This window comes from Hibiscus syriacus, unplaced genomic scaffold (genome assembly GCF_006381635.1).
Source record: "Hibiscus syriacus cultivar Baekdansim isolate YM2019G1 unplaced genomic scaffold, ASM638163v2 tig00000715_pilon, whole genome shotgun sequence".
Classification (NCBI taxonomy): Eukaryota; Viridiplantae; Streptophyta; class Magnoliopsida; order Malvales; family Malvaceae; genus Hibiscus; species Hibiscus syriacus.
This window is the reverse complement of record NW_024061811.1, coordinates 726610-848505: the sequence shown is the minus strand read 5'-3', so window position 1 is coordinate 848505 and position 121896 is coordinate 726610. Positions and strand designations below refer to the sequence as shown.

Genomic DNA, 121896 nt, shown 5'->3' with positions numbered 1-121896 from the left:
TATCATTACCTTGGTTGAAGAAAGCTATCTTGATTTCATCCTCAGATATATCTTTCACAAGCTCATTTGAGTTATCCTCAGTCAAGGAAAAATTCAGTAGGTCTTTCAGTAGATTAGGATTTGTAATAACCACATCAGAGTCAGCAGAACCAATTAAATTGTAAAAGTACTTAGAAACCTCTGCAAGCATTGAATTAAAAGTTTCCAATCTGTTGCCTTGATCATCAATCAGGATATGAATGGTTTCTCTTTTGTGCTTAAGAGCTACTGCTGAGTGAAAGAATTTGGTACACTTGTCACCCTCTTTTAACCATTGAATCTTAGCCTTTTGTCTTAAAAGCAAATTTTCAGCATCTTCAAGATGTTTGAGGTCAGTTTGCAGTTGTAATTCCTTATCAATTAAGTCCTCACCATTTAAAGTTTTAATCTGCTGATATTCAAGTTCAGATTTCTTTTTGGTAACCCTGGCTCTAAGTTCACTGTAATTAGAATGATTGAACTCTCTAAATCTGATTTTCAGGCGCTTCAACTTAGAAAAAAGAATGTTCATTGGATTACCTAACAGAACTGTTCCAAGACTGCTGAATAATTGTCATGAAGTCAGGATGATGAGACCAAAAATTGAAGAACTTGAAAGGCTTTGGTGCGAAAGACCACACCTTTCCGGACTTCTATAAAATGCTTCCCTTCTCTCCCATTTTGCTTCCCTGTCTCTCAACTCCTTGACTATCTACTTTCCTTTACTCACAACCATGACTCCCTACAAGGATGATTCTACTGTAATTAAATCTCTCTCCCTCTCTTTCCCTCTTTGTCTTTCTGCTGCTGGATTATATTGCTTTTGATTATAATGTATTGGGTGCTTTTTTTTTTATAAAGAAATCTCAGTTTTTTGGGTTTTGATAGAGCTATATTTTTTTTCTGGTTATGAAACATGAAATTTGAAAGCTTTAATTTGATCAGAAATTGAAATTCAATTTAGAAATTTTTTATTTTAGAGATGACAGTTTTCTGTATTCATGCTCATGTGCTGCATTTTAGTATCCTATTATTGCTATAGCATTTATCTCTAATTGTTTGTCCAAAATATTTTGGCTTTGGTTGACCCGAACCATGTGTCTTCCTGTTAATAACGACAATAGGATGTCTTGCACTCTCTCTCTCTTTTGTCAGTTTCGGTTGACCTGAACTTTCTACATCCGTATTGGGGATCACCATATTTATCGACCTAAGTTTACTGCTGGAACTATTCTAATTCCGATTAAGAAGCCACGTTGGAGAGTTACTGATAATATTTGTGCTTTGGTCAAAATGTTAATGGTAGTTCTCCCCTTAAAAAGATTTTTGGACATTATTGAGGCACTCTGTTTTGATTTCTTACATCAAAATCTTTAGGAACTACCAACTTTATAATGCATAACACGGGAAGCATTAGAAAAAGATGAGGTCAGTGAAACAAATAAATCGTTTTCAACCTCTAAAATGCTGTAGTTAATCTAGGCTTTATTTGATTGTTATTTTTACGCTAAAACTTCTTTTATTCTCCCTGTCTTGCTTTAAAGTACAAGAAAATATTACAGTAATATGAATTCAAACATGCTTTAAATTTAGTGAATATGGTGTATTAAATGCAAAACGTTTGCTTAAATAGCATTTTAAGTACCCCTTAACTAGTGCTTATAGGCACCTTTAACTGGACTCATCCTAAAATGGCATGTCTGTTTTCGGGTTGGAATCAATGTCATATTTATAAACTTTTGAACAGGCTTCCTTCGGACATGGAGATGCAAGTGTTTCATGCTTGAAGCCAGAGAACGGTTTCATTGATCCACTTTCTCTTTTCCATTCCGAGAAGGCAGTGGAAGAACTTCTTCAACAAACTCCTGTTCAAGGAATGGATGAACATCTTATATTGTTCTCCAAAGCTTTGAGAAGTATGTTTTGTTCAATTTTTTTAATGCTTTTATCTCTTCAAATTGAACCCTCTTTTTATTTCATTCTTGGTGCTTACTACTTTGAACACATTATTAGCTGTTGCAAAGGCATTAAGACATGCTGCTGAAGGAAAGGCTTCTGCTCAAGCTGAAGCTGCTGAATGGAAACGTAGATATGAACTGGAGAGAAGCAGGAATATACAGATGGAGTGTAAAGGTTTTTAGGATTAAATTACATAGCTGTTCTGTCATATGTGTTTCATATTTTTTGTATTTCATATATTTTGATTATGAAAATTACTCTGCAAGAAGGGGGGGGGGGGACGCTTGAACTTGACTTAACAAAAGCTACAAATTAGGTCTCCCTTGCTAATTGTTTGATTTACACCTATAATCTGATCTTGTCTGGTCAAAAGAAACTGCCACCTGATAAATTGCATAACTGATGGGGATATTCAACATCATTTGCCTGGTTTGAATCTTTCGTTGTTCTTCCTCCCTCTACTATACCAAGGTTGTTTTATAGAGAACTTGTTTCTTGATGGCACAACATTTAATATTAACTTCGTAACATTGTAGTCACTAAGAAGGAATAAAACAACATTTGAAAGTTAACTAAAAGGATCTTAAGTTCGTGAAAAAAAGTCTCTCTGTGTTATTTTAGAGATTAATTTTTAAGTTGATGTTTCGTCTACATAAAGGTTCTCTCAGCTTCTATTTTGATGCTAATTCAATTCTACTTCGAACTAACTGAAGAAAGATACATGTAGTTTCTGAATTCTCATAGCTTGGGGTTACTTGAGCAAAATATCTGATTAATGCTTCCTTACCTAGTTAGTATCTTGAGGATTCTGCTATGGTACTAGATGATCGATAGGTTCTGTAGGAGTTCTGCAATTTAGATCTTTTGAAGATCTGCTCCTCTCTTGTTTGATTTTCCTTCCTGCTACATAAAAATGTTACTTATAACAAGGGAGAATAAAGTGGGACTTGCTTCATTACCTGGGACCAGCTTCCAGACCATCCAGTTTTCTTGTTGCACAAGTATTGGAAATTGGACAATATGTTCGGTTTTGGTGCCTGCTAATCAAATTTGGACTCATTATTATCAGATTCTGGCTATTCCAGTATCAGGCAACAATATCTGTCAAAAGATACGAAGTTGAAGGACTTGGACTTCTGTAGATAATTCAGTGGATATTATATGAATTATTCTACCATGTCTTATCTTCTGAGAATTTTGAGAAGTATGAAATAAGAGTATTAGAAGGTATTTTCTTACACTTTTGCAGTACTATCAGACATTTTGTTGCTTCCATTAAGAAATCATCAAAGCCTCTAAAAGGATTTGATATATTTCACTAGTTGGGATTAGTTATCATGAAAACTTGACAACATCCACAGAAACTGCCAAAGCAACAAACCTTGTCAAAGTTAATTCACTTGCAAGAGTTTGGGGTTGTATGGCTAAAAGGTTCTATATGATGCTTATGCAAGTTTTTTGTACCTTAAAGAAAGCCAAGTAAAATGACGGTTGATGTACCTTTTAGATATTTGCAGAGGGTGATGGAATCAGGAGATATTTGTTAAACAAACAAATTAAGTTTAAACCTTGCTCTTAATCCATAGAGTTTTAATCCCATATTAGCTGTATGGGAAGCCTTGATACACATGAAGAGTTTTAGTTGTGTATTTTGAGTATATAAATTCAGCTGGGTAGACGTTTTGATCATTCATTTTTTTATCTTCACAGAGTGGTCTGTTGAGGGTTTTATTGGGAATTCTCAACATATTTGAATGAGGTGGCTTCTTGTAGTCACTTGAACACAGTTGGACTTGAGAGCTCTAGAAGGTTTTCTATTGCATAAGGTTCCCTGCTTCTAGTGTTGTTATAAATGATGTTATCTAGAGTTGGAACCGCTATAGAAGGAAACATAACTGTGGATGACGATGGCTAGTGTATTGATAGAATGGCTCAAGGATAAATGATTAAAAAGGGAGTTCTCCCTGTTATTATATGTATTGTTGCCTATGATTGATGGTATGCCTCTGTTCAGGAATGTTCTTATGGGATGTAGCAAATATGTTAAATAAAATGAAGACAATGTCCAAAATTCAGAATGATAGAATCAGGGAGTATTGTCCAAGGTTCTTACAGGGGAATGCCCTTTTCTTATCATTGTCCAAATATTTGGACATCGTCTTCGTTTCATTTTCCTTTCTGTTTTTTTTTTTTTTTTTGAATAGTTTTTCTTTCTTCTGAATATATGCACTTCGTCTTTTAAATAGGAAGACAATGTCCAAACATACGAATGATAAATTTGTTAAAGTTGTTTTTAAGTAGAGTTGATTATGTCTATACGAATTCTTCAAGCTGTTTGGGCACGAAGAAACACATATCAGGCTTTCCAAAAGAGTTCAATTATGGGGGAGGGAAATTTGTCTTCCATATAATCATTGATAAAGGATCTGTTTTGTACACTAATGCTATTGAGAAGTTAAAGAGTCCTTTGTGATGAGTGTCTCTAGCTCAAATATTGAGGACGCATTATGGTGGTTGGCAAAGTTTTAAAACTATTTGCTTTATTTGAGAAGTTCCTTTTTATGCTTTATGGTAGCTCGAATTGCTGAGCAAAGTGGCAATATTGATTGCGGGAGGGTAAAGAACTTGGACAAACAATTGATGCAGCAGAATGACCTGGACGAGCAGTTTGAGGAATGCTGTATGAAGCACGGGATTTGCTCCCATGAGGTTCTTCGTGACAGGGAATCAGACTCAAATTCCAATGTAGATCGAAGTAAAATGATGAGAAAGGTATGGTTTGTTATTATCCTTCTATTTTGAATCAAGAACCTTCAAGATTAATATACCTTTTCTTTTTCTTGTTCACTTGCCTTCTGTCCTTTCTGATCTTTTTTTTTATTATTGAGAAAAAAATCTTTCCAGTTTCCTGATATTATGTTATTTGTTTTGTTTGGACGACAACATTTTGGAAGCTTTCCTTTTAAGTTTTTAATATTTTATGATTCAGCTTTTCCATATTTCTTTTCATAACAACATATGCATTTTCTCAACCTAATTTTGATGTACCTATAGCTTAAGCCTGTAGGTAAACAGATACTAGCAAGGAAACCTTATCCACTTCACCAATGTGAAAATGTTTTTAGTATAAATGTGCAGCCCATATAATTCAAAACTATGTTTTGTGCAATAGGCATCATTTAAACTTTCCTGGTGCTGCAAGGGTGAGAATGGTGATCAGCACAAACATGACATCGTCTCTTTTGAAAAAGGGAATATCACGACTGCTGAACGCAGTAGTAAACAGGTATTACTTCCTCTATCTTATCAGGGAGCCTTCTTTGCTGCAATTTTATAAGCAACTCAATTTTTATCATGGACTGATATAAGCCTTTTTTCTCTCTCTTAGTATTCTTCTCTTAAAATATTGCTTGGACACTGTTTGTTTTCTGTATGCCTCCTATCTATGATCTAATATACCCTTATTTATTTACAGATTTCTCTGAAGTGGGAATCTGACCCGCAGACTGTGCTTATTTTGACAAAACCGAATTCAGTTTCTGTTCGGATTCTTTGTGCACAAATGGTCAGGTGCGGATGTTGAGAATGGTAATTACTTTTACACTGTTATTCCGAGTGCAAGCTTCATGCAAATTGTTAAAAGTCAAATAATTTAGGCATCAAATGGTGCTTTGTCAAAGTCAAAAATTAGGCACCTAATTTTTGTTTAAATTGGGTAATGGGATAATTAATTTTAGTCATTGTAATTTAGGGTATTTATAAGATTAGTCATTAAGTTTCAACTATAAATACCCTAGTTCATTTAGCTTCAAAATCATCCCAAAGTATTCTAGCTTTCTTCCAATACTAAAGAGAATTTAGAGAGTTTCTTGAGAGTTGTTTTCTCCTTTTTATCAAGAGAGAATTATCATTGTTTTCTCCTTAGTAGATCGAGAGAAGTTGTAATTCCTATTTTCTCATAGTGAAACTCTTCTACCGTTGCCCGTAGTTTTTACCCTATATTATTCAGGGGTTTTCCACTTAAATTTTGTGTCTCTTTTATCTTCATTTTTATTTTCTCAAATTATCAGTTGCGATTTTGCTCTATCCGATAGCCGTCTTCCGCAACAATTGGTATCAGAGATAGATTAGAGTGTGTAATATCTGCTTATTGTCTTTGTGGTTGCCACCAAAAGGTGGATCCTCCAACATAAGAAAGTAAGAAGTTATTACCCATTCTTTGAGGTTCTAGAGAACTATTTACAATAGTGAAATAGTATGAGCTATCAATAATAGAAGCTATGACAACGAAATTTGATATTGAAAAATTCAATGGAAAAAATTTCTCATTGTGGAAATTGAAGATGAAGGCCATCCTGAGGAAAGACGGTTGTATAGCAGCTATCAGCGAAAGGCCAGTAGATTTCACAGACGACAACAAATGAATCGAAATGGACGGAAATGCTATGGCAAACTTTCATCTAGCATTAGCAGATGAAGTATTGTCAAGTATCGAGGAGAAGAAGACAGCTAAGGAGATATGGGATCATCTCACCAAACTGTACGAGGCCACATCGTTGCACAATAAAATTTTCCTTAAGAGAAAATTGTACACTCTCCGTATGCCAGAATCTACTTCAGTGACGGAGCACTTAAATACACTGAACACTTTATTTTCTCAGCTTACATCCTTAAGCTGTAAAATAGGAGAACAAAAACGTGCTGAACTTCTACTTCAAAGTCTACCGGATTCATATGATCAACTCATCATCAACTTGTCAAACAGTAATGTCACCAGTCTAGTCTTCGATGACGTTGCAGCTGCTGTTCTACAAGAAGAAAATCGGCGCAAGAACAAGGAAGACAAACAAGTAAATCTGCAACAAGCAGAAGCGTTGACAACGATGACAACAATGAGAGGGAGATCAACAGAACGTGACCAAAGCAGCAGTCACAAACATGGTAGATCGAAGTCGAGAAACAAGAAGAATTTAAAGTGTTACAACTGTGGAAAGAAGAGTCACTTGAAGAAGGATTGTTGGAGTCTAAATAAAAACTCCAATCCACAAGGTAATACCGCAAACACTTCAGATGATGGAGATGCTCTATGTTGTGAAGCGTCAACCACCGTGGAAGGAAGAAAACGATTTGCAGATATATGGCTCATTGATTCGGGAGCAACATATCACATGACCTCAAGAAGAGAATGGTTCCATCATTATGAACCTGTCTCAGGAGGATCTTTGTATAATTGCAATGATCATGCCTTAGAGATCGTTAGCGTAGGAACCATCAAATTGAAGATGTATGATGGAACAATTAAAGTTGTTCGAAATGTGCGGCACGTGAAAGGTCTGAAGAAAAATTTATTATCCTACGAATTGTTGGATAATAATGCTAGCAAGATTGAAACACGGAAAGGAATCATGAAGGTGTTCCGTGGAGCGCTTGTGGTGCTGAAAGGTGAAAAGATAGCTGCAAACTTGTACATGCTGAAGGGAGAGACATTGCTAGAAGCAGAAGCCTCTGTTTCCTAATGTAGTTCAGATTCTGCAATGCTATGGCATAAGAAACTTGGACACATGTCAGAACAAGGAATGAAAGTCCTTGTGGAGCAAAAGCTACTTCCAAGCTTAACAAATGTATCACTTACTTTATGTGAGCATTGCATAACAAGTAAGCAGCACCGGTTGAAATTCAACACATCAAATTCTAGAGGCAAAAGTGTTCTAGAACTGGTTCACTCTGACGTATGGCAAGCACCAGTTACATCCCTAGGCGGAGCAAAATATTTTGTCTCATTTATTAATGACTACTCCAAGAGATGTTGGGTGTACCCTATTAAGAAGAAGTCCGATATGTTTTCAACTTTCAAAAACTTCAAAGCGCGGGTGGAACTTGATTCTGGAAATAAAATCAAGTGTTTCAGAACAGATAATGGAGGAGAATACACAAGTGAAGAATTTGATGACTTTTGCAGGAAAGAAGGCATCAAAAGACAGTTCACAGTGGAGAACACTCCTCAGCAAAATGGAGTAGCAGAGCGGATGAACAGAACCTTGTTAGAAAGAACAAGAGCAATGTTGAGGGATGCAGGCCTAGAAAAATCATTCTGGGCAGAAGTAGTCAATACCGCCTGTTATTTGGTGAATCGAGCTCCATCAACTGCAATAAAGCTGAAGACACCAATGGAGATGTGGACTGGTAAACCAGCTGATTATTCAAACCTCCATGTATTTGGAAGTATAGTGTACGTGATGTACAACTCCCAAGAAATTTCAAAGCTGGATCCAAAATCCAGGAAATGCAAATTCTTGGGGTATGCTGATGGAGTAAAGGGGTATCGTTTGTGGGATCCCACTGCCCGCAAAGTGATCATCAGCAGGGATGTTATCTTTGTAAAAGATAAGCTACAAAGAAAAGAAGATGATGATAGCGCTGAAAAGTCAGAGACTACACCGATACATGTGGAAAATGAGGTTGAACAAGGAGATTCTTCTGAAGCAGAACCATCACAAGATGAACAAGAACCAGAGATTTCTGAAGCTCCAACAACTCGTCAATCAGATCGTGTGAGAAGACGTCCCAATTGGCACTCAGATTATATTATAGAAGGTAATATTGCATACTGTCTTTTAACAGAGGACGGTGAGCCATCAACATACCAGGAGACAATAAACAGCTCATATGCTTCACTGTGGATGATGGCGATGCAAGAAGAAATCGAAGCCCTTCATAAAAATAATACATGAGACCTTGTGTCACTACCACAAGGAAGGAAGCCAATTGGTAACAAATGGGTCTTCAAAATCAAGCGAAATGATGACGATCAAGTTGAGAGGTATCGTGCAAGACTGGTGGTTAAAGGATATGCTCAAAAAGAAGGTATTGATTTCAATGAAATATTTTCTCCTGAGGTTCGACTGACAACAGTTCGTGTAGTTTTGGCAATGTGTGCTACATTGAACTTACATCTAGAACAGCTAGATGTTAAAACAACTTTTCTTCATGGAAATCTTGAAGAAGAGATTTATATGCTCCAGCCTGAAGGTTTTGAAGAAGAAGAAAAGAAGAACTTGGTTTGCAGGTTGAACAAATCTCTGTACGGTCTAAAGCAGGCGCCGAGGTGTTGGTATAAGAGATTTGATTCCTTTATTATGTACCTTGGATACAACAGACTTAATGCAGACCCGTGTGCTTATTTCAAGAGGTCTGGTGATAACGATTTTGTTATATTGTTGTTGTATGTAGATGACATGTTGGTTGCAGGACCCAACAAAGATCATATTGAAGAATTGAAGGCACAACTGGCTAGGGAATTTGAAATTAAGGACTTGGGATCAACAAACAAGATTCTAGGGATGCAAATTCACCGAGACAGAAGTAATAGGAAGATTTGGCTTTCACAAAAGAATTACTTGAAGAAAATCTTGTCACGATTCAGCATGCAAGATTGTAAGCCAATTTCTACCCCTCTTCCTATTAACTTCAAATTATCCTCCAGTATGAGTCCTAGCAGTGAAGAAGAGAGGATGGAGATGTCTCGAGTACCGTATGCATCAGTAGTGAGAAGTTTAATGTTCGCTATGATATGCACAAGACCAGACATTGCACAAGCAGTGGGAGTGGTTAGTCGGTACATGGCGAATCCAGGCAAAGAGCATTGGAATATTATAAAGAGGATCCTCAGATACATCAAAGGGACCTCAAATGTTGCATTATATTGCGGAGGATCAAACTTACTAATTAATGGTTATGTAGATTCTGACTATGTAGGGGATTTGGATAAAAGCAAATCTACTACAGGATATGTGTTCAAAATTGCTGGTGGAGCTGTAAGCTGGGTTTCAAAATTGCAGTCAGTTGTGGCTACGTCCACAACAGAGGCAGAATATGTAGCAGCTACACAAGCCAGTAAAGAAGCAATTTGGTTGAAGATGCTATTGGAGGAGCTTGGGCACAATCAAGAGTATGCCTCTCTGTTTTGTGACAGTCAAAGCGCCTTGCATCTAGCAAGGAATCCAGCATTTCATTCAAGGACAAAGCACATACGAGTTCAGTACCATTTCATTCGTGAAAAGGTGGAAGAAGGAACGGTAGATATGCAGAAAATCCATACCAAAGACAACATAGCAGATTTCATGACGAAGGCAATCAATGTTGATAAATTTACCTGGTGTCGATCCTCCTGTGGCCTGTCAAAAACGTAAGCAACATGAAGGTACAAGGTAGAAAGAATGGTGTGAAGATATGATTATTCCAATCAAATCTTCAAGTGGGAGATTGTTAAAAGTCAAATAATTTAGGCACCAAATGGTGCTTTGTCAAAGTCAAAATTAGGCACCTAATTTTTGTTGAAATTGGGTAATGGGATAATTAATTTTAGTCATTGTAATTTAGGGTATTTATAAGATTAGTCCTTAAGTTTCAACTATAAATACCCTAGCTCATTTAGCTTCAAAATCATCCCAAAGCATTCTAGCTTTCTTCCAATACTAAAGAGAATTTAGAGAGTTTCTTGAGAGTTGTTTTCTCTTTTTTATCAAGATAGAATTATCATTGTTTTCTCCTTGGTAGATCGAGAGAAGTTGTAATTCCTATTTTCTCATAGTGAAATTCTTCTACCGTTGCCCGTGGCTTTTACCCTATATTATTCAGGGGTTTTCCACGTAAATTTTGTGTCTCTTTTATCTTCATTTTTATTTTCTCAAATTATCAGTTGCGATTTTGCTCTATCCGATAGCCGTCTTCCGCAACACAAATTGCTTCAATTCTTTTTTCCTTAACCGATCTCTGCACAACTCTTCAAGACATTCAAAAGCATATTTTCATGTGCTTCACTTTCTTTAAATTTAATTCCCCTCCCCTCAAAAGAAAAAGGAGAACTCGGTTGGGAATTTAATCGTTTTTTACATCCTGCCTTTTTGTCTGTAACTCGTAATGTAAGTGCTTCTGAATATTTTATGAAGAAAAAAACTAAAAGATGATGAAGAATAATCAAAAAGAAATTTTATACACAGTTCACAATCGAATTTATTTCAACAGTATTTTCTTAGTATCAAAGTTGCATACACGATCAGCCATTAAAATTCTTTGAGCAGTGTTTCCTTAGTATACAAAGGAATTATTTGACTAATTAAGAAAGGAAATCTCTTAATTTAAGGAGTATCAAGTGCAAATAAAAAACATTAATTGTCAAGAGAAAGAAACCAAAAGTAGTTCTTGATTAAGTCTAAAAGTGTTTATAAATTATCAAATGAGCTAAACGTTTGTCCTTTTTCCATTATTCAATAGAAAGACACTCTTGTAAGGACCAAATTATAACTTTCTTGGGTGGGGAATATGGGATATATTTGCATCAGTTTCAGTTAGACGAAAGGTAGTATATTAAAATTTCAAAAAGGCAATGTCGGGCTAAGGCCGTGGTAACGCCCCTGCTTGTAGGTTCTTCTGCTTGATGGCACTGTCCTTTGATCACCCTGATCGGCTTTAATATGGTGTTTACATTGGCTGATGTTTAAGATAAAGTTTCCAATATCAGGGTATTGTAGTTATTAATTATATGCCGAGGGCCTTTCAACTTTTTGGTCATTTTTAGTTCTCAAGCCTTGCATTAACTTCTTTGTATGTACGTTGTCCATCATCTTTATTATCTTGCATGTCATTATTCTTCTATTGCATATCCTTTTACCCATATCATTCTAAACCTTTCATCCAGATGGTTGAAAGAGAAGAAAAAGTTGAACATGTATGTTGAACCACGTGTGAGAGCTGAACTTCTGACAGCGTCATCCGATTTCAACTATTTACAAACATGGGAAGATGGTAAGTAGTTAGTCATTTGTCCTCGCTGTCAATTTCGCATTTGAAAGTAGTATGCTTACACTGATACTTAATTCATCATGAATCGAATATCTTGGCTTATTGTATCCTTGATGCTTCCTGTATAAAGCTTTAAGTGTTGATGTTGAATTCTCTGATTCTCAGTGATTTCCATTTATTGCTTTCGCCTCAATACTCTGTTTTGTTACTTCGTGTTTGCAAACCTCAAGTATAGATAAGAAAATGAAATTTAAAAAGAAATAAAATTTGAGTTAAATATAGGATTAGGGACAGATTTCAAACATGACAAGAGAAGTTTTTTTGTTTGTGGAACTAAGAGCCTATCCAATTTGACTTCTGTGTTCTGATGGAAATCACATTCAATTTTGTCCAAATACCTTTTGAACTGAATTTTATGGAACCCAATACAGCAAAATCTACCTGAGTTATAGTCCTGTACAATAATTTTTATCACATCCACTGATAATCTCTTGCTAGGTAGGTCATATTCATATTAGAAGTTATAACCATGCTAAATGCTTTTAGGCATCAACCATATTACCCTTTACGTTCTGTCATCATCTATTGACTATATGAATGTGTGCGGAAGGTAAGTTTGAAATTGAACTAATTCCCGAAATATTTAATTAAACTGGTGGCTAATTTTTTGAAAATTAAGCAAGATTTATTTGTTTATTTTAGTGCTTGTTGGTTTTTGTAGGCAATGGTTCTATACTAACTATCATTTACTTGTAGCTTATATTATGATTTCTTATTTAAAAGTTTATTTTGCTGCTCTTTAGACCGGGAAATTTTGCTCTTGCACACGAAAGTTGATCTCATCATAACCCTTGGTGGTGATGGAACTGTTCTATGGGTAAGTTATTTCAGTTTGACTGAGCCCATATTTAAAAATGCATTAGTACAAGTAAACTTAATAAATTTTTTTGTTTCATTTTTACGAAGTTATTATTAGATATTTATTTAGTTTATGTCTGGTTGTTTTTATGAAATTCAAATTTTGCCACACTGAGCATCAATTCTGAGTCCATCCCTAGATGGTTTATGCCGGGTTTTATGTGGACTCAGTTTCTTTAACATGACTGTAGTTATTGGAATAGAAATTATCACTGCAAGTAAATCCCGTGTCATCTGAATTTCTTCTGATCTAGTTATGTTGGCCGTTTTCTTATTTATTTTGGATTTCTTCTGAGTCCATGCTTTGCAACCCTCACCTAATTGTTCTTTGCAGGCAGCATCGATGTTCAAAGGACCTGTTCCTCCAATCGTCACGTTTTCTTTAGGATCTTTGGGATTTATGACTCCGTTTCGTATCCTTCCAGTTCCATGAAGTATTTCTTTAACAAAAGATAAATGATTAAAACTTTTTGTTTCTATTTTAACTGAGAATACTTGTTGATTCTCTTATCGGAATGAAAGGAAAATTCTTTGACTTGTGATAGATAGTGAACATTTTAAAGAATGCCTTGATTCTGTCCTCAGGAGACCTGTCAGTATAACATTACGGCACCGCTTGTTGTGCCGTGTTATTAGAGATGCAGCTAAAAATGAGTATGAAACAGAAGAACCTAATCTTGTTCTGAATGAGGTTACGATAGACCGGGGAATATCATCATACCTCACAAATTTGGAATGCTATTGCGACAATTCCTTCGTCACATGCGTGCAAGGAGATGGTTTGATTTTGTCGACAACATCTGGTAGCACTGCATATTCATTGGCAGCTGGAGGATCAATGGTCCACCCACAGGTATGTGCTGATAATCATAATTTCCCTTAGATTTGTAAATATCATGCTTTACCAAGTATAGTAAAAATCATGTCAGAATTTTGATGACCAAAGTTTTGGAAGTATACCTCATTTGGTGACATAACTGATAACACTTATCCAGGGCCTTGTTTCAAGATACAGCTTTAATGTCATCTGTTTCTGTTTAGTTTCGAAATGTTATCATATAACTAAAAAAATATGTTGCTTGTGTACAATCCTATAATTTGCAGGTCCCTGGTATCTTGTTCACACCCATATGTCCACATTCATTATCCTTCCGACCCCTGATATTGCCGGAGCATGTGACGCTGCGAATAGTGGTGCCGTCTAATAGAAGAAGCCCAGCTTGGGCATCATTTGATGGCAAGGACAGAAAACAGTTGGCTCCAGGGGATGCTCTTTTGTGCAGCATGGCACCATGGCCCGTGTCTACAGCATGTCAAGTTGATTCTACTAATGATTTCTTAAGCAGCATCCATGATGGCCTTCACTGGAACCTCAGAAAGACACAGTCATTCGATAGCCCTCGGGAACTATAACTACATTTCCCGGACTCTACTAAAATCTTGTATTATATTTACATATTTAGCTCTTATATGGGCCTTCAGGATTCAACATATTTAGCTGTCATATGTTTCAGGAGTTATTGTAGGAAAGCAAAAGGCAAAGTTCAAATTTCGAAATGGCTGTAAAGTTTTTATCATCTTAAGTTGTTTACAGTAACATCGTATTTGACCTTCTATGCTGCTGAGTGCTGACCATAACGAAATTTTTAGTTGGAAGATTAAGGGTGAAAAATATTTTTTTTTATTTGAACTTTAGCTCTCATTTTTTTATATTACAATATTTTAACTTTTAATATTTTTATTTTATTTTATATAAATTATTAATTGATTACTATTGATATGATATCTCTACTCGGGTTTAAGTGTTGATATGATATCTCTACTCAGGTTTAAGTGTTGATATAACATATATTACATTAAAATCATATCAACATTTAAACACATGTAACATATGTCTCGTTAGTATCATATTAGTATTTAAATATATATGGATGTATTATATCAGTATTTGAATATATATATGAAAATATTAAAATCAATAATAAACGTCGATACTTAATCAACTAATATTTTTTTAATAAATAATATATTGATAAAAAATATCAAGAGTTTAAAATATTTCAAAACTATAAATCAAAAAAATTATTTAATTAAATGTGAAAGACAAACTTTGATATCATATTATGTTTTTTAAATGTGAATATAGGGTTTTTATATTTTATTTTCATTCGAGTTAAATGTTTTTGAAATACTTAATTAAATTTAAATATTTTTATAATTTAATAATAATATTCGAATTTATATCCTCCCAAGTTACCAAAATTCTATTATTCACTGCAGCGTTAATAAACGTGATACAAGATGCATAACAATGTCTCTCAACCTTATTATTTGTAAAAGGCCGTGGGAGTGATTTATTCATAAATTTATAACAAGGAAAAAGGTGAAACTGAGCAGCTTAAATTTAAATGAGAGATTGAGTCAATATCCGAAACAATTATAAGCAGAAGGCAACAGCAAGAGGGTCGATATCTCGAGAAATTTGAAAAGAAAAAAAAGGCATCAAAAGCAGAAACATTAATAAAAAAAAAAACTTATTCAGCATTTATTTTGTTATGGAGGGAGGGACAAGAAAGAGAGGTACTAAGAATCAAAACTGACAAATCCCTTTTCCCTCAAGCTTTCAACTGTTTCCTGGAGACTAACCTCCAAAGGAGAGATTTATATACCCAAACTTAATGCTTTTTCTTTTGACACCTGACATGTTGGCACATAAGGCTTGTCATCTGCACATCTGCCATCAAAATCGCTCACTGCTTCAGTATATATAATATATATCCGGAAAAACAAGCATTCAACTATAACGTATAACATATTTTCTTACAGGGCTGTATTTAGAAGCTGGAAACTCACCTTTCTGGAAGATGGAAAGAAGGATATAACTCTCTTAACATATATACAACCTCCGAGCAATGCTCAACTCTGTCGACTAAACAATATCTTCCACTAGCTGATGGAATCTCAAATGCCTGGATGTGTGCACTTGCAACATCTTTTATACTAACCCAACCAAAAGTTGCATTTTGGAATGCTTGCGCTCCTGCAGAAACAACAGGGGAGATTAATAACATCAGCAGATGTAAGTTGGACAAAATAAATTCCTAGAACCGAAGCATTGTTTATCCACAACTCGAACACTGCAAACCATGAGCTTCCCTGTTCTCACACAATCACATAAACATTTCAATATTTTTCTACATTCTTCTCAGTAAGGCATGCAAGAGTGGCAACTATGTCAACAAGTTACAATTTCATCGAAGAATTAGAAGTTAACATGATTATAATAAATGCAGTTCTAGGATGCAAACTCTTACCATTTTTTATTAGGGATACGCATGAGGACTTGATTAGGGGGCCTTATTATTGGTTTTTCCTTTAGATCAACCGACATTTACCAGGGAAGCAATTATATTGGAAGGGTATCATTTGTTCCTATAAGAGGCATAGAGGGTTAAGTGTGTATTTGAGATCATTAAAGAATGTATATATATATATTTTTCTTTTTATTTTCTCCATAACCAGGGTAAATAATATTGATCATCACATACAAAGAAAATGGCATGTTCAGGATGCGAAGGCAAATAGTAGCCTGGAAAAATTACCTTTAATTAAGCTTAAAACTGCTGCAGCACTCGTGTTAAGTGTTTGTTGCGGAAGACGACTATCGAAAAGAGCAAAATCGCAACTGATAATTTGAGAAAATAAAAATGAAGATAAAATATACACAAAATTTACGTGAAAACCCCCTAAACAATATAGGGTAAAAACTACGGACAACGGTAGAAGAATTTCACTATGAGAAAATAGGAATTACAACTTCTCTCGATCTACCTAGGAGAAAACAATGATAATTCTCTCTTGATAATTAGGAGAAAATAACTCTCAGGAAACTCTCTAAATTCTCTCTAGTATTGGAAGAAAGCTAGAATGCTTTGGGATGATTTTGAAGCTAAATGAGCTAGGGTATTTATAGTTGAAGTTTAAGGACTAATTTGTAAATATCCTAAATTACAATGACTAAAGTTTGTATCTTGCCATTTCTAAATGTCAACAAAATCAAGTTTGATTATTGAATTGCACCTTTCGGTGCATTAATACTTGCAACTTTCGGTGCAAGTTGCACCAACTTTCAACAATCTCCCACTTGAAGATTTGATTGGAACAATCATATCTTCACACCATTCTTTCTACCTTGTACCATCATGTTGCTTACGTCTTTGACAGGCCACAAGAGGATCGACACCAAGTAAATTTATCAGCATTGATCGTCTTTGTCATGAAATCTGCTATGTTGTCTTTGGTATGAATCTTCTGCATATCTACCGTCCCTTCTTCCACCTTTTCACGAATGAAATGATATTGAACTCGTATGTGCTTTGTCCTTGAATGAAATGCTGGATTCCTTGCTAGATGCAAGGCGCTTTGACTGTCACAAAACAGAGAGACATACTCTTGATTGTGCCCAAGCTCCTCCAATAGCATCTTCAACCAAATTGCTTCTTTACTGGCTTGTGTAGCTGCTATATATTCTGCCTCTGTTGTGGACGTAGCCACAATTGACTGCAATTTTGAAACCCAACTTATAGTTCCACCAGCAATTTTGAACACATATCCTGTAGTAGATTTGCTTTTATCCAAACCCCCTGCATAGTCAGAATCTACATAACCATTGATTAGTAAGTTTGATCCTCCGTAACATAATGCAACATTTGAAGTCCCTTTGATGTATCTAAGGATCCGCTTTATTGTATTCCAATGCTCTTTGCCTGGATTTGCCATGTACAGACTAACCACTCCCACTGCTTGTGCAATGTCTGGTCTTGTGCATATCATAGCGAACATTAGACTTCCCACTGCTGATGCATACGGTACTCAAGACATCTCCATCCTCTCTTCTTCACTGCTAGGACTCATACTGGAGGATAATTTGAAGTTAATAGGAAGAGGGGTAGAAATTGGCTTACAATCTTGCATGCTGAATCTTGACAAGATATTCTTCAAGTAATTCTTTTGTGAAAGCCAAATCTTCCTATTAATTCTGTCTCGGTGAATTTACATCCCTAGAATATTGTTTGCTGATCCCAAGTCCTTCATTTCAAATTCCCTAGCCAGTTGTTCCTTTAATTCTTCAATATGATCTTTGTTGGGTCCTGCAACCAACATGTCATCCATATACAACAACAATATAACAAAATCGTTATCACCAGACCTCTTGAAATAAGCACAATGGTATGCATTAAGTCTGTTGTATCCAAGGCACATAATGAAGGAATCAAATCTCTTATACCAACACCTCAGCGCCTGTTTTAGACCGTACAGAGATTTGTTCAACCTGCAAACCAAGTTCTTCTTTTCTTTTTCTTCAAAACCTTCAGGCTGGAGCATGTAAATCTCTTCTTCAAGATTTTCATGAAGAAAAGTTGTTTTAACATCTAGGTTCTCTAGATGTAAGTTCAATGTAGCACACATTGCTAAGACTACTCGAACTGTTGTTAGTCGAACCACAGGAGAAAAAATTTCATTAAAATCAATACCTTCTTTTTGAGCATATCCTTTGACCACCAGTCTTACACGATACCTCTCCACTTGATTGTCACCATTTCGCTTGATTTTGAAGACCCATTTGTTACCAATTGGATTCTTTCCTTGTGGTAGTAGCACAAGGTCCCATGTATTATTTTTATAAAGGGCTTCGATTTCTTCTTGCATCGCCATCATCCATAGTGAAGCATTTGAGCTGTTTATTGCCTCCTGGTATGTTGATGGCTCACCGTCCTTTGTTAAAAGGCAGTATACAAGATTTCCTTCTATAACATACTCTGAGTGCCAATTGGTACGTCTTCTTACACGATCTGATTGACGAGTTGTTGGAGCTTCAGAACTCTCTGGTTCTTGTTCATCATGTGTTGGTTCTGCTTCAGAAGAATCTCCTTGTTCAACCTCTTTTTCCATATGTATATGTGTAGTCTCTGACTTTTCAGTGCTATCATCATCTTCTTTTCTTTATAGCTTATCTTCTATAAAGATAACATCCCTGCTAATGATCACTTTGCGGGCAGTAGGATCCCACAAGTGATACCCCTTTACTCCATCAGCATACCCCAAGAATTTGCATTTCCTAGATTTTGGATCCAACTTTGAAATTTCTTGGGCATTGTACATCACGTACACAATACTTCCAAATACATGGAGGTTTGAATAATCAGCTGGTTTACCAGTCCACATCTCCATTGGTGTCTTCAGCTCTATTGCAGTTGATGGAGATCGATTCACCAAATAACAAACGGTATTGACTGCTTCTGCTCAGAATGATTTTTCTAGGCATGCATCCCTCAATATTGCTCTTGTTCTTTCTAACAAGGTTTTGTTCATCCGCTCTGCCACTCCATTTTGTTGAGGAGTGTTTGCCACTGTGAACTGTCTTTTGATGCCTTCTTTCCTGCAAAAGTCATAAAATTCTTCACTTGTGTATTCTCCTCCATTGTCTATTCTGAAACACTTGATCTTATTTCCAGAATCAAGTTCCACCCACGCTTTGAAGTTTTTTAAAGTGGAAAACACATCTGACTTCTTCTTAATAGGGTACACCCAACATCTTCTGGAGTAGTCATCAATAAATGAGACAAAGTATTTTGCTCCGCCTAGGGATGTAACTGGTGCTTGCCATACATCAGAGTGAACCAATTCTAGAACACTTTTGGCTCTAGAATTTGACGTGTTGAATTTCAACCGGTGCTGCTTACTTGTTATGCAATGCTCACACAAAGGAAGTGATACCTTTGTTAAGCATGGAAGTAGCTTTTTCTCCACAAGGACTTTCATTCCTTGTTTTGACATGTGTCCAAGTTTCTGATGCCATAGCATTGTAGAATCTGAACTACATGAGACAACAGAAGCTTCTGCTTCTAGCAAAGTTTCTCCCTTCAGCATGTACAAGTTTGCAGCTATTTTTTCACCTTTCAGCACTACAAGCGCTCCACGGAACACCTTAATGATTCATTTCCGTGTTTCAATCTTACTTGCATTATTATCCAACAATTCGTATGATAATAAATTTTTCTTCAGGCATTTCACGTGCCGCACATCTCGAACAACTTTAATTGTTTCATCATACATCTTCAATTTGATGGTTCCCACGCCAATGATCTCTAAGGCATGATCATTGCAACTATACACAGATCCTCCTGAGATAGTTTCATAATGATGGAACCATTCTCTTCTTGAGGTCATGTGATATGTTGCTCCCGAATCAATGAGCCATATGTCTGCATATCTCTTTCTACCTTCCACGGTGGTTAACAATTCACAGCATAGAGCATCTCCATCATCTGAAGTGTTTGTAGTATTGCCTTATGGATTGGAGTTTTTATTTAGACTCCAACAATCCTTCTTCAAGTGACCCTTCTTTCCATAGTTGTAGCACTTTAAATTCTTCTTGCTTCTTAACTTCGATCTACCATGTTTGTGACTGCTGCTTTGGCCACGTTCTGTTGATCTCCCTCTCATCGTTGTCAATGCTTCTGCTTGTTGCAGATTTACTTATATGTCTTCCTTGTTCTTGCGCCGATTTTCTTCTTGTAGAACAGCAGCTGCAACGTCATCGAAGACTAGACTGGTGACATTACTGTTTATCAAGTTGATGATGAGTTGATCATACAAATCCGGTAGAATTTGAAGTAGAAGTTCAGCACGTTCTTGTTCTACTATTTTATAGCTTAAGGATGTAAGCTGAGAAAATAAAGTGTTCAGTGTGTTTAAGTGCTCCGTCACTGAAGTAGATTCTGACATCCGGAGAGTGTAAAATTTCCTCTTAAGGAAAATTTTATTGTGCAATGATGTGGCCTCATACAATTTGGTGAGATGATCTCATATCTCCTTAGCTGTCTTCTTCTCCTCGATGCTTGACAATACTTCATCTGTTAATGCTAGATGAAATTTTGTCATAGAATTTCTATCCATTTCGATCCATTTGTTGTCATCTGTGAAATCTACCGGCCTTTCACTTATAGCTGCTAGACAACCGTCTTTCCTCAGGATGATCTTCATCTTTAATTTCCACAATGAGAAATTTCTCCCATTGAATTTTTCAATATCAAATTTCGTTGCAATAGCTTCTTTTACGGATAGCTCCCACTATTTCACTATCGTGAATAGTTTTCTGGAACCTTCAAAGAATGGGTAATAACTTCTTACTTTCTTATGTTGAATGATCTACCTTTTGGTGGCAACCACAAAAATAATAAGTAGATATTACACACTCTAATCTGGCTCAGATACCAATTGTTGCGGAAGACGGCTATCGGATAGAGCAAAATCGCAACTGATAATTTGAGAAAATAAAAATGAAGGTAAAAGATACACAAAATTTACGTGGAAACCCCCTAAATAATATAGGGTAAAAACCACGGACAACAGTAGAAGAATTTTACTATTAGAAAATAGGAATTACAACTTCTCTCGATCTACCAAGGAGAAAACAATGATAATTCTCTCTTGATAAATAAGAGAAAACAACTCTCAAGAAACTCTCTAAATTCTCTCTAGTATTGGAAGAAAGATAGAATGCTTTGGGATGATTTTGAAGCTAAATGAGCTAGAGTATTTATAGTTGAAGTTTAATGACTAATTTGTAAATACCCTAAATTACAATGACTAAAGTTTATATTTTGCCCTTTCTAAATGTCAACAAAATCAAGCTTATTATTGAATTGCACCTTTCGGTGCATTAATACTTGCAACTTTCGGTGCAAGTTGCACTAACTTTCAACAGTGTTGGCTGTAAAAGAGGACCAATCACCATTGCGGGGTTTATGACAACCAAGTCAAGGCCCTTTTCTTTTGCAAATGTCCTGGAAGAATCCTCAGGTATGGTTTTGGAGACTACATACCAGAGCTGAATTAAAAAGATGACATTCAAAAATAATACCCTCTTCATAAAAGAAACAGTTTGATGTACCAAAATATTAGGGTGTAGCATGAACATATTGAATAGTGCACAAACAAGGAAACTGAATGCAATATTATATCTGAAACAAGCCAACAACAAGCCAGTTCATGCAACCATGAAAAATAAGTTATGAAAAGTGTGATCAATAACCTCAATATGCATGGTTTAGCTACTGAATCGATATCCTATAGAAATTATCAGTTGAATTATTTATATTGAGACTGGTAACCTATAGAAATTATGAATTGGAACCTATTCTACAATCTGATAGAACAAGCATTGATAACCTAGTTTAGCAACTAGCTCTAATTCACATTTGATACAGGCTGGACCTATCATCAAGCTTTGGTAAAAAAAATAAGTGTGATTCAGTGAATGTTGTTGTCTTTCGCATGATTTTATCATTGTTTTTCAACAAACTAAACTACTGATATGCATAAAGCTACCCATAGCAGAAAAATGAACAATTTGCATATAATATAATTTCATCGAAATGTATCTCCAGTTTTCATGCAACCATGAAATACAAAGCCAACAACAAGCTCATTAATCGAGGAGAATATTTTTGATGGTGATGAAGAGTTTCGAAATGCACCTGACCAAACAATCGAATCTCAAATATTCAGAATGTTGAAAAATATCAATTTTACTTATGGAAAGATGAATCAACCAACTAGTGCACGATCAAAGAAAAAGGCAAAGCAAGTCAATGAAGAGGTTGAAGTTGACGAACAAACTGATGATGAGTCTGATGATCCAAACGAGGTAGACTTGTGGAAAAAGAGGAATCGACGATGAATAACTAATTAAAATGATTAAAATGGTTTAGGAAACATCTAGGTAACTCTTACAATAACGAACAAGAGTAATGCAAAAGAAAAGAAGGAAAGTCATTCCATGATTATGAATATGCAACACAAGCAATCTTATCAAAGTATTCAATCGGAGCATAGAAATATTTTACAATGTCGACAAAATGGCAGTTCTTTTGTGTTGCGTGCACAAGAGCAAATCACAAGAAGGATACAAGAATTAACATTGAAAAAGATAAAAAAGAGATTCAAAGCCTAGAAAAAAACATGAAGATGATGAAAAGAAAAAGAACATACTTGGGTCACGAACAGAAGCTTTGATGGTGTAATCGCGAAGAATGTTCTTAACAAGGCATGGCCCCAGTTATGCACACAGTCTTCCTTCTCTGGTGCTCATAATTTTTATTGTATGGTTTTCTGGGGGGAGGGGGAATTGTTGTGTCTTTTGTGGGTGAGAATTTCAGATCATTAATTCTTCCTCCTCTCAGACAGTTGCGTTTTCAAATACTGTGTTTGTGTTTGCTGTATTTAACAAACAACCTCGTATACCTTAGCTTCCATATTAGTTAACCCCCCATTCCCATTCCCATTCCCATTAGCCATTGCCATTCAATTCGTATCTTTCTTTTATAAAGACATGTTGCGGAAGACGGCTATCGGATAGAGCAAAATCGCAACTGATAATTTGAGAAAATAAAAATGAAGATAAATAAGACACAAAATTTACATGGAAAACCCCTAAATAATATAGGGTAAAAACCACGGGCAACGGTAGAAGAATTTCACTATGAGAAAATAGGAATTACAACCTCTCTCGATCTACCAAGGAGAAAACAATGAAAATTGTCTCTTGATAAAAAGGAGAAAACAACTCTCAAGAAACTCTCTAAATTCTCTCTAGTATTGGAAGAAAGCTAGAATGCTTTGGGATGGTTTTGAAGCTAAATGAGCTAGGGTATTTATAGTTGAAGCTTTAATGACTAATCTTGTAAATACCCTAAAAGTACAATGACTAAATATGTAGTTGTACCTTACTAATTGTCAACCATTTTAGCAGCCCAATTTGAAACAAAATAACAACCGGCTGCTGCCACTTAAATTGACAATTATTTTCAACAATCTCTCACTTGAAGATTTGATTGGAACAATCATATCTTCATACCATTCTTTCTACCTTGCACCATCATGTTGCTTACGTCTCTGACAGGCCACAAGAGGATCGACACCAAGTAAATTTATCAGCGTTGATCGCATTCGTCATGAAATCTGCTATGTTGTTTTTGGTATGGATCTTTTGCATATCTACTGTCTCTTCTTTCACCTTTTCACGAATGAAATGGTACTGAACTCGTATGTGCTTTGTCCTTGAATGAAATGTTCGATTCCTTGCTAGATGCAAGGCGCTTTGACTGTCACAAAACAGAGAAACATGATATCGATTATGCCCAAACTCCTCCAATAGCATCTTCAACCAAATTACTTCTTTACTGGCTTGTGTATCTGCTACATATTCTACCTTTGTTGTTGACGTAGCCACAACTGACTACAATTTTGAAACCCAGCTTACAGCTCCACCAGCAATTTTGAACACATATCCTGTAGTAGATTTGCTTTTATCCAAATCCCCTGCATAGTCAGAATCTACATAACCATTGATTAGTAAGTTTGATCCTCCGTAACATAATGCAACATTTGAAGTCCCTTTGATGTATCTAAGGATCCTCTTTACTGTATTCCAATGCTCTTTGCCTGGATTTGCCATGTACTGACTAACCACTCCCACTGCTTATGCAATGTCTGTTCTTGTGCATATCATAGTGAACATTAGACTTCCCACTACTGATGCATACGGTACTCGAGACATCTCCATCCTCTCTTCTTCACTGTTAGGACTCATACTAGAGGATAATTTGAAGTTAATAGGAAGAGGGGTAGAAATTGGCTTACAATCTTGCATGCTGAATCGTGACAAGATCTTCTTCAAGTAATTCTTTTGTGAAAGCCAAATCTTCCTATTTCTTCTGTCTCAGTGAATTTGCATCTCTAGAATCTTGTTTGCTGATCCCAAGTCCTTCATTTCAAATTCCCTAGCCAGTTGTGCCTTTAATTCTTCAATATGATCTTTGTTGGGTCTTGCAACCAACATGTCATCCACAATCAACAGCAATATAACAAAATTGTTATCACCAGACCTCTTGAAATAAGCACAAGGGTATGCATTAAGTACGTTGTATCCAAGACACAAAATGAAGGAATCAAATCTATTATACCAACACCTCAGCGCCTGCTTTAGACCGTACAGAGATTTTTTCAACCTGCAAACCAAGTTCTTCTTTTCTTTTTCTTCAAAACCTTCAGGCTGGAGCATGTAAATCTCTTCTTCAAGATTTCCATGAAGAAAAGTTGTTTTAACATCTAGTTGCTCTAGATGTAAGTTCAATGTAGCACACATTGTCAAAACTACTCGAACTGTTGTTAGTCGAACCACAAGAGAAAATATTTCATTGAAATCAATACCTTCTTTTTGAGCATATCTTTTGACCACCAGTCTTGCACGATACCTCTCAACTTGATCGTCATCGTTTCGCTTGATTTTAAAGACCCATTTGTTACCAATTGGCTTTCTTCCTTGTGGTAGTGGCACAAGGTCCCATGTATTATTTTTATGAAGGGCTTCAATTTCTTCTTGTATTGCCATCATCCACAGTGAAGCATCTGAGCTGTTTATTGCCTCCTGATATGTTGATGGCTCACTGTCCTCTATTAAAAGGAAGTATGCAACATTTCCTTCTATAACATAATCTGAGTGCCAATTGGGACGTCTTTTCACACGATCTGATTGACGAGTTGTTGGAGCTTCAGAACTCTCTGGTTCTTGTTCATCATGTGTTGGTTCTGCTTCAGAAGAATCTCCTTGTTCAACCTCTTTTTACACATGTATCTGTGTAGTCTCTGACTTTTCAGTGCTATCATCATCTTCTTTTCTTTGTAGCTTATCTTCTACAAAGATAACATCCCTGCTGATGATCACTTTGCGGGCAGTGGGATCCCACAAGCGATACCCCTTTACTCCATCAGCATACCCCAAGAATTTGCATTTCCTGGATTTTGGATCCAACTTTGAAATTTCTTGGGAGTTGTACATCACGTACACTATACTTCCAAATACATGGAGGTTTGAATAATCAGCTGGTTTACCAGTCCACATCTCCATTGGTGTCTTCAGCTCTATTGCAGTTGATGGAGCTCGATTCACCAAATAACAAGCGGTATTGACTGCTTCTGCCCAGAATGATTTTTCTAGGCTTGCATCCCTCAACATTGCTCTTGTTCTTTCTAACAAGGTTCTGTTTATCCGCTCTGGCACTCCATTTTGTTGAGGAGTGTTTGCCATTGTGAACTGTCTTTTGATGCCTTTTTTCTGCAAAATTCATCAAATTCTTCGCTTGTGTATTCTCCTCCATTATCTGTTCTGAAACACTTGATCGTATTTCCAGAATCAAGTTCCACCCGCGCTTTGAAGTTTTTGAAAGTTAAAAACACATCGGACTTCTTCTTAATAGGGTACACCCAACATCTCCTGGAGTAGTCATCAATAAATGAGACAAAGTATTTTACTCCGCCTAGGGATGTAACTGGTGCTTGCCATACGTCAGAGTGAACCAATTCTAGAACACTTTTACCTCTAGAATTTGACGTGTTGAATTTCAACCGGTGCTGCTTACTTGTTATACAATGCTCACACAAAGGAAGTGATACCTTTGTTAAGCCGGGAAGTAGCTTTTTCTCCACAAGGACTTTCATTCCTTGTTCTGACATGTGTCCAAGTTTCTGATGCCATAGCATTACAGAATCTGAACTACATGAGGCAACAGAGGCTTCTGCTTCTAGCAAAGCCTCTCCCTTCAGCATGTACAAGTTTGTTGCTATCTTTTCGCCTTTCAGCACCACAAGTGCTCCACGGAATACCTTCATGATTCCTTTCCGTGTTTCAATCTTGCTTGCATTATTATCCAACAATCCGTAGGATAATAAATTTTTCTTCAGGCCTTTCACGTGCCGCACATCTCAAACAACTTTAATTGTTCCATCATACATCTTCAATTTGATAGTTCCCACGCCAATGATTTCTAAGGCATGATCATTGCAACTATACACAGATCCTCCTGAGACAAGTTCATAATGATGGAATCATTCTCTTCTTGAGGTCATGTGATATGTTGCTCCTGAATCAATGAGCTATATGTCTGCATATCTCTTTCTACATTCCACGGTGGTTGACGCTTCACAACATAGAGCATCTCCATCATCTGAAGTGTTTGCAGTATTGCCTTGTGGATTGGAGTTTTTATTTAGACTCCAACAATCCTTCTTCAAGTGACCCTTCTTTCCACAGTTGTAGAACTTTAAATTCTTCTTGCTTCTCAACTTCGATCTACCATGTTTGTGACTGCTGCTTTGGCCACGTTATGTTGATCTCCCTCTCATCGTTGTCAACGCTTCTACTTGTTACATATTTACTTGTTTGTCTTCTTTGTTCTTGCGCCGATTTTCTTCTTGTAGAATAGCAGCTGCAACGTCATCGAAGACTAGACTGGTGACATTACTGTTTGTCAAGTTGATGATGAGTTGATCATACGAATCCGGTAGACTTTGAAGTAGAAGTTCAGCACGCTCTTGTTCTCCTATTTTACAGCTTAAGGATGTAAGCTGAGAAAATAAAGTGTTCAGTGTATTTAAGTGCTCCGTCACTGAAGTAGATTCTGGCATACGGAGAGTGTACAATTTTCTCTTAAGGAAAATTTTATTGTGCAGCGATGTGGCCTCGTACAATTTGGTGAGATGATCTCATATCTCCTTAGCTGTCTTTTTCTCCTCGATGCTTGACAATACTTCATCTGCTAATGCTAAATGAAAGTTTGCCATAGCATTTCTGTCCATTTCGATCTATTTGTTGTCATCTGTGAAATCCACCGGCCTTTCACTGATAGCTGCCAGACAACTGTCTTTCCTCAGGATGACATTCATCTTCAATTTCCACAATGAGAAATTTCTCCCATTGAATTTTTTAATATCAAATTTCGTTGACATAGCTTCTTTTACGGATAGCTCCCACTATTTCATTATCGTGAATAGTTCTCTGGAACCTTCAAAAAATGGGTAATAACTTCTTATTTTCTTATGTTGGAGGATTCACCTTTTGGTGGCAACCACAAAGACAATAAGCAGATATTACACACTCTAATCTGGCTCGGATACCAATTGTTGTGGAAGACGGCTATCGGATAGAGCAAAATCGCAACTGATAATTTTAGAAAATAAAATGAAGATAAAGAAGACACAAAATTTACGTGGAAAACCCCTAAATAATATAGGGTAAAAACCACGGGCAACGGTAGAAGAATTTCACTATGAGAAAATAAGAATTACAACCTCTCTCGATCTACCAAGGAGAAAACAATGATAATTCTCTCTTGATAAAAAGGAGAAAACAACTCTCAAGAAACTCTCTAAATTATCTTTAGTATTGGAAGAAAGCTAGAATGCTTTGGGATGGTTTTGAAGCTAAATTAGCTAGGGTATTTATAGTTGAAGCTTTAATGACTAATCTTGTAAATACCCTAAAAGTACAATGACTAAATATGTAGTTGTACCTTGCTAATTTTCAACCATTTTAGCAACCCAATTCGAACCAAAATAGCAGCCGACTGCTGCCACTTAAATTGACAATTATTTTCATCAAGACCTTCATGCAATTAATTTAAGTGTTACTATCACGTGTGCGATTAAGAGTAATTTCTTTATTACTTTTCAAATCAGCTATTTTCTATAAAAAAAAACAATAAAAGATATTTAAAACAACATTTTAGAATAAAAAATATTTTTCAAATAAGCCTTTAAAAAAAATTTAGTTTTTAGATATAAAATTATTAAAATATTGTTTTTATTAATACGTGCGATTACAAAATAATATTTGTTCAGAATAATTAAATTTATTGACAAGGAATGCACACACTGCAATGAAGCTATTCGAATTCGAAACTTCTAGAGATAACAATAATATTTTAACTATTTTTACTTTTTAATATATATTTAAAATAAATATTTTAACATTCTCATTTACGATACTTCTTTCTAAAAATACTTTTCAAAATCTAACAACAATAAAAAATTGGACCTAAATCTTGAATTTTTTAATTTACACGAAAATATGGATGTTTTCTACAATACTTTTTTAAAATAATTTCGAATTTCAATTCAATCTTAAAATATTAGAAAATGTCATTATAAATATTTAAAAGTATAATAATTATATTAATAAAAAAGTATAATAAAATATTGAAACCATTTTCACTATGCATTAAGACAATGATATATTTTTTACTTAAACAACATCCATAAACAGATATTCAAACATAATACAATTTTGCTAATATGGAAGAACAAATAAATAAAAGCAATTTATTACCCAAGTGATGACTTATGTTTCTGTTGAACTGCAGAAGCAGAAGAGTTGGTAGCAAACAGGAAAGAATATCTGAATAGGCCGAAACGTAAATCAAGATGTATCTTCGAATTTTGAAGGAATGCTTCAAAGTTTACGTATTTCATTTGCTTTGCATTTTTGAATATTGGCTAAAACATGCTTCAAGTTTCAATTACATGTATAAAAATCTGCTCTTAACATTAGATACACCACCAGAAAGGAAAGAAACTTGTGGTGTTAATGGTGGAAGGAGTGGAGTGGACAACTACAGCAAAACTGCTGCACCTCCTGACTCAGTCTGGCTGATGGTAGGTTGAGGAGCTGAGTCCGGTCCGTCGATGGACGGTTTTATCACCGAGTAAAACAACACGTTGTAGAAGATTGTGAAAGTAGGGAGAGCAACAGTTGAATATGTTAAGGAAGACCCTGGAATTTCTGGGCTATCTTCTACCATTTCGTCCCTTGTAAGCTTTACATCTGAAGCTGCAATCAGCCAATCGGTTAAAACTAAACATGTTACTAAATCTTGTCAACGGCCTTTGTTAACAAGCAGATAAATAAGATTAGAGACATACGTATACGCTAAAATTAATCAAAGGCCTATAAACATTCAATCAGAGTTTCATAGTTTGAAAAAGGGAAAGTAGGTACAAGGAAGAAAATTGTCGATTGTCATTTGCATAAGTAAATTTTACAGAATAGACGCAAATTTGATGCCGTTGTTGTTACTATTTTTTCTAAAGAACGTCGGAGTCTAAGATATGTGGATGTTGAAATTCGAACTTCAAATCCGATAAATATCGTCGCTAATGGAGATTAAATCGGACTAAACCCAAGTTGATGTTACTACTTGCTTGCTGCTTGACTCTACTGATTAAGCTATTCACTTGATTTCTTTGGGAGAAATCTCTTGTTTCAGGACAGAGCATTGGTAAAACAAAATTACTCTAAAATGCATCCATGAACTTAATTATTAACTAAAAAACAACAGATTTCTACTTATAGTTTCCAAAATATAAGCAATAACAGAGAATTGAAGATTATAAAGAAGAAAGATAGGGAAAATATTAGCTACCTCTGATCTTAGGAGTGCTGACTTGTTTATTGGACAGGGTTTGCAGCTGCTGGTCAAGCTTTCGGAGTGCTTCTTTAGCCTTTTCTGGGTCTACTTCAAACTGCTCTGTATCTTTCTCCACTGCATGAACAATCCAAGAAGGCGAAGATGGTAGGTTGGTATTTTTCTTGGAATTAAAATCAATGGTAATATCCGCGCCATGTTGATGTTGAAGTTTAACCAATCGAGCAATAAGTGTTGAATGTTTGGTTCTGAAAAGAGAGAGCGGAGGAAATGGTGATGGATGCTTGCTTTGAAGCAACAAATAATGGAGACCGACCATTGTTTTTTCTCTTTTATTGTTCGGTAAGGGAAGCAGTCACTTGAATTACTTTTGAAGATGAAAGTTTCAGAGGGTTATTTAGGTCTTTTTCGTTTCCCTGGATGCAATTTGCAAAATATGATTTAATTATTTTTAATAAAAATTAAAATTCTTACTTAATGATATAATATCTATATTATCATTTCCTCTTCCTATTTTGTTAGAATATTTTAAATATATTTAATTCTATATCTTCTTATATATTATATCAAATCTATAAAAAGGAATAGTTAATTTAAATTTTAACTTTTCTTTTCTAAAAAACTAACTTTTTTCACAAAATAAACTCATTTACGAGTGTGTTTGGTTGGGGAAATGTGAGATTCTCATGGGAATGTAATTCACATTCTCCCGTTTGGTTAGTTGGGAATGTCGTTTCCCGTAATCTTACATTATCAATAGTGGATTTTTTAGGGTATATTACCGGGAATGTCGTTACCTCTCTTTCCTTAGATATGATTGGATTACCGGTGTTTTGGATTAAAACGCCCTTAATTTTTTTTTCAAAAATATTCTTATTCGGTCATTGAATAATAAAAATTCTACGAATGTTAAATTACAAATTTATCCTTAAACTATTTTAGATTTACAAAAAAAAATTATAATTAAAATTTTATATGAAGTTCAGAGGTTAAAATAAAATTTTACACTTTCATTAAACATTTTTATATTTTTTAATTTTGTAAAAATATATATATATATATTTTATGAATTTAAATTTTTTAAAGAGAATATATAAATATTTTCCAACTTATTAAAAAAACAAATATATAATAAGGACAATTTGATCAAATATATATTCCAATAATCTTTTATTCATTTAACCAAAAACGGTAATCTTACTTTCCTGCTAAACCAATCAAACATAAAATATAACATTCTCAATAATCCTATTCCCTGGTAATCTTTTATTCCTACTGGTAATTTTATATTTCGTGAACCAATTACCAAAACTATTTTAATATAGAATTTAACTTATTCATTTTTAAGTGAAAACTTAACCTATTCTAATACATATTAATTTAAAGATTTTAAATTTATTTTTTGAACTTTGTTAATCATATATTTGTAGTGATAATTTAGAATATTTCTCACTCTCAATATTTAGATATTAATATACGTATCATGATATAATTATATTTCCATTCTTATTACTGAATTAGATTGCTAGATAGTAGATACATCTAAAGAAACGAAAACAAAATAATAAAGAAAAGTGAAAACGAAAAATTAGTAGGAAAACAGAAGAGGAGAGAGAGAGCCAAGAAGGGGAAAAGAAAGGAATGAAGAAATCAGGAGGAGCAGAGAAGAAGAAAACCCGAAGATCTTCGGCGTCCGTACATAACGTCAGCAGAGATCCCGTATCCGATACTCCTCCTAGGGTTCGTTTTTTTTCTTTCTATTTTCATTTCTTTGATCTAGTTTGTTTTTTCGTCTTTTATTTGACATTTTTTCCGTCTTTGGTAGACATTTACGTTTGATTTGATTTTTTGATGTCATGAAATTTAGTATGAATACTACTCATTTCCTTGAACAAGTAAAATTATATGTATATATTTCCAAAATAAAAAAAATGAAAGATGGATACTGATTCGTGTTAATTGTTTGTACCAGCTCAATCAGCGCACTACAGTTTCCTTTTTGTTTTTTTTTTCTTTTCTTTTGAGGAATTGAGGCAGGAAATCCTATAGGCTCTTTTATTTATTTGGAATTTTTCTCTTTGATTATCTTAAACACTAAAGCGGATATATTCTCAGGCTCCATTTTCAAATGTCTGAATTGTTCATTACATTTGGAAGGGTTATGTACTTATGCTGTCTTAGAATGTTTCACTTTTCGGCTATCCTATGTTTCCACTTTTGCAAAAATTATGTAAAGAGTTTGATCGTCATAGTATGGAATTTTTTTTCTTAAAGAGGAACTCAATGTAGAGGATATGGTAGAATATTTTGTAAGCTCAGGAGTTTGATCTTCATAGTATGTTGTCTCAGAAAACTGTTGCTTCCACATTTTAACAAAATGGTAATTTAACTTACTAATGCTGTAAAAATCTATGATAACAGCTTGACCGTCTCGGATGCTATTGAGATATGTCCTTAAATATGATTCGTTGCCATAGTTTTTCTGACTGATTGATGGTATTGCTTTTTGTATTTGACTTTGATCTTTGTGATATGAATTTTAGTATTACTTGTTTTTCAGTGTACATGTACTCCCGAACACTTATTGTTGAACATAATTCATGAATTTTGTATTTTTTTATTTTTTTGTATAATTTCCTTTCTGACCAGAAAAAAGCTGTCAAAAAGGATGTGTTCCAGTTGTTTGCTGAGAAAGTGAGGGACCACAAAGATTTGGTTTCCAGATGGGCTGTCTTGCAGGAAACTCGTGTTGAATATTTTAGAGGGAAGGATTTTGTAAGCTTTATGAAAAATCATCCTGAGCTTAAAGAGATACTCGAGTCAGATATAAATCTAGAAACTGAAGATATTGCTGATATTTTGTTACAAAAAAATCTTTTGGTGCGCTGTGACCGTGTGGTGAAAACTGTTCGCCCAGGGAAGAAAAAGTTGTCTACCTGGCCTGCACATTTAGAAATTTTCCCTGTGAGTCTTTTACTCCCTTAAATTTTAAATAATCTATAAAATCATTTAGACATTTACTACTTTTACTCTTAGGTGGTGGTGTAGTTTGAATTTCTGATAGAAAAACATGTATATTTGTTGTATGCATATTGTGTTATCATCTTGACATATGCAAAGAGTTATTCCTCCACAATTACTAAATGCAGACTAGACCTGTACAGCTACTCTGCTCTATAATGCTTCTGCTTGAACTTTTCTTCCTTTATGTTTCCTATTTTCAGGAGAATCCATAAGATTTTATGCTTAATATTTGCAAATACCTTATTTTAGACTTGTACGCATGGTCTGCCCTTTGATATCACCAGTTTGAACTTGTATATAATGTAAATTATGAGGGTTTTTATATTTTATATACATATATATATATTTAAGAGAAGTCATGGGGGCTTGTTTCATTTTATTGAGTGATTCTTCAAGCTTGAAATTTCCTATGTGCCAAGACATAGTATCTTTGACATAGTTTCTTTTCTAATCTTAATTAGTGAACAATTTTTGTGTTGTGAGGTCTAAGTTTTTCTATGACATGCAGTGTTATATTTATGACTGTCCACTGTCATTTTCTTTCCTACAAAGTTCATTTTAAACAGTCATCCTCCCTCCTTCCCCTCATTTTGCACCTTTGATGTTCTGGTTCCTTTTTGCATATTAATTCTTAAAATAATATATGTTTTCTTAAACTTGCATTGTTGACGTCATTTCATCAAAACTTCTTTTAATGATTACAAAAGGAGGATGGCTGTCAAATAGAACAAATTCCCAAGATGATTGAATTTTGGAAAGCTAATACTGGCATTCAATTGGTCTTTCATTTGTTATGCTGTCTCTGTTTTATCATCCATGCCGTGATTATTTTGCTGAAACTAATGTCATCTTGTTTTTTGGATTTACCCTGATCTTTCTGCAGGAACAAGTGTTCTCTGAAAATGATGCGTTTTTTGCATGGACATTTGTAAAACGGCGGCCATTATGGCAAACAATTCTCTCATTTATCTGGCCTGTGTTGACACTTGCAATTTGCTTGTTTCCTGTATATCCACATCGGTGCAAATTACTAATACTGTACTGTTGTGCGGGAGCGCTTCTACTTATTCTCTCATTGCTTTTATGTAAGTTTTTCTGTATTCAGTTTTGTGGATATTATTTTATATTAATATATATTAGATCCTTTTTTATGTTATTTGGTTAGCTCTTTTACGATATTAAGTGCATTTTGATGCTATTAGAAACTAAATGTTCTTTGGTTTACCATGTTAAAAGAAATTTAATTGAATTATGATGGCTGAAGAAGGCAGTAGTTGTTAGTTTGATTTTCAGGTTGAGCAAGGATATGTTGTTATCACGGCCTTTTTTCTCCGTTCAAGGCTTTGTTTGCCACCTAAGAATTGCATTACATTTAAGTCCTTGTTTTAGTCACAGAATCCTATTGTCATGTATGTTATGATAGGATCATATAATCTCCAGTCCTTCCTATTACAGCTGGTCAATTTGTTGTGTTTTTCTTTCCAATAAACATCTGTCACCAATACTATTAAGAAAATTAAGAATTGGTAGAAAATATTGTGATCTGTATTTCTCACTCTCGTGTGTGATTGAAGTAGTAGGTGTTACAATCTTAGGATCCTGTGTTTTGGATTAATGATTCAGCTAGTTGAAGGGGGATTGAAACCCCTCTGCTCCTGAAACCTTGGGGCTCATCAAAAGAGAGGCCAAAATCTTTTAGGGTTTAAGTTGAATTTTACTTCAGTTCTATATTTATATATCTGGTCTGCTTTATGCAATTTCATGTTTTGCCGTTTCCTTTTTCTTTAATTATAAAATTTGCAGTGAGAGCTGCAATATTTGGTGCTGCATGGATCATTCTAGGAAAGCGTGTTTGGTTCTTCCCTAACATTCTTGCTGAGGAGGCAACATTGCGAGAGTTATTCCGTTTTTGGCCCCAAAAAGATGAAGAAGAGCGACCGAAATGGACAGCAAGGCTGTTCTATGCAATAGTGGCTATGTTGGTCATATTGTTGCTGAGGCACCATGCCCCTAATGAGGCTGCTAGAGCAAGGTCAGTTCCAAATCTGCTCTTCTTTAAATATCTACTTAGAACGAACCTTGTTTTCTATTGTTTGATACAGCAGTTCAATCATCTTATTGCTTTAAAAAATGATACAGTTTTTGAAAATCTTGAATATATGTCGTTGGTAATACTGTCAATAGAAATCGGGTTATTAACTAATACGAGGTTGTTTGGTCGTTGGTATTTAAATGGCTCAATCTTTCCTGGACCATTATTGTTCTTGGAATCATTTGGCATCATACATCTGAAATTTTAAATTTACACTTGCCTTGCAGGTATCAGAAGCGAATGTCAAATATAATTGATGATGTCCTTGAATGGTCTCCAAGCCTGGCTCTGTCAGGGATGATGGAGAAACAGACGACGTTCAATGCTACAGAAAACAACAAATTTTCAGATGAAAGCAATGCAACCTCACAGTCACAGACTGTAACTTCTGCCGATGAAATGGAAAATTCGGACGAATCCGATCAACATGAGAACGATAACATGTGATGGATCATGTTGTTAGATGGGTTATAGTGCGTTTTGTTGGACATTTTGAAAAAAAAAAGTGTGATATCAACTGAGAAGAAAAATAAGGCGGTTATTTATTAAGTAGGTGTTTTTGAAAGGTAGGTTACAGAACTAACTATAGGGCAGGGATTTCTTCGGATGTTATAAACTATACGTCCATTAAAACGTTTGATTTGCTTTATGCTTTGGTAACCTTTGATAAAGTTATTCCATTTCTCCGCTTTATCATTTAGCTGCTTTGCTTTTGCAATCACCTGGTATGATTAATGCCAGATCAAGATTAATGATCAATGGATTTGATACAGATGATTATACTAAAAAAAACCAACTCCAATCATATATCCAATCTTTATAACAAAACCTATGTTTTAATGTCCGAAAATGCAAACTAATAACATTGTTAATCCAATCTACAAAGTGTAGCGGTTACAGGTTTGAAGAAAAGCAAACGTCTCAACTCAAAACGACAAACGGAATCATCCCACAAACTTAAACAAAGTTTTGAGTTTTATTCAAGACTATCTGTACAGGAATGCAACTAGGGAAAACAAAGCACCGACAGGACAAAAAGCAGTTTTATTCCCTTACAATCTCTTCTTCTCTCCTTACATCGATGACCTGATAGCAAATAGGAAAGCCAAGAATGATTTGCCGCCTTTACAATTAAGTGTCAAGATGAGATCATGGACAATAGTCTTAGAGTTAACCCTTCAGCTTCTGAAAGGGCGTTCCCCAATTCACTGAATAGCAAGAGGCCTATGCGAGGCCTGGTTGGAGGAGATGCTACCAACTCGTTTCTGATAATGAACACTGCTGTTGATATGACGGGTGTCATGCTTATGGGATCCTCTTGCTTCCTGCTGGCTGAGGGTGGAGTTCCAGGTTGCCACAAAATCAGCCGGAAATGGTTCAGAACCAGATGAACTAGCAGATTGAGATGACAGAGCATGACCTGAACCTGTTCCTTTCTCTTCTGCCATCTGTTTTGAAGAATCAGCATCTGTCTTCCTTGCAAAACGCCCTCCACTACCCCTCACCCTGCGCATAGCATGCTGGTGCCTAGATTCATGAAGATATGGCTGTAGGATATTGGAGACCAGGGATTGTAAGGATAGAGGTAGCACTAAAGATAAATAAAAATAAAGATAACATGTGTCTCACTAAGTTGCCATTCAAACTCTAATTATCATGTAATTCAATGTGGGGCATCGACAGGAATAAATTATTTGAAGATCTCCTGTTGAAGTGCATAGATTGTCCAAGTGAAGCAGTATGCAAATATATATCAACCTTTCGGACTTTTATATCCTTCTTCTCAAGTTCTGCTTTGGCACGTGCCTGCCTTCGCCTTAGAATTCCTTGGTACTGCTTGGCATTCACGTAAACAGGTTCTTGTGCCTTCTCAATTGGCAAAGCCATTCTGGCATGAGGCATTCCAACAAATGGAGGATAACCCTGGTCAATTCAAACATTTATTCCTCGGGAAGTATACCATGTTTCAATTGTCGAGTATGAAAAGAAGGTTCTTAATCAAAGAATCTCACCAAAATGAGTGATCTAGCTTATAGAGATTTCCATCACATTATTTATTAAAAAAGGTGGTAACAGAACATGCGACTGATGCCTGCTAACATACATAAAATCAAAGGCCCAATCAGGTTCCCCTTTTACCTTGCATCCCATGTGAATCCCCTAAATATTAATACCACACGAAAGAAAGATAAAGAGGGGGAAAAAAGGCAAAACAAAGGATGGAAAGAAACAAACCACTTACCAAAACAGGCAAACAAACCCTTTTACCCTGTCTCCCACGTGAATAGCCTAAATAGCAACACCACACAAAAGGAAAGAAAAAAGAAGGGGAAAAGGCAAAGCAAAGGATAGAAAGAAACAACCCACTTACAAAACAAGGAAACAATATCATTTCAAACTAACATGTAAAACATGACAGACATTGTTCATTAAGTAACCATTTTTCAATGTTCACCAACCACCTTTTATCTTCCGTAATTGGAAACTTAAAACGTCAGTATCACGGAGCAATGATTCACTAACCATAAAGAATTGGAAGGAACTTGAAATTCAAAAGCATGTTTCTCTGTTCATCTAATCAGCAATGTCTCCGAAGATACTGTCCTACAGTACTGGCCACCTAGATAAAGACTAAGGAGAACAAGATTTAGGACCAAATATAGGTTTCCAACTACCTAGTAGGGAACTTCAAACATGATAAAGTTTTCATTTAGTTTTCGTCCTTTTTCTAATACTTGCATTGTCTAGCCCAGGTAGTAGAGTTGGTTTGAAGATAGGTGTAAATGAAAAAATAAAACCTAGCATTGAAACATTTAAACCCAGCTAGAACAAGCAGAGCATTAAGCATAAAACATGAGACATTTTGCCAAGCACAGAATTGTCAAGAAACAATGGGTTTGCTCATATAAATCAATGGTGTAAACTACCCCTTCAAAGGGTAAGAAATCATATTTATCAGGGTTCCTTAAGTTCTATTAGTTAAAAGGGGGAAAATAAAATCACTCAACTTTTGGAGTTTCTTTAAGGCGCTTTCCAGTATCTAAAACCCCCAATATGAATACATATGAATCCTTATGCTAGCCCCAGGAGAGGTCAAATGCCAGGTTCATTCCAACTAATGACTGCATAACTACTATGTTGTGTCTTTGCACACATGCATGTGTGTATGCATATATCCATGTCCTTCTGAATCCATCTGTGTTTATGACTTTATGTAGCATAACAGGCGGAAAAAACTTAAAAAAAACATTTAAGGAAAAAATCTACGAGCATAGCAGCTTCCATATGAAAGTTAAATAGAACAATCAAATTATAATAAAAGAAAGCATAGTGAATTGACTACATATATCAAACAAACCAGGGTTCCATACCAAAGGGTAATGTCCATAAGCAGCCATCATCCCTCCATAAAATGGATCTTGATAAGGATTTGGTGCACATGCCTGCAAAAAGATTGAAAGAAAGCTAGGAATTCTTCCACAGCAAGTTCTGTAACTATGAGACCTCTAATTGTATGTGCCAGAAAATCGAGAGCCTGATGCACTTACTATTGAATGGCTGACAAGCTCAAGCTGAGGAGGTTGTGTGAAGTGTTTGTCATGCATAGCAGGCATGGTAGATGCAACATGTTGCAAATTGTGATGGTCTTGTCCACCATTTCTAACTGAAAATGAAGAGAGCAAAAATGCATTACCACCAAAGCCAAAAATCTGTAGGATGAAAGAATAATATGTAAGAACCAGCAAATAACCAACATGCTATGGCAACTAAATCTCCACTGTGCATGGAAAATGTAATTACCACAGCTTCGGTTATCTAGTTATACCCATCAGGAGAGGCCAAATGTCTTGAACTAGGTTTCTTAATTATTCCCGGTTTCCAGGTAAGCTTTGAGAATGGGTCAAACACAAGTTTTCGTGGCTTCTGGATACAACATGTTAAACTATACCACCAGATATGTCCATTGAATACTCCCAACACATTTGAAAGGACCCTAAAGCTTACACAAAATAGTACTGAACAGAAAAGAACCCAGGTGCATATCTAATTTGAATAATCTACAGATCCATGAACGGTCTTGACAGTCGTGAAACAATGAACAATATGGCCCATCAGCAACCTCCACAAGAGTGTGTCATACATGTGACGTTTTAGTAGTTATTGCCCACAGGTATTACTGGAATAATGAAGTGGAGTACCTGATCGGGAGGATATAGTAGTCTGTGTTCCTTTATTAACATCATCCTCTTTGTTTACCCCACCATTGGACAGCATCTGGCTGTCATTTGACTCTGAACCATTAGGGCATTCCCTTGAAGATGAATTTGAGGCATTTCCTCCTCCCACTCTTGGAGAGATGGCACCATAACCATTACTACGCCACCAAGGTTCAGAATAAAATGTAGTTGGAGGAACACCGTGCAGATCAGGTTCTAATCGCCTTCCACCTTCAGACTTTGATTGCATTCCTCCTATTACACTCAAATAATAGTTAATATCATATTGTCAGCTTAGGAATTGAAGAGAAATTAACATAATTCAAAAATACAATCACGAGGACCTTTTAACTTAATAGAAAATACAAAACAAATTATTCTTGCTGACCAAATAGTAAGATACTACAGTGAATTTTTTTTCATAATCTAGAAACCCAGACCGGGGGGGGGGGGAGGAACCTTCCCAAAACCAGCTCCAAACTAAAGAGAAAAGATGGTTGTATTTTTTGAAAGTCAGCCGAGAAAGTAATTAAATTCAAACTCGTCAATTATCTTAAAATATACCAATTACCAAGCATACAAACCTTTCCTAAAATGTTAAAAATCTAAAAATCGTTTTTTTAAGTCCCAACAAAGTTCTTTCCTCGGTCTCTCAAAAGCTACCTCTAAGCTTAGTATTTTTCACTAATGATTCTTTCAAGAATAATTCAAAGCTCTTATTCCCTGTTCTGCATGTAATAAAAAAAATATTCAAACAGAAAACCCCACTTCTAGTTGTTCCACAAAACCCAAAATTCCCACATAAAGATAATTCATCAAAATCAACAACCAAGCGCTCTTAAATTTTATAAACCCCAATATCAAATTCTCCCCCCAAAAAATACAAACTCTGAAACAATTCAAATCTAAAACAAAAAATCGAAAATCCTTAAAAAGACAACAATTTGCAATTCCAAGATAATAGAAAGCAAGAAAGAAAGAACCGAAGGCAACCAGAAGGATAAATCGATAAAAAAAAAGCTATTGAAAAATACATTTACCGGATAACCGAGAATAACGAAACCAAAAACCTAAATTTTGGGGATTTTTGTTGTGAGAGAGAGAGAGTCAATCCAGTTTCTCTGCAATTCTAAGTAAACAAATAGTGAAGGCTCAAGGGAACAGCTTTGCTTATTTTTCCAAATGTGAGAGTTGAGCTTTGATTACGTCACCCACCGTTACGATTCCAGGTTTTATACACCCGCTCTTTCTATTGACGCGTGGACGGCTTCAATCTCGTCGCTACTTTTTATTTTTATTTACGCCTTAATTTACTTTTTTTTATTGGAAAATGAAATTTAGGATAGGATCATTTTTATGATAGTGTATAAAATCCTCAAATTTTTAAGAATAAATTATATCAAATACTATTGAATTTTAGATTTTGTATGTTTATATTACTGAATCTTTAAATATTTTAATTATAACATTAAATTTTAATTCAAACTTCAATTATATCACTGAACAATCAAAATTTAATGACACGATAACGTAGAAATAAATCAAAAAAATTGCAACTTTAATGGGGAATATTATGAGTTGAAATAAAAAAAATTAATTTTTTGGTTTCCATGTCAACACTAAACTACAACATCATCCCGTTGTTAACAGATTATCGATCCAATGCTATAATTGATGTAAAAAATTAAAGTTTGATCATGTAGTCCAATCAATTTAAAAGTTCAATGATAAAATTAATATAAACCCTAAAATTTAGTAGAATTTGATCTAATTTACCCTATAACTTAGGAGTGATTAGATTTATAGCTTACGGCTCAACTCAAGGTCGGGTGATTTTGAATTGGTTGAAAGAAAAGGAAAGCTTAAAGGAAGCAGGGGCTGCTGTCTGAAGTTAATGGGGCTTCTACAACTTAATGGGTCGTCAGTTGCTATTGTTTTCTTTTCTTTTTCGAAACCCAAACTAATAAACTTGGATAGATGTTGGAAATTAAGCAGGTAGAATCTTAATCCACGCAAGCATGTGCATGTCACAGGCAACATTCCAATGTCGGATAAGATGCAATAATGTCAGATATTGGTCCCACTGATACGCTTTTCCGTTTAATTAATAAACATGTTGAATTACGAGTCTGGATATGGATTGATTGGGTCTGGGCCTCTGCTATTTTGGACAAGCTACTTAATCATAAGGAACCATATCATGTTTCTAAATCTTAATAATAAGACAGAAAATCATTAAAGAGATTGATTTGGTGAGAATTACGATTTCTTTGAATGTTGAATGGTCTAAATAAAGATAATTTTATCGATTCATGTACCGTTATAAAGATATAAAATTCTTCCATCAAATATTCAATATCGTTGTGTTCTTAACATGGACGGAGAGGAACATTTATCTATTGTAAGGTCACATGACATCCCACAACTTTTTAATCCTTTTTATAAATTTAATATAAAAACATTAAAAACAATATTAATATATTTTAAAAAGAATACGACATCCCTTAAAAGTAAATTGACCCACATTATTTGTTCTCACCCACTTTTAAAAAACTCATATAATTTTTAAATTTTGACACCTCAAATCATTATTATTATTTTTTTACTCGGCCCCTAATTCTCAAGATCTCAAACACAAAACCTCGATTAAGTTAAAAGAATCGCGTATCAGTTGATCGAATGAAAGAAAATGTTATCAAATATTCTCTTTTATAAGCTAAAATCAAAATTATAATTACCATGAGATTGAGATTCAAAGTTTTGTTACACAATATTAGTTAGTGGTGTCATGTAATTTAAACATTGAAATTACATTAAATATTAATAAATAATGTGGTTCTTGATTTAAGGCTTTTCGATGCAGTTCCATTTTGAGGATAACAAGTACATGAAAGAACTAAAGTACAACAAGGAGAGTAAAGGGTGAAATCAGTGGACCAAGCGGCAGCAACATAAATTTCTGATATTTAAAAAGACAGCATTCATCCATTTCTTCTTTCTCTTACATTAATAAAGATACATATATATACATGCATGACTTGGAATTGTTTCTTTTTAATTAATTACTCACCACTACACTGTCTTCCCTTGTTGCAGACACTAGAAAAACAAAGCTGCAAATAAAAGAAAACAAAGTAGGGTTGGAGAATGAAGAGAGAGAACAGAATATGCAATAATACCAAAGATTTCAGCAGAAAGATTATGCAAGGAATCAGCCAAGCTTTTGATCAACCAAAACAAATTCCATGGTGGAATATTTCTGGATATACCTCCCGCGTTTAGAGCTGATCGCACATTTATTTAGTATACATACACAATTACACATAGTACTAAATTGTTAGTGCAATAATCATTGCATATACGGTTACGATATTGTAGTTATGAATGTTACATAATGCATAACGGTTATCGTAGACGCGATTGTTTCTTAAAATTTCAATTATTTCTAAATTATTAATCTAATTCTGTCATAATGATTTTAAAAACCGTTACGATGTGACTGTTATACTACCTTATATCATAATTTGATACTATACATATATATCACCAATATTTAAGCTCACATTTCTTCAAAGTTTTGTATACCCACATTACTTTATCTCCATATTAAAGAATGTTCAACAAAGGGGAATTGTGGACCAAAGGTAATATTACGATCTTACCGACACTCTTAACTTTATTATTCTACGATGACAATAGAATCAATGCTTTTCCATCTTTGAATGATTTTTAACGGCCAGAAAAATGAAATGAAAGAAGAAGGAAAAGAAAAGAAAGTTGTTTCTTTCCCTTAAAATTCAGCTATGGAGGATATGAAAAAGAAGAGAATATACAGTAGGAAGATTAAATAATAAAGAGAACATTCATCAAACTTTGCTCATCTTGCTTAATATCTTAAGATGAAGAAAGATTAAGTCAAGGAATGAATAAGCACATACATTCATAAAAAATAACACCTGCCGAAGATCAGAAATCACCATTCTACAGAAACACTACGTAAATTTTACACAATACATACGCACACATTTTAGCTTTCGTAAACTTCCTTAGATGTATAAATCAAGGAGAACATGCTCACAATGTTCCCAAGCACGTTGTACATCAACAATCCACCTTGCATGATTTTTTTGTATTGTATTATTTTTCTGTTTTATAAGAACTTAAACTTTTTCATTTCCAGACAAATTTATACTTTATTCTCTCGCGAGAATCTGTTCAACAAAGGGCATCTGTGGCCCAAAGTTTTTCTTTAAAAAAAATAAAAACACATTGATCTCTAAAAGCTCAGCCCTCCTTCTCTGAAAGATTATTTTGAAGATGAGATGTCAAGAAGGGTTAATTAATCTTTTAACAAAGGATGTCTTACAAATTAAGGTGAAGGAAACGAAGAGAAAGTATTTCTTTTTCTCTGGTTCAGACGAAGAGCATAAGAGAAACAACAGAATATGCTCCAAGGAAAATCGTGTTATTGTTAATATTGCTTAATCTGAATTAGTACATGATGTAATAAATGATTAGATCAATTACTATTATTAAAAATATCCACTCTAATGTAAAGCTTATATGAAGAGTTTTCACCTTATGAGATTATTGAAGTGCACAATAGTACTGGAACTCCTGCAGCAGTCTAAAAAGCCAAAGCAATTTGCTTTTTTTTTATATATATTATTTTGAAAGAGTATGGGCGAGCGCTTCCCAACCCATCTTTGATTTTCTTTTGGTTTGGATATACTGCAATGGCCAAAGCAAAGTTGGATAAAAGCTGCCACAAATTTTCCAGAAGAATCATCTGGTCTGGTAATGAATTTGGCTTTTCCTTGAATCTGATATTTACATATATTTCATTCGTTTTCCAAATATTTTAAGAAATCTGAAGCTTGACAATTGACATGCATGCAGGGGGAAGCTTTTTCACGGTTGATCCTTTAGCAGTACAACTAATAAAGAAGATGTCTGAGATAATTCTGTTGTTGGCTTCAAAGTCTTGAGATACGTATATACTTGCTTTAAAGTTTAAGCCTTTTCAAAGTAGTCGGTCGACCTAATAATTTATTTTCCAAAGAATATCCTTGACATGCATGCATTTGCAAAGAAGACAAAGATCAGTAGTAAATCCTTAATCAGTTAAAAGAAATCCAGTTGATTTTGCTCAAGACCGGCTGCTTCTTATTCGCATGAATGGATTTACAATAATATGGGCTATAAAAAGAATTTCTAATTTATTTATATCATTGTAAATTAATTATTTTCTCTCCTAAATTTCGGAAAGAACAAAATATTATTAACTTATTTATACCATTCAAAATTATTTCATTTTCTCTTAAATTTATGATGTAAGTTAATTGGAAAAAATAATGAACGGACTAGAAAAAGATATGATAAATTATTTGAAGATAAACTATGTATTTAGTCACATGCCATTAAAAAATAAACATAATTGATGATGTAATATTTTTTTTATTTTTTTAATAATGATGTGATATTATCTTATAGTGACATATCAATATAAATGTTAAGAATGTTAGGTATATTTTTGAAAATAATAATAATTGAATGACCAAGACAGAATATCACTAATATATGAGTAACTGAAAATAAAATTTACTCATATTTTACAGATAAATATATATTATTATTTATAATAAATTTAATTATTAATTCATTTTAATCAAATGCCAAAAAATAAATATATATATATATATATATATAACACTTTCCATAAAACAAACACATCATAATTTTAAGACGGAACAAAAACGAGTTAGAATTATTTGAAAATATAGAAAGCCCAACACAGTGTATGTTTTGCTAAAGCGCACACGCCCTCCAGATTCTATAGGCCCCAACTCTATCTGTCAATCAACGCTTGTTTGATTCTTAAACCAGTTCACATCATCTGTCTTTTTACCAAAACCTAGGATACCCTCTCACTAAGCAAACTCAAAGTGAAACACTTATTATTAGGACTTAGGGGCAAAACTTTCGAGATAATGTTCTGGAAGAAATTAATTCATGAGCTAATGCACTCTCAAGATTAATTGCTCAAATAGGGTAAAATCCACAGTGTTGGCAGTAGGTCGTCATACCTTCCGGGCGACCTTATAGGTCGCCATGCACTCCGGGCGACCTACCCTTGCTCAAACAGAGAGAATGAACGTGTTGCATGGCACATGCACGTCCCAACACATAGGTCGCCATGTCCTCCGGGCGACCTTGTAGGTCGCTATGCACTCCGGGCGACCTTGTAGGTCGCCATGTACTCCGGGCGACCTACCCTCGCTCGGCTGCCCTCGGATTCCCTTGCATAGCTCGCTCGGTTACCCTCGGATGCCCTCGCATAGCTCGTTCGGATGGTCTCATATGCTCTCGGATGGCCTCGGATGCTCTCGGATGGCCTCAGATGCTCTCGGATGGCCTCTGATGCCCAGCGTGTTGGGACGTGCATGTCACATGCAATCTCTTGTAGCTCGCCGGGAAGACATGGCGACCTAGTAGGTCGCCCGAAAGGCATGGCAACCTACGGCCAACACTGTGGATTTCACCTTATTTGAGCAATTAATCTTGGGAGTGCTTTATCTCGTGAATTAATTTTTTCCAGAACATTATCTCGAAAGTTTTGCCGGACTTAAGAGGTTAAAATGAAAAATATCAAATCATATAATATATATGTATATATATATTATATTTCTTAAGCAAAATGTTTCTTTTACTTATTTATTAGATAACAATTTTAAATATTTGAAGGTAATCTAAAAAGGAAAGAATCACCTAAATCTATGTTAATATTATATTTATATATATATATATATATTATATTCTAATACGGTCTTACGATAATATATGTTTTATTTTTTAACTTTAATAAAATAATTATTTTTTAACAATTTCTATTAAGGGGAGGAAGAAAGGAAATTTAATTCTTAAAGGGTATTAAACTCATAACATATTAAGAGCTTTTAATCACAGACTAGGGATTATTGACTAAAATAATCATTAAAATAATTAAAATAATTTATAAAATGATTAATAAATGATATGGGTATTAAACTAATTTTATCAACTGTTCGTTTTAATTAATATCCCTCATCCCAAGGTCCTCTTTTTCACTCATTATACACACAAAAGGTAAGATTTTATATTATCTTTATATTCTTTTAAAACATTTAAACAATTATTTTTCAATCTAGTTAATTTTTTATTTATTAATGTACTTATAAATTATAGTGATTGTATATATACATATATATATATATATACATATATATATATATATATATATAATGATAGCTTCAAATATATAGAAAGTAATTAGATTTAATTTATAATTTAATCTTTCAATTATATTCATTTTCACTCCAATTTTTTTGTCTCATTTTGCTATACTTGTTTCGTATTTTGGAACAATTTGGATGAATAACAACACGGCGCATGGTAGGCGACAGAGCGCACGAGTCTCTTCCTAGGATTCTCCTACCACCGCAGGGCTGAGCTCAGATTAACCCATCGCAACCGTCGGGGGGAAAAATAAATTAATTTATACTGTTGAGCAGCCAAGTTGATGATATTTTTCAAAGGGCACATCATTATTTTAATATAATCTCTGAGGTCAGCTGGTGCCAGTCTCCACTCTTCACTCCCAAAAGTAAAGCAACATACGTGGGAATACCTTTTATACAAAAGTCTTTTCCTTGTATTTGTTTTACATACCAATCCGACAAATGACACCAACTTACCCATTAATCAACTCTCTTTATCTCTTCTATTTTACCTGTTCTTACCACATTATCAATAGTGCTTCCAAAAAATTGGGTGTCAGGGTACTCCAAAACCCAGGATACCTTAGTTAATATCATGAACAATGGAGAAACAAGATATTTGCACAGGACGAAGCATCTATTTTTTTTTCATTTTCTTAGTCTGATAAACAAAACAAAAATCACACTTACATACTTCAAATTGCACCCTTAAACTTCAAAAGTCATCAACATTACTTTTGAAAAATAAAAGTAGGAATTAAAGCTAAATTTGCGATTACTGTACCCTACAAATTTGAAACTCAACTTATTAAAATTATTTAGCAGCACCCCCAATAAAAAAGTAGCCAATGCTACCGGCCTTCGTCTTCTTCTAAACTCACTCTATAGGTTTCAAAGCAGTACTCTTCACGTCTCACACTATAGGTTTCAAAGATACCTACTAAAATCCTAAAACTATGAGAAAAACAAACAGAAGAATGATATTCATATTTTTATGCAAAAGCTAGAACTTATCATCAGACTGAGATGTCTCTAAATGCACAGACGAAGAAGAGCTCTATATCTGGAGGAGCAAAGAAAGCAATAGGAGTTCTTCGCAATGAGCAATTTGAGGGAAGTGATCTTTGCTTCTTCGGTGCCGGAGGGCATGTGTCGATCTCTGGTATCCGAAACCTTTGTGCTTTTGGTGTGGAGCATGGACTTGCATTAGCGATATCATCAACTCCATTATGATCCAATCCATCCATCTCGGAACGCAAATCCTCCGACACTGGTGATGTCGTTTGAGTATTAATTTTGTTGGGCTTTACAAGCTTCTTCGTGTAACTGCTTCTTCTGGGCTTGCTTGCTTTTCTCGTTGTTTTGCCTCTTCCGCTGCTTGGTGCCATTGAAAGTGGATTATGAAGTTAAAAAAAAACACAGAGCAAGAAAACTAATCAAATTGTCATGAAACCACCCAAGAAAAACATCATGGTGGAGTATGGTTGTTGAGTTGCAGGGAATGGATAGAAGCCAAACTTTACGAAGTTGTTTTTTCCAGGAAAAGAACCAAAAGGATTCAAAACCAAATAACAAGAAAGCGACTAAGTTAAATAAGATGAACAGATAGAATCAAAATCCTATAGAGAGAGAGAGAGAGAGAGAGAGAGAGAGAGAGAGAGGAGCGAATTTTGAGATAGTTATTATGGGGTGTTAATATTTGATTTGGTGAAGCTTTGGGCAGGGTGTGACCGATGCCCTAAGCAGTATTAAAGAACCAAAAAAAAAGCTTCATGGGCCGGATGGGCCTGTTCCAAAATTTATTAAGCTCATTCATATACTTTATGTTGCCAATGTCTCGTTGATTTGGCCCGTTTCATAGTTTAGGGTCAAATATGAAAACAAATTAATTTCAAATGCATAGCTGTTTTGAACTCTTGGAAGAATTATAAACGTAACATACACCTATCGTCCAGCCGCATGGCGTGAAAGTTGAAACGAAGAAGATAGAAGTCATCTGATGAATTTAACACGTTTATACAGCAAAATTCATGAGATTCAAACAAGTGGCAAATAACAAACAGACCCACCAAATCTAGGCAACCGTCCAGGTGGTTGTTACTTGTTGGAGCCCCTAATCAAACACATGCAAGCTAAGCCATCTTTGATTTTGCGTCTTAAAACCTTATTGGTCTTTTTCTCTAACCACTTCGGGTTGGACAATTTCGGACCTCAAAATCTTTGTCGGGTTAAGCTTCACCTACCTTTTCAAAACCACCTCATTCTTCACACGTTCCCTTTGCAGCAAAAAAAAAAAAAATCCTTTTTTCCTTTAATTTCTCTTTGACTTCCCATCCTCAACCCCCCCCCCCCAATTTCTTGGATACCAAGTTACCAACCAACTATATCATACTCTTCATTCTTTTTAGTTGGTATAATCCTTTGTTTTTCTCGGGTTTCCAGTTAATACCAAGAAAAACCAAAGCAATAAACCTTGATCAGGAGGTGTTTTGAAAGCATCCAACGGTTGTTAGTTTGAGAGCTCAAGTCACCAAGAAAAAGGAAAAGATGGTGGGATCTTTATCTGTGGTGGGTTCATCAGTTATGGACTCTGAAACAGGTCCATGCTTGTGCTTGGATGCATTACCGTCCACCAACATGAGCCTCAAAACTGGTGGGAGTTGCTTATGCAAAGGACGTTTTCAATCAAAAGAAAGCACGCGGTACCAAAACCACGGTCTCTGGACTTGGGCAGCTCTTTTGTAAATTAATGGCATGATTCGAGGTTGTCTTACAAGATGATTCCAGGTGTCGTGAACAAGAGTTTAAGGAAGCAGCGTAAGGACCGAAAACTCGTGGTTGTCGACAATTTAGGAGGACTGAAGATACTTTTGGGGATGTTAAAACGGTAAGATGCTGTTTACTTACAGAACAAAAGTTTTCTGCAATCTGCAGTAACATGGTACTGACCTACTTCATGTAGGAAGATAAGCTCATGTGTTAGCCCTTGCGATCATGTAAGTTCTAAATAGGCATATGTTGCTTTGGTGGTTGATTTTTCTTTTTGCAGCAATTACTCAACTATTTTACGAACAAAGAAGTGAGGACTGTGCTGAATCAGCTCTATTAGTTGAATCCACCGCAATATACATGGTTCTATCAGTAAGTAGCATATCTGGTGGCCCGTGTTCTGTACAAATATATTCTTGTTTGTTCTGTTTCTGATTACTCTGTTGCTTTCTAATGGGGATGCCCAGAAAGATGTGAACTTTAACTGTTGTGATTTTGGCAGGTTTACAGCAGCAAATAAGCCCAGTGATGGCAAGCGTTTCTTACGCATCCTTGGCAAGGTGATTTTAAACAGTCTTTTCTGCTTACTGTTTTTTTTCCACCAAAAATTCTAGGCTAAGAAACTTTTCACTTCTTTTCTGGACAATAAGAACAAATCAATTACAATTATAACATGATTATATGAACCAGCTAACCTCATGTAGAACTGTGAATTTGATATAAAGTATATAAAAAGAAGAGGAGAAATGAGGTTATTATCTTTGGCAATGACAGGAGAGGCAAGAGCTTGCTGAAAGAGTGATGATAACAAGGCTTCATTTGTATGGGAAATGGATTAAGGTAATGAAAAATCTCTTAGCATATATAAAGGTTTTTTACTTTAACAAATTCAATATATGCATATGTTGTAACCCTGTGTTGTGTTGGTATAGAAATGTGATCATGCTGAAATATACAAAGAGATTTCAGACGAGAACTTGCAGCTGATGCGCGAGCGGCTCATGGAGACTGTGGTTTGGCCCTCCGATGATACAAACACAGAGAAGATTGGCTGAGGGACCCTATTCTATCTGATTTTTCTTCTTCTTCTTCTTCTTCTTCTCTTTTATTAGCACTAGGCATTAGGCATCCTCTCTGCAAAATCAACACGTTAATTGTATGGTCCCAAGTGAATGTTGTATATAATACAACCCCTCATTTCAGATGGTTCTAATGGAAGCTGAGATTGCTTGATGTGATTTAAACTTGTGCATTCAACTTTTCTTCTTTGGCAAATGTTGTATCGGAACTTCAAATTTGTTAGATGCCTTTTCTAAAAGGTGATTATAAACCAACTAAATTAACACCAACACGAGTTCATGCACTTAACAAGATGGTCTAGATATCTCGAATAAACGCGAAAGCAGTTTGTATAAGTTTCGACCTTTTTCAAGGTCGCATTCCACACATGCCATGGCGATCCACAGTATGCGCTCATATCTTCAGCCAGACCAGAAAACTCAGTTTTTCCTATTGATTCAAACCTCCTCAAAAAGGCTTTAAAAAGGTCGAAACTTCTTCACTGTACTTCAAACTATTTTCGATGATTCCATTTCTAATCAGCTGTTCTGCATCCAACACTATACAATAATGAATCTGTTTTCCCCCATTCTTTGAAATAGATGAATTACTATTTTATATTTATTTTAATGCATATTTATTATCTCTGTTTATATAAATAAAGAATATGTTAATGTAACAAGGACGGGAGTATTGTTGTTCTTGATATCCAACACTACTATGCTCTTGTAAGAACATCTCGATGTTGATGTCTCTTTATTGACATCGATGGTTACAACTTGCAACAATTTATTATTTGTCGGATGCGTGGAATTTTTATATTCCCTTTCTCATTCTTCACAACTTGCAAACAAAGCCTAATTATTTCATCAAGATATTCTCTGGGATTAAACTTGTTTATTGTTTAGTTTACTTATCGGACGAAATCCGGCTCGGAGTCTGAGTAATCAGTGCAGAAAGACGTTCAGTTCTTCCATAACATAACTACAACATCGATCGATCATGCCCTTTAATTATTACCATAAACCAAGATAATTAGCTTTTAGAGTCCCAAGTGTTCCCTATTATCACACAGTGCTAAAATTTTCTCACTCAATGCCTCTTCTGATCCCACCTTGCAGACTGTTTTCGATTCCATCTGCAAAATCCACAATACTAGAAAATTAGACATAAACTCCTGTATATTCATGCTATATTTCCAGAATAATTATGAGCTATATACATGATGAAGTTATAGATATGGGTACCTGAAGGTGAATATTGTAGAACACAAATCCTCCAAACGACTCGAATGAAGAAGCATTTAGTAGGAGGAAACCTTGTTGCTCCAAGTAATGCAACATCTCAGACACAGATAATTGGCTTCTGTTGTCAACTTCCCGCCCTGATATTTGAACCGAAACTTCACTATCACTGACCCTATTCATAGAAACAGCAACCGATCCACTTAAACATCTTCCCTTGGGCATGCTTTTCATTTGCTGTTTTTCTTGATCTCTACGTTTACCACCGCCCTGCTTCGATACCCTTAACATAAGCTCTTCCCTTTTCAGAACCAATCTCTCCACTTGTTCTTGCAGTTCAGGTATTCAGTGCATGAGAAACTGTGGTCGGAAAGCTTAACTTCTTCTGTTTGCAAACAAAAGAAACAAAATTAGTTGCAGATTGTAATGATGAAACGGAAGCATATACGATGTGATTAATTAGTACCGTTTGATCTGCTTCCGGGATCAATGAACGGAGGGCTGAATACATACTGTTAACCTTCTTCCTCCGGTCGCGTTCGCTGGCGTTGTGGTTAAGTTTCTTGACCATGCAAGGGTCAAAATTACTGGTTTGGGTGAAAGATGGAGGAGATTGAGAATCAAGTGGAATTTCTTCTTGTGGTGGAGGAGATTGAAAGAAGCATTCTAAACATCCACTGCTTTCATATATGTAGTTATGTTGGTAGCCAATGGAATTGACCGGCCAGTTTGGCGTCGGAAACGGAGTTAATGCACACATATTGGATAGGTATAATTTCTTGCCAACTTTCTTGAGAAAGTGAAATAATCATATGTATATATATAAATAGGGAAATTGAGACTTATCCATAAACTAGCGACGACAGGCTTTTCCCATGTATTAAGTTTTTGGTATATATATTTCCTTCTACTTGATCTTAAATTATTGAGAATGACGAAAGGGGCAGATGCATGGATTCCACGAGCCAGCCACTGAAATACACACGCTAGAGTTGCCTTATCATGTGGAGAACATGTTCCCTACTTGAGGTATCAAAACCCTTTCCTAAAACAAGGGTTAAATCATACGAAAATGAAATGCAAGAAGGTGGTGTCCATACTCTCCACCAAAAATAATATAATCTGCTTCCCCGTTGACCGTTGATTATCTGATTAGTATAGTGGAAAATATTAGAGTAAGCAAACGTAATCTTGATTTGTTTAAAACAATGATCAAAGGCTGAGGTTGAGTTGATGTTTATAGAAGAATTAAGTAGTGGATTAAAATATGAAATAACGATTAATATTTAGGAAAACGGAGGTAGTTGACAGTTAATATTAGGGCTTCTTCTTTGTTCAACTAATATTAGGGCTTCTATATGTCTTAATATTTTTTTATATAATGAAAGGCTTACAACCATAAGAGAATATTAAATACATAATTAGGATATTTTTCTATAACTATTATAAAATAAATTAGTCACTTGAGATCAAACAATGACTATACTAGAAAAAGTTACAAACCCATACAAAAAAACTCGAACAAAAGATTGATACAACATATCTGACTACATCGGCAAACAAACCACAACATGGGATAAAATTATTGAAAGACCACCGATAATCGTAAATCAGAGTCGAGCTTCGTAAGAAAATTGTCTTCGAATACAAATCGTGTATTCAAATCCAATTCTAAAAGTTTAAAGCATGATAGATCAGCAGGATAATAAATAAGTTACATCTTAATCAGTCGAGACGATGTCAAATATAACCCTTAAAATTAAACAAAAAGAACAATCAAATGACTGATAAAAAATCAAAAAACATACCAAAAAAATGTGCTATAAAAACATAGGATAAAGGCAAAACTATTAATAACTAAAATATATATAAAAAGAAAAATAAAATCGGCCGCCGACAACCGCCCTAAGACTAGTGTCACCGTATATTAGCAAAGATAAAAAAAAGAGAGAGAGCATGCGAACGGCGCAAAAACAATAGAAACAAATTAGGATTTTCTAAATGTCTTATTATTAGGCTTGGTATTATAACTAAAGATTCATTTTTGAACTAGAAATAAGTAAATTTAAAAAATATATAGAGAGAGAATGTTAATGGATGATATAAAATTTAATACAATTTTAAAATGTTAAATGTATAAATCTCATCATATATAATAATTTTAAATTAGTAATTTATAAAAAAAATTAATATATTCACATAAAAATGTGTATTATTATCCAAAAAGCATAATTTAAAAATTATATTGATTTAAATAAGGCTTAATATAGAATAAGTGTCTATACTATACAAATTTTCTCATTTAGGTGCTTAAACTATTTTTCGGTCAGTTTAAGTGTCTAACATTAGAACATTACTATTTAAAGTGCCCCAACCGTAACGAACATTAAAAAATTTCGTTAAGTGACATGTGTTGTATTCTGATAATTTCTAAGATTTTATTTAAAAAAAACTTTAAAATAAATTATTATATTTTTAAAAAAAATTCCCCATAGCTTCGTCCATCGCCTCTTGTCACCCTCTCCCTTAAACCAGCAAGAGAGCAACGATGTCGGTGACATCTTCCCCTCTCCTTTACGCCAGCAAGAGAGCACGATATCTCTCCCTCCCCTTAAATTAGCAAGAGAGCAACAGCGACAACAACATTTCTTCTCCAACTCCTCTATTTTAAAGAATAAAAAAAATAAAAAATAAAGTGTGCCAAAATTACTGAGATTAAAAGGAGAGTTGCAAAGGCCAAAGAAAAATGAAGGAGAGGGAGGGTTTTTTTCTTAAAATTTTTAATAGAATAATTTATTTTTAAGTTTTTTTTTTAAAATTATCGGAATACGACGCATGTCACTTAAAGAGATTATTTAGGTGGTGTTTGTTTTTGCAGAGGTAAAAGGTCTGCAGTCTGCGGACCACATCTGCAGGCATCTGCAGCAGAAGAGGTAGACCAAAAGTCTACAGTCTGCAAGAAGACTATTTGTTTTTTAACGTCTGCAGACTGCTAAAATGAACTGAAATATAAATAAACTGATTTTTTAAACTTAAAAGAGTTTTACAATACTGAGATTTAAATAATTTTAGTTTTACAATACTGAAATTTAAATAATCCATACAACTACAATAATAAATTATTTAAAATAAATCAATCCATATTTTAAAATAAATCAATTCATACTAATAAATTATTTAAAATAAATCAATCCATACAACTACAATAATAAATCAATCCATATTTTAAAATAAATCAATCTATACTAATAAATTATTTAAAATAAATCAATCCATACAACTACAATAATAAATCAATTCATATTTTAAAATAAATTTATTCATACTAATAAATTATTTAAAATAAATCAATCCATACTAATAAATTATTTAAAATAAATCAATCCATATTTTAAAATAAATCAATCCATACTAATAAATTGTTTAAAATAAATCAATCCATATTTTAAAATAAATCAATCTATACTAATAACTTATTTAAAATAAATCAATCCATATTATAAAATAAATCAATTCATACTAATAAATTATTTAAAATAAATCAATCCATACTAATAAATTATTTAAAATAAATCAATCCATACTAATAAATTATTTAAAATAAATCAATCTATATTTTAAAATAAATCAATCCAAATTTTAAAATAAATCTATCTATGCTAATAGATTATTTAAAATAAATCAATACATACAACTACAATAATAAATCAATCCATATTTTAAAATAAATCAATCTATACTAATAAATTATTTAAAATAAATCAATCTATATTTTAAAATAAATCAATCCATACTAATAAATTATTTAAAATAAATCAATCGATACAACTACAATAATAAATCAATCCATATTTTAAAATAAATCAATTCATACTAATAAATTATTTAAAATAAATCAATCCATACTAATAAATTATTTAAAATAAATCAATCCATACAACTACAATAATAAATCAATCTATATTTTAAAATAAATCAATCCATACTAATAAATTATTTAAAATAAATTATTTTAAAATAAATCAATCCATATTTTATAATACATTATTTTATAATAAATTATTTTAAAATAAATCATTTTAAAATAAATAACCTTATTAAATTATTTAAAATTATTTTAATAAATAACCATATTTTATAATTGTTCTTGAAGAGGTTTGAAGACCTTTAAAGACATAAAACCATGTCTGCGCCAAGAATAGCTCGAGCAGACATTAGAAGGGTTTCTGTCTTCTAAAAATCAAACGGTCTGCGAAGCCTAATGTCTGCGCGTGGTCTGCGCGGCGCAGATATAAGAGGTTTGAAGAGGTTGCACAGTGAAAACAAACTAAGCCTTAATGATTGTTACACTCGTAATACCTAAAATGATAACGTTTATAACATTAATCATCTATATTGACCGAAAAATAATTTATACACCTAAATTTATAAAAATGATATAATTTAAATACTTATTTTCATATTAATTACTCCCTCTGTCCCATACAAAATGATCATTATTATTTTTTTTGGGTCATTTTTTTAAAATTTGATTAATTATTATTTAAAGTTTATTATTAATAAAAATATATTTAAAAAATCTTCAATCGAATCATTTTTAAATATATATTTTTAAAAATTTAATTATTTAAAATAATAATAATTAAAGTTTAAAAATTTAACTTTTAAAAAATCAACAGAGTATAATCTTTTATGAGATGGAGAGAATATTTAAATAAAATTTAAGGATTTGGGCCATATGCTTTGGACAATGGTTTGCGAATTATCAAATGACCAAAGCGCAACGCCATTTAGAAGTGAACGTAAAAGTAAAATTAAAAAAAAAAAAAAAAACCTCCGTCCTGCCTCGGTGCTTCCCTTATCCCTGGACTCGACCCTTCCAAAACATGGCCAAATTCATTACTTCACCCAAAATGTTGAGACTGAAACCCAGGCTAACGCCAATTCTCTCGCTTCCTTCATCTCATTTCCTTCACCCTCACTTCCCAAAACCAAGATTCTTTTCCATTGCTTCGCTTCCCAAAACTCTCCCAACATCTTCTTATTCCCTTCCTCCTAAACCTGTTCCTTCACTTAATACTGCCGCGACTATCAATAATGATAAACTCGACCCTCGCTTTCTATCTTGCTGTAGGCCTCACAAACGCCTTAAAGTGGCCGTTCTGCTTAGCGGCGGCGTCGATAGCAGTGTCGCCCTTCGTCTCCTTCATGCTGCTGGTCACTCATGCACTGCTTTCTACCTCAAAATTTGGTTCCAAGTAACCCCCTTTTACAAGTTTTTTCATTTTTAATTGTTAGGGTTTAGGCTTGTTAGTGTTCATAATTTGGTTTGCTGGTGGGCGACTTTGTTCTGCATTGGGAAAAAAGTAATTTTACGGTGTATAAACAAGCATAAAAGGGTTATTACACGTTACGTACATTTTTTTTGTTTTCCAAAAATTAAATTAAATTTAGCTTTAGTTAAAAAAAGGTGAAAATTTTATGTTCGGTCGTCAATATTTAGTCAAGCTGAAGTGCTACCCATTCTTATGGTACTTAATTTGTGTTCGTTTTGATGCTTGGTTTTATGTAGGAAGACTTTGAGAACTACTGGACAAAATGCCCTTGGGAAGATGATTTGAAGTATGCAAGGGCTGTTTGTGATCAGGTTATTTTATCTTATGATGTCCCCTTTTTTATTTTAATTTTTGAAAAATTCTATCTTGGTTGATAGTGGAAAGGCCGAGTAGGATTGAATGTAAATATTCAGAAAAATCTTTGGACGTGCATTTTTTTGTTGAGTTTTAATGTATTATCCAAATAGTTCATTCTCATCTCACTGTTCGTATGTTATCATCTTCTTTCATCTGCTTTACTGCCGCTTACATTTCTTTGCTTGCATGAGTAGTGCTTCTTGTTTTTGTGGAAAAGCTAACATGATTGGCTAACTGTTTTTTCTTTTTCATGGTGTTTGCATTGCAGCGTAAATACTTTGACTGAATGTATTATCATGTTGGTTTTCAGGTTGAGGTGCCTTTAGAAGTCGTGCATCTAACAGATGAATATTGGAATAATGTGGTACGTATTTACCTTTTGAGTGGAATTTTCATCTTGTCTTTACCAAAATTTTATAAAATTGGTCCAATTTGATCAGTTCAATCAGCTGTACTAACAAACCCCCTGAATGTAACTTTTTTTAAAAAAAAATCCATGAAAAAAACTAAAAGGAAACTACAAGAAAAATCAGTAAAATTTTGAACATATAGAACTCAATATTATTGCCAAAATTCAGTATACACATAAAGTTCAGGTACTATCAGTCCACAAAGCCACAACATCATTGGATACTCTTATTGCAGAAAGACCCATCAAACCATGTGAGTGAATAGATACATGAAATCAAAAAGCTTTAAGAATGTGAAATCTAAGATGCATGATAAGGGAAGAAATAATCTATAGCAACCAAATGAAGAGTTGAGAGAACACGATGCAGCAGCACAGCTACAAGCTGGAAGCTTTTAGAAAACCAGGAGAGAGAGAGAAACCGGAAAAGAAGGTACCCTAAGCTTTGAAAAAATATTTTTAGTGATTTTGGGATTGGATTCGGTTGATCTTTAACATATTTTGTTCAAGTTTTAAGAGTTCATTTAGGTTCGGGTTGAAAAACCTTGACAAATAATTTTGGGACTGGATTAGATTGATCTTTAACATATTATGATTCAGTTTTAGGAGTCCATTTTAATTTGGCTTGAAAAATCTTGACAAATAGAGTAAATTGAATCATTATCTGGTTCTATTTTTTTTAACCCCCCTTCCCCTTTCGGTTCTTGGTATTTTTCCTGCTTTAAGTGGCTTTTACATAATCAGCATGACATGTGTATCTTAACGGAATGCCTCGCCAGTTCCATGTTGAACCAGCCAGTCTGATCTAGTTTTTTGTTCATTGGTCTTTATGAACTTGCTCCTCTCTAGTTAACTATTGGAATGTTTGGAATTGGATTTACTTTACAAGAATACTTAATTTAGTGATTATTGATCGTCTCCATTTATCATGAAAGTTACTTCTCTCTCAGGTTTCCTACATTATTGAGGAGTACCGATGTGGACGCACTCCAAATCCTGATGTTCTTTGCAATACGAGAATAAAATTTGGTATGGAATCCAGCTGAAGTTTAGCCATTTATCTATGTTGAAGGTCTTTTGCTCTTTTTGGGTTTGGTAAATTGGTAGGGAGTTATATCCATGCTATGTTCATTTTGCATTTATGTTTATAGTGACTTCCAGGTGCATTCATGGACGCCATCTACAGTTTGGATTATGACTATATTGCATCTGGGCATTATGCAAACGTTGTTCACCCTTCTGCTGATCAAAGCAATAAGGCTTCTATCTTAGAACTGTCAAAGGACATGGTACTTGTGAAATAGTTCTTGGTAGTTCTTATGGCTATCTTGAAAGTGTCTTTGTTAACTTTTATCCAAATTTTCTTCTTTGCTTATTGGGAAAGTATCAGGCTGTCATATGATCATAAGGGTTGTGCTTGATGTTGAACTGGGTTTGAAACAATGCCTAAGCATTTTCGGGAAAATTACATTGTAAATATGTAGGAAACTATTAGTCCTAATCAGAACTTTGCATTTCTTAATGGAAACTATTAGTCAATTCTTTGTCACATACGAATCACACACACACATATACATAGTATGGAAACAATCCTTATAGAAATGATTTACTGGAATATTATAAGTTCCGTTATTACATACCAATCATTTTTGTGTTTATTCAAAACTATGATTTTGCTTTGCATCTTGTAAGATACTGGTCAGTTTTCTATATCCTGTTATATATAGCTTCAGTACAACAATTTGTTCTGTGTATGTTAAATGTGCAGGTCAAGGATCAAACATACTTCCTTTCACATCTCTCGCAGTTCCAGCTCAAAAGACTTATTTTCCCACTTGGATGTCTCTCAAAGGTGAGTAGCACTAGATTAATTGCAATTTGGCCAACTGGGATGCTTTTTTCGCTATACCTTTGTTTGTCACATAAGGTGGCATCTACTTTGTTGTTGTTGTTATGATTATTTTAATTGGTGAATTTCAAATAATCTCAAATTGCTGTTATTAGAAAGGAAAGCAGGATGGCTATTGTATAAACACGTAGATTCATTGTATTAATCAGTTCATGTAACAAACATTTTTTCAAATTCCTTGATTCTCTTGCCTTGATGCCATCCCGTTCATCTGCAGGTTTCCCAAAGCTCTCATCTTTTAATGCTGTGGATGTTTGACTGTCTTTACAGAACTCATTAAATTAGTTGTCTGATTTTATGGCCTTCTCTGGAACAAAACATGTTTTTCTTTTTTCTTCCAAGCTTTTCTGATCTTATTATGCTTAAGCCAGTCTGTTGTGCTGCTTTTTAGTTCTGATTTTTCTTCTATATACTACCATATCATCTACAGGATGAAGTTCGCCAACTTGCTGCTAAGTTTGACTTGCCCAACAAAGATAGGAAGGATTCACAAGGAATTTGCTTTCTTGGGAAGGTAAATGTCATATCATATTAGCATCTGTTTCAAACCACATTTCCATGCATTTTAAAATCTTTTATTGAAATATATATAATTGAAGTTATTTAGACCCTTTTGATGATGATTTGGTACTTTATAGCAAAGTTAACATATCTTGCCCCTCAAGTTCTACACATGTTGTATTTATCTTTTTCTCTTTTATAAGTCAAGGAAATGCCTTAGGTGAGATAATTGAGGAAATTTAGAATATCTTCTAGTGGTCTTTTATGCACATAACTGGCACCAACCAACAGTTAGTATTAATGTATGAAAGTTTTTGCTTATTTGATATTGTGGTTTATTACAGATAAGGTTTAGTGATTTTGTCGCTAGGCACATTGGGGAGATGGAAGGTATCATATTAGAAGCTGAGACAGGAGACTTCCTTGGGAAACATAGGGGGTTCTGGTTCTACACAATTGGTCAACGCCAAGGCTTACGTCTCCCTGGAGGACCTTGGTATGCTCTATACCTATTGACTATTCATATCAGTATGATTATCGTCATTTTATCCTGGGGGTGACAAAAGTTTTCTCAATTTTATGGAAGAATTGCTTTAGTATCCAATGCTCTACAGTTCTTCTCCCTTTCTTCTCACTTTGGAATTTAAAGGAACAATTCTTTTAAACCAAGCTTGTGTGACAATTTGCATATAATATGGATTGCATACATCTTAAAGATGCTTATGTTGATGTTTGATCCAATTTGCTAACATTATTCTCCATTTATTCCTATAAGTCAAATTGATCAGGCATCCCAACACCAGTTGGAAGAAACAAAGACTTTTCTGCCAAGTAAATATACAACCTTAGCTTTGTCTTGATGTTGTATCATGTGATAGGAGCATCGACCAGGGGCTAGGTCTACTTTGATATAGTTTTAAAGATGGAAACCGAACATAAAATACATTGGGATTAGGTAATGGTGCTCACCTTGAGTTGAGGACTCCAGGAAAACCTCCACCTATTGATGTATTATTTGACAAGTTGCTAATAGACATTGTTATGTTCTGTCAGATATTTTAGGACCTTAAGCACTTGGAAAATTCCACCTATTGATGTATTCTTTGACAAGTTGCTAATAGACATTGTTATGTTCTGTCAGATATTTTAGGACCTTAAGCACTTGGAAAATTCCATTTTTTTCCAACCTTCTGCTCTTGTTTCCAACCATATATTATATTTTTCTCAGGTATGTTGTTCAGAAGAATGTAAAAAATAATGTTGTATTTGTATCAAGAAATTATTTCTCATTGGACAAAAGAAGGCGAGTGTTTCGTGTTGGTTCTTTGAAGTGGTTTAGTGGGTCACCTCCAAACCATGTTGGTCAGCTCCAATGCAAGGTAAAACAATCCTCTACCCTTAGTATTCGGTGTCAGTCTTCTGAAATGACTTTATTGCAGAAATCATCTTACTGCTAGTATAATATTTGAGTCTTATCGCTTGTAGCTAACTAGTCTGAACTTTTCAGGTCAGACATGGTCCTGGCTTTTATAAATGCAGCTATGAAATGGTGCATGGTGAAGATGGGAAGGACGATGTTGCAGTTGTTAACTTATCTGAAGATGACCAAGGTCTTGCCGCTGGGCAGTTTACAGCCTTCTATGAGGGACAAACCTGCATTGGTTCTGGTGTAATTTTGGAGTCCTGGGATGATCAAGGTTTTCCTCTTTGTGCAAAGGCTCTTGAGATTGCAAAAATGGAAGATAAATCGAAACTTGGGAAACCAGTTAAGATCATGACGAAACCAGAAACTATTCCAGAAAAATCTGTTCACAATGATAACACTGAACTTACCCCAACCTTATGAGTGCTTGAATTTCTCTCTCGGATAAATGAGAAGGTGCATTCAAAGATATGGTGCAATGACCTTGGTTTCAGCTAAAACGGAATTGATTGCATGATTTGTTGCACTAGGAGTGCCATTAACTGTGTTGCCAAATCAAAGTGTCCTACAAATCATTTTTGAACAGCTCGGTTAGGATAGTGAAATGATTGAAAAGTGTGTGCCAGGATCTGGAGATTAATGCTTCAACTTTATTGTGATTATAGGTACTCGGTTATTGGTGACTTTGTTCCCTAGGTTTTAGGAACCTTCAAAATGCCACGTGCCCACAACACTTAATGCTGGGCTTTGTAGTTACAAAAAAATAAATGCTTTTTTTTTGGAAATATTATATATAATATAGGATTTTGCTTTGTTGAAAAATAGTCTTCTGATTATATTTTGTTATTTTATTGAGTTATTGGATCATTAAAAATTATAAAATGATCAATTGATTATTTATATGTTTCAATTTCGTCTTTTCTCGATAAAAAAAATTGACGATCTTCTAAGTTGGACGTTAACATACTGATTGAGATATGATAATTGTTAACATACTGATTGAGATATGATAATCGTTTAAGATTCTGAGATTAGATCTTAGCATATTTTAGTCAATATGTTAACGTCCAGTTCAAATTATGTTAATTTTTAAACGGAGCAGGTTAATGTCTAGTTTAAACTATGTTAATTTTTTAAACAAAAAAACACAAAATTATAACATATGAATAGTCAGGTGATTATTATGTAAATTTTAATAGTTGCAGGACTCAACGAAGTATTGCCCTATATTCATAAGATTATTTTGTAACTTTTAATAGTTGCAGCTCAACAAAGTAATGCTCTATAGTTAGAAGACTATTTTTATACTTTACCCTTTAATATATATATTTAAAAAATTAATCAATTTCTATAATTTTAATATATCGTCTTATTAATACTATAGGATACCTTGTTTGAGTTAAAAAAAATCTAAATTTAAATTACAGTATGCAATATAAAATAATGTTAATATTCTTTTTAAATTATTTTAATTTTATATAAAACCGTGACAAAAATTAAAGTTAAATTTAATATGACATCGTCACCGGATACTCTTGATTCACTTCGGGATATTTATGCCATAATAAGCAAAACTCACGATATAATGTTTTCAAAATAAATAATTCATGAGATAATGCACTCCCCATATTATTTGCTGAAATAGGGTGAAATTCACAGTGTTGGCCGTAGGTCGCCATGCCTTCCGGGTGACCTACTACGACGCCATGGCTTCCCGGCGAGCTGCACAGAGATAATGGACGTTTTAACGTCTGTATGTGCCATGCACGTCCCCTACACATGTCGCCATGCACTCCCAGCGACCTTGTAGGTCGCCATGCACGCCCGGCGACCAACGTTGTGATTCCAGCTGCTGCTCTGCTTTGGTGCTTTGCATGGGCCATGCACGTGGCATGGGATAGGTCGCCATGCATGCCTATGGTCTGCTCTCGCTGCGCCTCTGCTCCCATACAGCGTGAATTCAGCTGCATTATTGTAGCACTTATTGCTGCATTATTGCAACCCTTATTGTTGTATTATTACAATCCTTCAGCTCATGTGAATGACAATTTGAGGGTGAATAATTGAAGCAGACGAGGTGGGTGGTTGTATTATATATTGGATGGGGTTAATGAGTGAAACATAAAAGAAAGAAAGGGAGAAGAGAGCAAGGGAAAAGAGGAGGAAGAAGAAAGGGATAGCACAACATCGAGGTAAGTTTTTTAATTATTTAAATTAGTTTATTATTTTAAATTATTAGTTTGTTAGTTTAAGGTTTAAGACAAAACAAAATTTTAGTTAATTAGTTTGTTAGTTTAAGTTTTATTATTGTTAGTTTAAGTTATATCATACATAAATATAAAATTATTTAATTAGTTTGTTTGATGGTTATATATTAAAAAATAATTAATTAGTGTGTTAGTTAGTCTAATATTTAATTAGTTTGTAGTTAGTTAAATAGTTAAGTTATATATATTTTGGTTGTTGAATTTATATTATATAAAAAAATTAGTTAATTAGTTTATTAGTAGTTTAAGTTTTATTATAATAAAAAATAGTTTATTAGTTTAAGTTACATAAAAGAATAATTATTTAAATTAGTTTATTGTTATAAATTATTAGTTAATTAGTTTATTATTATAAATTAGGGTAAAACAAAAAATTAGATAATGAGTTTGTTAGTTTAAATTAAACAATTCACGAGATAATGCACTCCCCATATTATTTGCTAAAATAGGGTGAAATCCACAGTGTTGGCCGTAGGTCGCCATGCCTTCCGGGCGACCTACTACGACGCCATGGCTTCCCGGCGAGCTGCACAGAGATAATGGACGTTTTAACGTCTGCATGTGCCATGCACGTCCCCAACACAGGTCGCCATGCACTCCCAGCGACCTTGTAGGTCGCCATGCACGCCCGGTGACCAACGTTGTGATTCCAGCTGCTGCTCTGCTTTGGTGCTTTGCATGGGCCATGCACGTGGCATGGGATAGGTCGCCATGCATGCCTATGGTCTGCTCTCGCTGCGCCTCTACTCCCATGCAGCGTGAATTCAGCTGCATTATTGCAACCCTTATTGTTGCATTATTGCAATCCTTCAGCTCACATGAATGACAATTTGAGGGTGAATAATTGAAGCTGACGAGGTGGGTGGTTGTATTATATATTGGATGGGGTTAATGAGTGAAACATAAAAGAAAGAAAGGGAGAAGAGAGCAAGGGAAAAGAGGAAGAAGAAGAAAGGGATAGCACAACATCGAGGTATGTTTTTTAATTATTTAAATTAGTTTATTATTTTAAATTATTAGTTTGTTAGTTTAAGGCAAAACAAAATTTTAGTTAATTAGTTTGTTAGTTTAAGTTATATCATACGTAAATATAAAATTATTTAATTAGTTTGTTTGATGGTTATATATTAAAAAAATAATTAATTAGTGTGTTAGTTAGTCTAATATTTAATTAGTTTGTAGTTAGTTAAATAGTTAAGTTATATATATTTTGGTTGTTGAATTTATATTATATAAAAAAATTTAGTTAATTAGTTTATTAGTAGTTTAAGTTTTATTATAATAAAAAAATAGTTTATTAGTTTAAGTTACATAAAAGAATAATTATTTAAATTAGTTTATTGTTATAAATTATTAGTTAATTAGTTTATTATTATAAATTAGGGTAAAACAAAAAATTAGATAATGAGTTTGTTAGTTTAAATTAAATAATTCACGAGATAATGCACTCCCCATATTATTTGCTGAAATAGGGTGAAATCCACAGTGTTGGCCGTAGGTCGCCATGCCTTCCGGGCGACCTACTACGACGCCATGGCTTCCCGGCGAGCTGCACAGAGATAATGGACGTTTTAACGTCTGCATGTGCCATGCACGTCCCCAACACAGGTCGCCATGCACTCCCAGCGACCTTGTAGGTCGCCATGCACGCCCGGCGACCAACGTTGTGATTCCAGCTGCTGCTCTGCTTTGGTGCTTTGCATGGGCCATGCACGTGGCATGGGATAGGTCGCCATGCATGCCTATGGTCTGCTCTCGCTGCGCCTCTGCTCCCATGCAGCGTGAATTCAGCTGCATTATTGCAGCACTTATTGCTGTATTATTACAACCCTTATTGCTGCATTATTTCAATCCTTCAGCTCACGTGAATGACAATTTGAGGGTGAATAATTGAAGCAGATGAGGTGGGTGGTTGTATTATATATTGGATGGGGTTAATGAGTGAAACATAAAAGAAAGAAAGGGAGAAGAGAGCAAGGGAAAAGAGAAGAAGAAGAAAGGGATAACACAACATCGAGGTAAGTTTTTTAATTATTTAAATTAGTTTATTATTTTAAATTATTAGTTTGTTAGTTTAAGGTTTAAGGCAAAACAAAATTTTATTTAATTAGTTTGTTAGTTTAAGTTTTATTATTGTTAGTTTAAGTTATATCATACATAAATATAAAATTATTTAATTAGTTTGTTTGATGGTTATATATTAAAAAAATAATTAATTAGTGTGTTAGTTAGTCTAATATTTAATTAGTTTGTAGTTAGTTAAATAGTTAAGTTATATATATTTTGGTTGTTGAATTTATATTATATAAAAAAATTAGTTAATTAGTTTATTAGTAGTTTAAGTTTTATTATAATAAAAAAATAGTTTATTAGTTTAAGTTACATAAAAGAATAATTATTTAAATTAGTTTATTGTTATAAATTATTAGTTAATTAGTTTATTATTATAAATTAGGGTAAAACAAAAAAATTAGATAATGAGTTTGTTAGTTTAAATTATATTATTGTTAGTTTAAGTTATATCATATAGAAATAAAAAATTATTTAATTAGTATGTTTGATAGTTACATATTAATAAAAATAATTAGTTAGTTTGTTAGTCGTTAGTTATATATAAAAAATATGTAATTAGTTTGTGTTAGTTAAATAGTTAAGTTATATTTGTTTGTTGAATTTATATTATATAAAAAATTTAGTTATTTAGTTTTTTAGTAGTAAATTATAATTAAAAATCGTTTATTAGTTTAAGTTATATTAAAGAAAAGTAAAGTTATATTAAAGAATAGTTATAGTTATATTAAAGAATAATTTATTAGTTGTTTAAGGGAAAATTTACGTTTAACTTATATTTTAAAAAGTTTAGTTTGTTAGTTTATTAGTTTAATATATTATAAATTATTATATTAAATTTTTTTGTTGTGTTGTAAATTAGTTAGTTAGTTAGTTTATATTAGATTATATTAAATGTTTTTTTTTAAATATTGTTGTTTAATTTTTTTTACAGATTCATTCAAATGGCGGACCAAATTCCACTGCTGAGACTTGACAATGAACATATTTCAAGTCATTTGGGAATAATGCTGAACAAAATATTTGTTTAATGAATTATAATTAATAAATATTTGAATATTATTTTATGATTGTGATAAATTTTTTGAAATATTTAATTGCAGGAGAACGGGCAGTGAGTCCTTCGTCTTCGGCTACATAAAGTGCCCAAGCCACAACCATTGATAGAAGAAAACTTGCAAGAGGCTGGATTTTGGTATGTAACATTTGTGCGAGATTACAAGTTGGTCCCAGGTTTGATCAGTGCGTTGATTGAACGTTGGAGACCAGAAACGCACACGTTTCATTTGCCGTGTGGCGAATGTACGATAACTTTGGAGGATGTGGTAATGCAACTCAGGGTCCAAACAAGTGGGATACCGGTGGTAATGTCACATGAGTTTAATAATGTGGCACAACTTTGCAGCTTGTTTCTTGGGAAAGCGCCCGTACCACCAGAGTGTAGAGGGTGGAATGTGAGGTTGTCATGGTTGAAGAATGAATTTCAGCTTCAACCAAATAGTACGGAGCACGAAATTATATTACAGTTGATTGGGGGAATTTTGATGCCTGATAAATCTGGTAGTTATGTTCACACTCAATATCTTCTTTTTTAAGAAATTTTGAGCATAATAGGCAATATAGTTGGGGATCAGCGATATTGGAGTTCTTGTATCGTGAGATGTGCAAGGCGTCATTAGTCGTGAATGATAATAATACAACAGAAATCGGTGGATGTCTGTTGCTGCTACAATCATAGGCTTGGCATAGACTTCCGTTTTTGACACCGATTAGTCGGACTGCGATTGACTTTCCACTTGCCGGAAGATAATATGGATCCTCTATTTTAATATAAAATATTAATTATAAATTATTTATTTTGATTAAAATTATTGAACAAAATGACCATATTTTTGTTTTGATTGATATACAGATGGAGGCATAAAATTGAAGGCACGGGGTTGGTGCACAACAACATTAAAGAGTTCAGGCTGAAGATCGACATTAAGGCCAAAGGGAGGTATGTATAATCTGTTATTTTTAATTATTATTTAAATTAACTATATTATTTAATTTAAATAAATTTTATTATTTTTGTAATTTTACAGTTTAATTGGAGACCATACATGAATGAAGAAATACTTGCGTTGATACCGCACGATATTTTAGATGGGTTTCAATATTGGTGTGCTGTTACACCATTGATCAATTTTGCTTTTGTTGAGATCCAATTTGGGGATAGAGTGTGAGGCAATTCCACTTCCACCAACCTATTCCGCGGAGTCCATGGGATCATGACCTCCTCCAAAACTTAGATGGTCGTCGTCAGGTGAATTGGGTTGAGACGCATGACGACCTGCAAAGATTCGATGGTCGTCGTAAAGAAAATGTTAATTGGGTTGAGAAGCATGCAACCTACATTAATGCTTGGAACAATAGGGCTTATTTTTGGGATAATGGAAAGTCGTTCCTGATAACAATGCTAGAGAGGCGACAATTTTTGAGGTTTAAGAAAAGGTTTGGTAAAGTTGAATACTCTTTACCGAGTGGGAGTTGAAGTTCATCTCAACAACCTGAAGAGGAAATGACCGATGGGGATAATAGCGCACCACAACCGTTCGGCAATGCGGGATCGTTGCATCACGCAGTTGATGATTCTATTGTCCCGACATACATACCAAAGTTTGTGCAGCCTGAGGCACCCAACTACTCTCCCATGTTTTCGTCGACGTATGACTTTGAACACATGGCAGTTCAAAAGCCCCCAATGAATGAGGAGGATGGGTACCATACTCCTGAGCAACCGCAACGGCCACAACGTATCAGACGTCCGCCTCGACATTATCATTCAACAACACCCCGGCATCGACAACAATTGTAAACTCGTTTGCTATTTGTTACAAATTATATATTGAAATTAGACTAGTTTTTTTAACCTTAACAATGATTTTTAGTATCAAATCCTTATTATAATTTCATTACTAGTAATCATTAGTAAATCATTAGTATCAAATAATTAAATATTAATAATAAATCATTATTAAAAATAATTAGTAAATCATTAGTATCAAATAATTAAATATTTAAAAATCATTAATAAATTTGACTATGTATAAATTTAAATTCGAGTAGTCCACACTAATACACTCATTTGTTATTATTCCATAATTATTAGTAATAATTATTAAATCATTATTATTAAATCATTATTATAAAATCATTACTAAATCATTATTAAATCATTACTATTAAATCATTATTACAATGATTATTATTAAATCATTATTATCATTATTATTATAATGATTATTACTAAATCATTATTATAATGATTATTATCAAATCATTACTAAATCATCAAATCATTAAATATTAAAGTCATTATTAAATTATTATTATAATGATTATTACTAAATCATTACTAAATCATTATTAAATCATAATATTAAAATCATTACTAAATCATCAAATCATTAAATATTAAAATCATTACTAAATCATCAAATCATTAAATATTAAAATTATTATTAAAATCATTATTAAATTATTTTTATGGTTAATTGAAGCACACATCCATTCAAATATGTTCAAGTCCTCGAATTATAAATGGCATATCAATTAGGTCCCTCTATTTAAAAACTCCGCTCGAATAATTTATCGACAAAAATTACATAAATTCAACTTCAATGTGAAGATATAATAATTTATCACCCTATTAGTATCAAATTATTATTATAATTTCATTATTACTAATAATTACTAAATCATTACTATCAAATCATTAAATATTAATAATAATTTAATTATTACTAATCATTACTACCAAATCATTAAATATTAATAATAATTTAATTATTACTAATCATTATTACCAAATCATTAAATATTAATAATAATTTCATTATTACTAATCATTACTACCAAATCATTAAATATTAATAATAATAATTTCATTATTACTAATCATTACTAAATAATTATTATAATTTTAAATATAAATTCATTATTAAATCATGATTAGTAAATCATTACTAAATCAAATCATATCATTATTACAAATCAAACAAGTGTTCCATGGATGAGTATTAGTTATGTAACGAAAATGGCGTTAATTGAACCACACGTCCATTCAAATCTGTTCAAGTCCTCAAATTATAAATCATTACAAAATTAAATCCGGATAAATACATAGAAATACATATATGATTATTAATGATGAGGCCTATATCTTGGTAAATTAGGATAATTGTTTTTTGAATGGCCTTTACCCCTACATAATCCACATTTCTTTGCTTGACCTCTCTCTCTAGCATGGAAATCCATACTGGTACGAATACGAGTGGACTCAGGTCGACCCTTTGGACTTCTGCGAAGCATTGGATTTGGCAGTCATTCATCATGATCTTTTTTGGGCTAATATGATTCATTCGGGATCTGTCTGAACGCATAGCTGTAGACATTTAATATCCTACGTAGGTGAAAGCATTCATCAACATAAGTGTATGCGCTTACACCAGCATACATACATGCAGCGACTGCATGAGCACATGGATATTTCCATGCCTGAAAACGACCACAATCACATCATTTGTGTCGTAAATCAACTCTAAATGTTTGGTCTTCTCCTCCGACGTTACGGCTTATGCACGACACGACAAAAGTATGACCAACTCGGTCGAAATTATGAACAACCATTGATGTTGCCAATCACTCATTTGCTTCCATTGATTCCACCACTGTAGGAGCCCAAGTTTTACCTCTATTTATGAGACTCTCAATTTTCTTGCCTTTATCCGACCAAACTTTAGCCAATCTAAAGTATGTTTCTTTCACCACACTCGCTATTGGGAGATGGCGTGTACCTTTTAGTACCGAATTAATGGCCTCAGCAAGGTTTGTGGTCATATGTTCGTATCTCCGACCTTCATCGTATGCTTGCGACTATTTTTCCCGTGGTATTTTTTAAGCCCACTTCCAAACACGCTGATCATCGTAAAATACCTTCAAATTCTCCAATCTCTTGTCAAAATTTGGTCGATGTAGTTCGTATCCTGTTTCATAATATATTGTGTTATACCGCAATTAAAAAACCCACGTAAAAAATGCACAAATATTGAAAATAAAACTTACCCATGCTGACTATATCGCTATGAATGTGTGCATTATGAAATTGGTCGATACTATTCTTGCCAATATGACGGATACAAAATATCGGATATGCATATGGAGATATCCAACGACTTCCTGGTCGTTCAATTACCGCCAAAATACCCGTTCCTCTATCGGATATCAAGCAAACTCCATCTTCACGAATGACATATTGACGTAGATTGGTCAGAAAGAAATCTCAAGCCTCTGTTGTCTCTCCCTCAACAATGGCGAATGCAATTGTGAAGATATTCCGCTCACCATCTTGAGCAACTGCCATTAAAAGTACATGCCTATATTGACCATACAGCCACGTACCATCTACTTGGATCATACGTTTGCAAAATGGAAATCCTTCAATACATTCCTTGAATGCCCAAAATAGTCTATGAAATATTTGCTTCCCTGCCAGAAGTTAACCTTCTTCGTTATATGCGACCATGGTTTGAGACTTCACTATGGTTCCTGGGATAAATCGCTTCATTACTTGTAGCAAATGTGGTAGCTCATTGTACGATATATCCCAATCTCCATACGTCAGCTTCATTGCCTTCATCTTCGCATTCCACACCTTGCCATATTTTACTTGATATCCAAATTGGCTTCGAATAGATGCAGCTAACACTGAACAAGATATCCTTGGATCCTTTTCAACCATCGCCTTCACGTATTCACATATTACATTGGAGTCCAATAGTCGGTGGTCTTGTTCGATGGAGTTTCGCAAACATGTGTGCTGACCATTGTACCTCGTGATGACCCAAACATCGTGCCTTTGATTTTTCGACACTCTGATCTTCCACTTGCACTCTGGGCTATATTTTACACACTTCGTGTATAGGGTTTTCTGGTTGGATTCTGCAACATGGACATCAACATGGCATTTGATGCAGTACTCTTTAATCGCCAGGGTAGCTTCATTTTTTCTTCTGAATTGCACCCCAACTGAAAATTCACCAGAATTATCGAATGATTCAGTCATTTGGTACGGAGGTAAATATGGCATGTTAGGAATTCAGGTGCCCTCATCGCATCATAGTCTATCTCGTACATGTGAGGAGTAGCTTCATACGGTGACGGAACTTCATCAATTGAACCTCCATCGAAAATATTTTCATCGTCGCCCAAAACGGGTTCTTCGGTTTCTTCATCTTCGCTTGAATCATCATGAATTTGTCCCCATCGATTTTCAACATCAATATCAACAACCAATTCTAGTATGTTTCTCGTCTCATACTCTGCTGCTGCAGATGTCCCTCCGACTTCATTAACACTTTCCAATAGTGCCATAAAACTGTTCGAGAACCTATATGTCGGCTCCTCAAACTGACTATATAAAGCCATTTCAGATAGATTTTGAGCCACACCTCTTGATGACCCAGGAACATCACATATGTTACGCACATCAACAAATAACTCAATAACTGTTATATTGGTTAACTCATGTAATCCAACCATGGTTCCAATATCATCATCTTCTTCAAGTGGAACTGCAGCATATCTGACTGGGTTGAGGCATATCATAAACCTATACATCAAACCATCAACTGCAGCTCGAATTTTTCTTTCTATCTTATGTTTCATTTCTATAAATGTGATGTCTTTTTTGAACATCATATTTATTGGTTTTTCAGACTGAAAAACTACTCCGACCTCATTTTCCATAATCTGTCCATTATAATGGACAATCGTGAAAAAGTTGTTGCTCATTTTCTCTACAAATAAAAAAATCAATAAATTTAGACTAAAAAATTATATAAGATAATTTCATAAATCATTAAATAATTAAATATAATATAAGATACTATTATATTAACGATCAAATAAAATTTGTTATTTAACTTGATTGTTTGATTACTAATATTACTAATAATGATTTAATAATTATTATTAATCTAATGATTTGATATTTAATGATTTAATAATAATATGATTTAATCATGATTACTAATAATTATTTATTATAAATATTTAATGATTTATATTTGATACTAATCATTTAGTAATGATTACTAATAATAATAATATTAGTTTGATAATATTTTTTTATTTTTTTAAAATATCAAACACATTTGTTAGGTAAAACTGTCGATATAATGTTCTCGAAAGAATTATTTCACGAGATAATGCGTTGGCTGGATTATTTCATTCAATTAATTTTTACTCCTTACTAATTTACACATAATATAAATTAAACAAAATATTTTTAAAAAAAGCACTAAATATTTTTAAACACAATATTTTTTTAAACGGAAATTATCTCGCACAAATTATCTAATATAAACTTACTAACTAACTAATTTACACATACACAACAACTAAAAATGGACAACAAAAAATAATAAATTACCCGCGTATTTGTGCCTTCTTCCTTTCCTTTCTTGTTTCTTTCTTCGTATCAATCTGTATGTGGGCAAATGTTGTGGAATAATGCACTGTATGTGTAAACAAAATATTTCTTTAAACAACAATAAATTAAACAAATTAATTTTATATAATATAATATATTATAATATAACTTAAACTAATAAACCATTTCTTTATTATAATATAACTTAGTTAAAATAACAAACTAACAAACTAATTAAGCACTAATTAATTTTTTTATAATATAACTTCAACAAACAACCTAATATACGTTTAAAGATACTAACAAATTAATTAATTTTTTTATATTTAATAACTTAAACTAAGAAACTAATTAACTAATTTTTTATTTAATATAATATATAACTTAAACTAACAAACTAATATAATATAACTTAAACTAACAAACTAATAATTTATGCTAACAAACTAATTAACTAAATTTTAGTTTTACCCTAAACCCTAAGCTAACAAACTAATAAGTTCATTTAATAAACTAAATTAAACAATAAAAAATTACCTCAAAAAAAGAATATTTGAGCCTTTATCTTCTTTTCTTCTTCTTCCTTTTCTTTCTCTCGGTAAAGTTTCTATATGTGTTGCTTCTGCTTTTGCTTTTACCCTAAACCCCCATATCCTCTATATAAAGAATATAAGCGTTGGAGAGCGTCATTAAATTTGACTGTTGAAGCAAATAATATTGAGCATTGAATCGTGTAACTATTGAACGTTGAAAGACTGCAATTCAACTGCAATATTTGCTGCATTTAGCAGCTAAATTAACGTTGCAATAATGCAGCTATGGATGCAGGAATCTCCCAGCTATGAATGCAACGCATGCATGAGGGAACAGAGGGTTAAAGCTTGGCTGCAATCTCCCAGCTATGGATGCAGGAATCTCCCAGCTATGGATGCAACGCATGCACGAGGGAGAAGGGTTAAGTTTGGTCGCCAGCTTGGTCGCCGGGTGTGCATGGTGACCTACCATGTCGCCGGGACTGCTTGGCGACCTACACAAAGAAAATTCGACGTGCATGGGCCATGCAATGCTCCCTGGATAGCTCGCACTCACTCCTTGGTGCTCCATGGATAGCTCGCACTCACTCCTTGGTCGCCCGGAGTGCATGACGACCTACGGCTTCACTGTAGAATTCACACCATCTCAGCAAATAATATGTCCAAAGCATTATATCGTGAAATAAAATTTTAGAGAACATCATCTCGTGGATTTTGCCATTTATAATCCGTTGGTATATGGGATACCTAAAAACTAATGTTATATCTATCATGGTATAGTGAAACTTACCTTCAATATGAAATGAAATAAAAGAGAATAATTAAAATTTTGAGAACTTAGATGAAATTGAAAAAAAAAAAAGAAGGAATGAAAAGCACCTAAATACAGTTCAACCCATGTACCTATAAAACCCATATAAATAATTAGAATAATTAAAAAAATAAATCATAATTACCAATATATATATACTTGAATTTTCTCAAAGAAGCCGTGCAGAAAAATCAACTGCAAATATGTCGATCATTGAGTGCCATAATTCATCCTCTTGATAGTAACATCTTTTCGTTTTTCCACTCTTCTTTTACTAGTAATTTAACGCCGACAATGACCTATAAATGGATGCCTAAAGCCTACTAATTTCAGTCGGTCTAAGCTAAAAACACAGTTTTCAGCTGAGACTTGATCGCAACTATTTACCTCAGAAAGTGCAATTATTCAGAATGGCGGATGAAGGTGGTTCACACGCGTGCAGTGTGCAACAGTTGTTATTTTCTTAATAATATTTTCAAGGTATGATGAAGCAAAACGTTTGATTACATGACGAAGTGGGTATCATAGGATTTGAATTTTAGTCTTGTCGATTCAAAACCTTTCTGCAATCTTCTTTTTATTTTTGTGTTGAAAGAAAAACAGAGGCCATATTTGAGCAATTAATTACACACCCAACCACATCTCTTAATCATGTTTGATAAACGTTATGTCATCAATCTGTTACGGTATTTAGATATTACTTTAATATATATCAAATATCTAGTCTATTACTAAATTAATAATACTAGATTAAATGAGGTATTAAATGTTTCTTTAACGAATAAATATTAAAATCAAAGATAAGGATCAAATTATAACGCTCGTAAAGTATAAAAAGAAAATGATTTATCATGATGATACAAGTGATATGAAAATTTAAATATTTCTCAATAAGCTATATAATGTTTGATTTACTATGAACAAAAACAAATTAAAAGCACGAAGAAAGTTGGAAATAAATGGAATAAAAAATGTAAAACTTGCATCGGATACCATGATATGGTTCAATGATGATTTATGCATACAACACATGTTTGATTGATGATTCCACGTTATGAAATGTGTTGAAATTGAATTCTGATAAAGTTTGGAATGTTTTGCAGAGTACTATGCAAAAATCTTTGCAATAATTTCAATCTAAAACTTTATCGGTATCGAATTAGTTTGCAATAATTGAAACGCTAATTCAAGGGCGGCCGAGCAAAGAATTGGGTTGTGGGTTTTAGTTTCGGTATATGGAAGATCTAAGAATTTTGTTTTTTTTTTTTTGTGATCTTTAATAATACATTTTAGTTCTCGTGTTGTAATCTTTGGTGGTGTCTTGTATTAACTTTTGAATCTTAGGGTTTGTTTGTTTGGGGGAAAACCAATTACGGAATTGGTTTCCCCGAAATCTTGTGTTTGTTTCACGTAAAACGTTTTTCAGAAAATATTTTTCAATGTTTGGTTAGAGTAAAATTGGTTGGTCAACGTAAAACATTTTTCTCGTCAACAAAATTTCCTTTATGTTTTCTGGAAAGTGACTTACGGTCTAATTTTCCGTAAGTCATTTTCCAAACTTTTCACTTCAAAGAATAAATACTAAAAATAATTTTATTTTATGAATTTAATATTAATAAAATATTTTAATATCATTTTAATCCAAATATTTAAAATATATTTATTAATATTTTAAATTAATATAATATTATATTTTTAATTATAATAATATAAGATATTATATTTTTATTTTAATAATATATAATAAATTATTAATAAAATTTAAATTATTTATTAATTTCATAGAAATAATATTATTAAATTATTAATAATGAATAATATTATTTATACATTTAATATTAATATAATAATCTAATAATATTTTAATAAAGATATTAAAATATAGTAATTAATACTTTTAAAATATAATATAGTACTATTACTTTAATAAATAATTAATATAATTTATCATTTTTTTATTTCAATAAAATATACCAATATTAATATTTTTATTAATAAAATTATAAAAAATAATATTTAATAATAAATAAATTATTTTAATATTTTAAAAATAATAATATTAAGTTTTATGATAAATAATATTATTTATTGTATTTAATATTTGTAATAAATAATTTTTAAAAAAACTCATCAATTAGTGGAAAAAATGTTTAAACAACATCTTCCAAACATCGTAAAACGTTTTCCAGAAAATGTTTTTCAGAAAAATGTAATTCATTTTACTGAAAACATTTTCTGGAAAACGTTTTCCAGAAATATAATTAATTTTCTAGAATTCAATTTCCAGAAAATCAATTACAGCCAAACAGACATACCCTTAATAAATTTCGAATTACTCTTTTTTTTTCTATTACTTATTGATATATCGCGTTGTGTGTCGAGAAGTATGAATAGAATTTTTAACGAGAACTTTTAAAAAATATTCATTCAAATACAAATGTAACAATTAATCTACATTATTAGACTAATAAATTGACCATATTTATTTTCTTATAATTATTGAGAAGTGCAAGAACTGGTGAGCTCAATTTGCTCCCGACGGTTGGAAGTCTTGGATAATCCACCTCATTAGGACATCAGATTTCATCAGGTGACTACTAATGTTGGTTGTCGGCTTTCATCAGTGTGGTTGAAACATTGTTTTCCCATAAACATTGAAATATTATTATCGATGTTTTTTTTAATTGAGACGACAGCGGAGATGTTAGTGATTGAATGTATGACATGTTTTCATGTCCCATGCACACTCTGGCAGATTAAATGAGGTTCGAGACTCCATTCTAAAAAATTTAAATTTTTATATTAATTATTTATTTTATTAATAATATACATCTTAAAATTTTATTTGTCTCTATTTTCTACGAATGATTAATATATATATGCTCACTCAAAAAAATATTTCTAAAGCTGTTATATATTGTACATAGGGATGGGCATGGGTCGGGTTTTTGGTCCACCCGACCCGAGAAGAAGGGAACCTCCACCCGTGACCCGACCCAACCCGACAAAATTAGTTTTTCACCCGACCCGACCCGACCCGAAATAATAAAAAAATTATTTTTATTCAATAAAAACAGTGACTAAATTGAAAAAAATAATATATAGAGGGGTATTATTGTAATTATTCCTAAATATATAGGGTAAAATTATATATTTTTCCCGGGTCGGGTCGGGTCGAATTTTTTTCACCCTAAACCCGAACCCGACCCGACCCCGATTTTTTTTTTTTAAAATCCGACCCGATCGGGTAGGGTCGGAACCGTTAGGGTTCGGGTTAGATGCCCATCCCTAATTGTACACACAATAATTCTCTCTTGTTATTAGAATAGGTGTTATTAAATTAAGGTTGCTAATTTTATGTTGTTTGATATGTGATCTCATTTTATATATTACAATTGTTGTATAAAAAATTATTTGATTTGAAAATTGTAAAATATTAATTTGTAAGGTTAGATAAATTTTCTTAAGAATTATAATACTTTTTGCTAATCCAAAAGAGTTTTTCTCCAAAATCATTCAATGATGAAACACGTTCGGAATTACATTCCGAGGCACACACTAAATTACTTCTTTACAGTCTAGTAATTAACCTCTTAAATAGTCCAACCTGTACCACATTAAAAGTTTCGCTGATAATTTTGGCCCGAATAGATTTATATTAATGTCTAAGGTAAACTAAAAAAATGGCCTCTCGACAGTATAGCGTTATTTTGTTGAATCTCTCGATTATAAAAATTTATAAAACAATCCTATACAATAGGACGTTGTTTTATTGAGTCTCTTGACTATTAAAAGTTATAAAATAGTCCCTTGACTATAAGATGTTACTTTGTTGAGTCTCCCGACAATTAAAAGTCACAAAACGGTCACCCGAGTATTCATGTATTCCAAACCTTTCCTTCTTCGTTAAAAAAATGGCGATCGTCTGAGCTAGACGTTAACATGTTGATTGTGATATGATAAAATCTGATCACATAACTGTTTGAGCTATATTTTATGTATAGACTCTCCGTTTACATTATAGCGTAGAGTCAGTGCTTGAACATTATGCCATCGAACTAATGCTTGAAAGCAACGGTGGTGCTAATGGACATCATTAAAGTATGATTTTATCATATCTCATTCAACAAATTAACGTCCAACTCAGTCGATCGTTAATTTTTTAACGAAAAAGACAAGTTTGGAACATATGAATAGTCAGATGATCATTTTGTAACTTTTAATAGTCGGAGGACTCAACAAAATAACACCCTATAGTTGAGGAATCATTTTGAAATTTTTAATAATCGGGGGACCATTTGTATATTTTACCCTATTGTTATGAATTTCTTTTTTAAAAGATTAAATAATTTCTTTAATTTTCAATTATAATCAATTATACTCTTAAATTCAGTCAAAAAAAAATATCAAATATGCTCCTAAAGTAGGCTAAAAATAACCCAGTCCCTCCGTCACACCGTCACTCACACATAGACTATCATGTCATCATTATTAACTATTACACTAGTAATATAACGATCAACCCCCATTAAATAACATAATTAATCCAATTAATAATATAAGAATAATTTATTCATTTGAATTTACTTCAATGACAAAATGAATCCTTAAGCCTGTTTTCTTTTATCTAATGTTGCAATGATATTTTGAAAATAAATATGAATGGATAACATTAACGGTACTAAATTGTCATAATAAAGTAGGGTTTCGAGAAAGGTCGAATACTGAACTGTATCAGTCCGAGAGCAAGCAGTTAACATCCACCACTGTTTTAATTGAAGAAACTATATTTTAATTAGTATACTTCAATTTTGACTATAATTGTAGTTTTATCTTATTCATTTTCAGTCAATTAATATTCTGGTAATAAAGGAGGGAAGGTTAGGAAGCATGATAAAAGGAAGGGAAGCCCACACCATAATGGAGAGTGGGTGGGAAAATAAGTAGGACTGCAATGACTCAGACGCTTTCATGAAGTCCCCACCCCATTGGCCACAACGGCTATGCCTACGTCTCCATAGCAGAGCTGTACACTGCACAATACACACATGTATAAATATGTATCGGCGGAATTGAGAAAATGCAGCAAAAGATAGTACAACAAGAAGGATGGAGAAAGATTTAAAGAACGAGATAAAGGAGATGAGGGAGTGTTACAGGAATGGCAACACCAAACCTATAGCGTGGAGGAGGTCTCAGCTCCAAGCCTTGCGATCATTCCTTCACGATTATGAGGTTCAAATATTCAGGGCTTTAAACCTCGATTTAGGGAAGCATTATGTTGAAGCATTTCGAGATGAGGTACGGACAAGCATCCTTTTCGTATTTTCTATGAATCTCGATTATTATTTACCTGTCATTATCCCTAATGATTTTCTTTCTTCATTTTGCAGGTAGGACTCTTGAAGAAATCAGTGAATCTTGCATTGAAGGATTTGAAAAGATGGATGGCAAGTACAGAGGCAATCATCCTTCACATCTTATTATTTCTTGCACGACTTAATTAAGTTCTAGAATTTAATTCTTTCATTATAGTTTTTTTAAGCAATTGATTAGGAGTCAAATTTATAATTCAATCAAATGATAAAAAAGATTATATATTTTTTAAAAAGCGAGTATTGTTTTGTATGATTAAACATTAATTTAGTTTATAATTGTTATTGCATGCTGTCTACGTTGTCTTGGGTAGGGTACTACTCGATATAGGCGAATTCTACTCCAAATTCCAACACATGCAGATTACCTGTCAACTGTAAGAGAATAACAAAATAAAAAATTGAAAACCTCCCGTAGCAGCAAGAATGCAAACTCATGTTGTAGTAATTTCAATTTTATCATCAATTACTTATGTTAAAGCCTGCAAAAACTGGAAATTAAGATAGTAAAAGGTCCAAATTGTATTGAACTTAAGAGAATTTATATATACTGATGTTGCAATAACAGGCCAAACTTCCTATAATTGCACTGCTTTCATCTGCTGAATTGGTTCCTGAGCCTCTTGGCCTTTCCTCGTTATCTCATCTTGGAACTTTCCCTTGGGTTAGTTTTCTTATGTTCATTTTCTTTTCGCATATAATTAGATTTTTGTGTGTTTTTATTGAACTCTGGAAGAGCCTAATAGTATCCAAATTGTTATGTTTTGTTGCATGTAAAACAGGACTGTCCTTGGAGCCTATGATAGGAGCCATAACTGCAGGAAATGTTGTGGTTTTAAAACCATCAGAGCTGGCCCCTGCTTGTTCTTCTCTTCTTGCTAGTACCCTACCAAAGTACCTTGATAATCAAGCTATCAAGTGTTGAAAGTATTGATAAAAGTTCAAAGTTTGACAACCAACTTTGAAAAAATATTTTCAAAGTTTGGAAAATGTTTCTTTGAAAAATAGTTTTTCAAAGTTTGATAGATGTTTGTTGAAAAATGATAATGAGATAATTACAAATAGTCACTGCACTTTAGGGTATTTATAAGATTAGTCCTTAAACTTTAACTATAAATACCCTAGCTCATTTAGCTTCATAATCATCCCAAAATCTTAAATCATTTCTTTCTCCAAATACTAGATAGTTTTCTTGTGAGTAGTGAGTGTTTTGTAAACACCTGTAAATTTTCTCTCTTAGTAAAAGATTTGCAGCAGTCCGGAGACGTAAGCAAATTGGTTGAACTCCGTTATCAATTTCGGGTATTATTTTTCCGCTTTTATTTCGCATTCTCACTAATCTAGTTATAGGAAAATTATTTGTTCTCGTTTATTTCCCAACAATTGGCATCAGAGCTTTTGGTTGTGAATCTTGTCAATTTTTTGCGAGGTTATTATTCATTACTATTCACGTAAATAGTAAAAATTTTGTTTGCGATACGAATTTGTTGACAGAGGTGTTCTAATACATGGTGGTTAGCAAGAATTATCAGAAACGATCCAAACGAAGCCAAATTCGAGTGGGAGCGATGGCTGTAGACGAAGGGAATGTGAAAATTAAAAAGTACGATGGTGCAGACTTTGGCTTCTAGAATATGCAGATTGAAGATTTTCTGTACCAGAAAAATCTATATCAACCTCTCTCAGGAAAGCAACCAGAGTGCATGAAGAATGAAGACTGAGCTCTTCTCGACAGACAAGCCCTCGGAGTTATCCGACTGACGTTATCTCGCAATGTTTCTTTCAACAAAGCAAAGGAAAGACCACGGCTGGTCTAATGGCGGCTCTCTCCAGTATGTATGAGAAGTCATCGGCCTCAAACAAAGTTCATTTGATGAGGCGATTATTCAATTTGCGGATGGCGGAAGGGGCATCAGTGACTCAACACCTAAATGAACTCAACACAATCACAACCCAGTTGAGTTATGTGGAAATTGAATTCGATGATGAAGTTCGAGCTTTAATTCTCTTATCATCTCTACCAGATAGTTGGAATGCTACTATTACAGCAGTTAGCAGCTCATCGGGAAACAATAAATTGAAATTCGACGATGTTCGGGATCTGGTATTGAGCGAAGAAATTCGACGGAGAGAATCGGGTGAAGCATCAACCTCCTCAACCTTGCACATGGAATCTAGAGGGAGAACTTCAGAAAGAAATTTAAATCGTGTCAGATCCAAATCCATAAGAGGAAAATCAAGAACGGGAAAGAAATATTATACATGTTATAATTGTGGCAATAAGGGTTACTTTAAAAGAGATTGTCGAGCACTGAAAAAAGATACCGGCACACAGGAATCTGCCAACATGACAGAGGAGACAGGTGATGCCATGATTCTAAGCGTCAACAGTCCGATTGAATCATGAATCTTGGATTCAGGGGCATCTTTCAACTTCACCCTATACCAAGAAATCATGGAAAACTATGTCAGTGGTGATTTTGGAAAGGTTCATCTAGCTGATGATGAAACCTTGAAGATCGTCGGAAAAGGAGACATCCGATTAAAGTTGCCAAACCAGACCACTTGGAAGCTGACAGGAGTGAGACATATTCTTGGCTTCAAAAGAAATTTGATTTTTGTAGGACAGCTTGATGAAAAAAGATATAGTACAACCTTTTCAGGCTGTGAATGGAAGATTACCAAAGGAGCACTCTTCATTGCCTATGGTAAGAAGGTTGGTACTCTCTATATAACCTCAAACTTAGAGAATATCATTGTTGCAGCAGATGTTGATGGAAAATCAAACCTATGACACCAAAGGTTTGTCCATATGAGCGAGAAAGGGATGAATACACTTTTGTCAAAAGGGAAGTTGTCGGATCTAAAGAGTGTGGATGTCGGACTATGCAAGGATTGCATCTTTGGCAAACAAAAGAAAGTCAGTTTTGCAAAGATTGGCAAGACACCCAAGGTTGAAAAATTAGAGTTGATTCATACTGATGTATGGGGATCATCTCCAGTTTCATCTCTTGCATGCTCACTATATTATGTCACCTTCATCGATGATTCAACAAGGAAGGTGTGAGTTTATTTTCTGAAGAAGAAATCAGAAGTCTTTGATACCTTCAGAAAATGGAAGGCCATGGTGGAAAATGAGACTGGTTTGAAAGTCAAGCGGTTGAGGTCTGATAATGGAGGAGAGTACAGAAACAATAGATTCAGAGATTTCTGTGCAAACAATGGGATCAAGATGGAGACAACAGTTCCCATGACACCGCAGCAGAATGGAGTAGCAGAGCGCATGAACAAAACTCTGAATGAATGTGCTAGAAGTATGAGGATACATGCTGGATTGCCCAAATTTCTATGGGCTGAAGCTATCAACACTGCAACTTACCTGATCAACCGTGGGCCCTCAGTTCCCTTGGATGGTGGAATACCAGAGGAAGTTTGGAGCAAGAAATAAATAAACCTTTCACACTTAAGAGTGTTTGGTTGTATTTCTTATGTACACATAGATTCTACTGAAAGAAGTAAACTTAATGCCAAGTCCAACAAATGTGTCTTTGTTAGTTATGGTGGTGATGAGTTCGGTTACCGGTTTTGGGACTTTGAAAATCGGAAGATCATCATAAGCATAGATGTCATTTTCAATGAGAATGTGATGTACAAAGACATGTCAACTATAGAATCAAATAGCTCCAATACTGAAGCTGAAACAAAGGAATTTGCTGGGTTCGAGGAGATTTCTGTAAATGATGTTCAAATCAGTCCTTAAGAAGTTCAAGAAGAACCAGACACACCAGAACTGAGACGCTCCTCTAGAATTCCTAAACCAACCCAACGGTATTCGCCTTCTTTGCACTACTTGTTGCTGACTGACAATGGTGAACCAGAGTGCTATGATGAAGCAATGCAGGTGGAGGATTCAGTCAAGTGGGAGTCTTTCATGAAAGATGAGATGGTCTTGCTTATGTCAAATCAGACGTGGGAATTAACTAAATTACCACTAGGCAAGAAAGCGCTCCACAACAAGTAGATTTACAGGATCAAAGAAGAGCACGATGGGAGCAAACGCTACAAAGCGAGATTGGTTGTCAAAGGTTTTCAGCAAAAAGAAGGTATTGACTACAATGAAATTTTCTCTCTAGTCGTGAAACTGTCTACAATCAGACTGGTATTAAAAATTGTAGCTGCAGAAAATCTACATCTTGAGCAGTTAGATGTGAAGACAACTTTCCTTCATGGTGATTTGGATGAAGAAATCTATATGAGGCAACCAGAAGGCTTCATAGAGACAGATAAGAAAAACCTGGTATGCAGATTGAAGAAGAGCTTGTATGGTTTAAAACAAGCTCCTAGACAGTGGTACAAGAAATTCGATAGCTTCATGTGTATCAGTGGTTTTACCAGATGCCAAGTAGATCATTGTTGCTACATCAAGAAGTTCAAAAACAACTTCATTATTTTATTGTTGTATGTTTATGACATGCTTGTTGCAGGTTCAGACATGCAAGAGATTATAAACTTGAAGCAAAAATTATCGAAGTAGTTTGCAATGAAAGATCTGGGGGCATCAAAGCAGATTCTTGGGATGAAAATCAAGAGAGACACAAAGTCGGTGACTTTGATGTTATCACAGGCTGAGTACATCAACAAAGTACTCTCCAGGTTCAACATGCAAGATGCTAAACTAGTATGTACACCTTTAGGTGTTCATTTTAGACTCTCCAAAGAACAATCACCAAAGACGGAGGAAGAACGTGCACACATGGTGAATGTGTCGTATGCCTCAGCAATTGGAAGTCTAATGTATGCCATGGTTTGTACTAGATCAGATATTGCTCATGCAGTGAGAGCTGTTAGCAGGTACATGAATAATCCATGCAAGGTACACTGGGAAGCTGTTAAATGGATCCTCAGATATCTGCGGGGTACTACAAACAAAACACTTTGTTTCAAAGGTGGAGATACGATACTGACAGGCTATGTAGATGCTGACTTAGCCGGAAATGTTGACATCAGAAGGAGCACTACAGGGTATGTCTATACTCTAGGAGGTACTGCAGTGAGTTAGGTTTCTCAACTACAGAAGATAGTTGCTCTCTCCACAACTGAAGCAGAATATGTCGCTGTTACAGAAGCCAGCAAGGAGATGGTTTGGCTCCAAAGTTTTTTGGAAGAGTTAGGCAAGAAACAAGAAAACAATGTCTTGTATTGCGATAGTCAAAGTGCTATCCATCTAGCAAAAAATCCGTCTTTTCATTCCAAGACGAAACACATACAATTGCGATATCATTTTATCCGGTCTCTTCTGGAAGATGGGATTTTGAAACTTGGAAAGATTAGTGGAGCTCAAAATCCGGCAGACATGTTGACAAAGACGGTGATCACGGACAAACTGAAGTTGTGTTCAAATTCAGTTGGCATGCTAGAATAACAAGACTAGAAATGTTGCTGCATCGATCGAGGTGTGAAGACATATTAAAATCAATCTTCAAGTGGAAGATTGTTGAAAATATTGTTAAAAGTTCAAAGTTTGGCAACCAACTTTGAGAAAATGGTTTTCATAGTTTGGTAAATGTTTCTTTGAAAAATGGGTTTTCAAAGTTTGGTAGATGTTTGTTGAAAAATGATAATGGGATAATTAGAAATAGTTAATGCACTTTAGGGTATTTACAAGATTAGTCCTTAAGTTCAACTATAAATACCCTAACTCATTTAGTTTCAAAATCATCCCAAAATCCCAAATCATTTTTTTTCTCCCAATACTAGAGAGTTTTCTTGTGAGTAGTGAGTGTTTTGTAAACACCTGTAAATTTTCTATCTTAGTAAAAGATCTGCAGCAGGCCGAAGACGTAAGCAAATTGGCTGAACTCCATTATCAATTTCGGGTATTATTTTTCTACTTTTATTTCGCATTCTCACTAATCTGATTATAGGAAAATTACTTGTTCTTGTTTATTTCCCAACATCAAGGTCTTTGAGGGTGGCCCCGTTGTTGGCCAACAACTGCTTCAGCAAAAGTGGGATAAGATTTTCTTCACAGGTATCATTGTATACCAGATTGGATTGTTAATAGAAAATGTAATTAAAAACTGGGGATCATGTTGTTCTTTTACCTTAGTTTAACTTGCTTTATAAGTAACATTTTTTGGAATTTTAACTGTAAAATTAATGGTAGGAAGTGCAAAAGTGGGACGGGTAATAATGTCGGAAGCTGCAAAGAATCTAACGCCCGTGACTCTAGAGCTGGGTGGGAAATGCCCTGCTGTTCTTGATTCCCTCTCCTGGTCTTTTGACAAAGAGGTTCTGTTTTTAAATTGCTTGCCAGATTACATGCTTAGCGGTCCGTAACGGTTCAATTTCCATCGTTTAAATACTACTAATCCGAGTTTGTTCATTCTATCAAGGTGGCTATAAAACGAATCATTGGGGCAAAATATGGATCTTGTGCGGGTCAAGCATGTATATCAATTGACTATATATTAGTGGAAAAATCATTTTCATCTACTGTGGTATGTGAATCTCTTATATTCATCATACATACTATCCATTTCTTCTTTTGTATCTTAATAATCATAGTGAATACAGATTACCTCTCTTTGCAGGTGGAAATGACCAAGGCCTTGATCAAGACAATGTTTGGAGATAACCCTAGAGAATCACATAGTGTTGCCAGGATAATTAACAAACATCATTTCCTGAGGCTGAAAAACCTTCAAACTCATCAAAATGTTAAAGACTATCGTCTTTGGCGGTTCAATGGATGAAGACAACTTGTAATCCATCCACTCTCCTAGTTTAGCTCTGATCAATCTTTTCATTGCAGCTGCAAAAGCTTGAATTATTAATATATCTGATGAAGATACAAAATCCGTGCTGGTTCATCGAGCCAACAATATTAGTGGATCCCCCACTTGAATCAGCAATAATGACAGATGAGATCTTTGGCCCACTGCTTCCTATAATCACAGTAAGAAACATCTAGGCACTCTTAAACCACATTTATAATGCTAATAAGCTCAAGAAGTAGTAGTTTGCAGGGAGCAGTCCCTTTTCTTATCTTGACAAATCGGGGGTTTTTTTGGCAGTTGGATAAGATTGAAGACAGTATAGATTTTATAAATTCAAGGCCTAAACCCCTAGCAATATATGCTTTCACCAAAAATGAAGTGTTAGAGGAAGAGAATGGTATCTGAAACATCATTCGGGTGTGTGGTTTTTAATGAAGCAATCATTCAGGTACATTAACGTATCAAAGTTTAACAACCAAACCATTAAATAATAGAACCTAATCATTAATGCCCGCATCGAATGCAGTTTGCAGCAGATACCATTCCTTTTGGGGGCATTGGTGAAAGTGGGATGGGAAAGTACCATGACAAATTCACCTTTGACACATTTACACACTACAAGGCTGTGGCTAGAAGAAGCTTCTTAACTGATTTTTGGTACAAGCTCCCTCCATGGAACAATCATAAACTGGAACTTTTGGAGGATAGTTACACTTTTAATTATTTTGGATTGCTTCTTGTCATTTTGGGTTTGAAGAGGACTAGAAAGACTTTTCATTTCAACTAGTTATGCTTATATATATACATATGTGTGTATTAATACATGCACGGCTATGACTACTGTTAAAAGCATTTAATGATATGTCCATCACACAGAATAAACATAGGAAAACAGTAAGCATAGTTTGCTGCTAATTTGATAGCCTCTTCGTCTGTAAAATATTTAATTAGCAGTAGACTCCCTTGGTCATCCATCACCTGGATTTTTCTTGCATTCTCATTGTAATTTAGTGCTTATATATACATACATATACATATATATATATACATGTTTGTATGTTATATCTTATGTCTTATTTGAGTTACTATTCATGTGATATAATGATGGCATGTCCAAAATTATCACATCTTTGTATTATTCAAAGCTTACCATCACCAATAATCATTACAAGAACATATCTTATTTTTAAAGTGGTGGAAACGATTTGAATCCCTAACAATGATCTCTTTCTGAAGAAAATCCGATGCCAACTTCATGAAGTTGGCAGTCAACACAGATCGGATGTTCTTCATTATTCTTATCACATTCCCACCACAATGTAAGTTCCCTTCATTCATCAGTGCAAAAACCAAAGCCATCTTCTCACTGTGGTGGAACAGCTGCTCTTGTTTGTGCTCCTCCTCTATATCATGCAAGGCCAACCTTGTTTCTGGTACATATCCAACCTCATTTAATTGCCCAATTAATACCTGAAGCTTGGCGCATATGGCATCTATTTGAGGATGCTGTCTGCCTCCGGAGGCAAACTCGTGCACCTGATTCCTGACCTCGATCCAACTTAGTCCTGGCTCCTTTTTTACTCCTGAACCATGCATTTCTTTTCTAATTGTTCCTGCTTCGTTGAATCTGCCACCTGAAGAGTAGATATTTGACATTTGTACATATCCCAATGAATTTTCAGGCTCCATCTGTTTCAGTTTGGATACAGCAATTTTAGCTAACCGAGTTTCACCATGCTTCCTACATGACCCAAGTAGTGCACTCCAAACTACTGAGTCAGGCTCCATAGGCATCCTACTTATAAGCTCCTCGGCCTCGGTGATTTGGCCAGCTCGTCCAAGAATATCTACCATGCAAGCATAGTGGTCTAACTGTGGAATAATACCATGTTTCTTGAACATGGAGTCAAAGATTCTCATTCCTTCCTCCACCATTCCAGAATGGTTGCAAGCTGAAAGAAGAGCAACAAAGGTAGCGGTATCAGGTCTGAGGTCCATTCGTTGGAAGAGTTGTAGTTCTTCCTTAGCTTTTCCATGCAAACCATAGGCCTTAAGCATCGAGTTCCAGGAGACCAGATCACGACATCCCGTTTCTTCAAACACTTTCTTAGACAAAGCAATGGAGCCACATCTTGTGTGCATGGATCAAGGCATTTCTTAGCACCGTATCATCCTCGAAACCAGCTTTAATAACTTGCGAATGAATTGCCAAGGCATGCTTCTCAGTTACAAAGCCTGCACAAGCTTTAAATACAATTGAAAAAGTATACTAGTCTGGTCTCAAGTCCTCTCTAAGCAATTGTCGATGAAGGAAGAAAGCTTTAACTGGGTCACGTTCTGCAAATGCATTTATCATGCTAGTCCAAAAAATTATATCTTGACAACTTGTCTCCAGGAAGAGATGAAAAATTCAGAAATATCTCCTCCAAGCTCCGAATAAGCTTTCATAAATGCAGTCGCCACTTCGACTTCAGAAATGAATCCAGTTTTAACACTGAGGCAATATACCTGAAAACAAAATTTAAGACCCAAATCCATCTCAATATCTTTGCGTCCACATAATGAAGAGAATACACTGAGCAGCGTGGCACGATTAAAGCCAATGCCCTCGTGATGCATTCTGACAAAAACACCAATCGCATGCATCCCAAGCTTTGCTAACTGAAACCCAGCAATCATTGAATTCCAAGAAACCTGAGTCCAATAGCCCAGACTTCTAAACAATGTCCAAGCCTCCTCTACCTTATTCTTGCTATACATGGTAATAAGAGCATTTGATATGTAAACAGAGGCATCCAATCCCATCTTCAACAAGAGTGCATGCAATTGCTTACCACGCAAGTCATCACACGAACTAAGCACGCTTGTAAATTCAAATTCATTCGGCCGAGAGCGACGATCAGCTAACATTTCCAAAAAGAGTCTAAAACTCTCTGCACTCCGACCACATTGTGCATACCCCGAGACAAGAGCCGTCCAAGAAACGATATTCCTTTCAGGCATTTCATCAAACAGTTGCTGAGCATATTGTAAATATCCACATTTTGAGTACACAGTGATAAGATGGTTGGTGACAAAGAGGTCAGAGGTGCTGTTGGGAAAATGGGCAAGTATGCAAATGAAGACCTTGTTGAAGATACCCATGGCGGGCGCATTCATGGAAGAGAGTGGCATATGTTTGTAGAGAGTGAAGCAGAGGTGATGTATTGTAGAAGAGTTAGAAAGCTTCCTGGATTTGTCCGCGTGAGGATAGGAGCTGCACCTCGTTGAGAAGATCGTTGGGTCCATTGCTTACTAGTGCTGGGAGAATATTGGAAGAGCTCACGCTTCGGATTGAGACCAAACAGGCTCGCGTAGTTAGGCGTAACATCATTTATATTCAAATTGGAGTTCAACTTATATAGCTAACTTGGAGTTTGTATGATGATTAATGTTTGGTCTAATAATTGTTTCGGTCCCTCCATTATTCTAAAATTTCGAATTTAACATATATACTTTAATTTAATATGATTTAGTCCCTCTAATTTTATAATATTTCAGCCTTTTTTCCTTTCAAATAGTTGATAATGTTTTTTCCATGCATTCAAGCCCCGCATTTTGTATATATACTCGCAATATGGAATTCAATTAATACAGTAATAAGAAAAATGTTCAAAGCATGACTATATGGAGCTGATAAGAAAGCGAACACAATTTACACAAACGAAGAATGCTGAAAAACGTTATAATTATTCTTCTTCCACATCTGATCTTCAACCCGAACGAAGATATTAAAACAATAACTTAGCTTAAAAAGTGTTGATGATGTATGGTAGTAATAAGGTGCAGATTTCACTTGAGGATAGGTGACTAGTAATGAGTATATGGTGGAGGGGGTGACTTATAATAATAAGGTGGTGGTGGTGACGGAGAAGGAGGTGGTGGAGACTTGTAGTAGTATGGAGGTGGTGGACTAGGAGATGGTAGAGGTGGTGACTTGTAGTAGTACGGAGGTGGTGGACTAGGTGAAGGAGGTGGAGGTGACTTGTAATAGTAAGGTGGTGGTGGTGATGGAGATGGTGGGGGCGTTGACTTGTAGTAATATGGTGGCGGGGGACTAGGAGAGGGTGGAGGTGGAGACTTATAATAGTATGGCGGTGGTGAGCTTTGTGAAGGTGGTGGTGGTGACTTGTAAATGTAGGGAGGTGGAGGTGGTGATTTGTAGTAGTATGGTGGTGGGGGACTCGGTGAGGGTGGAGGCGGAGACTTGTAATAGTATGGAGGTGGTGGTGAGGGAGATGGTGGAGGTGGTGATTTGTAGTAGTATGGTGGTGGGGGACTCGGTGAGGGTGGAGGTGGAGACTTGTAATAGTATGGAGGTGGTGGTGAGGGAGATGGTGGAGGTGGAGATTTGTAGTAGTATGGTGGTGGGGGACTAGGAGATGGTGGAGGTGGTGAATCATAGTAGTAAGGTGGTGACTTGTAATAGTATGGTGGCGGAGGACTTGGTGAGGGTGGAGGTGGAGATTTGTAGTAGTAAGGCGGTGGGGGACTAGTAGAGGGAGGAGGTGGAGACTTGTAGTAGTATGGTGGTGGGGGACTAGGAGATGGTGGAGGTGGAGACTTGTAATAGTAAGGAGGTGGGGGTGAGGGAGATGGTGGCGGAGGAGTAAGAGATGGAGGAGGTGGTGAGTTGTAATAGTAAGGAGGAGGAGAATGTGTGTACTTAGGGTGCTTTGGTGGAGGTGGAGAAGAATATTCATAAGGTTCATGATCAGCAACCACAGTAGCTGCTGCCACAAGGCAAAATGTTAAAGCAAGGATGAATGGAGGGCGGTGCCCCTGTGGATGTACTCTAGTACACATGTTTGTGGCAATACAATTTCTATTTCTAGTAATAGCTAAGAAAACACTACTCTTGAGGCATATCCATGAACAAGAGATAGCCCCCTTTATATACTCATCTCCTCACTCATTAATAAAGTATTTTCTTGAATATAATATAAAAAGCAAGCTGGATTTACATAATTGTATAGCACTACCTTAATATAAAATGCCATCAGAATTGGCTGTTTCTCCTGATGTATTTGGGTTTGTTTGACTGTTGCAACACCGAAGTAGGTATAAAATAAAAACTCCAACGCGTTGAAGCAGAAAGAATAGGTCCGATGATGACTTGTGCAATATAATAATATATATGGTTTTGAACTCAACATGCAGGCTGGCGCCGGTTATTAATTCATCAGTAGAAGCAATTTGGCATCAACCACAATTCATTTCTCTGACTCTGACCCTTTCTTATCCAAGTTGAAGTCTTGTTTTTTACCACGTCGTTTCTAATGCATGTTGTTAACCCCAAACCAACAACTACCTAAGCTTCACCAAACACTGTAAACTATTTTTAATTCAATTTGGAGCCTAAAGGAGATTGGATTTCTATTTTGTTTTCGTGTAAAGAAATATTTTTAAGTTTTGGATATATTTTATTTACTCAACTACAAAGTCGATATGATATTGCTTCCAACTCTCTTCTTTCAATGCAATCAACTAGTTTTCGACGGAAAAGTATCAGAAGCATGCCTTTGATGCAAAGAATAAATAAATAAATATTAAAAAGTTTAATGAAATATATAAAACAATACATTTGACATAATTATTTACATAAACTTTTAATTTTGGTTTAGTTTTATACATAAAAAAAATTGATTTTAATGTTTGGTTTTTCTTCTGCGTTGCTGGCTCAAGCAGTCTTCTGTCCTTCTACTTTGTCTGAAAGGAGTTCTCTGCTTAGTATTTTTCCAGTGTGATACCCTGATTTATTTATGGGTAAACTACGCAAATGGTTATTAATGTTTGAGTAAGTTTTTGTTTTCACCATTGATATTTCAAAAGTTACAAACCGGTCACTAACGTTATCGTTTGATACAAATTGGTCATTCGACGTTAACAACCGTTAACAGGCGTAACGGAAAACACAGCTAGCGCTTTAATTGCTTACATGGACTGGGTTGATCGCCACGTTGGAGACCCAAAGCCTACAACGGTCACCTCTTCCCCTTAAAAAAATAATCCCTAAACTTAATTTAAGGTTTTTCATTTCTATCTATATTCTTTAAAAAAATTCTGAAAATTGTTAGAGAAGAGAAATCCTATGAAGATGGAAGACTCCATTGATGTTCCGCTTTGCAATTGTGGATGCCCAACTAATTTTTTTTATTTTCTATCACCCAAAAGAAGTTTAACATAAAGCATAGTGTTATCTCCCTTTTGCCGTAACCTCCATGTAAGTACTATGATTTTTCTTTGCTTGTTTTTCTCACTACTTTTTCTCTCAGACAAATGGAAGAAGAAAAAATCGTTTTTCTCATTATTTTTTTCTCTCAGGCGAATTGAAGAAGGAGAAATGGGTTTATGGAAAAAAATAAATGTGTTTATGGAAGAAGAAGAAAAGGGTTTATTGAAGAGGAAGAAATGAATTTATGGAAGAAGAAGAAGTAGGTTTATGGAAGAAGAAGAAATAGGTTTATGGAAGAAGAAGCAATGAGTTTATGAAAAAAGAAAAAAATGTTTATGGAAGAAGAAGAAGAAGAATGTTTCATAATGGTAAATGAGACCTTTGATTCTCCCCCTATTAATTAGGGTAAACTACACAGTTAGTCACTAATGTTTGAGTAAATTTTCGTTTTTCCCACTGAAATTTAAAAAAAAAGTGGTTGTCAACCCAGTCAACCCAATCTAAGTAAGCAATTAATGTGCCAACTGTGTTTTTCGTCACGTCTGTTAACGGTTGTTAACGTCGAGTGACAAATTTGTAACAAACGATAATGTTAGTGACCGATTTGTGACTTTTGAAACATTAGTGGTGAAAATAAAAACTTACTCAAATATTAGTGACCATTTACATAGTTTGCCCTTTATTTATTTGTCTTGGTCTTCATAGGTGTTCTTTGTCTGCAAGGTTGTCTCTTTTAAGCTAGGTCTCTGTTGTTGGTTGCTTTCTTTGTGCCATGCAAGGTTCTTACAGCTTGTTATGACATGAACTTGAATTGTCATTTGGCTTTCATTCTAATGAAAATATTCTAGTTGAAATACTTTTTCAATAGTTTGTAAAAATTAAATCAAATTCAAATTTCACATATAAAAACATTATATAATACAAAATGATTTTTTTTTCAAACATGTGTTATGTTTATTTTCATGTGAATACCCGCATTGAAGTTTTCAATAATTTATGCATTTTAATACTTTCACCATTATACATTTGGGAATCCACGAAATTCATCGCATCGTCTCTACCAACTAATGTGACTAATTTATTCTTGGAATTTGTCAATTAGAACAGTGATCATTGCAACTCCTTATAGTTACAATATAATTTGAATCATTTTTGTTTGGTGTGTGTGATAATCGGGAAGCCTCCTAAAACTTGTTTGCATTTGAGATTACACGATTAACCACCTTCTCAAAAGCGTATGATAATGATGAAAATGGGCAGTAAATGAACACTAATTGGAATATAACAAACATCATCTAAAACTTTATACATCCATCTTCTACCATGTTCATTACCCCCTTTGCTTTAATGCAAAAGCCAATCAACTAATCTTCCGTAAAACATCTTCGTATTAAGGGGGGAAACAACCCAAATCCAAGGCCCAAATTTTTTTGATAAAAAGCATATATATTTTCTTTATGTTCATCGTGATTATCCATTAATGTTTGATCCATCGCCAAACACCTCTGTATAACATATAGGACAAGCCTGGAGAAATAAATTTTCAATTAGCAGCTTCCCAAACTGTTGCCATAATAAATGGAATAAAGAAGCATGCTTTGCTTACCCTTCTTTTCTGGTGGGGAATCCAATCATGAGAATGGGGGAAAGGTCAGTGGGTTACCTTATTGATTCTAAGCCATTTGGTGCCACATCCAGCATGGTAGACATGTTTGCAAGGTAGGGTAATCCGTCTCTCACCTCTTTTATATTCCATCTGGAAAATTACACATCTAGTTCACAAAGATAATGATGATGAGATTTTCACCATTTTGTTCTATTTTAATTTGTTGTTCATAAACCCGTTAGGATCTCATTGCAATAAAAAAAGTTTTGATTAAAGAGAGAAGTGCTCGATTATTGTGTTTTAACCTATCAAAATTAAGCAACAGTTTCAGCCACCCACAAACTTCATGTCAAAAATCTACTAGCTCTTAATTCTGGAAACATCTTAGAAAATATTTTAGCACCCTCACCCTCCGTTGAAACTCGATGTTCTGAACCCAAAAAATTTACTACCTTTAATGAGTCCACCAATCCAAAGAACTAAAACAGGAAGAATGACCTCTGAATCCATATAGAAAACATTGATCCAATTACAACATTGTGTTTTTCACTTTTTTCTCAAACTCAGAATTGCACAAATCAAGCGTTAATTGAAATGTTTATGAGAAAACTAGAGAAACAATGCAACAATAAGAAGAAAAAAAAGAGTTTTTTTTATCTAACATCATATGTCATGTTGTCGGGATCAACATAATCTTGCCAAATGACCTGCATATTTTGACAACATTTAACTTTATGAACCACGAAACTAAAAACTACAAAGATTTAAACCTCTATAACTGTACTAGTATTAATTCTTGGAAAAGCATATACACACTTTAACATGTATACAACATAAAAACTTAGAAGATTGAAGTCACTAATATTAGATGCCAATGCAAATAATCATCCACATATAATGGAATGAAAGTTCATAGTTCGAGAAAAGAGTTGCACACATGTATTCAACAAAGAAAATAACAGAGAGAAAAACCTGGTAATCATTAGCATTATGTTGTCTCTGTGGAACTGTAAAGTGAAAAAAAGCATTGGAATGGGGAAACATTATCGTAAATCCTAGATATATATTGTAATAAGAATATGGTGGTCACTCTATTACCAGAACTGGTGATACAGAAAAAGAGACTACATTTCACTTCATGATAAAAAAGGAGCAAAGACACCTTAAAATTAAAACAACAATAACAATAACAAAACCCTATTCCCATATGCAATGGGGTAAGGGGGAGGTAGGGTAGTAGGCTGCCCCCAGCGCCAGGTTGAGAGCAGCTTTCATGGAAGACCTCCGGCAGTAAGAAAATTAAAAATAAAGATAAAATGCAATGTGTGTATAAGTAAATAAATAAATACATAGTTGAGTAGTCTTCATATGCGCGTCTGTAATGTGAAGTAATCCCTACAAATAAATCCCTGCGTAAAAATCTCTGCATATAGACAGAAACCTAAGACCCGCCTAAATTTAAAAAGAGGAAACATGAAGAGAATGATACACAGAAGTCAACGATAGCAAGCTACGAGAAGGAATAAAGTCAAATGGTTTAAAACCTAAACTAATGCAACAGTACTCCGCTACCCTACTTATAAGCCTTCATAAATTCCAATGACAGAAACGTATAAAAAGTAGAAATCATGGAAATTACTACAAAGGCATTTAAAGAAGATAGAGATGATACACCCAATGGATATGACCCACACTACTCGGCTACCCTGGTCTTAAGTCTCCATACTTTCTTATCAGAGGTCATGTCCTCGGTAAGGACTAAATCCTTCAAATCGGATCTCAAGCAGTCTTCCCACTTCCGCCTTGGTCGTCCTCTCATTCTGGCACCATCAACTGTAATCGACTCTACCCTTCTGACTGCATCCGATGGTTGTCGCCAAAAGACATGCCCAAACCACCGTAGTCTTCCCTCCCTCAATTTTTCGGATACAGACACCACCCCCAAGGACATCCTAATAGCAGAGTTTGGTGTCATGTCCCACAGAGTCCTACCACATGCCCATCAAAGCATTCTCATTTCTACGGCATTCATCCTCCTTACATGATCATTCTTGATTGCCCAACATTCTGATCCATACAGCAGCACTGGTCTTATTGTCATTCTATAAAATTTTCCCTAAAGTTTTAGAGGTACCTTCTTGTCACACAAAACTCCAGTAGCATCCCTCCACATTAGTCATCCCGCCTTTATACGGTGTATAACGTTATCATCCATACCCCCATCTTTATGTATCATAGACCCTAGGTACTTGAAACAATCCTTTGATGGGAGAACGTGTCCTTCTATGCATACTTTTACATCTTCATCGTTTTGGTTCCCACTGAAGTTTGAACATAAATACTCTATCTTTTCAATATTGATCCTTAGACCTTTTTCTTCCAGAGCAGTCTTCCAGGTAGCAAGTATACTATTCAACTCAGTTTTGTTTCAGCAACTAGGACAATGTCGTCAGCGAAAAGCATACACCATGGAACACCTTCTAGTGTCCCACAATAGATGTCGTCCATAATCAAGGTGAAGATGTAAGGGCTAAGAGTCGACCCCTGATGGAGATCGATTTCCACCGGGAATGCCTCGGTATCGCCAACTGTAGTCCTGGCATATGTAGTAGATCTACAGTACATATCACGAATCGCTCGGATATAAGCAGTTGGGATTCGTCTCGTTTCCAAGGTCTCCCAGATCGTATCTCGGGGAACGTTATCATACGCCTTCTCAAGGTCAATGAACGCCATGTGAAGATCTCTATTTTTCCCTATATTTTTCCATAAGTCGTCGAAGTAGATGAATCGCCTCCGTAGTAGACCTGCCTGGAATAAAGCCAAATTGATTTCCCGAAATCCTAGTAACCTATCTCAACCTAGCCTCTATCACCCTTTCCCATAGCTTCATGGTATGGTTGAGTAGTTTAATACCTCTGTAGTTGCAACAACGTTGGGGATCTCCTTTATTCTTGTAGATTGGTTTCACCGTAGACTCTCTCCACTCCTCTGGCATCTTAGCAGTCTCTAAAATAATATTAAAGATGATGGTCAACCACTTAACTCCCTCTTCTCCTAGATCCGACCACACAGTGATAGGAATTTGATCTGGACCGACAACTTTTTCCCTCCCCATCTTTCTAAGAGTCATTTTGACTTCCTCAAACTCAATCCTACTTGTAAGGCAGACATTAGTCGTAGTATGATGGACGGCTGACCTACCAACGGTACTATCTCTACAAGGTGAGGCACCGTCATTAAATAAGCCAAAGAAGTAACTACCCTAAACCCTCTTAATATCATGATCTTTCACTAAAAAAACACCATTGTTGTCCTTAATAAACCTAATGCTACCTAGATCATTTTTCATATTTTCCTTGGATTTTGCTAGCCTGAAGATGTCGTTTTTCATTCATTGGTGTCTAATCTCTTGTACATTTCCTCGTATGCCTTATCCTTTGCTTTGGCCACTGTTTTCTTGGCTTCCCGCTTTGCCTCCTTGTATCTTTGTTTAGCTTTCGATCTTTCTTCGACGTCATTACATTGTAGATACTCCTTGAAGCAAGTTTGCTTTGTCTTCACCTTAGTTTGAACTTCGTCGTTCCACCACCACGATTCTTTATGTTCCTTGACCTTCCCTGTCGACAACCCAAGGGTGTTTTTGCCCACCTCTCTAATTGAATGTCACATTTTTCCATAACATATATGCATTATTTGAGTTTGTAGTTCCAAAACCTATATTAGACAAAACCTTACTTTTAAAGTCATCAGCTGTCGCTCCATGTAAGTTCTTCCAAAGGATCCTATGTTTACCAAGTTTAGCCCTCCTATAAGTGCTCCGCCCGTGGCGTACGCGGAACACCAAAACCAACAATCTGTGTTATGATGCACATGACTCTTCAGGGAACACCTTACAGTCAATGCAAGCCCATCGATCCCGATTTCGAACCAGGATGTAGTCGATTTTGGTACAATGTCCCCCGTTATGGAACGTAATCAAGTTCACATCTCTCTTGTTAAAGGAGTTAGTGACCACCATATCGTGTGCAGTAGCAAATTCAAGCAACGTACGCCCCTCCTCGTTCCTACTACCAAAACCGAAACCCCCATGAACACCATCATACCCTCGGTTGCACTACCTATATGGTCATTGAAGTCTCCCCCTATGAAAACTCTTTGGTCCTTCAAAATGCTCCTAAGTACATCATCTAACTGATCCCAAAAGCAACGTTTCTCTTCAATCAAGTATGATTTAAAGTTTGAAATCCATTAAAAGATGTTGTCTGGGAGTCGAGACTTCATTGTTAGAAAACATAGCATCCAGTCCAATAATAAAATCTAGAGAAAGAATTACAGTTGCAAACAATGTAACAATTCACCATAGAAAATCAAGACCTCGGGAGAAGTTTAATTCATCACATTATGCAACAAAGGTTAGGAAACAATCTTGACAAGGAAAGACCTATGCATAAGAGGTTTATTAAGTGTAACAGTTAAATAATGTTGTATCATGCCATTGACATAAATCCTCAGCCTAATTCTAGAAATATATGTTATGGTCATCATTATAACCTTTTTAGCATTATATTACATACCTTCAAACACAAAATTGAAACAATAATGTAAAGTATAATTGGGAAACTTACAATCTACTGCGTTTTCAAGTGGGTTTGCATTTGTGTTTCTTTCCCATTCCCCATTCATTGCAGCAGTGCGTTGATAACTCATTGACGAGGAATTCTCTGATGCCCTTCTAATTTCATCCATGCATAGCTCACGGTTATTCACCTCGTAACTCTGATCAATATCACGATCATAATATGAAATACTGCCAGAATCAGATAGGCCAAACTTGTAGAATCTTGAAGTCATAGATGGGTAAACACTCTCCTGCAGACAGAAATTCAATTTTTGGCTGTGACCAATAGTAACAATTCATTTACAATAATCAAAACAATGGATCAATTACAATCAACTCATCCCAAAAGTGAGCCTGTTTTTCATCTTATTAATTTGTTCTTGAAAACACAAAGACATTAACGGAATCAATTCAAAGCATTCAAAAACATTTTTTATATATAAACTAAACTTTACCTGGATATGGATAGCACCGTCGAAAAATAAATTGACATGTTGATAAGTAAGACCTTCAAAATACTCCATAAAGCTGCCAGCACTATTATAAGGGTAGTTACTGTTGATGTATTGAATCTCCATATGTGGATCCCAACTCATTTCCAAAAATCGAACAAATCTACCGACATAAAGTTTGACAATTCGAAACTTCAATGAGCAGTAGAAACAGACAATGATAACAACATAACATAAAAATCATGATCTCAAAAAAAATTCACAAACTGCTAGTGCATTTTAGTATTCTATCATTTAAGGAAGAATCAAGTGAGAATTTAAGAAACAAGGATAAAAAAGTAAATCATATAGAAAAATAAATAAATAATGTGTAGAAGAACTAGTTAATCGAAACAATGAGATTCAATTACTGCAACAAAACGTGTAACGTGTTAGCAAATATTCAAGTAAATGACAATGTCTGAAATAAAATGATCAACTCTCCGTTTGGTAACCGAACAAAAGCAAGAAAATGAGGAAAAATCAATTAGCAAAAACTAAAAAAAAACACGAATAAAAAGATTATTATTAAAACCCAAAATTTAAATAAATAAAAAAGAAAAGAAAACCATGCAGACATTTTGGAATTTAGTTGAATGACATGCAAAACAAAGAATTCAAGCCAAGCATGTGAATTAAGATTTCTGCAATCAAAATCCATTCCAAGGAGTTTGATTAATTAATATTGTTCCCTACCATGTGCTGCAAAAGAGAAGGACTCTTTTTCTTTATTCTTTGATATAGATGATTTACTCAACACTTGATATCATACATTTTATAGCGTTTTTTCATCTTTAAGAAATTAAGAAAATTCTGTAATTAGTTTCTTAACATTTCTCATCATAGTTAAGAAAACCTTAACACTCGTAATATCAAATAATTCCATGGAACTAAAAGAAGAAGAGCAGGCTGCCTGCATGCATCCCAATAATATTGTTTGGTCCAATAGTAGTAATAAATAACTTTTCACAGGTTGGAGTCGACCAAAGGCAATAGGCTGACGATGATAATCACTGCCATTCCATGGATCCACAATGCAAAAGCAGTTAAGGCATGTGGGAGAGAGAGATGGCAGATAAAACAGACAATTGAATTATGAACAAAACCAAACCTAGCGTGCAAGCAATGACTAGACTACGAATCATTATATTCCTACATTCTTTTCGTCTCCACACTTTGTGTCAACAGAATCTCCAAAGTCATCGTCCCAAGCAGTAAAACCAAACTCACGTCTTTCCAATTTTCTTCATGCCAAACTACAATTCCTTTTTTCTTCTGATCGTGAAATCCCTTATCTGTCTATCTGTAACAATTCTCACTCTGCCTGGTAGTACGAACTTCAGTTTAAGCTATCCCGACTCAAGTATTGGATACGACTATATATATGTATACTCGATTCTTAGATTATACCTTTACACTTGTATCGATATGTATACTTGTTTCCTCGATCATACTCCTACATTTGTATCGGAATATATCTTATACGGAATGCTTTAAGAAAAAACTCAAAAGGTGAAAAGTTGGAGTAACCTAGCCTTGAAGTTTTCCAAAGAGTGGCAGTTAGTGTCAATTCTGGCTCTGCTGGTAGCAGTAAATAGAAATTAAAACACTGAAGATGCAACGGAAAAGTAAGCATCTGAAATCATTCCAGTAGCATAGTAATGCTAAACAGCTTTATGCATAAATAAGTAGGAGAATGAAATTTGGCTTTTCAATCTTTCCCAAGATAACTTCGACAAAATGTTGGGCACAGCTCTGAAAGCCCCTTGGATGCTTTTGTTTCCCTTTCTTTCAACACAACATCAACAACCTTCGGTGTTACGCGTTTTCCTTAAACTGCATGTACTTCTCCAAGCAGCCTGCTGTCCAACATGTTTTCTCACTGCCATGATGGCAACATTGAAAATTAATCGACATAATAGTGTCTGTTCTTGATTGCTCCAATTATTACATATATATGTTCAGTCATGGATCCAATGAGCACAACGGTGAAAAGAAATAGTGAGGCAGAGCACAAAGTAAATGGGATGTTTTTATGCACATGCCTAAAATCGTCTGGCAACTGTGGAAACGTCGTTGTAATGTGTTGTTCGATGAGCACTTTGTTGAGAAAGAGGACTTGTTTGTTGGAAATAAAACACTCACACAAACAACTTTTATTGAAACTCAAACAAATATTACAAGAGTACTCTCACTCAAAAACAAGAACTACAACTCACTCTTATAAGACTTTGCTTCTTCACTCACTTAGAAGCTCTTAATTTTTCTTGATGCTTAAAACTAAAATGGGAAGGGGTATTTATACTACTCAAGAACAATCCTACACCACACAAATAAACTAATTTAAACAATTACAAATTCAACAAATATCTAACTCTCACCTAACTAAATTGATGTAAGCAATGACATCATTAATTAAATGATGTAAGCAATGACATCTTTAATTAAATGATGTAAGTAATGACATCAATTTAGTTTGGGTTTGGGTTTAGGCTCCCATAATGGATCAAGTTTATGATCCAACACCCTCCCTTAAACTTGATCTCGTGACCCCTAGTAGGTTCCTTAATCTTAAGAAGTCTTCGCTGGTCAGTGGCTTGGTAAAAATATCAGCAACTTGATCTTGTGACTTCACATATTCAACTTCCACATCTTTTCTTGCAACACACTCCCTTATATAGTGGTAGCGAATATCAATGTGCTTGCTTCGATCATGGAATACTGGATTCTTTGCTAAGGCAATGGCTGACTTGTTGTCGACACAAACCTTGGTAGGCTCTTCTTGTATCAAACCAATCTCCTTCAATAGATTTCTAAGCCAAATTGCATGACAAACACATGAGGTAGCAGCAACATATTCCGCTTCACAAGTGGATAATGTGACAATCGGTTGTTTCTTTGACATCCATGTGAATGCAATATCTCCCATGAAAAATACGAATCCAGTAGTGCTCCTTCGATTATCTATGTCTCCACCCCAATCACTGTCGCTATATCCAACAAGCTTGTAATCATTAGAAACTGAATAGAACAAGCCAAAGTCAATTGTACCTTTCAGATAGCGAAGAATTCTCTTTGCGGCTTTAAAATGGGTGGTTGTTGGGGATTCCATGTAGCGACTAACCAATCCAACTGCGTGAAGAATATCGGGTCTCGTGCAAGTTAGATAGCGTAGACTTCCTACCAAACTTTTGAAGAATGTTGGATCTACACTTTCGCCTTCTTCATGTTTGGTCATCTTGATCCCGTATTCTGCCGGTGTGCTTATTGGCTTACAGTTCTCCATCTTGAACTTCTTCAGTATCTCCTTTGCATAGCTTTCCTGTGAAATGAAAATTCCATCATTTTGTTGCTTAACTTCAATGCCAAGGTAGTACGCCATGAGCCCCATGTCTGTCATCTCGAATTCTTTCATCATCACATCCTTGAATTCATTAAACATGCTTGGGTTGCTTCCAGTGAAGATCAAATCGTCCACGTAGAGGCACACGATCAAAATATCTTCATCTTTGATCTTGATATATAGAGCATGCTCGTAGGGACATTTGTTGAAGCCATTCTCTTGGAAGTACTTGTCGATTCGGCTATTCCATGCCCTTGGTGCTTGTTTTAGCCCGTAAAGAGCCTTCTTCAACTTCAACACCTTGTCTTCATGCCCTTTGACTTCATAGCCTGATGGTTGCTGAATGTAAAGTTCCTCTTCAAGAACTCCATTTAGGAAGGCGGACTTTACATCCATCTGTTGTATCTTCCACTTGTTTTGAGCTGCCAAAGAAATGATTAGTCTGATAGTCTCCAATCGAGCAACAGGAGCAAATACCTCATCATAGTCAATTCCAGCCTTTTGACTATAGCCTTTAGCAACTAGCCTCGCCTTGTGCCTTTCAATCTCTCCTTTGGCGTTTTGCTTTGTTTTGTACACCCATTTGACACCTATCGCCTTATGTCCCTTGGGAAGTGAGGTAAGTTCCCATGTGTCATTCTTCTCGATGGCCTTGATTTCTTCGTCCATCGCATCTCTCCATTTCTTTTCTTGTACCGCTTCTTGAAAGCTCACTGGTTCACAATCGGCAAACAGACAAAATAATGTAAGATTATCTTGTCGTTCAGTTACCTCATAGAGATCTCTAAGGCTTCTTGTGCGTTGCACAACTCTTTCACTTTGACTCCCACTTGACGATGATGAAGGTGATGAGTCTCCTTGAGTGGTTGATGTTGGTGAAGTGGGTGGAGTTGCAAGCTCTTGTTGAGATTCATCTAGTTGCTCCCTCATTGTCTGCTCATCTTCTTCAAACTGAGGAAAGAAATTGAAGTCATCTGTATGAGAGTTAAAATCCCATTCTCCTTCTTCGTTGAAGACCACATCTCGACTAATCACAAACTTCTTATTGTCTGGATTGTACAACTTGTAGCCCTTCGAATTAGCATCATAGCCGATGAAGATAAAACTCTCGCTTTTATCATCAAGCTTCGTTCTTCTCTCGTCTGGTACGTGAACATGGGCTATACTTCCAAAGGTTCTCAAGTGGGAAATGCCAGGCTTTCTTCCACTCCATGCCTCTTGCGGTGTCTTTCCCCATACACTTCTTGTTGGAGATCGATTTGACAAGTAGACTGCACACGATACTGCTTCCGCCCAAAATTCTTTGGGTAGTTTCTTGCTTTTGAGCATGCTTCGTGCCATGTCGAGGATTGTTCTATTCTTTCTTTCTGCCACACCATTTTGCTGGGGGGATCTAGGAACTGTCATTGGTCGACGAATTCCATTTGCTTCACAGAACTCTTGAAACTCCCTGGAAGTAAATTCTCCACCTCGATCGGATCTCATGGCTTTGATCTTTCTACCGCTTTCTCTCTCCACTGCTGCTTTGAACTTCTTAAAGACTTCAAAAACTTCTGACTTCTGTTTCAAGAAATATACCCAGGTTTTTCTTGAAAAATCATCAATGAATAGAAGAAAATAATTATTGTTACCGAGAGAGCTTGGCTTGATCGGTCCACACACATCGGTATGGATGAGCTCAAGTGGCTTCTTAGCTCTTGTCTCTGACTCCTTTGGAAAGCTTTTCCTGAATTGTTTCCCGACTAGACACCCTTCACAGAGTTGGTCAGGATGGTTGATGTGAGGTAGTCCTTTCACCATCTCCTTCTTAGATAATAGCTCTAGACCTCCAAAATTGAGATGCCCAAATCGAAGATGCCAAAGCCATGATGCATCTTTGTAGCAAGCTTTCAGGCACTTTGCAACATCATTTTGTATGTTGATCAAGAACATTCTATTCTTTGACATCGGCACTTTAGCAATGAAGTTATTCTTATCATCTTTTATAGAAAGATTATAATTATTCATATGAATATCATAACCTTTCTCTACCAGTTGCCCTAAACTTAAAATGTTACTTTTCATATTGGGCACATAGTAGACATTTGAAATAAATTGATGTCTCCCATCTTTCAAACGGATAAGAATGTTACCTCTCCCTTTCACTGCTATTGTGGAATCATCTCCAAACGAAACATTTCCACTTACTGACTCGTCTAGCTCCACAAACATGTCTTTCCTTCCACACATGTGATTGCTTGCACCACTGTCAAGATACCAGGAATTTGCTTGGCCACCATCAGTTTCCTTTCGTGCTAGAAGAAGAGTTTCTTTGCCACCTGTCTTTTCCTCCACGTAATTGGCCTTCTCCTCAATTTTGTTGTTGGGAGCTCTACATTCTGAAGCATAATGCCCAAATTTTTGACAATTATAACATTGAATTTTAGATTTGTCATACTTTGAGTTTGGATTAATTCTTCCACGGCCTCGTGTTGAGCTTTCTCCTTTCTCATAGTTGTTGTTGGAATTGTTATTGTTGTAATTCCAGCCTCGTCCACGACCTCGACTTCCACCTCGTCCATGGCCTCTACCTCTGCCTTGGCCACGTTGGTTTCTATCATTGCGTTGGCTCTCATGCATATCCTTGAGTTGCAGCTTGAGGAGTTGCTCAGTAAACTCATGCTTCTTTTTATGCTTCTCTTCGTATGCTTGCAATGATCCTTGGAGCTGTTCGATCTTCATTTCTTCCAAGTCTTTAGTTTCTTCAATCGTCACGACGATGTGCTCAAATTTGGGATCCAACGAACGGAGTATCTTCTCTATTATCCTCACATCGTCTAACTTTTCACCATTTCTTTTTAATTGATTAGAAACAGCTACTACTCTTGAGAAATAATCTGAAATAGACTCAGATGCTTTCATGTTTAAGGATTCGAATTCACCTCTTAATGTTTGGAGACGAACCTTCTTCACTTGCTCGGATCCTTTGTAAGAGGTTTGCAGCTTCTCCCATGCTTCCTTGCTAGAGCTTGCACTTGAAATCTTTTCAAAACCATCATCATCTAATGCTTGATAGATTAGGTAGAGAGCCTTCTTATCTCTCTTTCTTGAATCCTTCAAAGTTGTCTTTTGATCTGGTGTAAGAGTAGCAAAAACATCATCATCCGCAGGCTCATTATAGCCTTTCTCTATGATATCCCACACATCTTGTGATCCAAGAAGTGCCTTCATTTTGATACTCCAATTGTCGTAGTTGTTGTTGTTGAGTGTCGGAACTTGGAATGGTGCCATACCATTTGCCATATCTCTCAATATAATGAGATTTTGTAAAATCCGATTGCACGGATGAATCCGGAACGATGAAAAAAAACTTTGGAGGGACTTGGACAACTCGGTCAAGAGCTCCAACTCGGCTTAATCGGCTCAACTCGGTGAGTCAACTCGATTTTCTGGCAGCAGTCTTCCGGCGGTGCGTGGCGGTGCGTCAGAACTCAGATTGAGAAAATTCTGGCGGCGTCGTATTCCTCTCGTCGAGACCTTCGATCTTTCCAACTCTCTCTGATGCCACTTTGTTGGAAATAAAACACTCACACAAACAACTTTTATTGAAACTCAAACAAATATTACAAGAGTACTCTCACTCAAAAACAAGAACTACAACTCACTCTTATAAGACTTTGCTTCTTCACTCACTTAGAAGCTCTTAATTTTTCTTGATGCTTAAAACTAAAATGGGAAGGGGTATTTATACTACTCAAGAACAATCCTACACCACACAAATAAACTAATTTAAACAATTACAAATTCAACAAATATCTAACTCTCACCTAACTAAATTGATGTAAGCAATGACATCATTAATTAAATGATGTAAGCAATGACATCTTTAATTAAATGATGTAAGTAATGACATCAATTTAGTTTGGGTTTGGGTTTAGGCTCCCATAATGGATCAAGTTTATGATCCAACATTGTTGTTTCGCTCTTGTCATTTGGCTGAGGAATTTGAAGCAAGTAAGGCCATCAGGAATGCTACGGGGTGGTGGTCCACAGCCTTCAATTTCAGAGAATCTGCAATGGAAAAGGCCCTCATGTGGTTGGGTTAAGGCGAATGTGGACAGAGATTGTAGCTTGCAGATTAACGATGCTGCCGCAGGTGGCGTTCTAAGAGATGATCAAGGCGCATGGCTGTCCAGTTTCACTAAAAGTCGGGGTAATTGTTCGATTTTAGTGGCTGAATGGGCTGTTTTTATCATGCTTTCTCATGCGTGGCGTATGGGTATTCATCGGCCTGAATTAGAATCGGATAATGTGTAAGTGGGTCAGCTGCTCAACCACCACTTCACCAGCCCCGTGAACAACATGCTGATGGAGGAGACTCTGGAATTTTTGTCGCGTGATTGAGAGGTCAAGATCAATTATGTCCGACGTAGCTTGAATGATGTGGCGGATACGGTAGCTGTTTTGTCTCGTGGCAACCGATAGGCGAAATCTCCTTTGTGCAGCCACCATTAGAGGTGATTCCGCTGCTTATTAAGGAGCAGCAATATGGCTCTCCTTTGATCCAAAGTGCAAGTAGTCCTAGCCGGGCGATGCCAGAGGTTGGGAATTCATATGCTAGCCATCGTGAGGCCCCTGGTGGTTAAGGGTAGATGTGGTGCTTTGTTAGGTCCGGATAGTGTCGAGAATTTGTTTTGTTTCATTCTTTTATTTTGATTTTGTAATGTCTTGCCGAGTGTTACCTCGTACCATATTTCTGTAATTGCTACTATAGGCACTCTTTTCCTCCGACTATGTATAAGAAAAAAGTAAATAGAATCTCATCATAAATTTATTAAGGAGAGTATTATTCCCAAATTAGATATGGGCTACACCAAAATTTGCACCAAGTCTAAAAAGGGCATTCAAAATCAAACCTAAACCTTGAAGGGTTTTGCATCTTACATTCTTCTGCTGTTTCCTACTCTATGAGAGAAGCAGCTGAGAGAAAGTGAGCAATTATAGAGCCATCCCACTAGATTCAGCTTCAAGGTACCTACAGATCCTCTCCATAACCTCTCTACCCTTCACACTATTTTGCATGAACCTCTCAGCACATCGTTGCTCAACTTTTTCAGCCATGGATGCCAGAGCTGATAACGGCTTAATACGGATACTAGTCTCTTGTCGACAAATAGTCCATCCCGATGGATTATCAGGGTGAGGATCATACCTTATCTTCTCCTCTACCTCTATAAACTTCTGAAGACTGACGTTACGGGTTGTAAGCAGCATCGACTTAGATTGGGCATCAACAACGGTTGATTCAATGCAGTGGCAGATATCCTGGCCGATGATTTTGCTGACAAACCATGGCCCCGGAGCATGGATGGTAAGAGCACGAGTAGTGTAGAGCTTACCAGAGAGAGGATCAAGTTTATGATTCAACGTGTCAACTTCAAGGATGTGAGACAAGGTACGCTTGTTCTCAGGATCAGCAAATTTACGCCAAGAAGCAGAAGTTACTCGCTCCCATGGATGCTTGTAAATGTGATCTTGACCATATGCCTTCACCATCACGATCTGACTATCACTGTTAATAGATAAAGAACAACTCAGACCTCACAACAATATGCATCCATGATTATTCAGGCAGAGTTCACTTCATCTAAATGATATCAAATGCGAGCTAAACATACAGAAATCAGGTAGGTTCAAAAGATCCGGTTTTGCTTACAACAATTAAACAAAATAATAATCATCTTAAAAGTTTTTAACTCGATCTACTACAAATCCAATCTCCAATCAGGTGTAAATTTGGAGAAATAACAGCAGCTAGTCAAGATGACTTCAGTATCATTCAGATCAAGCATAAAATTCATTTTAGACATAACATTCGTTGCTGCATTATAGAATTATCAATTATAATATAAAATTAGGCAGTAATTTACATGCCAGAATTAAGTTCCAGGAGTTAAAACCCTAATAATTGAAAAGGTAAAGAATTTCTAAAAAAAACAATTCAGCATCTTTTTCTTCATTTCTCATCATGATTTACACAAAACAAGGATAAGAAGAAGCTAAGATTGTATAATGGACACCAATTTAGTACCAAAATATGAACCCATAAGCTATACGACAATTTACCCCAAAGAAGGAAGGATCTAAATTAAAAATCCAAAGATCCACCAATACCCCCAAAAAAATGCAAGCATGGATCATCTAAAACCCGGTATTGGAAAAGAGCTTACAGCCATTACTTAAGCACTGGTTAAAAGTATGGTCATTATTAAGCATTCATTTAGAATGCATGAAGATCAATAATCATAATAATAGTAATGGTGATGAAAATGAGAAACGGAAATGAATAAGGAAATTTGAGAGAACAAAGCGCACCATAAAGAAATTCTTCGGCAGAGTAAGACCCTTAAAAGATCTTGAGGAAATGTAAATAGGGAGGAGAGGACGATGGTAGTGCCTGCACTAAGAGCTTCCACGGTGTCGTTTTATGGCCGCCCTTGACACTTTGAGTTTGAATTTTCTAGCAGCCCAAATTTTCTGTTCTACTTCTAGATGATCCTAGACGTTTGGGTCAAGTAAATAAAATAAAACACAAGTTAGCCGACTTCGCAGTATAACTGGGCTTCATTGAGCCACAGTCCACATTTCCAAATTTACAGCCTCAGATCTAAATTTGATCCCATCTTTCTTTCTTTTTTTAAGATAAGAGAAATGATCACGTGCGACAATCTTAATATACTATTAAAAAAAGTATTACTGATTTTGTTATTATTTAAATAATAAAATTAGTAAAAAATTATTGAAAACATTATTATTGCTATCGGTTTTGTTATTTTTAGTTGTTTTATCGATTTTGTTAACAAAACCAGTAAAACGCTACCTGTTTTGTTATTATTGGACACTTTACCGTAAATGTTAAAAATCATTGATGTTTTAGTTATAAATAATAATGTTTTAGGTAACTTTTTTACCAATTTGATTATTTAAATAATAATAAAACTAATAACACATTTTTTTATTATATATTAAAGGTGTCGCACTGTAGAAGGTCCCTTAAGATAATTTGATTCAATCTTTCCTTTAATTATCCATACGTTAAAAGATAATTACCGATACGAAGATTTTCTTTTTTGAAGCCGTCTTAATTATTTAAATAAATATACAAGATAAAAACAGTCAATTAAGACCATTTGTAGAATCAAGAATTTCTACTATTCATTATTCATAAGTTATCATTATTATATGCTTGTAGCACGAATTAATATTTAGAAATATAAATTTAATTATGATTTAAAAAATAATATGACGATAATAATATTACTTGAACCTTTCGAAATTTATAAAAGAAGTAAATCTATATAAAATTTAAAATTATTTGAATAATGAATTTATTGAACGATTACAATGGTCAAGAGTGATTTTAGTGGTTAAAGGAAGTATTATTCACTTGATGTTTTGAATTCAAATAACTGCATCTGTAAGATATATGTGTATTATCAATTATTAAAAGAATTATAAATATATACTACTTCATAATTACTCTATATTATTAAAAATATTATTTGAATAATAATTAATACTTTGTATTACAAAGTTGTATCTCAATTGATTTCACCCCTCAATTCTTTTATTACAAATTTATTTATTTATTTTACAAAGTTACGATTGATTGTCAAAGTGGGATGATTGGTTTTATGCGTTTATGATATGACACGTATTAACACTGCCTTTACATATTAACACGTACTAAAAATGTCTTATAATATACGATTTTAATCAATTTTTTCCGGATTTGCCAAAATGACCAAAAAAATCGCAATGCGATCGCTAATTCGCAACGCGATCTCCATTATCGCAAATTCGCGTTGCATTTCGCGTTGCGATGGTCTACAGTATCGTTGCGATTTTCCCAATTCGCAATGCGAATAAGTAAATCGCAACGCGAATTGGAAAAATCGCAATGCGATACTGACTATCGCAATGCGATACTGACTATCGCAATGCGATACTTACTATCGCAATGCGATAATACAAAATCGCAACGAGATACTGACTATCGCAACGAGATACTGACTTTCGCAACGCGATTTACATAGCGCCATTCGTATTAACGCGTATTTTTTTTTCAAATTCCAAACACGAATTTTTTCTTAATAAATCGGAAACTGAACCGTCCACAGTAATCGCAACTCATAACCTCAAACCCAAAATCACAACACTCAGTCCCATCTCCATCTCTCACTCTCTACGGCGAAATCCGTCCCCATCTCCGAAGATTTCCGTCCCCATCGCCGGCGAAATCCCTCACAACCATTCACAGTCAAAAATCCCTCACAATCATTCAGAAATGGAAAATCAACCTCCGAGGGTTAGTTTTTTTTATTTTTATTTTGAAATTTTTGCATTATTTTAGGTTTTTCATATTGAGATTGATGATAAGTTTACTGGTAATTTCAATAATAGATTAACCATTTCACTTAGATTTCTTATTAAATTCATTTGATTGCTGCCAATACTGCTAAACTGTTTAGCCTGTGAAGTTAGTATTTGTCTTTGTTTTGTCTTTTGGTTGAAGTAATGCAGAAGAAGAATAGTTTCGAGAATGAAAATCGCAACGCGGAAATAACTATCGCAACGAGAGAATCGCAACGCGAAATAAAAAACGCAACGCGAAACCAAAATCGCATTGCGATTTTCATTTCGCGTTGCGATTCTCATTATCTCGTTGCAATTTTCATTTCAACCAAAAGACAAAACAGTGTTGCAAATTTTAGTTTCAAGAATAAACTACTATTTATGTTTATTGTTTTTGATATATCTTGACAGTGTAGTTTTTGGTATATCTAACTTGGTATGTTTATTGTTTTTGTAGAAATTTTTTTCAGCTTCATTGACATTAAGGAATAAAGTTAGCCTAGCCACTACAATTGCTTCGAAGCTTTCACATGCACAAAGAAAATTGTTTGAGGAAACCTGCTTCGGGCCATGGCTGAGAGTACAGCATCCGGGTGGAGATGCTAATTTGATCCATTTGTGGCTTCAGACCATGACTAGAGATCTACCCGACAGTATACAACGTGGTGAGGAAGAGATATGGTTTCATTTTCCACCGGCGTATACTTGTTTTGGGCGGAAGGAGTTCTACTTAATCACTGGTCTACGATTCGGACACGATGATGTAGGCCGGTACACTCGTCATATCACCCGCCCATCATAGTTATCCAGGGTTTTTCTTGATGAGTCAATAGAGAAGCCGAACTTACACGTCAACGATATGAAGAAATTGTTTAATAAGAAAGATGGTTTTACTCGGAAGAATGACGTCGATGTTGTCCGAGTATGCCTTCTACTACTTTTGTATGCCGGCTTTTGAGGCAGAGAGGCCAGACAACCTATTCCTCATGAGCTAATATTATTGGTAGAGGACCTAAATGCATGGAATCTGTTTCCGTGGGGTTCGTATATATGGAAAGCTACCTGGACTAAGTTGTCGTCTGCCTTTGATGACCGCAAAAGTTTGCGGGGCGATGGGTCGAAATACACTTTGTCAGGCTTTGTTTGGGCCTTTAAGGTAAGAATTTCTATATAATGTTTTCAAAATTATAATTAATTATTTAACAATTACTAATGTTTGTTATTATATTGTTTGTAGATTTGGATATTCGAGGCCTTTCCTGCCATGAAGACATATGCAATAAAAACTTCAAATGATATTCCCAGGGCTATTTCCTGGAAGAGGAAACGTCTGTTGGATTGGGAAGACTTAATATCATATGCGATAATAAATAATGTAAGTTAACACAAATACTATCATATATAAACAAGTTATTAATAGTAGACGTTTAACTTTGTTTGAGTTTTTATATTTTTAGGAGGCCAACATTCCATTAATGAGACTGACACCCACGGAGGCTGAGCTTGCCACTGATTAGTGGCAAGCTAGTCAGCGTTTTCTTGATGGCACGAATGATGAGCAGCCTCCACTTCCTCCACTTCGAGAGCCATCACCTCACCTAGAGCCATCACCTGATTGACCTGACTATACACCTCTACAACGAGAGCCATCACCTATCCCGTCACATCATCGAGCCTCTTCTCCACCATCACCTCATGATAGGCGACCGGCAAAGATGCCACGACTTCTATCTCCCTGTTCTCCACCTCCACGGGATGAGTCAAGGGAGTTACGTGATGAGGTCAATGCCTTGCGTGAGGAGATCGGTACTCTACGCGATAACGATGGTGCATGGCGTGTGGAGGTGTCTACTTTACGTGGTGAGGTTGCCGCTCTAAGTGAGATAGTAGTATCGTTGCAGAATGAGGTTCATACTCTACGCAACGAGGTAAGTTTAAGATTTTCCATATTTAACTTGATGATAAATTTACTCGTAATTTCACTTAAATTAACAATTTCACTTAGATTGCTTAGTAAATTTATTCGATTGCTTCCAATACTGCTAAACTGTTTATTAACACTGTGAAGTTAGTATTTGTCTTTTTGTTTTGTCTTTTGGTTGAAGTAAATTTATTCGGTTGCTACCAATTCTGCTAAACTGTGTATTCTTTAACACTGTGAAGTTAGTATTTGTCTTTGTTTTGTCTTTTGGTTGAAGTTTTGAAATATATTTGTCTTTGTTTTCACTGTTTAAATATCATGTCCGTTTATTTACTGATATTTGTATTTAATTATTTAGCGGACCGATAAGGTGGATGCTTTACGTCGGGTTTTTCTTGCACGACAGAGTTCACGCATCAGACGGCGTGCACGTGCTATTAAGTCTCCGTATACCCCAATAGTGCGAAGACACCGCAAGAAGAAGCCCGACTCGCCTGTCATCCCTCAAGAGTCCACTCCTATCGTTGAAGAGGCCCCTATCATTCCTCGAGAGTCCCCTCCCACCGTTCAAGAGGCCACTGTCATCGTTGAAGAGGTCCCTCCCACCATTCAAGAGCCCGATTCACATGGCGTCATATGTAGGATTCTTGAGAAACCCTCTGACGTGTCGGACATGATGGATTCAAGTTGGCTCTCGTATGAGTTACCGACCAGTACCATACCGGTATCTGAAGAGGAGAGGAAACAACTACCGGACACAATTCTGGATAACACCCTTTGGGCTAAGACCGCAGTTGATTTTTATCTACATGAGCGAAGCCAGGGGTGTTTCACTGACATATGCAAGCTCAATGATGATATCTATTTGTTGCTTGATCGGTCTTGGTGGGGCGTATTATTAGGGGTCGAAGACAATGGCTATTTCGATGGAGGGGTAAGTCTTATATTTTTCTTATATTTTAATTTGATTATTTTTTTGTAAATTTATGTAAGTTACTAATATATGTCTTTTTTTGTAAAACAGCATATCGATGCGTGGGTGTCACGTCTTCTAATAATTAGGAAACTTAAGGAAAATAAAAGAAATACACGATATACAATTATGCCGACGTCTTTTAACGTCGTTCACTTGAAGAATCAACGAGATGAATCATTTGCGTTGGGCAATGGACAAGCTAAACTTTATCCTGCATGGTGGGAGGTCGATAAGGTTAGTGTTTATTTTAGATTGAGTTTAAAGGTATTCATAAATAAGTGCGCAAATGAATGAATTATTACTTATGATTGCAGGTGTTTATCCCTGTTTTGGAACGTAACCATTGGCTTCTCGTCGAGCTTTAGATCCCATCCCTTAAGGCAATAGTATATGACAGCATGATAAATTACATATCATTGGCTGATTTAAGAGATATTATAAGGGATGGAGCTCTTATTTGGCTAAATTCTTGGATGCGATAAATTATTGGACTCGTTCTGGAAACAAGAAGCCAAAGAAGCTCAATATTACAGTTAGCAGAGACGAGACCGCACCACAACAAACGAAAGGACCCAAAAGGGATTGTGGTCCTCTCGTATGCTTGGCGTTGGACCGTTTGATCACAGGAAGTATAAAGTATCTACCTCCCACCGATATAGATAGAGCTGCAGTAGGCTTGTGGTTTCGACATTATATGGCTAGATCGATATATACGAGACGCTGCCTACCTGCATCCGCGTTATAAAAATGTCCATAAACAATTGGTATGTTTATAGGCTTGTGGTTTGAAAATGTTTGGTTAAGTACCTAGAATTCAATAATTTGCTGTTTGTAGGTTTTAGATGTGTAGAAAGTGTTGTTTGAGCAAATGTTTGGTTTATGCAGGTTAATCTCAGAAGTAAGCTGCGTGAAAATGATGTATGGCTGCAAAAGTTGATTCAATAGTAGAAGTGTTATTTTCTCTAATAATTATTGCTTATTTTTTGATTGTTTAATTGATTTGTAAAAGGTGATTTGTAAAAGTTGATTTGTTTAATTGATGTTAACATAATTCTTATTTGTGCTTGTTTAATTGATTGAAATGTAATGGTTGATTTTGTTGATTTCAATCTGCATTATGTTGAAGGCAAAAAGTACTATCGCAATGCGAAATGAAAATCGCAACGAGAGAATCGCAACGCGAAATGAAAATCGCAACGCGAAATTAAATTCGCGTTGCGATTTTCATTTCGCATTGCGATTCCCTCGTTGCGATTTTCATTTCGCATTGCGAAATTAGCGTTGCGATTTTCATTTCGCATTGCGATTCTCTCGTTGCGATTTTCATTTCGCATTGCGATAGTAATTTCCGTGTTGCGATAGACATTAAGATGATTGCCTATTAAGTGATAACAACTGAACAGATCATAGCAATTTTCAAGCTCAAGTTACTAATACATGCCTAACTGAAAATGTTAAAAGTTCACACATAAAATCTACATAATACAACGTTTGCATTTAAAAATCACCTAAGTTAACAGTCCCAAAAGGTGAAGCTAGTTGTGATTGGGATTTTAAAGATGATTGCGATTTTGATTGCCTTTTTCTTGACACCATATGAGCATTGGATTTTGATGATGATCCATATTTTGGTAGAGGAAAAGATGATTGTGATGGCACTGGTGATCCACATGTCAACCTTGTATGACCACTTTCCTTGCACCGACTACATGTCGATCTCTTCTTCTCTTCACCCTTAGACGGTATACGATCGTGACTTTTTGGTCAGCCATGTAGCCTTCTGTCCATGGCTGGTGGCAAAACTGTTTGTAAGTCATCTGGTATGTCCCACTCAGAAGAATGTGAAATAGGGTAGACAATCTCGGCATAAGTCTGTCGATATACTTCTGTAGTATAGCAATCCATAGCGTATGTGCTTGAATCATCTTGGTTTAGATGAAGAGCAACTTTTATAACATGGCCACACGGATAACCAGATGTTTGCCATTTCATACAACTACACGTCCTTGCATTTAGATCGACAAGCCCATTTAAGTTATTATCCAGTACTTCAAACAAAGTGTTTGAACATGGTTCAACTCTCCATGACGTTGACTTCACAACACGTTTCGTTATCTTTTTTTCAGTCAATGGTATAACACGATGTTCCAATGTTCCTGTAAATTTAAATAAATAATACTTAGTAAAATATATGATAAGTTACGAATTCAAAGAAATAATACTTGCATGGTTTATTTTCTTGTAGTACCACTGTTGAATAGAGGCTCGAAAAAACTCCATTAACATAGTAATGAGTAATTTCCGGGAATGACGACTTAGAGCGTTAATTGATTCTGCACTATTAGACGTCATGAAACCATATCTTGCTCCAAGTTGATGTACTCTTGACCATCTTTCAAACCCGAAATCTTCTAGTGTTTGAGTACACTGAGGCAAAACACGTCTTAAACAATTTATATGCTTATTGAAATCCACTTCCCGATAAGCCTTTACAGCCTTCCAGTATGTCCATTTGTGCTTTTTTATACCAGCAGACCTTGATTTTAGATTTCTATACAAATGAACACCACAAAGTCCATGAAAAGCATCTGGGAAACACCTTCTAACAGTGTTGTCAATTGAGTTTGCCCTATCAGATATGATTGTCAGATTGCTAATAGGACCTATGTAATCCCTAAGATGCCCCATAAACCATGTCCATGAATCAGAGGTTTCAGATTTGCCAACCCCGTAAGCTATTGGCAATATCCCATTGTTAGCATCCATGGCTACTGCTAATAAGTTTACTCCAAGGTATCGACCTTTCAAATGTGCTCCGTCAACTATAATAACTGGGCGCATGCAAGTAATAAACGAACAAATCTACAAAATAATATACACAAGAAATATAATCATTTAAATATGAAATGCATGTAACTAACAGAAATGAGTCAACAGAATTATATTGATTTACTAACCGCAGCACCAATGGCGATAAACAGCAACTCAAAGCGTCCATCTCTATCTGTTTTGATATGAGTTACCGACCCAGGATTTTTCAGCTTTAAATTGTGACAATAAGCCGGCAGTTGGGCAAATGATGCTTCTGGCGACCCCCTCAACAATTCCAAGGCATAACATTTGGCTCTCCAAGCTTGAGAATATGATATACTAATCTTGAACCGAGCATTCATGTCAGTCATAATTTCAATTCCCCAATATACCCTGCCATTCAAAAACATTAACTCAGCCAGAAAACCACCCAACACCTTTTTGTTTGCCTGTCTATGGTGAGGAAAAACTTGGGTTCTTGAACATGTATGTTTATCAATAAAAGTCCTAACTTGAAACATTGCACAATCTTTTATCCTCTTTGCAATCATACGCCACGTACAGTTTTTGTCAATCGTACACCTTGTTTCGAAACGATCTTTGCTTGATTTGTTAACTTTTAGTTGATAGCCATCTTCCACACATTTCGTATACAAAGCTATCTTCAAGTCTTCCTTTGTATCAAAACAATCATCTTTCTTGATACGAATAACTTTTGTGTAACAATCAACTGCTTTCTTTGCCAACTCTTCTTCCGGTAGCTGAAGTAATTCTGGCATATTCCAGTTATACTCCCGTGGCATTTTCTTTTCTTCGGGGACTTTTTCTTCTTCTTTTTCTTCTTCAGGATTATATGAATTACAGAATGGATGTTCAACATGTTCATTCACAGTCGTAACTTCCTCCTCATTATCATCAACAACATCTTCCTCGGCAACGGGTGTTTCATCTTCAAAATTCGGGTATTGACCAATATCAAAATCATTACACGCAGGGTCTGTTTCTTTTTCTGAAACATCATCAAAATCCGTGTATTTACCAATATCAAAGTCCGGGTATTGACCAAGATCAAATTTCGAATACTGACTAGTACTCACAATTTTTTCTCTTGGCTCATCATCGTCTAATTGGTCAATACGAAAACCGGAATTTGGTGCTGAAAGTTGATTTGGATTTGGATTAGAGAAAGGCTGTGGGTTTTGAGACCCACTTAGTTGATTACTACCCGCTACTGACCCAATAATACTACTTCTAGGTTCAACAACATACAATGTAACATCATCACCTGAAACATTAATGTAAGCAATGAATCGTTCAACATCTTCATTGTCGGTTAACAAATAAACTTTACCATTTCTCTGATAAGATAGCCTAAATCCACTTAGGGGCTCTAAATTCAATTTCTTTGAAACACGTAACATTAGGGTTTCATAAGTTAACTTCTTTAATGACAGTTTTAGTTGAAGATTCATGGGTAAAGGCATATATTGTAAAACACCATGAACATTCTCCCATGACCCTCCAAAACACAAATCTATCCAAACATGATCAACATTAGATGATTTCATGGTTGTAACTAAACAAACGAGATGCGAAACTAAGACCTGTTGCCGGATGGGAAAGGATGTTGTTGGATATAGGAACGGATGTCGCCGGAGAGAGTGATAGATGGAGATGGAATGAGTTGCGATTTAGGGATTTAGGTTATGAGTTGTTGCTGCTGCGTATATATATACACAAAAAATTTGGCTTGCGAAACTAAAACCTGTTGCGAACTTTGAAACTCGCATTGCGATTCTGTATTATCTCGTTGCGAAAGGCAATCATTTGACCATCGCAATGTGAAATGCAAATCGCAACGATAGAATCACAATGTGAAATGAAAAAGGCAACGAGGATTAACATGCATAAACTTTTAACAATTATTGAATTCTAGGTACTTAACCAAACATTTTCAAACCAAAAGGAGTATATATGTTAACAAAACTTGCATTATGTGTATTTTATGTGTGCACTTTTAACATTTTCAGTTAGGCATGTATTAGTAACTTGAGTTTGAACATTGCTATGATTTGTTCAGTTGTTATCACTTATTAGACATTCATTTGACTATCGCAACGCGAAAATGGCTATCGCAACGCGAAAATGGCTATTGCAACGAGAAAATCGCAATGCGAAATGAAAATCGCATTGCGATTTTCTCGTTGCGATAGCCATTTCGCGTTGCGATAGTCTGTTTTGCCTTCAACATAAAGCAGATTGAAAATCAACAAATCAACTATTACATTTCAACACAAATTATGTACACATCAATTAAACAAATCAACATTTACAAATCATCTTTTACAAATCAATTAAACAATCAAAAAATAATAATAATTCTTATTTCTTCATCAATTATTGAATCAATGAATCAACAACTTTGTGACCCCGTACATCCATTTCACGCAGCTCACTTAAGGATTAACCTGCAGAAACCAAACATTTGCTCAAACAAGACTTCCTACACATCTAAAACCTACAAACATCAAATTATTGAATTCTAGGTACTTAACCAAACATTTTCAAACCAAAAGGAGTATATATGTTAACAAAACTTGCATTTGACTTACTAATTAACAATGGACACTTTCATAACGCGGATGCAGGTAGGCAGCGTCTCGAATATATTGCTCTAGCCATATAATGCCGAAACCACAAGCCTACTGCAGCTCTATCTCTATCGGTGGGAGGTAAAAACTCTGTGCTTCCCGTCGTCAAACGCGCCAAGCAAAGGCATACGAGAGGACCACAATCCCCTCTGGCTCCCGACGATTGCTGTGGCGCGGTCTCGTCTCTGACAACTGTGACATTGAACTTCTTTGGCTTCTTGTGTCCAGAATGACTCCAATACTTAATCTCATCCAAGAATTTAGCCAAATGAGAGCTCCATCCCTTGAAAATATCTCTCAAATCAGACAGTGATATGTAATTGATCATGCTGTCATACACTATTATCTTCAGGGATGGGAGCTGAATTTGGACGAGAAGCCAGTGACGACATTCCAAAACAGGGATAAACACCTGCAATCATAAGTAATAATTCATTTATTTGCGCACTTATTTATGAACACCTTTAAAAAATTTAAAAAATAAACACTAACCTTATCGACCTCCCACCATGCAGGATAGAGTTTAGCTTGTCCATTGCCCAACAAAAATGATTCATCTCGTTGATTCTTCAAGTGAACTGCGTGAAAAGCCGTTGGCATTATTGTATATAGCGATTTTTTTTTATTTTTCCTAAGCTTCCTTATTATTAGTAGACGTGACACCCACGCATCGATATGCTGTTTTACAAAAAAAATACATATATTAGTGAATTACATTAATTTTTAAACAAATTAATCAAAATCATATATAAGACAAATATAAGACTTACCTCCCCATCCAAATAGCCACTGTATTCAACCCCTAATAGCACACCCCACCAAGACCGATCAAGCAACAAAAACATTTCATCGTTGAGTTTGCTGATGTCAGTGTAACACCCTTGGCTTCGCTCATGTAGATAAAAATCAACTGCGGTCTTAGCCCAAAGGGTATTATCCACAATTGTTTCTGGTAGTTGTCTCCTCTTCACTTCAGATACCGGAAGGGTACTAGCCGTACGAGAGCCAACTCTCATCCATCATGTCCGGAACCGGTGGGGGTTTCTCAATACTTCGATATATTACCCCATGTGAATCGGGCTCTGGAATGGTGGGAATGACCTCTTCAACGATGACAGTGGCCTCTTGAACGGTGGGGGGGGAATCTTGAGGGAGAATAGGGGCCTCTTGAATGATTGGAGGGGACTCTTGAGGGATGACCGGTGAGTCGGGCTTCTTCTTGCGGAGTCTTTGCACCATTGGGGTGAACGGAGACGTAATAGCACGTCCACGCCGTCTGATGCGTGAACTCCGTCGTGCAAGGAAAACCCGACGTAAAGCATCCACCTTATCGGGCCGCTAAAAAAAATTAATACATAAATCAGTAAATAAACAGACATGATATTAAACAAAGACAAATATGTTTCAAACTAGCATTGTATTCACCCAAGTCATTATTCTATCATAGTTCACAAAATGCTCAGATAATATTCCAGAAGTAAGCACTTATATAAACATTTAAAAGGACAACATATATAAACATTCCAGAAGAAGAATAGTTTACTTTCGCAACACGAAACTTAAAATCGCAACGCGAAATGACTATCGCAACGCGGAAATGGCTATCGCAATGCGAAATGAAAATCGCAACGACAAAATCGCAATGCGAAATGAAATCGCAACGACAAAATCGCAACGCGAAACACAAATCGCATTGCGATTTTCATTTCGCGTTGCGATTTTGTCGTTACGATTTCATTTCGCATTGCGATTTTGTCGTTGCGATTTTCATTTCGCATTGCGATAGCCATTTCCGCGTTGCGATAGTCATTTTTGTGTTGCGAAAGTAAACTATTCTTATTCTGCAAATTGAAACTTGAATGGATTGCATTACTTCAACCAAAAGACAAAAACAAAACCAAAAACAAATACTAACAAAAACAGTTTAGCAGTATTGGCAG

At 35.0% G+C, this 121896-nt stretch overlaps 9 protein-coding genes and 5 pseudogenes across 10 annotated transcripts; 5 read left to right on the top strand and 9 right to left on the bottom strand.

The window, feature by feature from the left end:
* Positions 1 to 1983: 1983 nt before the first annotated feature.
* On the top strand, positions 1984 to 14301 carry LOC120211238 (NAD(H) kinase 1-like). The gene is made up of 9 exons (XM_039209834.1): positions 1984 to 2151; positions 4553 to 4749; positions 5150 to 5263; positions 5453 to 5547; positions 11675 to 11781; positions 12582 to 12655; positions 13031 to 13109; positions 13242 to 13549; positions 13801 to 14301. The coding sequence occupies exons 1-9, from the start codon at positions 2139 to 2141 to the stop codon at positions 14107 to 14109; spliced, it is 1296 nt and encodes a 431-aa protein (XP_039065765.1). The 5' UTR covers positions 1984 to 2138; the 3' UTR covers positions 14110 to 14301.
* An 890-nt stretch (positions 14302 to 15191) lies between these two features.
* LOC120210345 lies at positions 15192 to 23058 on the bottom strand (annotated as a pseudogene).
* Positions 23059 to 29207: 6149 nt separating this feature from the next.
* On the bottom strand, positions 29208 to 30381 carry LOC120210336. Its single transcript, XM_039209101.1, has 2 exons — positions 30018 to 30381; positions 29208 to 29425 (listed from the first exon to the last, which is right to left on the bottom strand). Exons 1-2 carry the CDS (start codon positions 30337 to 30339, stop codon positions 29208 to 29210), a joined length of 540 nt encoding a protein of 179 aa, XP_039065032.1. The 5' UTR covers positions 30340 to 30381.
* A 1194-nt stretch (positions 30382 to 31575) lies between these two features.
* LOC120211227 lies at positions 31576 to 35600 on the top strand. The gene is made up of 5 exons (XM_039209825.1): positions 31576 to 31760; positions 32670 to 32984; positions 33928 to 34129; positions 34848 to 35076; positions 35364 to 35600. Exons 1-5 carry the CDS (start codon positions 31662 to 31664, stop codon positions 35581 to 35583), a joined length of 1065 nt encoding a protein of 354 aa, XP_039065756.1. The 5' UTR covers positions 31576 to 31661; the 3' UTR covers positions 35584 to 35600.
* Positions 35601 to 35930: 330 nt separating this feature from the next.
* LOC120211212 (nuclear transcription factor Y subunit A-1-like) lies at positions 35931 to 40571 on the bottom strand. 2 transcript variants are annotated; one of them, XM_039209816.1, is made up of 7 exons: positions 40394 to 40571; positions 39336 to 39608; positions 38748 to 38800; positions 38685 to 38717; positions 38508 to 38579; positions 36895 to 37059; positions 35931 to 36683 (listed from the first exon to the last, which is right to left on the bottom strand). In XM_039209816.1, the coding sequence occupies exons 2-7, from the start codon at positions 39601 to 39603 to the stop codon at positions 36342 to 36344; spliced, it is 933 nt and encodes a 310-aa protein (XP_039065747.1). In that variant the 5' UTR covers positions 39604 to 39608; positions 40394 to 40571; the 3' UTR covers positions 35931 to 36341. The 2 variants fall into 2 exon arrangements, with proteins under 2 accessions (XP_039065747.1, XP_039065739.1); XM_039209808.1 differs by having other exon boundaries at positions 35953 to 36683; positions 38685 to 38800; positions 40394 to 40570.
* A 7040-nt stretch (positions 40572 to 47611) lies between these two features.
* On the bottom strand, positions 47612 to 48123 carry LOC120211202 (cyclin-dependent protein kinase inhibitor SMR13-like). The gene is made up of 2 exons (XM_039209801.1): positions 48092 to 48123; positions 47612 to 48000 (listed from the first exon to the last, which is right to left on the bottom strand). The coding sequence occupies exon 2, from the start codon at positions 47995 to 47997 to the stop codon at positions 47626 to 47628; it is 372 nt and encodes a 123-aa protein (XP_039065732.1). The 5' UTR covers positions 47998 to 48000; positions 48092 to 48123; the 3' UTR covers positions 47612 to 47625.
* Positions 48124 to 48960: 837 nt separating this feature from the next.
* LOC120211196 lies at positions 48961 to 50579 on the top strand (annotated as a pseudogene).
* Positions 50580 to 51351: 772 nt separating this feature from the next.
* On the bottom strand, positions 51352 to 52512 carry LOC120211190 (annotated as a pseudogene).
* Positions 52513 to 56488: 3976 nt separating this feature from the next.
* Positions 56489 to 62323, top strand: LOC120211179 (tRNA-specific 2-thiouridylase MnmA). The gene is made up of 10 exons (XM_039209788.1): positions 56489 to 56939; positions 57254 to 57328; positions 57685 to 57738; positions 58734 to 58812; positions 58945 to 59072; positions 59552 to 59635; positions 60123 to 60206; positions 60538 to 60689; positions 61422 to 61572; positions 61701 to 62323. Exons 1-10 carry the CDS (start codon positions 56568 to 56570, stop codon positions 62037 to 62039), a joined length of 1518 nt encoding a protein of 505 aa, XP_039065719.1. The 5' UTR covers positions 56489 to 56567; the 3' UTR covers positions 62040 to 62323.
* A 17559-nt stretch (positions 62324 to 79882) lies between these two features.
* On the top strand, positions 79883 to 87715 carry LOC120210326 (annotated as a pseudogene).
* A 266-nt stretch (positions 87716 to 87981) lies between these two features.
* LOC120211169 lies at positions 87982 to 90347 on the bottom strand (annotated as a pseudogene).
* A 364-nt stretch (positions 90348 to 90711) lies between these two features.
* LOC120210318 (extensin-2-like) lies at positions 90712 to 91773 on the bottom strand. Its single transcript, XM_039209083.1, has 2 exons — positions 91175 to 91773; positions 90712 to 91048 (listed from the first exon to the last, which is right to left on the bottom strand). The coding sequence occupies exons 1-2, from the start codon at positions 91771 to 91773 to the stop codon at positions 90778 to 90780; spliced, it is 870 nt and encodes a 289-aa protein (XP_039065014.1). The 3' UTR covers positions 90712 to 90777.
* Positions 91774 to 95401: 3628 nt separating this feature from the next.
* Positions 95402 to 99965, bottom strand: LOC120210308 (E3 ubiquitin-protein ligase BIG BROTHER-like). The gene is made up of 4 exons (XM_039209071.1): positions 99825 to 99965; positions 99377 to 99620; positions 95721 to 95755; positions 95402 to 95455 (listed from the first exon to the last, which is right to left on the bottom strand). The coding sequence occupies exons 1-4, from the start codon at positions 99963 to 99965 to the stop codon at positions 95402 to 95404; spliced, it is 474 nt and encodes a 157-aa protein (XP_039065002.1).
* Positions 99966 to 108138: 8173 nt separating this feature from the next.
* Positions 108139 to 111931, bottom strand: LOC120211159 (protein slowmo homolog). Its single transcript, XM_039209770.1, has 3 exons — positions 111927 to 111931; positions 109558 to 109587; positions 108139 to 108754 (listed from the first exon to the last, which is right to left on the bottom strand). The coding sequence occupies exon 3, from the start codon at positions 108736 to 108738 to the stop codon at positions 108181 to 108183; it is 558 nt and encodes a 185-aa protein (XP_039065701.1). The 5' UTR covers positions 108739 to 108754; positions 109558 to 109587; positions 111927 to 111931; the 3' UTR covers positions 108139 to 108180.
* Positions 111932 to 121896: the final 9965 nt, after the last annotated feature.

Coding starts and splice junctions, on each gene's coding strand:
- LOC120211159 (XM_039209770.1), bottom strand. CDS start 108,738: ATGGTGAAGGCATATGGTCAAGATCACATTTACAAGCATCCATGGGAG.
- LOC120211227 (XM_039209825.1), top strand. CDS start 31,662: ATGAAGAAATCAGGAGGAGCAGAGAAGAAGAAAACCCGAAGATCTTCG. Junction 31,761..32,669: donor TATCCGATACTCCTCCTAGG/GTTCGTTTTTTT, acceptor CTTTCTGACCAG/AAAAAAGCTGTCAAAAAGGA. Junction 32,985..33,927: donor CACATTTAGAAATTTTCCCT/GTGAGTCTTTTA, acceptor ATCTTTCTGCAG/GAACAAGTGTTCTCTGAAAA.
- LOC120211212 (XM_039209808.1), bottom strand. CDS start 39,603: ATGCAATCAAAGTCTGAAGGTGGAAGGCGATTAGAACCTGATCTGCAC. Junction 38,801..39,335: donor TACTATATCCTCCCGATCAG/GTACTCCACTTC, acceptor CTTCATTTTCAG/TTAGAAATGGTGGACAAGAC. Junction 36,684..36,894: donor AGGATATAAAAGTCCGAAAG/GTTGATATATAT, acceptor AATATCCTACAG/CCATATCTTCATGAATCTAG.
- LOC120211202 (XM_039209801.1), bottom strand. CDS start 47,997: ATGGCACCAAGCAGCGGAAGAGGCAAAACAACGAGAAAAGCAAGCAAG.
- LOC120210308 (XM_039209071.1), bottom strand. CDS start 99,965: ATGAGTTGGGATCCACATATGGAGATTCAATACATCAACAGTAACTAC. Junction 99,621..99,824: donor ACGGTGCTATCCATATCCAG/GTAAAGTTTAGT, acceptor TTCTGTCTGCAG/GAGAGTGTTTACCCATCTAT. Junction 95,756..99,376: donor ACTTGAAAACGCAGTAGATT/GTAAGTTTCCCA, acceptor TTCACTTTACAG/TTCCACAGAGACAACATAAT.
- LOC120211179 (XM_039209788.1), top strand. CDS start 56,568: ATGGCCAAATTCATTACTTCACCCAAAATGTTGAGACTGAAACCCAGG. Junction 57,739..58,733: donor ATGAATATTGGAATAATGTG/GTACGTATTTAC, acceptor CTTCTCTCTCAG/GTTTCCTACATTATTGAGGA. Junction 60,690..61,421: donor CGTCTCCCTGGAGGACCTTG/GTATGCTCTATA, acceptor TATTTTTCTCAG/GTATGTTGTTCAGAAGAATG.
- LOC120211238 (XM_039209834.1), top strand. Junction 4,750..5,149: donor GAAGTAAAATGATGAGAAAG/GTATGGTTTGTT, acceptor TTTGTGCAATAG/GCATCATTTAAACTTTCCTG. Junction 5,264..5,452: donor CTGAACGCAGTAGTAAACAG/GTATTACTTCCT, acceptor ATTTATTTACAG/ATTTCTCTGAAGTGGGAATC.
- LOC120210318 (XM_039209083.1), bottom strand. CDS start 91,773: ATGTGTACTAGAGTACATCCACAGGGGCACCGCCCTCCATTCATCCTT. Junction 91,049..91,174: donor CCACCTCCATACTATTACAA/GTCTCCGCCTCC, acceptor ATACTATTATAA/GTCTCCACCTCCACCCTCTC.
- LOC120210336 (XM_039209101.1), bottom strand. CDS start 30,339: ATGGTCGGTCTCCATTATTTGTTGCTTCAAAGCAAGCATCCATCACCA. Junction 29,426..30,017: donor CAGCACTCCTAAGATCAGAG/GTAGCTAATATT, acceptor GGCTGATTGCAG/CTTCAGATGTAAAGCTTACA.